Source organism: Lathamus discolor, chromosome 1 (genome assembly GCF_037157495.1).
Source record: "Lathamus discolor isolate bLatDis1 chromosome 1, bLatDis1.hap1, whole genome shotgun sequence".
Classification (NCBI taxonomy): domain Eukaryota; kingdom Metazoa; phylum Chordata; class Aves; order Psittaciformes; family Psittacidae; genus Lathamus; species Lathamus discolor.
In genome coordinates this window covers 63,162,093-63,306,271 of record NC_088884.1, presented here as the reverse complement: position 1 = coordinate 63,306,271, position 144,179 = coordinate 63,162,093, and the positions used below count along the sequence as shown (strand labels likewise).

Here is a 144,179-nt window from a genome sequence, read left to right as displayed (position 1 = left end):
ATAATGAACTGCTCAAGTACGCTAAAACTGATACTCTTCTCATCAGCATCCAAAATATGAAACCTGCCAAAAAATTCTAATTGCAGTATACTCTGTCCAAATTATTTTACTATTTGCCAAGAAGTGCTTTGAAATATTTGGCAGAGTCTTCTACCAGCAGAAAATGAAACAAAAGGGAGTGAAGTAGAACACAATAAAGAAATACCCTGACCCCCTTGAAAAATAGGTTTAGGTGGTTAGCCCTCTCATGAAGAGCTGATGACTCTGTAACTTGTGCAAAATAAGTAATCAGAAATAGTTTATCAGAGATATGTAAAATGGACTTGGCTAAAAAGCCTTCCAAACTTATAGGTGTTTCTTGTTAGAACAGCTGCTTAAATACTGTGGTACAATGTGTGTTGATATTAAACATCTAATAAAGTATCTTTCCATTCATTTACATTGGTGCACAGCTATGATCCACAAAGTAATATACAGAAGTGTCGCTGACTAAGCCAATTCTAAATTAAGCTATCATGAACAACTCTGAGGTTTAAAATAGTTCCAGAAGCTATGCTGCACAGCCCAAGGAAACAAGGACCATAGCTCTTGTATCATTGTAAGAGCAGTGAGTTAAATTGACTTTTCATCTGGGACTAGCTCACAAATTAGTAAAATCCAATTCTTTTTCAACTTCACACACAAACAAAAAACAAAGTAGTGTTCTGCCTTCATCTCCATATTTGTGAGATGGGAGCAGTGCAAATACTATGTGTATGATAGGTCTGAAAGGCATTGTGATTTTTGCTTCAGTTCACAAAGTGTAACCTGAGGAGAAAGAATGATGTTAAAATACAGCTAATAGTTCTGTCTGGTTGGATTCAAGGTTCTATTTGGTGTAACTGGTCTTTTTAATATAATGAAGTGCGCTGAAAATAATTTTCAGTCTTTCGTACCTGTTAAGCCCTTGATGGTATATTTGTTTGATATCTTTGACCATAGCATGACAGATCAAATATGCTCCTTAGATAGTTGATTTTGACTCCAGACATCATTACTGCTTGTGATTCTTACTTACCAAACAAAATTCACAGGAGGTTGGAGCTGGATGGATATGTTTCAGTCCTCCAGGTGGTTCCAAGTCCTCCTGAGTTCTGCTGCCTTGGCCACAGCCCTGCCATGCCTCCCATTTCCTTCAACACCTCTTCCTTTGTCAGGGCTGACAGCGAGAAGCACAACGCATTTTTGGATCTGGTGCATGTATGCCAGTGAGGACCCTCTTGCAAGAGAAGGGAGCACTGCTGGCTGTGGCCAGCTCCCTCCACCTTTGCAGCTCCCGAGGGAGGTGGGAGGGCCAGAAACTGATTAAAGGACCCAGGTCAGAGATTTTTGAACTCTGAATTTGGCAGGCAAATGGAGGAGGAATGGATTTTACAGTATTGTGTTTTAAGATGCATTTATTCATAGCTATGAAAGCTGCAGACATATTGTGTTACTGCATCAGGATCTTAAGCAGATGTTTAGATTTTACAGAAAAGGGCGTATGGAGAAATTTTCAGTTTTCCTTTAATATAAAAAAAAAAAAAAAAAACATTGTGACCTTTGGTGTTTTACATACTAATGCCTACAGGGAGACAATCCATTGTGTTAAATTGTTTGATTATATTTTTTTTTCCTCCTTCTGATTAGGCTAAGTAAATCAAAGCTAATGTGTAGTCTCCTGCTATAACACTGGAGCCAACACATGTCATTTGCAAGGAAGCTTGAAAGGAAATAGTTTAGGAATCACTTAGAGAGGATTTCTCAGTTTTCCATAATGTGATCATAACTTTACAGAAGGATTATGTAACTGATCTATTTATTTGTTTTGTAGTTGGTTGGATTATCTCTTGTTTGCATTTGCATTTATACAGCAGACTTGGTGGTGAAGCCAGACCAATTAGTATGTGGAAAAAACTGTATCCTAGGGAAGGAATAAGGAATAATGTTATCTTAGTTTTCTGTTCATACAATTTATTAGGTTGGTTTTGTTGGTTTCTTTTGTTTGTTTGGGGTTTTTTTAAATGGGAATGCCTTACAATGATAGCATTGTCCTGCAAACTACTAGAAGCAGTTCTGTAGGCTAGTGAGCTCTGCCAGTCTCCACCTTGCAATGTGTTTTCCAAAGAATATTCACACACAGCATCTACCTGCATGATTTCATTCAGCTTAGGAGAGCTCTTTTGAAGAGAATCTCTCAGTTGTCCCTATTTACCTTGCTTTGATATACATTGGTGAGTGATCTTTTCAGCAGATGAACTGGATTCCTTTTGGATGAAACTATGCTGTAAGATATACACCAGCATTGCAGCTAATGCACTCCAGCTGCTATAGGGCTTTCAGGGCATGGGACCTGACTGGTCCAAAGTTTAGCAGACAAGCAGCCGAACAAATAAACAAAAAAGTTAGAAAGCCCTATGGTCCTGTTCCTCAGATGCTTAGTGTGTGGACTTGGGGTCTTCAGCAGCAAATATTCACCCTTAAAAACTCTTCCTGTTTGTCTGTAATGCATGATAACTTAGTTGTACATGCTTATCCTTAGTAATAAGTAAAGATTTTAGAGGGTTCTAGATTCAAAAGAGGTTACATATTTGTACCCAGATTTGGGGATCTGTATTGCCTTTTTTTTTTTTTTTAATGTGATTTTGAAACTTGAATTTGTCTCAAAGAAGAAAATCCTTCTTAAGAAAAATCCCTCAAGTTTGTTTATCTCTATTTTGCCACAGGCTTGCAAGATACAGGAAAGAAACCTGTAGAAAAAGTTACCTTGCTCTCCATTGAATATTTAAGTGATAGGTTTCTGTAGAATCTGATTTGGAATGTATACATATTGAGAGGTTACAGATAAAAAGTCCAAACACTGAAACAGTATTTCCATACGTTGGGAAATTCTAAGTACAAATCTCTCTCTTGGTCTCATATCCAATAGAAACAGAACAAATATTCCCTTCTTACACAAGCCAGTTCAGTGTCCCATCTGGGTACTAAAGTAACTGTACCAGCTTCCAGGAATTCTTTGCTGAAATACCGTTTCATGTGAAGAGACACATACACGTTTATTACTTGTATGTAGAGATCATTGTGTTCTTCTAAACTTTCTTTCTAAACTTTTGCTGACTCTTTTGCATTTGACTGACATTGTGAAAAGCTTTGGGAAGTTGATCTGAACTAGTGGGCCAAGTGGTGGGTATTCACAAAAATGTTACTAGGTTATGACTAGATCTTTATAGAGGAATTTTAGACTCTCAATCCAGTCATCATAAACAGATTCATTCTGCTTGCTAAGTCTTCCATTGTGTGCAAATATATAGGTAGTAAAACCATCAACAGGAAGCTATTTTCTTGGATAAATGGATATAAACTCTCCCTTCTACATTCAAAGGTTGTCAGCCACTTTGCGAATTGTATATGCAGGGAGAAATCCTAACTGGTTGCATTTTCTCCAGTAAAAAAAGCTGATAGGCCTGAAGCTGGGATACATTGCACACATGGATTAGCCAGTGCATAGTGGTTTAGGAAAATAGCACAAACCTGGCAAAATGTTAGTATAAGTATGCTTTACTGAAGAGGCATTTTTGCTGCTGCTGTTTGATATGACCCGTATGGTTTCCGGTAGCTGCATATATGGTAGGTAGTTGATTACTGCATCCAACACTGCTGTTTTTCTACTGACTGCTTGCATCCACTGGCGTTACATTTGTTTTATTGCTTGTGTTGTCACTTTATTTAGTATGCTTTTATATAGCTTTATAGATGTTCATAGCACTTTATAAAACATACAATTAGACAACCTTGTTGCTACAAAGAGCTTGCAATCACAACTCTGATCTTGCACTGAACTCTTACCCAACACACAGTCCAGGCAAACCTAATGAGATTCTACACAGCAATAGAAGTCTGCACAAGCAGATCCTTCTGTAAGGTCTGGGCTCAATATAAGGACAACTTGATGCTGATCCAGAGGTTGTGGGTGAACATCCAGGCAAAAATGCATGTACTTACATCTTGGCCTTTGTCATTGCTGTAATCTCAGCCATTCATGTTGCATTGCAAAGGCATCTGCTTTCTCTGGTTGTGATGGCTGTTAATCTTTCTGAAATAAAATATGGCACCTACTTCCATGTCTGCATGAACCATGTTAGCCTCCTTTTACTAGAGTCAAGTAATGAGAAAACGTTCAGGACTGTAACTTAAATGGTTTGAGAACTGGGATCTCTTAAAATATTTTTTAATTTTCTCCTCATTCTGGCACCAAGGCAAATGTGTAGGTGAGTCCAAGAAAAATATGAAATATCCAAATATTATTTAACATAAGTCATGCAGGTCCCAAAGTCCCAACAAGATACACCAGACGTAATCGTTAGCACTTTGTATCCTTACAGTGGAAAATAGCAAGAGTTATAAAGCTGAGATTATCCTAAATAAGGATTATTCAAGTTTTTTTGACCTTTATCCACAGAGGAACTTGTGGAGTCTCATTGCTTCTGAAAGTGCACTGTATTTTAGTAGTATAAATACAGAATTAGGAGTCTCACAGCAGGTATCTGAGACTGACAATTTTTTGTCTCTAAAATTTGCCAGTTACAATTTTGGAGTAGTGCTATGACTGCTTTTGTTCAAATTCTGTTCTAATACGGTTAAAAAATCTGCACTTCTAGTCATGGGAATAATTTGGTTTTAGCGAGTGTTTGGCTTGAGTTGTTACTTGATGAAGTTTCATATATAAAAACATAAAGTGTGTAGTTTGTTATTAAATGTAAAGTCCAAATGATTTAAAGCCTGTGTCTAAAATGCGATTTAAGACCTTCTGATTCCTTACCAATTCTGGGATTGGCAGGTAGTCAAGTCTCTGATTAAAATTGGAGCAATTCATGTTCTTTTAACCTGTTCACCTCTGCAAGCACGGAAAGACCACCAAAGGTAAAAAACTGTCAGTAGAGGTCTTGTCCTTAGCCCTCCTGAAGGGAGCAAATGGAATAAGAGAAGGCATCCCACAGTTCATCTCTGGAGGATGTTATGTTTTGCAAGTTTTTTATGCTGTGAAGCAATAGCACAGTCTTGATGACCCAGCTGTCTGTACTGGGGTAGCTACTGGAACTCACTGCAACGTCTTCTGTGTCCATTTAACTGGGTTTCCTTTCAAAGTGAGCTCAGGTGCTGTCTCCCTGTATGGGAGACTATCTCTCCCAACCAAGAGAGACAGTCTTTGACATATGTATCGCAGTGTGACCATTTGATTAACTGATCATGACAAAAGAAGTAGGCACAATGCTGAATAGTGGGTACTACAGAACCAAATAATGGAGAACTACATTAATGACCCGTGTCTGGACAATGGATTGTAGTTGTATATATGCTACCTTTCTGGTGTTTGATAGACACTTAGCCTGTGCTTTGTTATGTTCTGTTCCTTCCTATTATTTGTAGTTTTCAAGAAAGTAAGGAATTTACTTTCCTGCACTAAGCCCATCAGCTAGGATAGCTTAGGAAAGTGTTGATTTCACACATAAGAAACCAAAAGAATTACACTGATGTTATTAGGAAAAAAATGCTGCTTTTCTGGGAATTGTGGTTCATTACAGGGGGACAAAAAGACAAAGGTCACATTATTTCAGAGGTTAAGCCTGTCTCTAGTAAATGACCTTTCATATTTGTCTAACATGGGGTTGTTGCACAGTACTGGATACTGTGAGAGACAGCATGCTGAAAAACTTAACATGGGATTTGATGCATCATAACACTTAGGTTAGACCTGATGAAGCTAAAAAAAATTACATGAAAGCAGGTTCCAAGAATGTCACTAATTCATTTGGGCTGACAGGTAACTGCCTGATTTCTTGTTTTCTCTTGTCAAGCTCCCTGTACCAGCAAGAGTTTTAAATGGCAGAATTTTTAGTCTCACTTTGTGTATGTGAAACTTCCATGGGTTGAGAAGAAATCAGGTGTAGCTGCAGAATTCATCCCGTGTCAGTGAAAACATGTGGTTTGGGTCTAGGAGGACAGATCATCTTGAATCTAACTTCAGGCAAAACAAAGTATTTCAAGAAAGACAAAGAGAAAGGGATATAACTGGCATGCCAGCTTCTTGGAAAACCAATAAAAAGAATTCGTTCTTATGTAAGATTTAAAACACTACTCTTAAATTTTCATGAGTGAATTTAAGCTAGCTGGGACCAGCAGAAATTATGAACTCACCCTATGAAGCTTATCACCTGATTTCTAAAAGGCAGTATTTATCCTATTTTTAGATTGCTAAATCTAAATTTTAATTTTAATTTTTATTTTTTTTTCTTAGTGTTGCTTAACATCACTCAAGATATGATCATATAATATTGATTATATGCCAGAATTGTGGAATCATTCCCAGTCCTTTTCTTACATCTCTTTCTTATGCCTAGATTCCTATTTGGAAGAAAAATGTCCCCAGATTTATAAATATCTAGCTCTGAAAATGGTAGTGACTGCATGTAAACTCCATTTTTATCCTGCAGAGGGTGAGTAGAAATCCTTTGGGTGCATGTTGTGTATGTTAATGCTTTGGGCTATTGCTTAGCACTTCAGAATAGTTCCTCACTCATTTTCTGTAGCCAACTACTTGTAGATCTTTGCAGATTTTAGAGCTAAAAAAAGCCTGCAAAATTATAAACATGTTCAGTCATGTGAGAATCTATCAATCTAGTACATCTTGGAAATGCAAACCATATTTTGAAGGAAAATGATAAATGAGAAGACGTTATGAATCTAAACCTGTGACTGTACTTGAGGTTTACTTAGTCCTTTCTTGGCCAACACCTAAATCTTTTCTTCCACTGCTCCATATCTAGGGTGCCAGCTGTGTGGATAATGTGAATGCTTCTTTCCCATGTCACATATTCCTCCTGTTGCTTGGCATTCTCTGTAGACAAACCCAGTAGAACTAAAAGGGGTGAGGAGGAATTACTCCCTTGCTTTCTGATGGCAAGGTAGGACTTCCATGTGTGTCTGCCCAAGCTGAGGAATGACTGCTTGGGAAGGGTGGATAAAAAATACGGAAAGAAAGTTCACTCAGCATGGGGAACGGTTTAGGCCATTGCCCCTGGAAAACACAAGTTATACTATTTATCATCTAGTCTCTCCTTCCCATTTACTCTCTTGTTCTTTCTCCCTGAATCTCTCTACTTGACTTCAGTTTTCTTTGCTCATATTGTTATTAGGCACATTTATGGGAAACAGGATTTATGGTCTCCTCCTGCTAATAAATGTGAAGGAATATGACTTAAAGTGGAGAATACACAGCAGGAGATGATGAACTCTTAATAAACAAATATCCTGTTTTCATGCAAATATTCTTAGTAACACAAACAAAACAAAGCAGAGAAGGAAATGCAGCCAAAGTGTTATACAAGCTGTGGTGCAATTAAATAGGAGGGATTTCAGAATTTTCCAGAGGGCAAGAAGAGTTTCAAGTTATCCTTCAGACTTTTCCAACTTATTCCTTCAGATGGTTTCATCCCATAATGTTGGATGGACGGCTGGAAAAAAAGAATTGGAGGAATGACAAAGTAACCTGAGAACTTCACAAAATTCTCAGCGGCTGTCTTGTTCCATATCTTCTCCTCAATGAGAGATTCTGACCTTAGAGTTTGGCAGACTATATTGTTTGAGGGTTTGGGAGTTTTTAAAGAGTTTCTATGGTCATGTTGTTGTCCTCATTCTGGTGAAAATACCATCTTCCTCCACAACCATGAGCATGATGATATCTGCAAAAGGTATTAATCCTAGTTAATTGGCATCAACATTATGTCTAACATTTATCCATAATAACATGCTGGAATAAAATCTAAAAGTTTCACTGATGGTGTAATAAGTGGCATAAAGACCTGGGGACTGATTAACGAGAAAGGAAAATCTAGATCATATGGACATCTGGATGCGACAAATAGTATGTCTGAATATGGCCAAAAACTTCTTACATCTACTAGCCAAGGGGGCAGCTGTAATTAGAGGAGAGGTGTCTCTGACTTGGAAAAAGTGTATAAAGAATTGGGAATCAAAATGGGTAATAACTGATTGCTACCTTCTGGACTACTGCTGTGTCCAAAAGAGCTGATATGATCTGTATGCAAACAAGCAAAGGAATCTCAGGGCACTTTTTATTTGGTCTTCATGCGGTGGCCGTTGGGCTTTAGTGTGCCCAAGCATCAATAATTCAGGTTGGATGGTGAAAAGCTTATCAGAAAACAAATGTCAATATCAAGAAGGGATTATGACACATACATATTTTGTATTTATGTTTATTTTGTTTAACCTAAGAGAATCTTAATGGGTACTGCAGTTGTTGCTGATGTGTAATTATAAGGTGACTATAACTTGAAAATTGGGATCACTAATGTAGCAAGGAAAGGGTATCAGAAGATCCAGTGACAGCTGGTGGAGACCTGGATAAACTCAGAAAGAAGATGCACCTTTTTAGTTACCATTGGAGCAATTTTCTAAGGGTTGTTGTGGAGTCTGTCATGCCACCAACTTTTACATCAGGATTGTGCACCTTTTTGTAAAAGAGAATCAAAATATTCCCATTCATCCAGAGTGTATTTTTTGCTCTTTGGGTCAGCTGCACCACAGAGCAAATTAGTGTCAATTTTTTCACACTTTCTGTCAGGTCAGTCTTGACACAATCTTTGAGCCCAAATTAGTATCTGAACTTCTGTTGCTTGTCCAGATCTTGCTTGTGGATCAAACCAAAGCGTGGTTCGTGAAAACACTTGAAACTCACAGTCATTTGTATAGCCAAAATTTGCAGCTGGCTTCAAACCTTCTGTTGTGTTGCAACAATATCTGGCTTCGGCTATCTTGATACTTGGGGGGAGTCTGAATTTGAAATTCACAATTTGGGGGCTTCTGTTTTTTCTTTGCTACACTCATGGGATTGCAGACTATACTGTTGTGTAAATGCCACATGGTTATTGACTTTGCCAAAGGATGCTTTCTGTCTGCGGAAATAATACAATACAACAGGTTATTTCCAAAACATTTGTACCATCCTTGGAAAGACTATTGGACAGATGTAACTCACTGTTTTTATATTGTTACGTCATCATCATCATCATCTTTCTTATTTTTATAAGATGACTTGGGAAAAGATTCTCTTTTACAATCTATGCCTTAAATAGTTTGGTACTTTGAATTTAAATTCTGATTAAGAATCCTCATGCTAGCAGGCTTCCTTGCTTTTACTTTTTAAAAAATATAACATCAATTTAATTAATCAATTTAATTTATTTTCTCACAGAAAAGAAATACAAATATGTGATATATTATTGATATATTTTATTTTCTCATGATTAATGTTATTGATGTAGATTGATTTCTGTTATATAATCCTGCTTGAAGGATCAATACTGGTTTCTGTGTGGTGTGAGAAGATAGTGGGTTTTGATTGCCAGATATGACAGTACAACCAGTAGTAAAATGTTACTGTATAGCACATTCAGCTTTGCTGTCTTCCCTAATACACTGGAAAATATGTTAACTTCAGTTTTTTAAATACTGCCAGGACAACTATGGGCATTGCATGCTTTCAAATTCAAATAAAACACATAATTTCAAGTTAACCCACATTTTAGTCTTATAAACTTTTGATTAGGGATGAGTGAAACCTTCTACAAGAATAAAAAAAATACATATATATATATATATATAAAGAATCTGTTGCAGTTTATGTAACATGATCTGTAGTACGTTTATTTTCTATGTAAAGGTTTATATAAAATTGTATGGTCTGACTTAAAGGGACATTATGCACATTAAAACACCTAGTTTTGCAGTAGTGCAAGTAGCATCCCGATGTTTCTACATTTTCAGAGCTTGTAATGTAAGTGTCAGGCGCCAAGGTTTATTATTTTTTCACTTGAGTGTGTTCCCACAGTTCTCCTCCATATTAGTTACTATTTGGATTGCTCTTGTTGAGGAAGAACTCAGCCATTGGCTTTTATGTCCTACTCCTCTCTCAGAGGATGGTGTTAGTACAGCAGCGTACTGTGCAGTAGTCAACTTCTTACTCTCTTGACAGCACTTACACCATAGTCTTCTAGCCTTTATTTGAGCTGCTGTGGGGAGCACTAGGTTGCTAGTATCTAGAGATCTTTTTAAGAGCACACAGTAGAATTAGGGAGTCAACTTCTGGATCTTAACAGTGACTGAGTGCACTTTTTTACATCATTCCCCAAACTCTGGCTTTTCCAGTAACAGTGAAACATCAGCTGAAAGACTACATCCACTTTCTCCAAACCTCTCTAAAAGATGTGAAAAGTTTTTTAAACTTTGGATCAGCAATGTAAGTGGATTGAAATTTCCTGAAGTTAAACTTCATGAACTTTTGGATTATTTCCTCTAATATTTTTACTGGAAATGATGCCTTTCATATTTGTTTGCTATCCTTTCAAAAATGTATTTATCTCCTGGTAACTTGGAAACATATTCTGTAATACTCTGTCAAAAATATAAGATGTTAAATTTGGCCCCCTCGATAGACATTCCAATTTAATTTTTGTGCAACAGCTTTTGTTGTTTGATATAATGGCTTCTGGACCTATACTTGGAGTCCCAGCCTGATCTCATTGTCAGCAACGGAAAAAGTACGTAACTCTCTTGAAAACAGATGAAGATCTAAACTGGCCCTTTGGTAAAAAGCTGCCTGTTTTGGAGATCATTATTTTTTCAGGGTTGTGAGGTATTCTGCTAGCATTTAATTTCTGTTTAGGGAATCTGTAATAATCTTGTTGGTTTGCTTGATATGATTTCTCTAAAAGTTGTTATACTGGCTCTCTAGAGCCTATTCAAATGCTTTTAGTACTACTTGCTCAAGATTTTTTTTAAGATGATGATCCTGCATGATTGCAAGGCCTGTGATGGCTAATGTTCAGGAATGTGTGACAGTTTTGAGTAGGTTTTGATTCAACTTGTCTAATATCTGCCTCTTTCTTCACCCTGCTTTCTGAATATCTTGAAAAACTGTGTATTATTTGAAATCTCATTATATGATATTATGGTTTACTGCTGGCAAGGTCACCCCAATATGCTCTGCCCCAGATCTTGATTGACCCTTAATATGTTTGAAGAAAGAGAAGGAAATACACAGGCGCACACAAATATCTTCAGTTTTTCAAGCTTTATATTCCCTTTTTCAGCATTAATACTCGTGCCTTCAAACACCAAAGGTTTTTTACGAACCGTGCATTTATTTATTACTTACTCCTGTGAGCCCATGTGCTATCCCTGGCTCCCTTTCACCTCTCCAGAATTAACACAGTTAATTTTTGAGTAATTGTACTTACTTCCTCGCTGATATTCTCAGTAACTTTCTAGCACAAAATTAAAATTTCTTATTCTTGCATGGGAAGCTCTGTTTGTTTGTTCGTTTCTCTTGTCAAAGCAAACATGGTCTTTTGCTCCCTCACTACATGAACCTGGGCTATACATTTAATATCTTCTCTCTCTGGAGCTTTTCCAGAAGAATACTTATTTTCCCTTCTCTTAGAATTTTTTTCTTTAAAACTCATCTGTAATACCTGTATGAAAGCACTGAACATGGGGCACAGATGCAAGAAGTCAGCATTTTCTTACCTGTTTAGAGTTATTCAGAGAAATACAAATCTTCTTGTCATATTTGTGCATGGTATCTTCATTTATATAATTTTCTTCAATACTGATTGGTGTTTGGATCTGTTGTGTCTGTTAAAGAAGGTACAGGACTGGAAGAGAAAGAGAGAAAGACAGTGAGGAGTCTTTCATGAAGAATGAATAAATAGATACAACTCTGCAGATGATGCAGGAAAAAAGGGATAAAGGTCTGTAAACTGATAAAATGTGATGGAGAGGGGAATGGAACAGAGAATGATTGCTTGTTGTCTTTTCTAATATAAGAACTAGGGCTTTAAGTACAACTGGCCAGCAGCAGGCTCAAAACCAACCAAAGGGAGTAACTTCACATAAAGGATTATTCTGACCCGGGGCACTGTGGATGCTTAAAATTGGCTGACTTCTGAAAGTTATCAAGTAAACCTACTGAAGAAAAGGAAAGACACAGCTCTGAGACATTGGATTTGGGTTGGAAATATCCTGTTTCCTATCTCACCAGAGAGTTCATTAGGGGAAATATTACCTCATACTTCCCTAGATATCTATGGGATGGCTATGGGAGGAGACAATATGCTGGATTAGAAGGGGTTATTAGTCTTACCTGGCTTGTGCATTGCCCAGAGAAATTTCATTCTCTTACTACCTCTGCTGCAGAACTTTAAAATATTCAAGTAACCTGAACTCAACTTTGCCAATACGCACTAACTTACTTGTCGTGGTTTAAGCCCAGGCCATAAATCACAACCACGCAGTCTACTCCCCCCCCCCCCCCCCTTTCTTTCCCCTGCTCCCGAAGGGATGGGAAGGAGAATTGAAAGAATGTAACTCCCCTGGGTTGAGATAAGAACAGTCCAGTAACTAAGGTATAACACAAATCACCACTGCTACCAACAATAATAATGATAAAGGAAATAACAAGGGAAGAGGACACAATACCACCCGCTGACCGATACTGATACCCAGCCAGACCAAGCAGTGAACTAGCCCTTCCGGCTAACTCTCAGTTACATCCTGGGCATGACGTGCTGTGGTATGGAATACCTCTTTGGCTAGTTTGGGTCAGGTGTCCTGTCTCTGCTTCCTCCTGGCTTCCCCTCCTCCCTGGCAGGGCATGAGAATCAGGAAGTCTTTGGTCAGACTAAACATTTGAGCAGTAACTAAAACCATCGGTGTTATCAGCGCTGTTCCCAGGCCGAAAGTCAAAAACAAAGCACTGCACCAGCTCCTGGGAAGGATAAAAAATGACTGCTACTGCTGAACCCAGGACACTTACTATAACTAACTCTTGTGGTCTAGAAGGTAAATAGATGTCTTATACAATCTTGTGGTTTACATTGAGACAGTTCTGTGAAGATGTCTTCACATGTCATGAAGTAAGCTAAGTAGTAGATTAGCTTGTAATGACAAACTGATTTGGCAGTCTGAAGCTCTGTTACTGCCCCTGAAGTGATGTATCAACATTCTTTTGCCTTCGTTTCTCTGCTTCTACATGTTTCCACTGGGCAGTTTCCCCTGCCTGCTGTGTTTGTTTCCATCCTTGGTATTTGGCCAAGCATGCCCAGTTGCAGTCCTGATTCCTCTTACAAAATGTCTTTGCTTCTCACTCTCTAGCTGGTCTCCATCCTCACACTTCCAGCCTCTGCATCCAGTCACAGATTCCCTCTTTCAGATTTAAGCCCAGGTGTCACATAGGATAAAAATTGTCATCACAAGTTCTCTACTTATACTTTAATTGCAGGAAATGTTTTGCTCAGCTGCATGTTAACAGTGTGCTGAAAGTAGGAGGAGTCTTCAGGGAAATTTGCAGTTCAATTCCAACTTCCAGTTCGTTCTGGACTTGCTTAAACAGTCTTTTTTCTCGATAGGAGCCTGGGTGGGCCGAGTATAGGCAGGTTTTCATAGAGGTAGATGAAAGACTGTCCTTGACACAGAACAACTTCCTTTCCTAATTCCAGGCTTTGTTTCACAACCAAATTAATAAGGAAAGGTTTTTTTTTTTTTTTTTATTTTTTTTTTCAGCAGGAACAAAAACCTGTGTTTTCTCCTGTCTGTTCCTTAGAAACAGGTAAATGGTTTTGGCTGAAGTTTCCAGAAGAAGTCTTGTGAAGCAGACCCCCTGCTTTGGGAATCATCAGCCCTAAAGTCACATTTGGCAGAGTTGTGTGTGAAACAACACTATTCCAGGAAGTACTGATCTTCTTTAACATTAAGCAGAGCGTCAAGTCTCACAAGCCATACACTGTCTGGAATGTTTTTAAAATTCTGGGTGTAACTTTGAAATTAAGTAGAACTCTGGTAAGCTAATTCCCTATAAAACTTTTCTGGTAGGTTCTGCCTTGAAAGCATTAATGACATGATGGTGTAGCCATTTGTGATTCTGGACAGTTTGTCAACAGGGTGCTTAAACTTCTAAGTCCCAACATTGGTTGCATGCAGAGATTGTGCAGGAGTGTTAATCAGTAGACCAAAATAAAGTAACTAGATTTTTTTCCTTATATTCTGTTATGAATCATGTCCTTATGTCAATTAAAAACATCTGTGCATGTCTATTTTCAAATGATTTATAGACATGCATCCTCCCTCTTCTCAAATATTCCAATGAATCTTAACCTGGTGTGTTAATGCTTGGTATTTCTCTGTAGCTGGAAAAAAATACTGATTAAGTACGGAAAATTCATCCCAACGATTTTACGTGGTATAAGATAATGAGAGACAGTTGTGAAATCATCTGATACTATGGTTTAGAATTATAGACGGAGCAGTGGTGAGGCCTTTAGCTGAGATTGTCTGAGTGTGATGGAGTGATGGGAGCTGATCAGGAATTTTACGGAAATCTCCTTTTTTCTGACAAATTCTTCACTAAGTGGTATATAAATAGTAATCAAAGCAGCAATAAGACAGGAATTGTTTCCTTCCTTCTAACCACTGCCTTTCAGTGTGTTGCAGAGGAAAAGTCTGATCTTTCAGTTTCTTTCTGAGAACAAATTCTGTGTGAAATCTGATAATGTGAGAATCCTTGTTTTCAGTTTAAAAGAGGAGAGGAAAATATGACACCAGGAGGTTTCTCTCTGTCTCTTTTTTGGGGGGCACAAGATATGGATGTATTTCAATAGTTTGTTGGTCACTAGAACAGAACAATTATACAGATCATAAAACCATAAAAAGTTAGGTTCCTGAATATGGCCATTAATGTGATTAATAGGATTTGCCAGCAGAACACTCTACCTAAACTGATCCATTGATTTAAGTACAAGTCATAAGTGCTTGTGGAAAACTTCCTAATGATAATAATTGTTACCATCCTTTTTTTTTTCTTTTTCATACACTTGAATTTTTTACTTTTGTAATATTTCTCTTATCTTCATTCATCCTCCCCTGTATGTGTTTGTTCAGTATATGCATTCTGCAGCAGAAATTTATTACTAGGAATTTGTCCAGATTCACAGTCACACTTAAGTCATTGCTTTTATCCTTAATTTCTTGAGTCATGTGTTAGAGGACCTTATGTTTGACATCATGGAGCTCAGTAAAACTTGGCCATTAAAACACTGGTTCCATTGAGGAACATCTGGAGGGCAATCAATAGTTCTATATATCCTGCTAGACTACACTTAGCATATCCAGCCTCCTGGTCTTTCTCTTTGTGTTCCGCTTTGCAAAAACCTGGCTATCCTTACAGAAATGTACAAACTCAAGAACAAAATGGATGCACTCCATGTTCCTAAAAATGTCATGTATTGGCTGTGCTGAAACTGTATGTATGTTTCCTTGGCCGTAGCAGTGACTGGTTTTTATGTTGCTCTTCATCATACTGATGCTAAAGTTAAAGACTGAAAAGCCCCACAGACATCTGGTCCTTTCGCTATTACCTCTGTGCACCTCTTCTGTATAGAGTATTTCTTATGTTTTAGTTGCATTTTAAATGGCTCAGATGTCACGTTTCTGTAATTTCTTTTGGGCCTTTTCAATAATATATGAAATAGCTTGCTTAAGACTAACAAATAATATTATCAAATTAGAATTTCCTTTTCCATTCACCATGTTCCAGGTTTTAAGAAGAAACCTTTTTCCTCTCTAGGTCAGCATCCCTCTAAAAAAAAAGCTGCTTTGGGTATATGTCAATATATTAAGCTGCAAAGAAGCTATGTAAGCATCATCTCAGAGTATTTGTCCAACCCTGGAGATAATTAATGATCTGGTATATGTTTACATTCTTAATTTTAAAACAAATCAAACTTAACTGTGGTTGTAGGGTGGTTTGTTGTTTGTTGGGTTTTTTAGTCCTTAAGAGCAAGAAGAAAATAAGAAATAAAATTGTTCTGAAGTTCATTCTATTCAACCCAGTATCTGGTTTTAGACTTGTAGCTAGTGAAAAAATTGAGTTTAGTCACTGATCCTGAGAAACAAATATCTGCCTTTAAAAAATGCTTGTTAAAGCTTTTGAGTTGTACAGCATGAAAACGGCGGGGGGCGGGGGGAGGGGAATGACAGACTACTGTTTCACCTTTTTGTCACTGTGTGGCACATCGCAACTGGAAGATCTTCAGAGATAGTGAAATTTCTTTGCGGATTCACAAAAGCTGACAATTAATCAAAGTTGTGAGTAGGAATGGAGAAAAAGACACCTAATGCCTCATAAAAAAAAAAAAAAAGCTGTTATTTATGTCAACATCTGTCTTATTTATTTGATTACCTGTAAGTATCCAGCCAGGGTTAAAGGAGTCCTTATTCTGTGACCAGAATCTGGCCCATATCCCCTCTCCTGCAACTTGGGTTTGAGCTTTTCCATTGTCTCTCAGCAGTTATCATCATGACAATATCTTCCTTAAGAAAGGGGAAAGGAGACACTTTAACAAAACTTCTAAAACCATTGATAATGACTTTAAATATTTTTCTTAACTCTACATGGTCTACAGAAAAGTTAGCTAAGTACTACTGAGCTATCAGTGTGGGATTCAGTCCAGATCCATCAGGTGTCTCTGACAAAAGAAAGGCTAAAAACAGGCACCTTGACTTTGAAACCAAAAGCAGCTGATGTCTTTTCACATAAGCAAGACAAACATTTCTATTCATCAGGGGCACTGCAGTCATCCATATGCATGTGCACGTATATGGGATTAAAGGCTCTAGTTTTCATATAGTGAGTGTTGGTGGGAAGCTGGCAGCAGGCAGCTTTCACTTTCCTGTTTTTTGTGTTCCTGCTTCATCTGCTGCTCCTTGGGTTTCTCTCCTTTCCACTGGGTGCAATGGACGCAGGAATGAATAGAGGGAAAGAAACAACATACGTTTAGTTTTTTTTAACCAGGCACCAAAATCACAAATTTCATAAAGTTTCCAGCTGAAAACATTAGGACAAAATTAAGTGACATGGAAATATCAAAACTGAAAACACTAAAAGAAATCTGAAGGGAGAACTGTTCTGTTCCCTCTGAATCAGTGACGTTTGTGTAGATGGTGTGTAGGCCAGAATTTGGCCCCTGTACATTACTAAGTTATCAGTCTTACGTGTTCTCAAATCTGAATGTTTAGGCCATTTACAGATTGAAAAGTTCCATCAGCAGTAGATTTTGCATACACTAATATGTTAGCATCAACTCTAACTTCGTGGTTTTCAACTATATCCAGGATATTCTGTAATTAGTTGTTAATAAGCTTGAGACATGTTTACAGCAAGATGCACAGAATGACATCCATTCTGTTACAAAACCAAAATAAACTAAAAGTGTAATAGGTTCCTACCTTCTATCTGTGGTCTGCCTTGAAAAGGCAGGAGATGCAGTGCACAAAACAGAATAAAGAAGAATCTACTGAAGTGGAAATCTGTTAGTTGAGTTCATCAATAATCGGAAAGAATAGAAAGCTGAGAGGCAACATGATGAATGCAGCTTGCTCAATGTAAAGTGAGACTTTAATGAAAGATAGTTAAACCATTGTCTACCCTTCAGTTTTCTCATCAGTATTCTGTCTTATGCAGTGGGAACATCCATTAAATACAATGGAATCATTACTAGGTAAAAATTGTAACCATGGCTATGGGTGATGTACGACAACTAGCAATGCTGCTCACACAGCAAAAGAGCACAAAGAGGACCGCCACTTATACATGTCATCACTGCATTCATAGCCTGATTCCTGAACTCTGTGATTGAACTCTGTGATTAAGCACTGTTGAATATCTTCCGCCACTATTCTCTCTCTTGCCTGCTTTTATTTCCTGTGAAGATCTGGACCTCTGTTGTTTGCATCTCCTGCAATGGCTCAAAATCCTGCTTCTTGGTTTTTTCAACCTGCCATGTCCAGTAATCACGCACAGAAAATGCTTATGCAAGCCAGTTGGCTTAGATTTCTGTCTTAAGGGAAGAGTGCATCTGTTTTTTGGATTAAATCATGCTTATAAAGTCATGCTTATTCAGTTGACAAAAAAAAATGCATAATTTAAAGCTTTCGTTTGCTCTTGTGCTAAAAGATTTCAGAGCCTTAATTCACCCTTATTTTATCCTTCAAAATTAGAGTTCATTATGGTGATCCAATCTCTCCTTTTGTCTTGATTGGAAACGCAGTAAGTTCTTTGCCAGGGATGTCTACTTCCCTGAGCAAGCTTTTCAAGTCTTGCAAGCTATCTTTTGTTTTCCCAGTAGGCTAATTAGGGTGGATTAGTGTCCATCAGATATACCCTAGGGATGAGCCAAACGCTCAAGGGAAAGGTAAATTGCAATGCCAAAACCTTCTACCTTTGCAAGGACTACTGCCCTGAGGCACAAGGTGGAGAAGAGACGGGTATGGTTGCAAAGGCAATTTTGCTCTGCAAGAGGATAACACCCTAAATGTGGAACATGAACTCACGACTAGAGCTGTTGAGTTTTTGGTTGGCTTGTTCAAATAGCATTTGTTTTGTTATTAATATGCAGGCAAGTTTCAAAATAAAGTGTGGGTTTGAATACAAAATGTCTCATTAGAAGAATATAAAAGTGGCTGTGTTCCCTTCAGAGAATAAGAGAATAAGATTTTATTTTTCAGACCAAAAAATAATTAAAACCACAATGATTTTCTGCTTTTTGGGTTTTTTTATTTTTTTTTCTCCATGACCAGAATCTATGATTTCTTTCAGGACAAGTTTGGGTAAAAAAAATTCACTCTGATCTCTTCTTCTCAATGAGACTGAAAGGAACACTTAAGGACTTAAGAGACCCACACAGCAACTTTTTAAGAACGTGTTTGTAGGTATCCTATTCTTTTAAAAGGTATGTTATGTTAGCTATGGTGAGATTTATCAGTCATTTAGACTGTCTTTATGGTCAGCACAAAAAAAGGAGGATCTAGCATGCAACTAATCTCTGCTTAAACTAGACTTTAAAATATGTAATTGGAAGTGTTTATTCCCTCTGTTGACTGAAGTGGCAGTTCAGGTGACTAGTTCATACACAGGCGTGTATGCAGTGACATTTGAAGTGAGGTGACAAGAATCCTGCTTTTAAATCCTTTTAAGGCTTTTGGTTTCAGAAACAAGCAAAGTAGGAGAGGCAGACTTTTAAATAGGCTTACACTTGGGGAAAAAGCCAGTGCTTTCTTCTGGCAAGGGTCTGAGAAATCCCTGTGTTCTCTAAGTAGAGGCTCAAAAGATCTGCAGCGCTCTGGGAGAGCCACATCTTCCTCCAATAGCTCCAGCAATGCATCTGGTAACCTGGTTCTCACAAATGAAAGTGAAAGCTACTTGTGGCTAACTAGTAGGTAGTGTGCAGGCTCCTATGGTACATTTCAAATAGAGTTAGTGGAATTATTCACTAATTACTGAGAATTAGTCAGAATTATTACATTATGTTTAATGAATAACAACTAACAAAAGAGTTGGGGAAATCCCAACTTTCTGCATCTCCTTCAAATGCCTGTATGGTATTGAGCTATTCAAGAGACTAAATAAGGTTTTGACAGAACAAAAGGAAAATTTCCTCAGCTCTGATAGGTCTGTTTGTCTTCAGGAAGCAACCTGAAAACTGACAGCATCTTGGTTTGTGTATGCTTTTGATAGCACATAGATTAGACTGATACATATGATGAAAGGTAAGTATGCATGGGGATTTATGAAATATTTGGTATAATGTACATACATAATGGTAAATCTTCCAGGCTGTTACTGGATCTTGCACACTGAGCCTTTACCACTACAGATTCACTGAACTTTTCCTCTTACAGTCTGGCTCCCACCCCAGTCCCGAGGTCTGTACCTGTCATGGGTAAAGATTCATTAGTCCATGATGTGCAGTAGCTGCAGGATCCCTTTGTATGGCCTCCCCGCATCCTGCCTTGAAGCGCTAGCACTGCAGCAGTTAAAAGCTGTAAGCTGGGCCTCTGCTATTGTGAAGGCTTTATGAAAAGTGTCTGTTATGTTTTTGGGGCAAGTTTTCAATCTCAAGGACCTCTTAATCTGGAAATTCCCTCAGTGGCTGTATCTTTTTTTTTTTTTTTTTTTTGTCTCATGATTTTAACTGGTGTTAGTTAAAAAGAAAAAAGAAGTCGTCATTGCCTATATGGTGTAAAGAGCCAGTCCTCATGTTAATTATATGTTACAGACTAATGAATAACCCTCCACTTTTATTATGTGGAGAATAACCTGGGGTTTGTCAGATGGAGCTTTGTGTTTAAAATGAACACCCCCAAACAAAACTTTGCACCACTCCAATTATGTGAAGACAGACTCTGGTTCAGTGCTTTCTTAAGTCTTAAGCAGTCTTTACAGCTGTGGGAACAGCAGTTTGACACACTGCTCTGCAAACACCAGAAGTCTAAGCTGAAATGTAAAGCATACATTTTGTATTGCTGATTGGCTTTGTAGTATTCATCCATATGCTCCAAAAAGCCTAGTAGTGATGGGAATAATAAGTAAAAAAAAAAAACAAAACTCTTCAGAGCTGAAAAGCTTTTACAATTACAACATATGATTGTATAATTGTCTAATTTTCAGCTTTGGAGAGTGTTTATGTTCTCAAAATTAATTAGTGTGGAATGTAACTGCTTTTAAAAATGTCATTCCTTTCAAAACTATGTGTTACAAATGTATGCCTCGGTGAGTATACACTTCGTTATTATTGAATGTAAAAATTTATTGTTCATTATGTGGAAAATTGCAGTTGAGGCATTTAACAGCTTCAAGAACGATTATTATCCCTGATTAAATTATGGAAAGGTTTTTCATGGGTCAATAAATTGAAATAATTTTAGTTTGAAGTGCATTCAGAAAAATATTTATGCAAAAGATAAGTGAAGTCGATTTAAGGGTAAAAATTAGCTGATAATTTAGAGGAAAACAGCACGCAAAAAAAAGAACTAAGGTACATTTCTGGAAAATGCTTATTACTGTAGTGTGGAAAAATATTCTCCTCCCCAAGCCCCCCAAATCATTGCAAACCCAAAGTTTTGTATCTTGTTAGAGACCCTCATTATAGTGGAGCTCAGTGTTAACCCTTTTCCTTTATGCTAACCCTTATGCAAGTTTGTGATTTCAGATGCGTGCTTATGCAGGGATGTGACAATGCACTTGCATCATCAGTTATGTATGCCATGGATAATGTTGTTTAGGGTTATGTGGAGTCCCATGATTGCTTATTTCTTTCTGCAAATCCAGTAGAGTGTAATCTTTAGTGGCTGGGTTAGCTCACACAGCCCTTTGTGCTGCTAGCTGCTGTGAGCCAGCTAGTCTGCATATCTCCACAGCTAGGAGCAGGGTACAGACTCGGGCGAGGTGCTCCACGCTCAGCTGCTGGTGCCTGCTTCCAGCTGACTGTGCTACAGAAAAGAGAGATCTCCATTTCCTAATGTGGCTTTAGTGATCTCTGAGCTGTTTTTGTAGTGTGTCCCAACTTTACCCGTTTTCCTGTGATAGCTTTTGGCAGCTAGCAGGGCTGTTGGCAGGAGGCTGACATTTACTCCTTCTGGTGATGTATGATCTGTGTGTGCGCCTCAGTTTCTGTCTGCTCTGTGTCTTCCTTCTTGGAGGACTCCTGGACCTGAAACAAATTTTCACACTGCTCCCTGCCTCACTTCTAAGAGATGGGAAATGTGCTGCTAGCACCTCCGTTTAAATGAAATGCAACTTCAACAAAGTAGACGTGATTTGGAACTGCAATTGAAAATTGTTGTATTGTTTCCTTTGTAGGTCACAGAATCACAGAATATGATCTAGAAGTCAGTTAGGTTGGAGAAGACCTTTAACATCGTGGAGTCCAACCATGTCTCACTTCGAACTAATTGTAACACCTGAGGCCTCAGATCAGGTTGGTTTTTTCTTCTTTCTTGGCCTACCTAAGCTCTTCATATTTCTGCAAATCCTAAGTTCCTCTCATGTCAGCTCTTAACATTGCAATCATTCATTTTCTTACTTTAGAATAAAAATTAAAATGCAAGCAGGTGATACCCTAGGCTTTCTTGGTGCATTCTTGTACTGGATAATGCTAAATGTATGGATTGGTGCTTGTAGCATTTTCAGTGGGTGATTTATTATATTGACACAGTTTTGCAGCAACCTGTTTTGTTGATGTGGAGTAAAAATAGCAGTATTTGCTGAAAAATTATTGAAATAAAGCTCAGTCATCTGCAACCCACACTATCAAATTTAACTTCCTTAGAAGAACTGATTTTGCATACAGGTGCATGGGGTAGGTAAAGTCTTCTATACCAAGCCAAACAAATTAGAACTGCAGTCTAGAACAACTTCTGCCCGAGGTAAGCTAGTTGGCTGGCTTTGTTACACTGACTTAACTTTTCCTATTCCATGAATAGGGCCTGGCTTTTATTTCTGGCATATGAAAGAAACCTTGGCAGTTTCTTCACTACTGCTGCTCAGTGGAGACCAAGATAAATGTTGCTAGACCTCTCTGTCCTTTTTCTTCAATACCTAAATGTCCTGCAGAATTTGTCTCTAATTTTTCTTAAACAGAAGAGTTTTCCTGCAAAAATGAATGAATTAGTAACTTATATAAGCCCTGGTACAGTTTCGTCCTTTTCCTTTTAAATTGCTCACTGTGAGAAATCAAAGTAAGCGTCAATGGAAATATATTTAATTATGCTTTTTAATACACACTCATGGGTTTGGTTTGCCTCAGTTATTCATGGTTGTTGTATCCAGTCTCACTCAATTGTATGAACCAGAAATATGTAAATGGACAAAGTCTGGTTCATATTTGCCACCTAACAGAAAGACGGTGTTCACCAAACAAATACACTTTTGAGCACAAACTTCGGGAGCAAGCCATATAACCAGGGCTTGCTTGTTTTTTTGTTTTTTTTGTTTAATGTGGGTGTACCTCAAAGGAGGCATGGCACATAGGGAGGCATTATTAGCCCTGAATTTTAGGAAGATATATTACATTCCTGCTTTGACTCACCTTAAAAACCTGTGCTATGCAGAAAGCTAGATGCATAGGTCAATAGACACGACTTAGTTCTTTCCCTTTTCCCCTTTTGTACACAAAAGATGTTTTACGGCATTACTTAGTGAAAAAAACACAACACCTCCCCCCCCCAAAAAAAAAAAAAAGCCACTAAAGCCATGAGAACCATCTCAAAACTCTTGCTCATGCTTTAATCATCTGCAGGTCTACAGCAATACCCTGATAGTTTTTTCTGTGCAGTCCGTGGTAAAAGTATGAGACAGTTCGCTACTGTAGCCATCCTGACTCCATCTCTCTGGAAGGTTTTCATGTAGTTGTGTCACATTTCTGTTTTGTCCCATAGGATGTGGCTCGCATGGAAACCCAATGGTTAATTCAGCCCCTTTAAGGCCTCTCAGCTATTTCTTTTCCTCTTACAAACATCTTGGTACGTTTGCTAGTACTCTGCTTGTGGGCTGGCATCTTAATGCTTAGTGATGCACAGTTCCTTCCTGCTGTGGCCTTCCTCTTACTTGTGCTTCTTGGATAACCACTGACTTTGGAACATCCTAAATGGTCAAAACTTTCCAGAACAGCAGCACTGGGAAACATAATTATAACCATTTTCCTGTTTATGCTGGCAAATAGGCAACTTGTCATGGTCTGGATCACAGGAGTTCGAATGGAGATGAGCCTCATAAACTGCATTTTATATTTCTTTTTCCAAAACCCCTTCAAACTTGATTTTATGATACACATGTAAGTTAAGCATCATGACCTTTTGGATGCTGCTGCTTGAATATGGCAGCTTTCCAAAACATGTGAACATGTTGTAGAAATTTCTTTTAAAATTTGCTTGAACAAAGTCAGGGGCTTGGGAGGGCAAAGGCAGAGCATAGATTTAGCTGGCACTGATACTTCCAGGGAGAAAAAACCTTTACAATCCAAACAATCTGACAGACAAAGATAAGCCTTCTGCTTAATCTTTATTCTTAAAGGAAAATCTGTGCAATAACAGATAGTGAAATTTAATTAATGTTTTAAAATCTGTCTTGAGAACTTTTAATACATAAGTATTTAAAACATAATAAGGATGATTTTCTAGAAAAATAAAAAAAAAAAAATTCATCCTCCTTGATGAGAGATGCGTGTGATACACCCTGAATCATTTAGGAACAGTTAAGAGTTACTGGGGAGTGGTGAGGAGTTAGGTACTTCCATATGGGAGTGCAGCATGCCTATTTTGAGATGGGAAGAACTGAAATTCTTTGCAGGCCACTGAGAAAAACTGTGCAGGCCAGCTTGTAGATTTGGGATAATGTAAGTAAATTAGGTGAGATGAGTCCTTCGTAGAAATGTGTTGCATAAAATTGTCTGTTTTCTCTTTCTTTACAGGCAAAATAAGAAGTCATTGCTAATACCTTGGAATACTTTCAAGTCAGGCTTAGGCATTAAGAACACAGTAATGCTGGTATGTTACTTCTTCCAGTCCATAAACAAGGAGCGTACATAAATGTTACTGAACATATGATTTTGCTGATTTTTGATACTTATACATTTTATTTTAGCTATCTTGGGAAAGCAGCACTCCATACTAAGAAAAATGTTCTGACAAATTCTCCAATGTTGTTTATTTTGTCACAGAGATTTGAGCTGTATTCTTCTGTTCTGTGACCTTCAGTGTTTCCATCTCCATGAAGTACAGAAGAAAAATGGAAAGGTAACATGGGTTGCAGCATACTGACAGCAACTCTTTCAAAATCTCATACTGCAAGCTGGAAAGGTAATTCATGCCATTTCATGGGTTTCTCCAAGCTTTGTTAAAATGAACATTTTAGTGGAAAGATGCAGGGGAAAAAAACTGAACCCCATTTGAGACTGGATTAATGCTGATCTAGATTAATGCTCTCTGGAAATCCCTTCAGAATATTTCTTTCTAATTACAGCCTATTGTCTGAAAAAAATTGTTTTTGCAGATATGTCCAAGCTTCAGAAACACTTTCTGATTCCAACTAGTCACCAAACTGACTTTTACTGTTTCTGGCTGAGCACATACCTGCGTCAGGATGGTGCATATATACTGAGTGTGAGAATATTGCAGTCTTTTTCATGTACAAACAAATCCAGGTATGTCGACTGAGCATCATAATACAAGGCATTCAGTGCTTTTTTACTCTGATGTTTTAGCTTAGATGAAACCAAAGACACCACCTACTTATGTAAAACTGAGCACGCAGGCATTTGTTTTCACATTCTTTGCTCATGTGGTCTTTATTTATTTATTTTTTTAAATATTTTCCTGTGAAACCTGAACGGTGGCATAAAGGGCATAAAATAATCTGCCACTGTATTGTTCTGAATCCTTCCTGTCGTCTGAGGACAAAAAGGGATGAAGGAGAGACTGTACACCCTTGGGAGCTAGCTGTTGCCCCTACGAGTCAGTTACCAACCTAAGAAGAGCTTTCTCAGGTTGGAGCTGTGTTGGAACTGGGATACTGTTATTGCTGAAGCTGTGGTCTCAGGAGGATTCTGCTTTAACTCAGAAGAAAACATGTAGTCATTTCCAATATATTAATGTGAATGTTCTTTGTACCTGGTGACAGGAACATTTCTGTCTGTTCTTTCAGAATGGAAATAGAGTTTGCCTTTGTTTTATTTAATGCAACGTGACAAAAGACTTGTATGTGACAGATGACTTTTCTTTATGCAGTATGGAAAGGGAAATCTCCAGTGTCACCCTGAACCTTGGAATATGTTTCTACCTTTAGAGATACATTATCCTGCTTTTAAATATAGTGAGCTAGTAGGGAGAAATCCTTAATCATACACCTGATTTTTAAAATCTGAGTTCATTTTGGATCAAGGGTTCTCAGGTGAATGCGTAAAAGCTCTGTTGTTCAGAAACATCTATTTGTATTTTGATTTTTTAAACATTTATAAATTAAGGAAGTTAAAGTTCTGAAACATGCTACTGATTACAAATCAATGTGTACCATTAGCTCTCCACACACACATTTTAGCCTGATTTACAATGTCAATATGGTAAAACTGTTTCATTTTGAGAGCAGCTGCATTAATTATAGTAAAGGGATAAAATGTTAGTATGGACACGTTCAAGGTGCTTATGTTATATGACACAGTTTTAAAGTACCCAAACATTCTTGGTACTACATATGGAGCTCTATTGTGGATGAAAATTATTTTGCTAGTAATTTGTACCACCCTTCACAGACCTAGAGGGCTACTTCCAGCTTTTTGTAGCTTCCTGTGTATATATTTGTCCTTCTGTTACTGAGTAGCACCTTTGACATTTGAATTTGTGTTCATGAATTGAATCTGAATTTAGAAATGAGGGTTGTGAAATGTAAAGTTGTACAATTGGGGTTTTATTTAACAGTTTTATTCACTTAACCTTCAAACTAATGAAGTTGAGAGGTGCTTGGAATCTTCCTACTTATAAAATGTTTTTTGATATGAGATTACTACATCAAATCATAGAATCATAGAATAGTTAGTGTTGGAAAGGACCTCAAGATCATCTAGTTCCAACCCCTCTGCCATAGGCATGGACACCTCACACTAAACCATCCTACCCAAGGCTTCATCCAACCTGGCCTTGAAATGAATGGGTTCTGGGTACAGTTTAGTACCTCAAAACTGTTCAGCATAACTGAATTAGATTTTATAGGTCAAGTCAATTATATATTTGATTTGCCTTGGGAATCAAGGTACATGAACATTTCCCTTTCTTAGTATTTTCTATCAACATAGCGCCTGTATCTCTTTTGTGATCAACATTCTTAAACATAGTGGCCTAGGGGATACAAATTCAAGGAGGGAAGCAAGTTGAAACAGCAGAATACTCCCACCCTACCCTCCCCAAAATGATGAATCACTGCTATACTTCAGGGATCACAATCTACTGTCATTTTCTGCATGTTAAAGCAGTTACAGCAATTGATGGCAACAGTTGCACACATTGCTTTTATGTCCCATGGCTTATACACAACTGAATGTTAATTTACCTGTTAAGGGGCATGCAAAGGTGAATTTGGAGACTACATTTACAGTGGGATCCCATTAGGTGTTTGGTCATGGTATTTTAGTCAGTCAACAGTTGAAGTGAGGGCATTTTTTCTGGACCAAGGGAGAACCAAGCCATTACCTATCAGTGGGTACTGCCTGTAACTTTCATAGCTGGCTCCACACACAAAGGAAAGTAAGGCCCTATTTACTTGTGTGTTCATACTTGCCTTAATTATTGCCCATCCTACCTTTTATATTTGGAGAATTACCTTTAGAGGGCATCCCAGGGCAGAAATAAATATGGGTATAATGGTTAGTGTCATGCTTCTCAGAGATGGAAAGTATTACAGTATCTTTACTGATGACCGAAAGCTTTCTGACTCCACCAGAACTGGCATCTGAGCTCTGAGCATGTTTCAATTTAGGAATCAAAGGAGAGAGGTTTGATAGACTCTCATCTAAGGAGTTGGACTTTCTGGCTATTCTAGGTGAAAAGAAGCGCAGAAAGGCAACAGTTTGAATCCAATATATGTATGATTTGAGGTTTGGAAAAAGACGAATGCAGCCTACTGTATAGACCACGATCATAGTGTTAGTGTCCAAAGTTCAGCTCCCTTCTCTAACGAGCAGAGCTGTGATGGAAAGGTTTCCCTATACCATTTTCCCTCTGCTGTTGTTTTATCTTGAAAGCTCACAGACCCAAATCTGTGTTTTCATTTGTGAATTATCACAGGCATAAAGGTGAATACAAACTGACATGTATCTATTTCACCCTATGTTGGTGCAAACAAAAAAATGTTTTTCACATTTGCTGTGTTTATGCCTTTGCTTCTGTAAATCACGTTTATATAACGGCACGTCTACTATATCTGTAGTGTGTGTTTACCTATTGATACATATCTGTGTGTATTTATACAAAATATAAATACAAATCTGTACTTACATTCCAATGTGCCATCTAAGTGAATTTTTTTTGTATTTTTAAGCAAAGATATATACTGCTTTAGATTTCTTTTTTAATGTGCTCACAGTGGTCTACAGTTTTGATTCACCCACCCTTTTTTCAGTGTGTTTTGCTAAAATAACAATTTACTTTTTTTTTTGTTTGTTTTAATTTTGCATAATATAAGGAAATAGCAGGTTAGTCTTTAACTTTTCTATCTTTAGGAGCAGGAATCTTCTCCCTTATGCTATTCATGCTGTTGCCAGAGGGATGGGAAGCTGTTCCTCATCTTCTGGTCAGAGGAAGACACGACCTTACCCACCTCTCCCTTTTACAGCTACACACATAGGAGATATAGTGCTGAAAATGTTCCTATTTGGGGCAGTGTTGAGCGGTAAATTTTGATTAAGTCGCCAAAACTCAGGAGGCTCATTTTTGAGTCAAATGTACCATTTGAGTATGTCAACATCTACGTGTACTTTAAGCTCTTTTTTGTGTAGAAATTATGATTCTGTTTAACTTGCAATTGTTCAATAATGCAGGATGCTAGTTGCAAACATAGCTTGGGTAAAATTCCAAAACCTATTGTTTTCTGTACAGAACAGAAGACCAGAAGTAGTGAGAGGACCAAAGACAATTTTAGAATGTGGCGACTCCCAACAGCGTAGAATTGCTCACAAAGGTCTTTAGATATGATCCATTTGGATGAAGATTAGAACTTCTTCAGAATTTTATTGTCAGTTCTCTTAAATGTACAAGGGCTGGAACAGTCTTTCCTTGGCAACCAACCACAGTCTAATTTTTTTTCTTTTCAGATGCGATCAGTACTTCTCCACATCCCAGGGGCCATACATACCCCATATTTTCTGATGCAGGAGCACAATAATTTCTGTGAAGTTCCTATGTATTGCTTACCTTGAAATTCTTATATTTTGGGACTCTGTTTGTTTGACCTGTCGTTCTTGAGTAATATTTTTCTGGGAATACTGACCTTCATCTGGCAGGAATTGCACCAGGGCTACATGACAGGTTCTGTGACAACTGGAGAAGATGTAGAATAAGGAACTGTGGCAAGAGAAGAGAAGAAAATGAGCATGTTTGAGACAAGAGAGGAGGTTCTTTTTCTGTGAATAAGAAGTAACTTTTGCCTTTTTTTGAGTTCAGCCAGAGGCTGAAGTATAGGTATATTCCTAAATTTTTGTAAGAACTGATTTGCCTAGCTCTGGAGATGCTTACTGCAGGGCCTCAACTCCAAAATGTTTCTAGCCAGATTCCATTTATTATCAGCACATTTTGAAGTTTTAAGTAATCCTGTGCAGGTTTTGTTTCTCACTTTCTATTAGTGAATTCTGCAGTTATGAGCCTTTTCATTCTCAGTTTTCCAAAACTTTCAACAGATGTCCTGCCAGCAGTGAAGATGATTAAAAAGTTTCTGAAGAAGTAGGCTGCTGTTGGAAATCTGAAAGGGATCCCACTGCAGTGCCAAAAATCTTTGGAAAATATGTATAGCCTCCTTATTACTGTAAATATGTATTCCCCTCCTTGAAGAAAGCTTCTACAGTAGAGGTACTCCATTGCTCTTCTGTTTTTTGAACTAGACAGAATAGGTAAGTGAAATTCCTACAGGTGGGGTGAAAAGATGAAGAAGGATGAGCTTGGGCCTTAGTCTCAGCTAAGTGTTGGATAGCACTGAGAAATATCCTGATAATATGCATCTAAACCACTCAGTGGATGTTGGTCCCCAGTTAAGTTTTAGAATACTGCTCTTGAGCATTTCCACCGGGCGAGGAGTTTTCAACTTTTTTTCGACAGTGCAAACTTAATAATTATAATTAATTTCCTTGTCACCTTCAAACTAAATTATTGCAATGCACTCTGCATAGTATATGAAGCATTGTTTGATTCATATTTGTCATGAAAGTGTCTATTGAGTTGCAACTGAAAATTCAAACATTACACTCATGTAAGAATAAGCAAAAGACTTAGCAGTGTATTTTCAAACAGCATGTTTTGATAACAAAATATCTGTGCTTCAGTTTACTGAAAAGAAATAATGTGGTTTTGAAAGGGTAATTGTGATGTAGAGCCTGGCATTATGAGAGGCTGGATTTAACCCAGGAGGTAGTTTACTGTGCTAGGTTTCTCTGTTGTATTGTGCACCATACAGATAACCCAGACACCACCCCCACCCCCACCCCCCCAACCCCCCAGTTATCTAGATTGAAATATTCAGGTATGTTCTCTTTGCCTTCTTGCTTAAGGCAATATAAATTTCTTCAGCAATATCTGAAAGTTTATAACCTTTCATGACCTCTTTTTCTTGTTTTCTACAGTCTGATTTAGAATTGCTGACTTTTTAAAAACTTTTTTTTTTTTTTGACTAACAATGGCAGAAAAATGTAGCCGTGAGCCTGTGATCTTCATGCAGACACTGGGGATGTGGAATTAACAAAGCTGCAAAGCCAGATGATGATTTGCTGACTTTTTTTCTGAACATCTTTTCGCTTGAAAGAGCCAATTTCATTCATTAAATTATGCTACTGAAGCTCAGACGATGACAGGAAAAATACAAGAACATTTTTCTTTGACAAAAGTGTGTTTTCAAAGGATGCTACCTGAGCATTATAGAAAAAGTTGTCTATATTCCTTTTTCCTTTATTTCCTTATTCCTTTTTCCTTTCTATTCTTCCTCTGATTGGAAGTCAAAGATGTTGCTTGCAACCCTGAGATGATACCTGAAATGTTTATTCATCTTGAAGTATCTGTAGTTTTAATATATTTGAGAAGGACCTTTAGGAGTCAGCATAATAAGAACTTCTCTCCCTTACTCTTATGATTGTCTAACTGAACAGTTAACTTCTCAGTGTGTCTTGAAAAGATGAGATGGTTCTTTTGCTATCAAGATTTAAGATGGCCATCAGTTAATACTCTTTAAGGATGTATTTTGACCAGATTTTCTATTCAAGTGGTTTACAGAAGTATCCTGAGGCAATTATCCAATGTTACAAGATGATGAAGAGGAGCTTAGAAATACTCCAGTGCAAGCCAGGTAAGCAGCTAAATGCTTCTTTTTCTTTCTTTTTTTTTTTTTTTTTTCCCTGATAAGTCTCAGTTAAAGACAGCTTTACCTTACCACTCAGGAATGTTCTGTTTGAAGCAGCCCCAGCTAATCCATGAGTCATTATGGAACAATTTACAGTATATGCTGATCCATTCTACACTCATTCCATACCACACACTGTGGGACAGATGTGTGTATATGTTTCTTTCAAATTACTCTTACATAGTCCTAATGACACAGATACAAATCAAAACTTCAGCTAAATCACTCGTATAGTGAACAATCTCTTTAGGATCTTCTGGAAAAAAAAAGAAATGTACTTGCAAATGGTTTGTGTCCAGGGCTGCAAGAAACATGGAAGATCCAAGCCCTACAGTTTTCACTATATTGGTAGTTAAATTGAGCCAAGTGCCATGGAGCTCACTGCTGTTAGAAGTTTTTGCAATGAGAACTATAGGCTTTTGATTTCATATTCAGTCTAACCTGCTCAGATATTTTCGAAGATACTATACCAAGATGCAGACGTATACATTATAACGCTTAGTGATGTTTCTGTTGGAATTGAATTTGCAAATCTCTGACTGCCACACATTAATCTTATTTAATTGAAAATAAGTTTATTTTTCCCTGGACTGAACTGGAACTTAAAAGATTTGGCCCTTGGTATTTGCTACCAAAATCTTTTACAGGTAGTTTAATGACAACACTGTAATAGAGCCAAACTTGTCTTTAACACTTCTTTCTGAAATTTAATAGTTAGGGCCAGACTTCCAATTGCAGGTTTCTGCTGAATCGAAGCAATTAGCAGCAGCTGAAGATCTGTCCAGTAGTCAAAACGATACCCTAGGGTCTTTGTCACCATTTAGGTATCACTTTGCTTAGATTGGAGGATATCAAGTGGTGCTTGCTCTTTGAACTACCCTTGCACTTAGGACACCTACCAATAGTTTCACCTCAGTATGTGCCAGGCTGTGCCTGGTAACAGACTCAAAACACAGTCCTTCCCTGAGGGACTTACAGCCACAGGCATAGTACAATAGATGAGTAGTACAGGCAAAAGGAATATAGAGATGTTTTAAAAATAATGCCATAGTCTTAGCATTTTTTTAGTGGGATAGGGATGCTGGGGTTAGATAAAAGATGTGAATATGCACAGGCGAAATCAGAGATTCCTGGAAGAGTAAGAAATGCTAAATACATGATTTTGATTGATAATAGGTAGAAATGTTCTGTGCCAGGAGGAAGCACATATTCTTTTGAATGAGAGCATTCTGGCTCCAGTAGTCTTGTTACAGAGTTACCAAGTGTCGTGATGGTTCTGGTATTGAAATACCTCAGAGAAATGTCAGTGTGCATTAGGTTTTTCATCTGCAAATGGAGGCCAGTGTTACCTTTAAATGCTCTGAGATGTCTAATTAAAGAGCCATGTGAAAGTGAGATTCACAATAATGATGTTTGGTGGCACAGGCTGCGCAAGAAATTTGTGAAGCCTCCATCCCTCACAATGTTCAAGGCAAGGTTGGATGGGGCTTGGAGCAACCTGGTCTAGTGGAAGGTGTCCCTGCCCGTAGCAAGGGGTTGGAACTGGATGATCTTAAGGTATTTTCCAATCCTAACCGTTCTAAAATGATAAAAATGACTGTTGTCATAATTTTAAAAAAGGAAATTAATGTTAATTATTCACTGTGACAAAAATACTTATTAAAACAACCCAGTGTTTGGGGCAAGTGGGTAGCATGGTAATTTTTCAGTTAAGCAGTTGTAGCTTTGCAAGGTTGTAAGTTATTGAAAACAAGGTCTTGCAATGAAGTCTCAAGAAAACTTTAAAATTATCCCTACTCATAGAATGGCTTGGTTTTTGGGTTTTGGTTTTGTTTTTTTTTTTCTCTCCTTAGTATGTTTGTGGAAGCCTTACTATTGTTATATGAGTTATGTGCTAATGGAAAAATATAGTTCTAGATCTAGCTTTTAGTTTGGGGGCTACTCTTGAACATTTGCTAGGTTTAAACAGCATCACTTCTATTTACTATCTATCTGCGCTGTTCATCTGTCAGCATAAAATGTAAGAGCAGATGAAGAGCAAGAAGCCATGTACATGTATGAACTGTAGCTTGGGCATATGTATAACTTCTTTGTCACTGTGCTTGAAAACATAAAGGGAGAATGAAGCTGATGAAGAAGCAATAGTGCTGAACATGCACGGACCCTGTGCATCCTATGCCCAGCTGTCCCTGGGATGGTGTTTGCACTTTGCATATGTGAATATTCACAGTAGTGGATATAAGGAAGGATGCATACAATTAAAATTAATATAATTTATGAACCACAATTTGTGTAGATGTTTTCTGGCTGTTCTCCTGGTTGTGTGATTAGAAGTCCTAGTCCAAGACCCCCTGAAATAAACTTGCCTTCATTTATCTCTTCAGGGTGGGGCCACATCTATCCCCTAATTCTGGGGCCACATCTATCCACTAATTCTAGTGCACTGTCAGTTAGGGCCTGAACTTACTACTGAAGTAAGTGACAAACTCTTCCTGCCTTTAGCAAAATATGCCTTAGCATAGTGTATATTATGAGATGTTAAGTATTTTAACGACTGAAGCATCTGTATTCTGTTGAGCCATGAGATGGCATCCAAAACGGTCACAAGATACCAGTCTGATTGCATTCATCATGCTGGTATAACAGTGGTCTCTCCACATATTGTTTTCACCATTATTGCAGTCATATCACCAGAATGTCTCTGCCAATTCATATTCTTGAGAAATTTTTGTCACAAGAATAGGTGTTTTTTTCCCACACTGTTAATTTTCCTGAGTTATTAACCAACATGGGGCAAAATTTGGAAAATTTATCCCAATGACTGTTTTGTTTTCTCATTTATTTTATAATTCATAAAAGTGAAAAATGCCAAATGAAGCCATGAACAGGATAGTCTAAAACTATTAACATACAGTGCACTTTTGCTTTGTATTCCCTTTTGTCCTGGGAAAAGTCATCTTCTCTGCTTCAGTCTTCTTTTGCACTGTAAAATGAGAATTGTAATGCTTTTGTATTTCCCTAACCAAAGTGTTTTCAGGTTTATACTGAACCAGACGTTCCCACTGATGAGCACTTTCATGCATGAATGCCTTTGTTGTGGTCAGTGAAATTGCTGGTTTGAGTTGGGGTTCAAAATCTCTCCCTGTGTCATCTCCAGTTTCTGATGAGCAGTGAGGTGAGCACTTACAAGAGGAAATAAGAGAATTTAGGCCATGTAACTCTTCCTAATATCAGTGGAAATGTATTCGTAAACCCTCACACTTCAGTATTTGGAGTACTTTATAGCTTGACAACTTTCTAACATTATCATTTTACAGCTATTAGTCCAAATCCCCTAGACCTCTACTCAGTCTTTATGCAGGCAAATCTATTTAGAACTTTAATAGTGGAATGTACTTCAGAAAGGTCTGGACCATTACAGGAGAAGGAAAACAAAGAACTGATTGGCAATTTACTTAATGAAAGGTAAAGTCAAGGAAGGCATATTTCAAAGTTGTTTTACTAGAGGCAAACCAATGTTTGTTTTTACAATGAGCATTTTAGCCATAAGCAATAAAACTTTGATCCACTAGGCTGAAAATCTAAAAGTTGTTGTGTGATTGTTTATTAGTTTTTGACACATACTCAAATGGCAGGATAATATGGGAGGGTGATCTTTTTTGACAGGTGAAAGTCTACAGGCATATCTTCTGTTATTTGTTTATAGGTCGATTGTTTGCTATGAAATTCACTCATGAGACCAATTTAAGCATCAGGTTACATTCTACAGTTCGCAATTTCACATTGCAAGTGTCTGAAGAACTTTCAAAGTAATGCTATCTGCATCTGTAATTTTGCATTTGTCTTTTTTTTTTTTTTTTTAGATCTTCTCTTGCTCTCTCCTTTGTTTGTGATAATTCTGGAGATGGCATCAGATTTGGGAACCTCAGCATGTGAAGTTTGGCCAAGCGTGACCACACACCTGCTTTTCATGCATGACAGCTGAAGAAGATGGTAAGTGAAAAACTGTTGTGCTCCTCTTCTTGTTGAAGCATGTAAGATACCATATCAACAGTCTGGAGTAGTGTGCATGATAGATGTGGAAGAGTGTCTTTAAAGGGCTTGACAGGTGTTTATTGCCTGTCTTGAAAGGGTTTAATGCTTGCAGTCTGTAGCAGTCACTCTGGCATCTTTCCCTAATACTCCTGCAGCATAATCCCCACCTTGGTGCAAGGTGCTTGGAAAGGATGTGGCCATGTAAGCACTGTAGATGAGGAAGCCTTTGTTTCTGTCTGTTTCAGGATAAGTTATTGTTTAGTTTATGTTAACAATTTTATATGCAGCAAACACAATTTAAACAGTTCTTTGCAACGTTACGTGTTACAAAAGTTATACTTTATTTGATGCTATTCATTCTCTATTAGCATTATTTGATGTATTCTTTAAGTGCTGGCAGTATACTCAGCAGGACCAGATTTTTAATGTTAACTTCAACTTGTCTGCTTGCTGTCCTTCTGGAAATGATGAATGTTTTTTGTAGATTTATTACTGTGGTTGAAGTAGACAACGACTGAGATGTTTTTTGAATTATGTGTTCTGTGGCGTTGTGTAATTAGTAATGCAGGAGTTAACAAGCACTAGATGTAAGAAGCTGGGAAGGGATTCAGAAAGTTAAAAACATTGTCATATTTGAATGCAACTTACTTCCTACAGCATTAGATGTTTCTGTGTGTCTAAACATGAGCATGCCTGTGTTAGATATCTGAAAGTAGCCAAGCAGCAAGGGAAGTATTCAGTCACTTTGGTGCTACCTGCTTTAACTCCACTTTCAGCTGAGTGCTATCTTTGTTAAAGCTGTAGAAGTGGTGAGATTACTGCAGCCTTACAGGCATTTCTCTGAAAAGCAAAACTGTGGGGCATCCATTTTTATGTGTATTCCGTGCTTCTTTAGAGTAAATTGTGCAGGAGAATTCCACCATTAATGGTGTGTGACCTCATTAATAGTTTACGCCAGAAGCATCTTACATTGTGCTTGCATTCTTCAGGATAATTTAAAGCACTCATATAAGTTGTTGCTATTTGAATATGTCCCTAAAGCCTATGATAAATACATTAACAGATTTTGGACCCAGAGACTTAAAATAAAAGGGGGGTCATGGGGAGAAAACAACAACTCAAACCATGAAGTGATAATGAAAAGTAGACTAGCCAACATATTGATATTTCCTTTAGGAGACTCAGGAAGCTGGGGTTTGGCTCTTGTATTTTATACAGCACTACCTCTAATCTCTTAGCTGGTTTTATTACTGCAATGTAGTATTCCAGTTTTGTTTCTTCCCACTGCTCTGACGATTTTGTTTCCTACTAGTATATGTTGTCTGATGAAAAGACAGCTCTCTTTTTATATAGGTGAATCTGAACTAGCAAAAGATAAACATTGTTTCATTCTTTTACAAAAAGAGATGACATCTGAAAGGCAAGTTTTAAATAGTATTAATTATATCCCTTGATTTTCCCCTTTATCTGAGGAATGTGGAAGTTATTGAACCTGTATATATTGCCCCTAGAACAAACAATCCTGGGGTTAGCTTCTGGTTTTTATCTGTTTCTTTCTAACACTTACATTCCAAATTGTTGCTCATAATTTCCAACCATTTCTTTTCTGAAAAATATGTTAAATGTGTTTTGCTTTTTGTTTGAATTATATGTGTTGAGACAGAATAGGTAGCAGAGGAGTAACAAAATCATTCTTCCATGCATTAATCTGAAGCCTGATCTCATCTTTGAACTACATTGATTAGGATAAATTATGGAATAAATCCCAAATTATGGACTAGGGAAAAATGCAAGTGGATTCTGGATGAACTTGGAGTTGGTATACTATATATACCATATATATATACATATATATATATATATATATGGTGTGTGTGTGTATATATATATATATATCTCCACAAAGTATACTTTGTGTCAGTATAACATGGATAAACAGGATCTTTAGGAAATGCCCCAAAGTGATTTGGTTTTAGCCCCTGAAACCAAGGCTAGTAGAAAATATTCAGTTTGGCTTGCACTTTTCACAGTTCTGTTTAAAAAAAGTTATTAAATCTTGAAAGACTTCTCAGCCTGACACGATACAGTGAAAATTCTTTCTTGAAAAATATTTTTTTTTCTCAGAAAGGGTGTGAAAAATTATTTAACAAAAAAAAAAAAATTACAGAAACCCTTTTCTTTCAGAAATAAAGCTATAAGGCTCCAAAACATTTGAGCACTTCCATTTCTGTAGGCACAAGGGAACTGTACCCTATATATAAAAATACATAAGCACATGCTTAACTTTTAGCAGGTATTAAGTCCCGTTCATTGCATTAGGACTTAAGCATACACTTACATCTTTGAGAAGCAGGGCCTGCCTCATGTTAAGTTCCAAGCTGAAAGTTTCATAAGGTGTTGAAGGTGGTCCAACATTCACTGACCAACTGTACCAAATGCTGCCAATGCAGCAAGCCAGATAAAGACCTAGCTTAATGGGATTCTGAATTACAATAAGTAAATTATAACAAATCCTGTTGACAGAAGCCTCTGGGCCGGGTCCAGGCCTGAAGCCAGACTGAAATTTCTCATGTAGCAGGTAATCAGTAAGATGAGAAACCAGCTGCAAGAGAAGGGCCTCTTTTATGAAACAAGAAGGTACTCTGAGAGACAAGTATTAACTCAGTAACCTTTTCAGTAACAGCAACAACTAGGGCTTTTCACCGCCTGGACTTCAAAAAAGTGTAATTAATTGGAGAGAAAACCAATTATATTATTTCAGGCAGCCATCCTGTTGGTCATATATGTGAAGACTGGTTCATTAGATTTGCGTTACTTTAACAGTGTAAGCAAAGCCCATAAAGAACTTCAAATGAAGGTTAATTCATTAGACAGGGCAAGAACTGCTAGACTGGCATTATCCACTTCGTAGTATTTAGCTGAGCAATGTGATAACTTTTCAGATCCATCTGGGATTTCTTTTTTCCATGATGGACTCTAAAATGACCCATTTTACTTAAAAACAATGAAGCTGGTGTTTCCTTGTCCTTTGTGATAATGTTTTTAAAGCAGTTGTCTCTAGGGTTTGGTGCAAGCTTTGGCACATAGCACAACATATCCAGTCACCAGATTGATTGATGTGTATAGGTGATAGTATCTGTCAGACTGCCATTTACCCTTTCCTTTATGGAGTTCTTTCCAAAATAATATTAGAAGTGTCTGAATACTGTAGAAGGTTTTAGAACAGTTTAAATGTAACTTGAGTAGCTTTTGTAAAATACATGGTGATTTGTGGCGCATATCTGGATTGATGTTTCCAGTTAGTTTTCCTGGTGACATATGGCAATCAGTTCCCCTATGACACCCACAGGCTGGAGTTCATTGTGTTCTTTTGTAGAAGGTGATGTTGCTGAGTTCTTGCTCTTCTTCTGACATCTGTAGCATCCAGTTGTGATAGTGGGACTGCGTTCAGTTACTGTCTTCCTGAAAGACAATAGGTTCCTTAGTAGTAGCTTGTTCACGTGGGAAATCAGGAACAACTATATCAAATCAAGGAAGCAAGTAATTCAGTGCAGCATGTCATGGGGTAAAAGTTGCTGGCTTAGCAAGCAGCAAAGTCTAGTGAGCTCCTGTCAGGTAGGCAATAGAGGTGCACCTACACAGCACTAGAGATAGCCTGGGAGCCTGCAAAGCAGAGCTCCAGTGTGGAGTGCCTTCACTGCAGCACTTCAGAGGGGGACAACATGGACATTGTCAGTGTCCCCAACAGCTGCTATCCATCAAAGCAAACCTGTCCCAAGGGTAAAAAGGATTATATGGTACAGATAGAATTTCCCTTTATTCCATAAACTTAACTTTTTCAAACCATTCTACAGTACATCTTTCTCCATTTCAGCTCCCTTTCCTTCCCTCACAGATTAATTGCCATTTCCTACAAAACTGTGGAAGTAGGGAATCATTTCACTTCGATTTTTAGTTTCAGGGTTAGTAATGCAGCCTAAGTTAGTAAGAGAAAGGTATTCCACAGGAGAGCAATTCATCTGACCTACCTGCATCTTTCATCTTCTCTATGCACTGAGACAAATGACAAGCTTTGATGACTTTATGCCTACTTTTTCATCATCTGAAATTTGCTGAGGTAGAGCCTGTTTTCGCAGATTCTTCCCCAGTGGATGCAGGGGAAGGTTAATTGTAGAATTTTTAAGCTTTGAGGTTTGGATTTTTCAAATGGAACACTTCTTTTGATGAAGATTTTTAGATCTTAACTTCTTAATTTTAGAAATAAGCAAATAATAATTAACAATGCTTTCTTAATAAACAAATTAAAAAAAAAAACTTGAAAATGAGCTGAATTCCCTTCTATTTTTTTTTGCTTTGGTCTTCATAGTAAATATGATTTTTGTTATAAACTAGTGCGGAAGAGAGGTTGTGGTCCAAAAATGTGGACCCTTTTGTGCAAGAAGTAACTTGTGAACTGGAAATTCTAGTCTCCATTTTGTGACTAGAGAAGCATGGTGATCTATGCAGATGATATATCAAACTCATCAGGAGAACACAGGCTGAAAACAAACATGGCAGTCATTGGCCATATTAGAAACATGGGTTCAGCTTACAGTCCTGCTAGTTTCTCTGTGCAACCTTTCAGGCACCTCTTTAGTATAAACTGAGTGGCTGCTATTTATCTATTTCTAGCAAAAGGAAGTAAGAAGAGTTGATTAAAACTTGTTCTTTCATAGTAGTTCTGTGAGAGAAAGCTGATTCTCCTAACCAAATGATATTTCCACTGGAAATCTACCTTCTGTGAAAATGTTTGATGTTATTGCTTGAATTAGGTGCCCCACTCTCCCTTGGGCTTTTAAATGGAAGGTCATCATTTTCTAGGCTTGCAAAACTGTAGGCAAATAATAATAATAGTAATAATAATAAAAATACTTGCTAGATCTTTTTATGAGAGCTTATTACATAGTACTGAAAGTATAATTAGCAGAAAAGGCTGGATCGAAGCTCAAGGTAATTTCCTGTTCCCACTTTCATGTACTCTTCTGAGGTGAAAGTAAATAGTAGCACCTTCTGCTGTATTTCTTAGTAGAAATTTGTTGTTCGTGCTGCTCACACTGGCTGTCCAGTGTAGCCCAGGTCCATTCCTGTTTGTTTTGGCATGCAAGTGACTACTGGGAGCTGCAGCTTGCTCTTAGCAAATTTTCTGTGAAAACTTTCTAGTGGCAAGCTCTTAAGAGCTCTACTGAATATGTCTTAAGCCTAAATTGACGTATTCAAATTTGGGTGGATTTTCAGGCAATAGCTTAAGAGAGTGCTACTCATCTTGGCCCATAAATTTCTTCACAACATAAGATCTCTTCAAAAAGTAGTTGGGGCAGAGAATAAGGATAACAAGATATTTCTCAAAAATGTCACTGGTCTCTTGTGAACATCCAAGTCTAATAAAAAAAAATAAATAACATGGAACATATCGGGCTAAAATAGCCATTTTGAAAAACTCATAAGCAACTGAAAACATAGCAGATAAAGAGAATTCTTTGGCAGCCATAACTATAGATATAGCTACCACTTGAAACACAAATGTTTCCAAACTGTAAGTGCTTGTATCATGGAGATTACCATATCATCACAGGCTGTCATTTGTCCTTTTATCAATGCAATGTGAAATCCCTGTGAACATAAATACAGATTAATCTTCAAGATACTTGGCATACCAGCTCTGTAGAATACTTCTTCAGTACTGTCAGAAAACACACTCAGCACGGCTACCACATGGCTTCACTGAAGCTTTTAAATGACTGCGGGGTCAGTGCCCAACACCTGGCCTTCTCCAGTCACAAACATTTCAGCACTCACCAAGCAATGGATTTGTCTCCATTACGTTGTGCATAACACTCCCTTGCACAGGAAGCAATAATCTAAGAGTAATTTTCTACTACTATTACAAACCTCCTAATAGGAGCTTATACGTGATAACTAGGGCGCTCAAATATATTTTGGAGAGTGTATTTTTTTTTCCTAGCCAGTTTTCCTTTTTCTTTTTTTTTTTTTTCATTTGGTAACTTCTGAAAATATTTTACTGCTTAAAGAACCACTTTTAAAATCAAATCCTTTGTGATTAGTAACGTACAACTAAAGACATTTTGAGCATTAAACACCCCTGTGAAATCCCAGGAGTTTTGCTACAGCATGGCTCTAAAATTACAATGGAATTACAGGGCTGGAAGAAGAATCATAACTACATAGAAGAAAGCTAATACAGTTCTTTACATGTCTGTTTAATAAAGAATCCTTCAGTTCTCAGCTGAAAAAAAAAAAAAAAGCAAAGCTTCATTAAACTTGGTATGATAATACATGCTACATTCACTGAAGAAAAATATGAAGTCAATACCCGAGACTGCAGTGTGTTCAGAAAGGAAAATAATTAAATTGATATTGTTTCCTTGTTTGACAGGGCATCCCATGGGAGGGGATATTACTTGGCTGCACCAGTAATGGCTCTCTATTTATGCAAAGAACTATTATGTTAAATTAAAACCTCTCTCTATTTATCAAGCAGCCAAAACTAATAAAACTATGGCATTAAGAGTAAACTGCTACTAGACTATTACTTCCTGCGTCAGAGTATTATTTATAATTCAGTTTAGACAAAGCGCCTGCTCCTTAGGGAATGCTGAGATGTGGTATTGACACAAGAGCTCTTTACTACTGGGATACAGGAATCAAATTGTTTTGCAGTCAGCTATGGTTGGGAACAGTTTCTGCTGGAAAAACAGCCACACCAAAATCCCTTCAGAAGTTTTTAAGAAATAGATTAATAAAACGAATGCCCAAAGTATTGTTTATAAGGAGGAATGCTAGTGGGAAGGCAATAATACCTCTATAAAATAAAAAAGGTTTAAAAAAAAAAAAAGAAAATTGTGAATGTGGACAGCTTCTGCCCATGTGATTTTACCCATTTATTTATTTTCATAATAATCCAAAGACTTTTTTTCTTTTGGCAGCTAGAGTTTTTAGCACTAGAAACTTGATATGTCCTTCAATATAGTATTGTGCTTAGTGCACACTAGATTCTCCAATTTTGAATTTATAAGGAAGTTCCTCAAATTGATGTACTTGTGCACTATAGAGCCTATATGGTAGGCGGATAGAAATACGAAGTACCATTCAAAATTCAAGCAACAGGTTGCATGATATGAATAATCTAAAAAGGTAGACTAAAAAAAAGGTAGAAAATATGAATTTTCAGCTATTTTGAAACATCAAATAGCATGTTTAAAAATACTTCTGTCACTAAGGCAACTTCTCTGGGAGGTTACCAGACATCCCAGTAATGCCCGTGTGTGATGCACTCATGCATAAGAAAAGCAAGGAAAAGAAAGTCTGATACATCAACCACTGCCAGCCAGTAATGACCAGTGGAATTCAGCTAATACAGACATTGTAGTTCTAATGCCTAGTGGGAATTTGATTACGGCAATTAGGGGACAATTCTGAACATAGTCCAAATCATGCGCCTCTCTGTTTCATTTTATTTTCTTTAAAAGAGCTATCAGCATTCTTGGCCTCTGAAAATATACATAGTAAGTCTCCTGAAAACTTTTAAGTAGGGTTATAACTTTGTTCACATAATAGTGACGTTCAAGTGAGTTGCTACTTGCAAAAGGAAAATTATGTATGTGTTTAAGTGTTTGCAGAGTCTCATGCTAAGTGCTTGGAACAGAAAGCTCTTCTGTAGTTTGCCTAGCCCCAAATACAGCCGTTCCTCTACAGCAAAGCACCCAGGCATGATGGCTGATCGGCCCCAAGAGACAGAACTTCAAGGATGCAGTTTCAGGTCCCAGGTTCAGGGTGAAGGAGATGAGGCTGAAAGACTCCAATCACTAGGGAAGTTCAGTAAGAAAAGAGCTGCTTAAATTGTCTGATTGTTAGTACAATATAGGTGGAAATTAAGGGGAATAAACCTCTCATAAACATACATGGAGCTGCAGCCATGGCAATGACATCACTGGCAGCCAATTGGGTAACTGTCTCCATACTGGTCCGTCAACTTCTACAGCCATTTAAAATTTTTTATTATTCTACCACATGAATCTGGACTGCAGCCACTCACCATAAGACAGACTGGACTAATAAATCTTTGGCACATGTAACCACCATGTTTAATGTAAAACAACCCATACACTTTTTTTTTAATATGATTTATAAAACAGAACATGAAGCTACCTACATGATCTTTTCTAGCTACAGCAGATAGTGTTATTTATCGCACATTTCATTACTAACAGCAATTCAGTCATGTTACCTGACCTTAAGGACTTATGATTACCTGATCCAACATGTTTCACGTGATAAAAATGTCGAGCTTAGAGAAAGCCACCAGTTTAGCTTTCTGTGAAATCTAATTATAAACAGCAACGTTAAAAAAAAGTTAACGGTTTAAATAGTCAGGGCAGTTACTCATATTTTAAGTGTTTGTTTTGATTGAAATGAAAGCCAAAAGGGCACCGTGCAGCCTTGTATGCTATGAATAATTCAGCTTCATCTCGTCCACCTTCATTTTGGCCACTCAGCTTCAACTCTGGTTGCTCAGCTTGGCTTCTGCAAATAACTCTTCACAGTGCTGTGGGAAGCGTACATCCTTCCCTCTATAATCTCCATCTCTATCCTGCACTGGTGCATAATGGAAGAGAAATCAGTGAAGCTGTTCATGGGAATGGACTCAGCCTTTTCCTTAACTCTCAACACATGGGTCCACAGACCATGGTGCTTTGAAATGTACTGTTAAATTGCAGATGTTAAGTTTTATGTTGGCATGAGCTGTGTTATAACTGGCCTTGTAGATCGCTAGACAAACTAATAAGGTGAAATCTTGTCACAGGTAATATCGATATTGTGAGTTTAGGAGCTTGTCCCAGACTAAATATTTCTGTTTTCCTGTTCCTTACACCTTTCTTTGTCTTGCTATGTATATGTATTTTACTCAAAATAGAAAGGCTCATGAGCAAGCTAAATAAAAGGAAGGAGCATCCACTTGTGGAAAATTCTCCTACATTGCCAGTAGTAATAAGAACACCAATGGCAACAATAATGATAATTTCTTCAATCACAGTGGTGACTAAGAGCTTTAGCTGGAAACTTGGATGATACTGTGTCTGTGCAGGCAGGTCTTGTACAAACAAAATTAAAAGATAAATGTTGTCCCCAAGAATGCTGATTTAAGATCAGTGATACAATGCCTTAGAATAAAGATTATAAATGCACTTTAGTTTATACATTCTGTGACTTCTCATTTAAAAAAATCTTATTTTTCTGCCTGTTGTATAAAATTGGAAAGAATAATCACATAATTTGACACGTGTTAATTCTATAGTTATTAAGTCAGTGCATTATAATTTTTCTCCTAGAAAATGAGTAAATATGTTTTTTTATATATGTCACATGTTATGTCTCCAAGTATGACCTGACATATAGCAATACTTTCTGTAGTACGTTAGCTCTTCCCATTCCTTCATTCCTTCTGTTTTGTGTGATAGCAGATGAACTGAGATGACCTCATACTACAGCTTTGCTTCTCTGGAAAAATGAAGTTGTCAACAACATAGGAAAAGACTTGTAACCACAGGAAACAAAATGTTCACAGGAGCTGGACTAAGACTATGGAACTTGTTGCCAGACAAAATAAGAATGACCAGCACGTGTGACACACTAAGCTCTCAGTGCAAGAACCAATTATTCAACTTAGCTTTCCCATGACAGTCATTTCACACAACCTTAGACTAAATGCTCCTCTGGTTGTAAGACTATGAAAAGCTCAAAAATGTTTAGAAGTTGAAAAAACCTACAAGCTCATACATAATTTCCCTGGAAAATAGCTGGACATTACAGTGACAGTCTGGCACAACCTGCATGAATAAACAGTTACTAAAAAAATAAATAAAGCAAGTAATCTGTGCCTGTCTGTGGGAGTGGCAGGATTCTGAAGCATGTCTAAAGCCATGTAAGATCTCACAAGCCCAGTACGATCCTTTTATACTTACTGTTATTTCTTATTAGGTCTCAAAAAAATATCAGTCAAACCATTAGGCAGTAAACATTATGTATGTACTGTCTGTAGTGACTTCTAGTGTCATCTGTTCCTCCTAAAAAATGCTATATAACAGTTCACAGAGAGCCTATTTTTGGTGCTATCCTATACCTTTAATTTTTTCAGCGTCTTTTATGGTTGTGTCCCAAACCATACAGTTTAAACTATAACAATTGAATTGACTTGAATTGAATTCGATTGAATTGAATAGCAGTATTTTCATGCCTTTATATTTTGTGGCTTATGCCAATCTTCAGTAAAATTCACTGAAGCACTGACATGCAATGAAGATGATTCCTCAAAAAAATTGCTGAAATAAGCCATCGATTCAAAAGATGCTTTTCTGTTTCCCAAACTGTTCTGCAGAAACAGCTACTCAAGGCATTTAGAAAGAGTGCTGTCACAGTCATTGTGTGCTTGTTATTAGCAAGTGAAATAGAGCTAAAACTTCTCAAGAATACTAATGCTTTTGCTTGAAGTAACCTAAACACAGAAGTGTCTGATTTCAGTCATTTTGTCTTAGCGTGAAAGGCATACATATGCTAGAAGTCATGCGTGGTATTTGGATGCTAATGTGAGGTTGGCCTAACTCCTTTTTTCTGAGTTGTGTACCAAAATCTTCATGTGATCAAGAGCCACTGAAGATGCATACCATCTACAGAAGGGAATGGGAGGTCCTGGAGTGATTCACAGACAGTAGCTTACAACAGCTCCCAGAGGAGCTATTAATTTATGGTAGAACAGGTCTAGCTCATACCAGCCAGGTTGCTGGATCCCCAAGCAGCCCATTGATTTTGGCTTTAGCAGCTGCTGCTGGCTCAATTCCGTTCATGGCCAGACAGTTGAATTCCTCCTCCTTTTTTGCCAGCAGTCTTCTGACTAGCCATGTGATTCAGCTATCAGCTTGGACCAGTAATTAACCATTTATGCAGGGCCATGCTGTGGTGTGCAAGCAGTTCCAGAAGGGTTTAGGCTGCTGCTGTGCAACTGGTGAACCTTTTAGGAACCCAGATAGGTACCTGCAGCAAACAGGATGTGAGAAAATAAAAAGTATCCCTTTCCTAAAATTGAAGAAATTGGGCGTTTTGTTGTGACCTTGCCAAAAATATAAATGTACCAATTGGAAAAAGGGAAATATAACCACAATTTTCAAGAAGAGGAAAATAGAAGACCTTGGAAACTACAGACCAGTCTCACCTCTGTGCCTGGCAGGATCATGTAACAGATTCTCCTGGAAGGCATGCTACGGCACATGAAAAACAACAAGGTGCTTAGTGACAGCCAGCATGGCTTCACCCAAGGCAAATCCTGCCTGACCAATTTGGTGGTCTTCTATGATGGGACTACAGAACTGATGGATAGGGGCAAGGCAGCTGACGTCATCTACCTGGACTTGTAGAAAGTGTTTGATGCTGTCCCACATGACATCCTTGTCTCTAAATTGGAGAGACATCAATTTCATAGATGGACGACTCAGTGGATAAAGAACTGGCTGGATGGCTGCATGTAAAGAGTTGTGGTCAATGGCTCAATGTCCAGCTATAGACCATAGTGTCCCTTAGGGTTTGGTGTTGGGACCAATCCTGTTCAACATCTTTGTTGCCAACATGGGCAGTGGGATTGAGTGCGCCCTCAGCAAGTTTGCCAGTGACACGAAGATGTGTAGTTCGGTTGGTACACTGGAGGGAAGGAATGCCATCCAGAGGGACCTTGACATGCTTGTGAGGTGGGCCAATGCCAGCCTCATGGAGTTTAACCAATCCAAGTGCAAGGTCCTACACCTGGGTCGGGGCAATTCCAGGCATAGCTACAGTTTGGGCAGAGAAGAGATTCAGAGCAGCCCTGCGGAGAAGGACTTGGGGGTGTTGGTCAGTGAGAAACTGAACATGAGCCGGCTTCAGTGTGTGCTTGCAGCCCAGAAAGCCAACCGTACCCTGGGCTGCATCAAAAGGAGCTTGACCAGCAGGTCAAAGGAGGTGATCCTGCCCCTCTACTCTGCTCTCGTGAAATCTCACCTGGAGTATTGTGTGCAGTTCTGGTGTCCTCAACATGAAAAGGACATGGAACTGCTGGAACAAGTCCAGAGGAGGGCGACGAGGCTGATCAAGGGACTGGAGCACTTTCTGTATGAAGAGAGGCTGAGAAAGTTGGGGCTGTTCAGCCTGGAGAAGAGAAGGCTGCATGGAAACCTCATAGCAGCCTTCCAGTATCTGAAGGGGGTCTATAGGGATGCTGGGTATGGATTATTCGTTAGGGACTGTAGTGATAGGACAAGGGGTAATGAATTAAAACTTAAACAGGGAAGTTTAAATTGGATATAAGGAAGAATTTCTTTACTGTAAGGGTGGTGAGGCACTGGAATGGGTTGCCCAGGGAAGTTGTGAATGCTCCATCCCTGGCAGTGTTCAAGTCCAGGTTGGACAGAGCCTTGGGTGGCATGGTTTAGTGTGAGGTGTCCCTGCCCATGACAGGAGGGTCGGAACTAGATGATCTTAAGGTCCTTTCCAACTGTAACTGTTCTGTGATTCTAATTGCACTGATCAGTTTTCTGAAGACCAAAGGAAGCAAGCAGGAAACTCTGGGAAGCCATCTGTGATGTATGCAAAGCTGAACAAACCCCAGCAATTGAAGTACTGAATGCGAATGGTACATAAATCTACGGTAGCATAGACTTGGAAAGGAAGAACGAATTGAAGCAGAAAAAAAATCAACTCTGACGGAAAACAGTGTAGAGCATAATATTAAGTAATGCCTCCATTTTTTGTTTATATACATTTCCATACATCTGTAGTTGAATCTTACTTTCCTTATACACACACACACACATTTATGTAACATATAGACACTAAAGTACCTTTGAGGACTGAAAAATTGCTCATTGCTGGTAGAATCAGACAGGCAGTCTCCAGCTGCTGGCTGTACTTGAAAGGAGAAATCTTCAAAAGCTCCAGTGATGTGAGGCAGTACAAAATATCAACAGAAAAACAAAAGTGGGTGAGTAGACATGATTTCTTTTCCAATTTGTTGGCCAGCAGCATACCTGAAGACAGATCCCTTGTGAAAGGATCCTTAAATGTTTTGCCTGTCAACTCCTTTTGAGAAAGTTGGTACAGGGACCCATGCTTTCTTCACACAAGTAGGGCCAAACAGAGCTTGAAACTGTTCATCTCATCTGCATTTTGACCTGCCTTTTTTCTGCCTTCCTGCAGTAAAACAGAAAAGTACAAGAACTGGAGCTTGAAATTTGGAAACCCTTAGGCACTGGATAAGCCTGGGACAAATGACTATTAATGGCACAGTTATCACTCCCAGTCACAGAAGATAATCCTTTGCTTAGCTTTTAAAAGCCTATACTTTGTGTTGCTTGCAAAAAAGGGGAAAAAATAATCCATCCATTCAAACTTATGCTTACAGAATAAAAATGGTGAACTAAAGAAAGAAGACTTATTTAATAGCTGGGGACAAGGTTTCAGCTTGTGAGACTCCCTGTGGTAAGAGCAAGCCCAGAGGAGAGAGAGTGGTTTTTGACAACAGTGATTTCTGAAACATCTTGTGCAAACCAGAAGCACGTAAAGAAAGCTGAAGATAAAGAAAATAAAGACATCACATAGCTGCACACCCCAAAAAAAGTGTTTCTAGCTATTTCAGACCTGGAAATGAAATAGTCTGTCTCAGAAGGTGTTAAAATGCATGGTGAAGCAAGAAGGAAATGTGAAGCAAAATTAAATGAAAGGCAGAAGCTTTCCTGAGCATAAGCTATATAATCTGAATGCTAAAAATATTCTGTTCTATCTCCCCAATCTTTTATAATTGCCAGAGTGCAAGCAGCTACTATTAAAAAACAGAGTTGATTCAAGGCCATTATTATTATTGTTGTTGTTATAATTACATTAAGGCACTGAATATCAGTATTACCTATCTATGAGGAGGAGCCATTTCTCTCTGCTATGCATACACACAGAGGCAAGAACTAGCCTCCATTTCTGTAGTGTGCAGCATGTATAATGTACATGGCACTGTTTTTTCATTAGATATTACTTTGTTAATACCATTCCTTGCATGATACCAAAAAAAGCAAAAAAAAAAAAAAAAAGGACCACCATAACAAAAAAAAAAAAAAAAAAAAGAAGAAAAATCCAAACAAACCACATAAAACCCCCAAGATAGTGATTGAAACTGACAGAAGAGGTGATTCTGCTAACTCAGTGCTCATATGCTTACTATTTAGCCATTGATTTCTGGGGAGGACAAACATTAAGTATACTGGGAGCTTTATTTAAAGATTTTAACTCAGATTTTTGGAAGCTCGTGTTTGGAATCCTTCTCAATGATATATTGTGATGTAACATTTGCTGCAATAAATTATGGCCTCATTAGAACTGAGCAACTCCATTAACTTTAATTATATCATGGTAACTGAGAGTGTAATTTGGCCCTCTGGGAATAGAGTATACATTTAAAGTTCTACAAGGTAGAAGAGGCAGAAGAAATTTGCCCTTCAGCTGGAATTGTGAAAGAAATTATAAGTTGTTTTAGTTATTCTGTCCAACCTTAACAAATCCTGTTAATGAAATAGTCTCAGTATATAGTTTCCAGTATGTGGTAGTTGGTAGAACAAGTACTTTCGCTGTCGCTATCTTGCAGGTGAACACAGACCTGCAATTAAAGCTTTTGGGCAGTGACTTTTTGCTCAGGAAATAGGAGAGCAGAAGCTGAGTAAACAAGATGAGTGCATTTGCAGCAGCTGACTGTGTGTTTTACAGAAATCGGCAATTATGGTTCAGGACTAAGCTCAGGCAGAGGATGCAGAAGGCTTGGAACCAAGGAATTAAGCAGTAATATTTGCTTATTTGATGCAATACCATGGCAACAAGCTGTTATGTTGCAGAAGGTAAAGCAAACAAAAAGCTGTAGGCAGATCCTTGTGATAAGAATGAACTATTTTTTCATCCCAACTTTTGTAGCAGTAAGCAGGGAGTTGATATTGTTAATGCGCTCTATTGATAGCCCATTAAGTCCTTTAAAAATGTGACTGAGAAACATGAGTTTAGATCACAAGAATAGGAAAGAATAATTTGCAAATTTTATTCCCAAAGAGAGACGTGTGAGGGAACATTTACCTGGCATGCAGGGTTATTTTGATATTTGCTTTTGGTTTGTCTTCCTAAGATAAATGAGTTTGTTCATTAGTGTTCACATCCAATGGATTTCAAGGGCTTGAAACCAGTGAAAGATAAACCGTGTGGGCACTGGAAGCTGAAGTTCCCATGAAAAGCTGCAGGACAGTCAGAGACCATCAGCAAAAACAAGCCACTAAGCACCCAGGCTATGTTAAACCCCAAATGATTCTATGGTATGGCTATGCCCAGGAGATATAGAGCCCATAATGTTCTTACAGGTTTGGCACTTGAGTTGCATAATGCTTTCCATGGAAACCTGAGCTCAGTCTCAATACAAATGCACTCAAGCTCCAGCAGTTTTTGCATTAGAAAATTCCTCAAGGAAGGATCTTTGGGGTTATGTCTGATTTTTTGACTCTGACACCACTACCAGGGACACGTCCACACAGTTGTCCTTGCTGCCTAATCTGTACTTTATACCAGATTTACAAAGCAGTATGATAAAGAATTCCATTCTATACCCAAACAGAGCAGTCTGGATACTTTAGATACCAACACTGAAAACATTTTGCTGCAAGCTCCTGTGCTGAAAGCTATTAAGTTTCTGTACTGGTGCAGTTTGTGTTTACCTAGTACTCCAAGTTTTAGGCTTTTTTCAGATCAGTTCCAAGTTTAGCTGAAGCTCTGCTAAAGTGAGTAGCAAATTTCGGCTCCATATGCCATTCAGTTTTAAGTCATTTCTGACTCGGGCAAATGTACTGCACCAGCTGTATGTAAGATATGGGTTCAGGGGTTTCTGAAGGGTCTAAGCATGTTTAGATCTGAGTCTAAGATGTGAACGAAAGCCTATAATGATGAGGTGACTGAAGAAAGTAATATCTAATTTAAAGATAAACCTCAGAAAACCATCTAAAACATGAATACCTTGATTATGTAGAAAAATGTATGTGATATTGGAAGCAATAGGAAGATAACATTTATTTAGGAATAGACTTCCACCTATTTGTTTAAATTATGGGATGGAAAGGAAGCAAAGGGAAAAGAGAAAATTTTGAGGAGGAAAAGAAAAACTTTTTCAAATTGGTAAGTGTACGGAAACCTTTCCGTTTAACGTGTTTAAGAATTTTCTGTGTTTAACAGAAGTGGCCTGAAAAATTGCAATGAAAAAGACCATTTGTAAAATTTTAAATGATCTGTAAAAATAACACTGTGCTAAATAAATACCTAGGAAATCCAAGCTGGTTTTTGCCAGAATAGGACCCAATTTTCTCTTTCACTTCCAGTCTTCTTAGTTTTATTTTTCTTAATTAATGCATAAGGAAGAGGTACAAAAGGCATAATCAATACCTTTCCCTATTTAACTGAGTAAGAATAAGTGACTTATTCTTACTAACAGCTTCTATTTTCTAGCAATTTATTTACTATTAACTAGTTAACTGGAATAGGGAATATATTTGTACTTCTCATAACTTTATACTGCTTCTTAGGCCATTTTTCTCAGATTTTTATAAGCAACTTTTGCTTCTGAATGTAATATGCTCTCATTCCTACAGTCCTTTGAGACAATGGCAAATACCCACTCCTTTCAAAAGATCTGTTATTTACAAACTCAGCTTTCTTATATTTTTGGTAGTTGGTATCATATTGTGAAATTGAGTTTCCTGATTCTGCAGCTGGCTTCTTTAGGACTGTTGCCTGTGTTGTTCCCTTAATCAAGGGACACAGCACTGCATCCCATGGTGAGGACTAGCATAGCGTAGCTGTGCACTGGTGGGGAACTAGAGAAGTGGAGAATGGTTTGAGTATGTGTTGAATGAGACAGGAACTTCTTTATGCCACTGTCCTGGGGTCAGCAGCAGCAGTCATTTTTCTCCTTAGTAGCTGGTGCAGTGCTGTGTTTTTGACTTTTGGCCTGGGAACAGGGCTGATAACACCAATGCTTTTAGTTGCTGCTCAGTAATGTTTACCCTGACCAAGGACTTTCTGAGTCTCATGCTCTGCCAGGGAGGAGGGGAAGCCGGGAGGAAGCAGAGACAGGACGCCTGACCCAAACTAACCAAAGAGGTATTCCACACCACAGCACGTCATGGCCAGTATATAAACTGGGGGCAGTTACCTGGAAGGGAGAGATCACTGTTAGGGTCTGGCTGGGTATCTGTTGGTGGGTGGTGAGCAGTTGTATTCTCTTCCCTTGTTATTTCCCTTATCATTATTTTTACTGGTGGCAGCAGTAGTGGTTTTGTGTTATACCTTAGTTACTGGACTGTTCTTATCTCAACCTGTGGGAGTTACATTCTTTCAATTCTCCTCCCCATCCCTCTGGGACCAGGGGGAGGAATGGGGCAGGGGGGGAAGTGAGAGAGCAGCTACGTGGTTCTAAGTTACTGGCTGGGCTTAAACCACAACAGCCACTTTATGAGATGGCTGGTTTTTTTCCTTGGAAAGTTGTCTTTGTTCTTTTTTAATGACATTTTGTCTAGGTTAATGGTACCCTGCAATAAAGTAGCATGCACACTCTTCAACATGGGTGGGAAGTCAGATAGCCAATTATTTGAATGAAGCAAAGGTTGAATTAGTAGGTTAGATGAAAACAAGATTATGATAATATATAAATTGCATGACCACATCAGAGTGCATGATGCTGAATAGCTGTTTGGATTTGCTATCAGGTTCTGAGACATTTTGTATAAAAAGCTGATTTCTGCTTGGCTGCTCTCTGCGATGCTTGCATAAAGGGCAAGGAGAGGAACACTGAGTACTCCCCTGTTCAGAGCACTACGTTTCTAATTTCATGGTCTTTTCTTGGATGTGACACCTACAGTGGAGCAGATTACATTACCGGTTAATGATGTGCAGAATGATGTGCAGTGCTCTTTTGGCCACTCTCCTTTCTGATTCTTAACAACTCTATACACAAAACTGGGACAATAATTTAACCTACTTTTTGCCATCCATCAAAACACCATGAAGTGCATTTATTGAGGGAAGGAAGATTTGACAGGGGGAAGAAAGGAAGTGGTAGTAACTGTAGACAAGCCATGTGCAAGCTGGCTGCCTAAATGCATGCAACTCATGCCTAAGTGGGCAAAAAGCTTCTCTAGAGGCATCCTGGGTGGTCAGATCTTCACCACCCCAATTATGTGTCTTGGAGTCAGAAAGAACTTCACTTTCTTCCCTGAATTTACTCCAGATTCATGCGCATGTACCTGAGATAATTAATGATATACTGTCAGGATCTTTCTTTTTTCATTGCAGCCAGGAGCCAAGACATAGATTGGCTCATGTTAGATAAATGAGACCATGCTAGTAGCATGTGCTGGTTAATCGTAATGAAAAGACTCTATGCTTATTTAACTAACTGGGTCTTTACTAGGGGAGCTATTTCAATGGTATGGCTGTACCTAGTAATTTAGGTTGATTTCACAGTGCCTTATTCAAACTGCAATGCATAGCATTTTTTTCCTTCTAACAAAAACTTTGTTGTTGCGTGGTGTATGTGTGTTTGCTGCCTTGCTGTTCACTGGTAAGTTGCCTGTCACAGGAAGAGGATATTTACCAAACTCTTACAGTTAAAGGCTCTGTCTAGGTAGAGGGGCAAATGTGATCTGTACTAAGCCTTGAATTAAGGTTTGCTAATTATTTTTCCCTTGGAAATCATGTTGACAGGCAGGTGGCATGTGCTGGACTCTCACATTGACATGGATCCTGGCCACAGCCAAGTCAGGATTCATCTGGGACTGGGAAGACAGTGAGTGATGTCAAGTCCTTTACTTCAGACACACTGAGACCTTCAGGGACTTCAGATGCTAAAATCTGCCTTGTGAGAAGAGACCTACAAAGTCTAGTTTTGCCTTTGCCCTGTTCAGCAGTTTTCCACTAGTCCTCTCTCCTGTTCATATACTATCATTTTTTGGACTTGCTAATTCAGACCAGCTGATAAAGAGGAAGTTTTTGAGTACGGCCTTGTCACTGCAGGGCTATTAACTGTTCATGTATGGATAGTAATTTGATTTTCATTCACATGTAAAAGTGTAAGAAAGGCCTTGTTGGGTGAGATCAGTGGTCCATCTAATTCTGACAGTTGAGGAAGAGATGATGCTTGGGAAGGTTATGTGAACCTGACCTCTCTCTGCAGACTATTCTTATCCCATTAGCATTCACAGTTGTTGGATTAGGGGATGCATCCATGCCTATATCTTACAGTACCTGTTAGTGGACCTGCTGTGCCTAAATTTGCCTGCTCCCCATTTGAACCTCCTCCTATTTACCTTCACAACCTTCTCTGACAACAAATCCTACAAATTCACTACTTGCTCTGTAAATCATTTAGTTGTGAACTGATCTCTTGCTAGCTACAGTGAGTAAGCATCTGCTACAAGGAGAGGAGGATTTGATTAGTAAGTTTTATTTTAAATTTATCTTTCATGAACTTGCAAAAAGTTAATCATGTTCTCTTTCAGCCCTCTCTTCTCCAAACTGAAACATAGTCTTTTTAGTCTTTCATAAAGCATCCTCCTTCACTTTAGTAGCTCTTATCTGTACTACCTTTAACTCAACTGTGCCCTTGTGGTGCAGTTACTCAAAAGGTGGAGTCATTGCCTTTTTATATAGCAGCTCAACAGCATATCTGTTCAGTTGCAGTTTCTTGTGGTATTTGTTACTATTGAGTTACAAGTTACTGTTATTTACTGACAAAAGTATCTCATGTTTGGTTTTTCTTCTTCCTATGACAGAATTTTTTTAACTATAGTTTGAAATTTGACTGTAGAGGTATCACAATAAGTGTAGATGGTTTTTGGGATATTGCTTTCCAGTCTTAAATTCAACGCAGTTTGGTTTCTTAATTTGAAATAACTTAATTTCTTAATAATGAAAAGCATGTATTTCATCACTTTATTTGGAGTCTGAGCACTTGTCAAATATCTCATACTCTGTTATAGTCCACTGTTAGTAAAACTGCAGTTGAGCTGTTAGCACTGTCTGCAGCTGTGCCTTTCTCGTCTCATCCTTTTTCTTCTGTGATACAATATAAAGACCTTTCTTTAGTTTTGTCAGCTGTATGGTCATCTCTCTTTATAAAGAGTCACCTGTTGCCTCCACTGAAAGATATGGCATGAGAGGAAAGAGATTATCTGGAAATTCAGTGCCCCTGAAATGACGAGATTCCAGGGCCTGTATGGAGTTTATCTCTGCAACGTTTTGCCTGTCTATTCATGACAATTTTGTCTTTCCTCATAAGTATCTCCAAACAGGCCTCTGAATCATGTTTTGCACATCAGGTTTTGTTTGTCTGTAGTACTGGCTTGTATCTCCTTTAAACAGAGCTGGAAACCTCAGGTAGTCTTACTCCCATATGTACACAGGCTGATTTTTGCAAACTTCTTTCCAATTCTTCAACCCTACAGCTTTGTACTCCTCTTTCTAAGCAGTGATGCATAGGACTATTTAGTCAGATGAGGAATTTGCTTTATTATGATTTCTTCTTTTGGACCAGAGGCAGCCTGGAGCAGCAAGGCAAAACAGCTTGTTATAATTTGACTATTTTCTCTCCCAAAGGAAGAATGTGTGCTCCATCGTTAAAAATAACAGTACTGGACTTTTTCCAAACCAAAATATAGCACTACTCATTAATTAATGCTGAGAAAGGACAACAGAAACAATTTTTGCAGGAGCATTTGTAGTGACACAAGCAAAATTTGGTACCATGGACGTAAGATTAAAACATGAATGTGTTTCAAAATGGTATGAAGAGACATGTAATGTGTAGTTATTTGGATGTGTTTAATGAATAGCTTGCCAGACACACAGTGTTGCAAGAAAAAAGAAGCACTAGTGCATTAAACTGTCTCAGGAGGTAGATCTTGATAAAGAACCTCTAGCTAAGATGCAGGAATAAAAGTTGAGGAATAAAGAACAAAGCCAAATAAGAGCCAGAAAGGGCAAAAGGGATGAAGGGAGCTAAATGAAAGTAGGCAGAATCTGACAGGATTGGAAGAACTTGGATTCAGCACTAAAATTGTCAATGTGGGTCTAAAGGAGGAAGAAGGGAAAAAAATATTGAGAAAACATGTGAAATAGGAATAAAAGCTTGGACTGTTGCAGAAGGGTCAGAAGGAGTGATAAGTGTTTGAAAGTCTGTCTGAATGCTAGGTGCATGACAAAGAAAATAGAGTAGAAATACAAAGAGAATATTGGCATCATTAATCTAACTGGAACAGAGAAAGGAAGCTAAAGTCTGTTAGAGATAAACAGCGTAAGCTAATATATAGATCATTTAGAAGGGAACAAATGAGAGAGAAGGCTTGGAAATAGATAAAATGAGGATTATGGGAGAGCATGTAAATTGGTTAGAAAAAATGCGTGCATGTGTAGAAACTCTGTTTAACGTTAGTTCTCACTGTCTGTAAGAGTGGTTTTCTAGTTTTTCAATGGGTTTCTAGTACCTCTAAGTTGGAGTTTGTAGAATGTTTTTCTCTATAAAAGATATAGCTCAAAAAAACTACAGCCATCCATTCTCACAAGTGCAGTGGTATTTCCAATCCGGCAGTCCTTTCCTTTGTATCTGCTGGACTGCCCAGGGAGTCATGGCATCCCCAGTTTATCAGAGGTCAGGCGAGCAGACCACTGACTACTGAAGTTCACACACACACATATGAAAAACCTGTGGGCCATTAGGTGTCATGAGAACTGAAGTCCAGCTGAGAACTTTAAGAAGAATAAAACGTATGTAAGGAGTTTACTGTGGTGCATCTATAGTGTTTTTTTCAATATCTTGTTTCCATACTCCTATGATAATATTTCAGAATGAAAGTAGTTTTTTTCTCAAGTAGTTAGTTTTTAGAAAATGCTGAAGCAAGCATTCAAAAAAAGCATTGAAAAAATGCTTGGAATAAATATGTGAATAAATCTATGAAAATGCAGTGACATCTAACTGTAAGGAACTATTTCTTTTAACAAGTTTAAAGTTGATTAAGCATACCTGTGTGATTGTTGAGCTGCCTTGAATCCTTCCCATTTCAAGGTAAAGTAACTCAAGTTAAAAATCCTTTATTGGATCAGATACTCAAAGCAGAAAGGGGTGAAAGTTCCAAACAGTATTCAAAGACCTGGACATGAATCACTGCTGAAGGATTTATTAGTTTTACACAGTGCAAATTGCATTTCTAGACACAATTATAAGTCTGAACTCCCCATTTGCTCCTTACATCTCTGTTCCAGCTGTAACCTGCCTCTTGCCCATGTCTTCATACTTGAAGGAATTGCTCCCCTAAACATTCATGGTGCAGCTGGGCTCACCCCAGTTGCATGGGATGAGTGGACAAGGAGCATCACTGCTGGGAGGGATGGGATATCACCTGTCCTGGGGGCCTGGCTGCTGGCAGAGCTGGTCTCTTGACCCCTTTATTTATCCTCATGGGCCATCACTGATGCAGACCTTCCACTCCTTATTTCCCCTCTCCCTGTCCCCAGCCCCTTTTGTGGCCTTGTTTCATCTTCTTCCCACCCAATTTTGTAGTATTTGTAGTTCTGCTATTTCTGAATACATCCCCCGACACACACCCTCATTTACTTCATTTAATTGAATAACTGAAATTTGACTTTGTGGATGGTTGTTGGGTTTTTTTTGTTTTCATATTTCCTGCCTATGACTTTGCATCCTTAGTTAGGCAGCGCAGTTTTACTCTGTGTCTGCAGTTGCAAATGTTTCTGCCAGTTCAGAGGTTAATGTAATGCTTGGTATTTATGTAGCATTTTTCTCAGTGTATTGAGAAATGAGTGTACATAACACGAATCTCTTTAAAAATACAACATTCCCTGTATTGCCAAGGCTCAATCATTGTAGTGCTAACCACTTTTTACTTTTAGTAGTGAAATAGGCATAGTTGTGGTAGATGCTGTGTCCTCCTGCCAAGATAAATGACAAACAGTGTTCTCATCTTTCTTTTTTTACTTTCTTCCTTCTGAGGAGCCATATTTAGCAAATTGTTTGAGCATTACAACTCAAAATACGGTTTTACCTTTTATAGGTTTCAGCTTGTCTAGTTAGACATACTATTTTCTGTGGTATTTCAGCTGCTATTGAATGTTTCAGGCTCTAAACATAAAACAAAGACATATTTTCTATATCTTGAGAATACTGTAACTCTCCAACAATCTTAATATAATTGTTGCACCTCATATTTTCAAGTAACTGGCAGGAACAGTAATCTTCTACAGCTTAGTACACTCTATTAAAAATGAGTAATATACGTATTGATCAAAATGCTTCTCTTAGCTGATGAGGCATCTCTTGGGGATGAAACCACAGCACCATATGGCTTTAATGTACTCAATATAGTTCTCCAAATAACCACGATAAATTATATTTCAGAATTATGCTGGACAGCAGTAGAGTTAGTCTTCCAAACTGTCAATAATATATCATGACTGTAGGTAAGAAATTGATTATGCACAGGATGCAATATTTAATAATTAACAGCTAACCAATCTGTTTCATAACTGTGGTTTGTGACACTTAGAATTATACTAATTTTAACTTAAGCATCGCATGATAAAATGGGTGAGTAATGCACCCAGCTAATTGAAACTGATACAGGAAGCATAACGCATCATTTCTCTAGCAATATGGCTAATGTAATGCAATACTATTTCCTCAAAAAGAATGAGATCCAGCATCATATTGCAATTTTAAATGTAAATTTTAAATGGAAACAGTCTTCTGAATATGTAACTAGTTTACTGTCCAATTCTGGCAAATGGTGAAGTAATAAATAGCTGAATTTAAATTTAAGGCAAAGATAAAGGCATGTTTTGGTTTGCCAGAATTATATATTTTACCCTCAAATGTTTATTTGTCAACAAGTTAAATCATTAACACAAATCAGTTTCAGTCCCAATCTGGAGCAAAACCACGCTATGAAATAAGCAGTATTACCTGTTAAACTCCAACTGCAATATTGTTGTTTCTGACATTACCAGCTGGCAGAAAACATGATAGCCTTTTAAAAATCTATACCTGGAGATACCTAGTCATCAAGTTTAGAATATGTACAATACCTGGACAGAAAGATCAGTTTCTGGCAACACTGGCTCTGCCCTTCCTCCTACAAAAGGCAACAAAACTTTATAAAAAGCAAACACCTTTGGTCTGCCTCATGATTAAAGATCGCATGGCATTTACTTAGAGTTTGCTTTACTTAGAGTTACTTAGAGTTTGCTGAACATAATGGTGGCCAAAATCCTCTCTCTTACCTTTTTAACAGTCTTCTTTGTGCAGATTTTCAGTATGGCTGGAGCAAATATTGCATAGATGCTGCATTCCAGGGCTGGCATCACAACAAATATTTTGGGTAGGGGATTGTCCTTCTTTTAACTGGGTTTTTCTTCCTAATCCTGTGTTTTGGCTTTAGTCTGAGAATAATGCTGGTAACACGCTGATGTTTCAGTTGTAGCTAAGTAGTGCTTACCCTGATCCAGGACTTTCAGTCTCCAATGCTCTGACAGTGAGGAGGGGCACAAGAAGCTGGGAAAGAGCAGAGACAGGATACCTGACCCAAACTACCTAACGGGATATTCCTTACCATAGACTGTCCTGCTGAGTATAGAACATAGGCTGATTGCTACTCAGGCATGGGCATTGGTCAGCAGGTGGTGAGAAATTATATTGTGCATCACTTGTCTGTCTTGGGTTTTATTCACAGGAATATACTATTTACAGCATCCTTAGGGTTGGAAGGGACCCTTGGAGATCATCTAGTTCAAACTCCCCTGCCAGTGGAGGGCCACTTAGAACAAGTTACACATTCCTCTCTCTTTTTTTTTTTTTTTTTTGTTATCTCCCTTTTCATTACTATTATTATATTTCACTTTATTTCAATTATTACACTGTTGTTGTCTCAACCCACTGATTTTACCTTTGAATGATTCTCCTGTCCATCCCACCAGGGGGGAGGGGAGGAAGGGAAAGTGAGTGGCTGCATGGTACTTAGTTGAAGGCTGGAGTTAAACCACAACAGGGATTAAAAAGAATAAAGAAAAAAGATGGGGGTTATGCAGCAAATTATTTTTTTTTCTCCCACGAGTGTTCATGAGACCTTAGCAGTTTTTCACAGGATGTAAAAAAGGCTGTCTTTCAGCATAATTGTTGGTTCAAATGATGAATGTAAGAAAAGATATTTGAAGCTGGGTTTTCCCAAGATAGGTAGCTAGTGCAATGTGCAAGCACCTGTGCTCAGTTTTTCTTTTCTTTTCTTTGTTTAAATAACTATTTTGGGAATCAGAGAAAGTGCAACCAGTAGAGTTATGTTTCAGACATTATATAGGTTGTCAATCATCACTTTCTCATAGGTGTAAAAGTCAACTGTGGCTGCTGTAGGGAAGGTGTGCCTCAAAGATTTGCTGAGCTCATCCAAACAATGAGTTCTTCAAGGTCTCAGTAAGTTAAAAAGAAGATCTAATTGCAGATAGATTTAAGAAGCAGAAGTCGGTTTGGATTAAATCATGCTTCTGTTGTCTTGACAGGGGGGCTTATCGCTATGTCTTGACAAGGATTGTATTCAGAGTGGTAGATAATGGACGAGAAGAACTATGAGTCTCTGCCATAAATATTTGAGCAGATGATTGGGGGTTTTCCTCTTCCAGTAGGTCCCTCCTCTTAGTGGAATTTGCAAAGATGCAAGCAATACTACCAAATGCAGGAATTTAAAATTGAATATCCTACTTCTACTTTTCAAATATTTTTACATGTATCACCCACAACCCTTGCATAAGGCCTTTGTATTAATGAAAAAACATAAATTAACATGTGACCATCAGGAAACGCAAGTGCAAATGTAAAGCTTTCTTTTTCCCTTCTCACTGCCATCCCGTTGCAGCTTTGTTTTCAGTAGCATACTCAATGCCATAGCTGTGAGGAGCAGAAGTTCTCTAATGGTACTGACAATGACTTCATTTTTCATTTCTGAAGGCCGCTAATTTCTGGAATATTGAGGCAGAGGTCTTGACAGCCCATTATTATTCTTATATAAATTTTGAAATTGCACCTTAGAATGGAGAGGAAACACCTGATCTAGTGAATCAATGAAGGGAATAAGTTTTCCCCACCACCAATACGTTTTATACTCCTAACATGATGTAAACCATACATACATCTATTCTTTTTCTGTCTCTTCCATATGGCAGTCTTTTAAAATACTAGATAATACTTTAGAGATCCATATGTGTGTATGTGAGGTGGTGGAATTGTATAAGAATTAAAACAATGCTAAAAATAAATTATGGTCACAATCAGTATTCTCTAACTGTCTTCTCTAATGTGACAGTACTTGGTGCAGCATGGAATTCGAAGTAAGTTTCTAGTGTATAAATATCATGCATTTGATGCTATGATCCGTGCTAGCTACCTTTTCTGTCTTCCTCCACCTACTCCCTAAAGTCATGAGTGTTCTTGAGTGCCTCCTAAACAATTTCAGGTAGACACACTGCCTACAGGAAGGCAGTGACATGCACACTTTTTGAAGACTGTGGTGGAGTTGCACCTGCTGAAGCGCTCTGCAAACAATTCCTCTACTTAAGTAGTTTCTCAGGTGGGCATCAAATTAGATGAGTCTTTAATATGTAGGGAATAATGTGAATTTAGATTCGATTGGAAAAAAAAAAGGCGAAGTATAATCACAAAGAAGCCTTGGACATTTGCTATAAGACACAGAAAAAAGAGAGAGCAAGAAAGTTGCTAGGAACTTCAGGAGATTGGTTTGCTAGCCTTGTTTATTTGCTGCCATAATCTTCCCTTAATATCCACATCCATTTATAACATGAAATCCCAAGATGGCAGTGAACTTCTCCACCTTTTTGTTGTGAACTTCAGCTAGGGCTTCAGGCATTCTGGGTGCAGATGCTGCAATGTTTTCAGTAAGTCAAGCTTTTCTAGGAAATGTATAGAAAAGTTCACTGCTCCACCTTAAGGAAAGTAGTTCTGACATATGTTTCCTGAACCGTTAGAACGAGTTAGCAACAGAATGTGATAGCAACAGTCTTTTTGTTTCTGAAAAGGAGGCTATGGCTAAAGACCATGCTCACACATGCTGCATAATTTCTGGTTGGCTTTTTCTTTCCTGTGGTTATGTGCAAGACTGCTTTGGCTATTGGAAAAGTCTCTTGCTTCTTAAAATCCACTATGACATTAATGATGAATAGTAAAGACTACTGCACTGATTTTGCATGCTAATCAGTCTTTGCATTGCTTTACATCTTGTACCATATGTACACTGTGACTTGGCTGGGATGAAAAACTAACTGGCAGCACTTATTCTGATTGTTCTTATAATGATCAAACAGTAACACAGTTTGACAGAAATTTTATAAATCATCATGTCGTAAAACAAAACCTGCATAAACTAGCTTGAGTTAAGAAGGTGTGCTTAAAATAGAAAAAAGTTAATGAAAAGCACATGAAACTGCCCATCTGTGCAATTGTACAATTTCAGTGTATGAAGGCAAATAAATACTGTGAAGCTTTTGTACAGTCCACTTAAAGGTATTAAGCTTTTTTGAAAGTTAAGAAGCAAACTATAGCACATGCTCTTGAATTCCCACTGTGAATCCGCTGGTGCTAGTCAGGGAAGGATTTGTCTGGCAATATTTACCTTACCCTCTTTCCTTTCATATCTCTAGGGACTGCCTCTGACACATCCTCCGCATTTTCTTGTTTGGTTTATGTTTGAAATCTTATGTGTGAAAACATGTGAGTTACAGCAAAAAAAAGAGGGGTTTACAAATTCAAGGGTCCAAGTGGTGAGATACATGTCACCACTTTTCTCTTTAAAAGACAAGGTGGCATATTGGAAATGTTTTATTTGTAAAATGAATACAGTGATTTCCCAGCCTCATCCTTAATAGTGTTTATCCACATCATAAAAAAATATAAATCATCAGAACCAGACAGTCATAAGGGATTCAAGAAAGCCTGTTTTAGCAAAATCAGAGTTGGTAGGTTAGGGTCTACAGAAGGAAACTAAGGGAAAAAGGAAATTAGGAGGGGGAACATAAATATTCTGGCAAACAAATCTTACTCACAAAAGTGACAGCAAGAACAAGTGGCTGTCAGTAGATCAAGGTCCTGATAATCCAAAATTAATCATAGTACAATATAAGCAAAGATAGCACAAGCTTATAGGAACAAAATCAGAGGTGCTAACATAAGTCAATTAATCAGGAAAACATACATAAAAGGTATTAAGTAATGGTTCTATAAATACAGCAGAAGTTAAAGTAAGAAAAAGAAAAAGGACAAGTCTAATATTTATTGCAGATTTTTATTGAAGGTGATAATATGGGATACAAAGTAGGGTGATAAGGTTTTTTTCTTTATCAACAAATATTATTGTGACTTTATGGTTAATGCAGTAATATCAATGAGGAGCAAGAGAAGAAGGCTGGGAAAAAGGTAATTCAGGTGTACTCTGAGGAGTCTGAAAATCACCAATGAATGCTTACAGTGCACTCTGGATTATGAGTAGTTACCTTCTGGAACACTCTGGGAACAGAAGGGATCCTGCATGTTGTAGATTATAATAATATTATGCAATGTAGCTCCCACCTGGATTTCTATCCATCGCATCTGCCAAAACCTGGGGGAGAATAGCAAATATGATTCATCTTCATTTCAGGAGCATTTGTAACGGTACTGCAACATATTGTCAAAAACAGATTAGGCAGATGACATGAAGGGCAGTTGATATTAGCTTTAACATAGTCATCACCCAGTTCTAGTAAGTTCAAGACCACACTGATATGATATGAAAGTCAATAAGCTTTTGCTAAAGGCTTCCTACTTTTAGTGCAATTTAATCCTACTGGTTATACCTTGGAGATTAATTTACAGAATATACTTATAAAATATGTATAAGACTCATAGCTAGGAGAAGAAAATAAGTTTAAATATGAAAGTGGACTTGAGAAATGTTTTGAAATCAACATAAAATGCATTAAAGGACTGCATGTCCATTTAAAATAGAACAATTGAGAATTTGATTTGCAGAAAAAGAGCATTAGTTTGGATAACTATGCATATAATTAAACATTTGAACAAGCCATAATGAGAGACTGCAGGATTTAACTCACTGGAGATTTTTCAGAAGGTATGTGTAAAGTATAACCTAGATACACCTTCTGAGCTAAGAAAAGGACTCGTGCATCCCCGACATCTTTGTAGATCTATGACAATGAAAGATTGTCTGGCATTTGAAAATTTATGCTTATGGTTGCATATTATACATGCAGTGTGTTGTTTGTTTTTCCTACTAATATCTACAGCAAATGCCAATCGAGCTGTAATCTCCATGACATTTTGACTGCATGGTCACAGGTGTGCTGGCCTTATAGGTAAGCATGTTATAAAGTACTGTAAGTGCTGTGAGAAAAGCAGGCAATTGTAGTTCATCGCCATGTTATAAACTACTATGCCATGAAAGTCAAATAAAGCTGCAGGAGGTCTTCTTTGAAAACTGAGAGCATACTCACACTTTAAAATGAGTAGAAAATTTTTTCTCTTGCATTCATTTGTAGCCTTTTGTTCTTGATAATGTGTCAAGTTGTCTTTTTCATTTAGGTAGGTCAGTGGCTACATGTGATGCTATTAATTCACACTTTCTGACTCACATTTTCACTTATAAACACAAGCAAAATGGATTCTCTTTCTATGTGCAAGTGTTTTATTTGCCTCTTTCCACTGGGCTATTGGGCACTTAATGTCATGCTTACATTCATATAGTGAAATTAATTCATTATTTTCAGACTTTTTCTCAAATACTTTTCTCTTTTTCCTCTCAAAACAGTTAAGGAACAATAAGTATTTGCCATCAGTGTCTTCTAATATTTTTTAAATTGATTTGAGTACCTATTGATGTTTATTTCCTCTAGCATAATGGTTGAAATTCCTTTGTTATGCCATTTATTCTGGCTAAATACACTGACTCAGGGACTTCAGAATATAGTACAGTTATGTAGAAAGCTAAGGACAAGGTATAACCTCAAAACTGTAAAATTTACAGTTTTGAGATTTTATAGTAAATGATACTTAGAGAAATTTGTCTGAGGTCTGGTGAGGGAGGAGAAAGAGGTGTCAGATTTAGAGAAGGCAAAGTAGGAGACAGATGCAGAAGGGGTCACTGGAAGAAACTTCTTTCAGCCAGCCTTTAAAACTGTGTGACTGAAGATCCTGAGTCATGGGAAGGAGCAGGTGAAAGGAGAAGTGGGAGCAGGAAGGATACAAAAGGGTAAGCAGGGAGGGTTGCTGGGCAGTTACAGATGTTATAAAATATGGTCAGTGTTTTGCTTCACTGTCATCCTTATCCTCGAATATTATGATTTGGTCAAGCACTACTCTCCAAATCAGTCACTTGAGATGCGCATGCAGAATTTAAGACATTGGAATTTTTCACATTGTATGTTCTGAATGACAATCTGCAAACTCAAACTCAGTGTGGTGGTGTCCATACAGAAAGGATTTATGAGAACAGAAATGATTTAAAGGAATGTGGACACAAACGGCAACAGGAAGTTTGTAACTAGGAAAAGCTAGAAGGATTGAGGGCTAGATAGAAAAGCAATGATACTTTGATTGCCATTATATGTGTATATATCCTGCCAGTTTTGTATTTTGATCACTGAAGCTTACCTCGGTGCTGTCCCACTTGAGTTTCTGTGCCAAATTTACGAATATGAACATTGTGTGTTGCTTTGTCACAGTCCTTGTAGCACATGGCAGATAAATGGCCATTGCAACCCTGTATCAGTTTCACAGCTTTTGTTGCTGCAAGAATAGCATAGATACCATAAAAAGATATGTTAAAACAAAATAGATACATTGAAACAAAACAATGCCAAAAAAGCCCCATTGAAATTCATGTGAACTTTAGGAGAAAACACAAATTCAAGCTAAACCAAATGTTTCAGTTTGCTCTCCTTCAAATAAATAAAATAATCCAGTGGGACTACATCCCTGTAGTGAGAAACAAACTTTACCTGCCGGTGATTTGAGGCAGATGTAGACTCAGCTGGCTTGGCTTCATTATGATGTGAAAGAAACACAAGCTTTTTGGGGGTTTATAGCTGGAGTTTTGCTGAGCGCAGCTGCTCCCTCAGCATATTATGAACTTAAAAACATGATAAAAAAAAAGAAAGAGAGAAAGATTCCTGGTATTTCTCTATCATTCAGGGAATCACTTGGACCATTCTGAGGGGATGTATTTGAAAATCACTGTGGAGGATGTGACACACTAAGATTAATACAAACAAAATAGAATCTGGAGAATCATAGTGAGGGTACAAAAGGAGACAAAATAGTAAATATTAGAGTGTATCTCTCTAGAGCATTCCTTAATAGGCACCCAGGACCATAGCAGAGCCTTTCAGATCAATCACAAGAAACTTATTTAAAATCTCATCACCCCTCTTCTCCCTCTGTTTTACTTCTGTGGTGGCTGTGCAGTTTCTAAAGAGATGAATAATATTATGATGGCAATAGTGTTGTAAAATCATAAAGTAATTGAATTTAAGGCTGGAAAATACCTCCTGAGATCTCTCCTGCCACAGAAGGAGAATCAAGTATGCCTGTGTCTCTTAACAAATTTGTTTTAAGGGCTTCTAGTGATGGTGGGTCCATGCTTTCCCTGGGTTTGCCAGATAACTTTATTTGCTTTCCCCCAGTGCTTATCTTCACTGTTGAAATAAGCCCATAGCTATATATGTTTACTGTCATAACTTTAAATAGTTTAATACATGTTCTGTTTTCAGTTTACTTCATTGATTTGACTGTCACTGTCACCTTTGTCCTATCTTGACTTGATTAAGTAGCTTTAGTTTCAGCCTTTCCTTTTTTCCTTTCTCCTTTCTTCCTCTCTCCCACACCTCTCTCCTTGTCCTCTTCCCCTTGATTTTTCACCCTTTCTTGTTCTCGTCACCCCTTTTCAGACTCTAATGTTGAACCTCTTTCCCAGTTTGGTGTTTCCAGGGCAAGCATCCAGATGCCTCCTGACACAGTCATGAGAATGGCTACTTTTCCAGTCTTTCACAGGCAGTATTGTAAAATACATCCTAATGTGATGCCTGCCTCTTCCTACACAACAAAAGTTTGTTCTATAGCAGCTTGTGATCCACAGCACTCCTTGAAATCTCTTCATGACTGCTACTTAATCATTCTTCATTTTGTCTTTGTGCATACCATTTTTCTGATCTAAACTAAGCATATTGCACCTGACATTATTTGATCCTAACCTACTTCTGCAATTGTCTAAGATCATAGTAAATTTTTGCCCTCTCCTAATAGGTTGTCAGTTTCTCTGAATTTAATATTTTCTGAATGCTTAGTAAGATTGATGGGATGGTGTGTCCTGATTTACTGGAAGTACAGGTTTCCTTCCACTGGGGTTATACTAAATGCATTATTGGAAACTGACTGTCATGGACTGTAAAATATTTGGAGGATGCTATTGAGGATGATTCTTGTGATTTAGCACAAAAGTTTGCTGTTTAGGATGAACAGGGACAAATTCTTAAGCAGGAAGTGAAAGTGCCATAGTGCTAGTATTGGTGGTCATGGTTTAGAAATTGGCTTTACCTCAAGACTCATATGCCAGACTGCTTTGTTACAAAATTTTCTTGGGGTGGGGGAACATACATATGTATACTTCCTTAAGAGATCTGTGATGTGAAAACTAAGTTTATATGCTGCCTATTTCTGCATTTATTTATCTAACACTGAATACAATAGGCTCTGACCTTATTCTGCTGTACATAAGACATAAGTAAGTAATGCAGTGACAGTTTGAAAAAGTGTGATATTGCCTCATCAGTCATTCTGCTGAGTGAACATTCTGAATGCTGCAATACACTACAGCAAATCATAGCACATAGTGCCTTTGAAGTTTGCATAAATCAGTCTTATATGCTGTCAGAGAGCAAATGTATTTTGTCTACTACTTCTACCATTTTTGAAAAAAATTAAAAAACCACCAACATTTAAAAAACATTTTTAAAGACTCCAGGACAGATGTCCTGATAGCCCTTTAGATGTCACTGTTTTAATGAAGATGGTTGATTGGTTGATTGTTTGATTAATGAGTTAGTAAAGGAATGTTGGGATAATGTGTGTGGCTTGTGGAGCATTTCTTGTGATGATTTTGTATACATCTGCTGGTGTACTGTCTATGATTTGAAAAAAACAGTTGTCTCCAGAGTGCCCTTATGCTATGCCATGTACTGGTCAGGAAAGATGAGGTTTTGGGCTTCACTTTCTATCAATTTTTATAATCAAGCTTGTCTCCAGTTTGCTCTGTCCATCATTTTTCTTCTGTGGAAGTTCATAAAATATCCTAAACATGAGTACTAAGCTGTCTTTGATATTTCCTGACAGCACTTAACTATTCTACCTATATAAACACTCATACAGTTATATATTACTATTGTACTGCATTAAAAGATACCAATTATTACACGTTATGTTGACACATTTTGCATAAGGCACATGCAAGGTTGTTTTACTGAATACTCACAAGAAGAGATTGTGATAGTAAAGTAAGAACAAACGTCATATCACTCTGAGGATTTACAGGATGCAATTCAGCTGATTTCATTCAGTCTACAATAGCCCATGCTGTTCCTACACATGAAACGCCTATTCAGTACTAGAATCCACACACAACTACTTTCAAAAACAGCTTCAATCACTGTTTGATTTACTTAACCGCTAGGTGGATTTTCAGACCTAACAAATAGCCCAGATAGTTGTTTCACTTCCACTTTTCCTCTTGGACAGCAAGGGCCAGTTTCTGTTGTAAGTTTTTAACTCCAATTTAGAATTAGCTGGAAATCACTAACACTCCATACAAACTCAGCAGCAAGCTTGAAATGAGCTGGTAGTCAAACTGGGCTTATATAAGACCTCCATCATTAAAGCAGAGGTAACCACCTCAGCTAACACATTTTTGTGTCAGAATTATCTAATGATATTGTTGCTGCTGTAACTTAGAGATATATGTATAAAGTTGAGACTACTGTTTGCTTTCAAAAAAATGAAGTAACATTGCCCTGTGAAAGTCTCATGCTGGACTTTTACAGGTATACTTTTCAGAGCAGCATGTTGAACTTTTGGGATCTGTTGCAAACAGTGATCTTGTCATACTTTGGAAAATGTACCATGGTGCAGTTCTACAGAAATGTCAAAAAAAGAAAGAAGTACGATGGAATGTCATATAGTGTTTACGTGTACAGATACCCAGTCTGCATGCAGAAATCAGGTGTTTCAGTATAAGCATGACCTGGTAGGCACTAAATGATCAGATGCATATGGGATGTTATTTACTTTATTATGTGCCTATATAAACACCATTTGTGTTTATGTTTTGGAGATGAATGATGAAATTGGAGCCTTACTTCTAATGCCATTAAGTTTGTTAGCATGAAAAAAACTGAATCGATGAATGAAGTGGCAGACCGGCAGTAATTTACAGTTCATCTTAATGACCTAGAAAAGGTTCTTGTCTTTTCCTGGTTAATCATCTGAACTCCTTAGATGATGGCGATCCCTTCCGGTTCATATTTTTTCCTTGTATCAAGCAATACATATTCATCTAATATTTCTTCCTAGGTGGTATGCTTACTTAATACCACCCTATTTTCTGTGGAATACCCTCTTTTTATTAGTCATCAATTCTTTAAAATAATTATTAAAGCAAATATATGAAAGATGGATTAAATGCTAAAAAAACACCCAAACAAAACAAGAAATCTGTAGCTGAAATTAAGTTTCTCTAAAACCTAAGAGACTTAGCAGACCACTGTAATTTTAGGGCTTTAATGGAAATGAAATTCTGATGTAAAACTGTAGCAGCTGCCACCCAAAATACAGGAACTCTTCATAGCACAGGGGAAAGGCTCACTCTAGGCAACTGGAAGCAGTAATAGTTCTCCCAGCTGCTGGGGTTTGGGTTGTTTGTATGTCTGTGGGTGAGATGAGGAAAAGACAAAAGAAACTGATGTAGGAGCTGATAAAGGGACAGGAGACACATCTTGGCCTAACACAGAGAATGTATCCCCTAAGAAAGAGAGCATTTGGGCTTACAGAGTTTTGGAAAAGAGAGCAAGAAAGCTGTCTCTTTTCATTTAACTTTCTTGTGCTCAGGCAGAGTGCACCTTATAAATTTCCCTAAAGAAATAAGGCTACGTCAGAGAACACCTAGTTCCCTCTGCTTTCCCTTTGTAATGGAAATAGCCTACAATTCTTTTACTTTTCTGTTGTTCAAATAAAAAATGGGCAACACTTTATTTAGAGTTTTGCATATAGTGCATAGTACATTTGCTATATTTCACTTTTCCTGTAGGGTGAAGGATTGATATCATAAACTTAGGACTGCTGTGAAAGTAAATCTTATTCCAGGCAGACATTTCCTGTTGAAAGATGAAACCTTACTTTACAGCAGTGCTTTTACTTAGCTGACCTGAAAATAAGTTGCTCAGAACATAGCTTAACCTTTTCTGATTAAGAAGAGGGGGAACAATACCACATACTTTCTCCTACAGAGACAAAACCCTTATATTTTTATTTAAAACTTAAAATATTCTATATATCATTTGTGATGACCAGATTAAAAAAATAAAAAAGAAAAGAAAAATTTCTGTATCCTCTGATTAAAATCAGCTTTTTCAGAATGCTGACACTTGAAATGAGACATAGTACTTGTAAATGGTTATTTTTTGTTCACCATCATAATAATCTAAGTGTTTTGAGGATTTTAAAATTTATTCTTATGAATCTGAAAATTACTTGGGGAAATCGGAAAGGATAGGATTTAATTTTAAACTTAGAGGTGGTCTTAGGCTGCAGTTTGTATCAATTTTATTGCAAGATTTACTTCTAGATTATATCTGCAGACTATTGCTCAGATGAAATAAGGAAGAATAATCTCATATTTGGTTTTTCTCTCTTTCCCTGCCATTCAGCACAGAAGGCTCAATGTGAATATTTTATTTTATGGCAGTGCTATTCTGTTTAATATGAAAAGGAAAGCTATTTAAAAAACAGGTATTTTTTCCAGGACAGTGAAAAGAAAGTTATTAGCTGTTGATTTAAGGACAATTCAAATCCTGAAAAATTTTGGCTGAAACCTCTTGGGAATTCAAACCAACCAGCTTGGCTTACATGGAATTCCTGGAAAGGTTCTCTGGAAAGAAAATGATGTTGGGATATTCATGGGATTTGGGTTTTTTTAAGAAAGCCAGCATTTCATGTAGAAAGAAGACACAGAGTGCTAATACTCTTCTATGTGAAACTCCTAGGTTTATTCATAAATAATGTGAAATATCATAAATGCTTTGCAAAGCTAGTCCTTAGTGGTAACTCTGTGCAACTTCATAACCTATTCTGGAGCATGCATGTTAGCTGTGAATTAGAAGAGAAACGGTAATATGAGTGGGAATATAATGTTCAAACAACTTACCGTAATTCCATGGGGTTTTTTTAAGACCTGCATGATAATGGGTCACAATCAAAAGCAATATGAGCTCTGTCTCCAGAAATGATGGATAGATTTCTTCAGAGACCTCTTCAGTTCAGAAACTGTGCTGATTTTATAGGAAATAAGAAGTACACAGTGATTTAAACCACTAATATATTTATACGTGTATATGACAGTCATGGGAACTGGTTAATTGGTTAATCAGGGATCATACTCAGACATGAAAACAGTGTATTCTTTCTGTAAGACTTCAGCAAATACAATGAAGTTTTCCATACTGTCTGTCTGGTAAGAAAGAATATGAAAGCAAAATTATTTCACTGGCTTACATCCTACATATGGACAATTTCTTTGTAATCCTTCTTGAGAAATGACATGGGCCCAGACTATTTATTTCATCGTAGATGAACCTGAAAGTGCAGTCTGTAGAGGCATAATCCTCTGAAGTCTGTTCTCTCACACTTTGAATGAAAACACTGAGATTCCATGAATCCTGAGAAGCATAAATAGGAATAAAGTAAAATACACTTAAGTTCCTTTTTGTCTATGGGAAATTTTGCACAACAGAGAACATAACTCAAAAGATATCCTGAAAAAATGAATGGCATTTATGTATGATTTCCAATATTTTCTACAAATAAGTCATATTGGTAAAAAGTCTCAGACAATGCCTGTAGCATTTTTGATTGAAGATACATTTCAGATTTGTTTAATTTGAATTATACTAAAATCTTACTCAGACATTATATCTTATTAAGATAACTGAAATTGAAATGTAATCACTGTGAAACTTGGAAGCAGAAAATATACTAAGACTACATGATTGCAACTCTGATAATGTATTATTTTAAGTTTCTTGTATATAGATTTATATCATAGCATCTCAGAAATGTGTCCTGCAAATGTTTAAGACACTGAGATTACTGTAATTTTAGGAACTTCACATCAGAAGGGTCCTTCAGAATTAATTAATGAAATTTGTCATAATTACGTGGATAAACACTTCAAAACTACTTTGTGAGACTGGCAAAAAAAGTCTTCCCCTCTATCACTGCTTATTAGACATGCCAAAATATTAGCATGACACTTGAACAGTCCTGCAATCTGCTTGGTCAAATTGCTGATATATAAAGGAAATAACCTGAGGGGGATTTTATGAAAGCAAATGGAATGACAAGTGTTCCCATGTGTTTATTTGATTTACTTTTAATTACTTAGCACATAAATCATTCAGACGCAGCTGCTCAGATTTAATATTGAGCAACAGTAGCAGCGTTACAGGGTTTTTTTTTGTGGGTTTTTTTTTTTTCACTTGAGTAAATGTTGCTGAACACATTCTGAGTTTAAATTCCTTCTTCACTTAGTGATTGTTCAGCAATACTTCAAAATATAAATACAAATTAGACTACCTAGTACTATTTAGCCTACATAGTCATGATTTAAAATGTAAGCATATTTCAAAGGGTAACCTGGTACAAAAATGAAAACTTTATATTTTTGAGCTTGTTTTAATTTTGGTTTATCTTCTGTACGTAAAAGGAGTGTTTTAAGAAATTTCTTACCACTTCTCAAAAGGTTAATCTCCTTTCCTGCTTTCCCTTCCCTTTTCTTTTCCCTAACCCTTTCCCTTACCTTTTGCCTTTCACTTCCTCCTTATGCTTATCCCTGTAATTTTGGTTAGTTGTTTCATGTGGTGGGTTGACCCTGGCTGGATGCCAGGTGCCTACCAAATCCACTCTATCACTCCTCTAAACCGGTGGATTCTGCTTTTTTAGATAGAGCAGATCCATGCTTTAAATAGAAAGTCAGTAATTTTTACAGTTTATCAAACAGTATCCACAGTCAAACTTGTAATTTTGTGACATTTTCTTGATGTGTCGTGACATATCTGTCAGAGAGGCAGGATAGAGAAGCAGTATGTGTGGAAATGGGTCTCAATCATACAATGAAAATGTACAAATTAAATTTTCATCATGTTTTCTAACACTGCAAAAGGTCACAGCGCAGAACAGTTTTCTAAAAGCCTTTCTTGCCTCCTGAAAACGTTACCGTGCCTTGGACAAATCCATTCAGTTGTATTTAAATCATTAAGCACAAACTAGGGAAGAGCCCTAGTTTCAGAGTCATGGAACAGCAGTTCCTTGCATCACATTGCTTTAGGATTGAAATCCTCTATTCCACATTTGTCTTGAAGGCAGCTGGCTGGAAGGGTCCAAAGTGAAGCCAAGGAGTGAACTAAATTTATGTGGACAATCAGAAGCTCAATACCAAAATGAGACTTCTCATCCTCTTTTATGGATAAAAGATAACGATTTGTTAAGCAGTAGAGGTATGCATTTGATTCGTAGGCAAAGATGCCAAAAGAGACTGGGATGAAGAAAATGCATTGCTGTAATACGAAGTGACCTGTCTGGCATGATGTACCGTCCCAGGTGTCCAAGGAGAAGGTGAATCCTGCTATATGTATAATTTACACCCCCTAAAAAGTGGAGCTTCAGTTTAACTGTCTCTGGGTGTTGTACTATTTTTAACTTAAATGAAATTAGTCCATCTGCTGGTTTTACTAGGATTTTTAAAGGAGCCTTTCTTAAAAAAAAAAAAAAGGAAAAGAAAGAAACACTGTTTTTTATTATGGGCATTCATTCAGACTTAATTTTTTCTGATTTACAAATAAAACTAATTACATACCTTTTCCATATACAAAAGAAACATATGTATTTTATTATATTTTCATATGGATGAGATATTGTTTCTTCACAGTATACTAAGGAGTGAAAAAAGAGAGAGAGGATGCTATTTAGTGACACAGCTATCTTTATGAATCCCTATTTATTAGTTTCATTTCCTTCTTTTCTCTAGGGAATCTTGAAGGTGGCCAGGGTCATCGCGGCAGACTAAAAACTGATTTGAAGCCTCAGAGGAGGTAATAATACTTTCTCATTCCTCCCTTGTTTAATCTCGACAAACTAGCTGTAACTCTCTGCACATTAGTAACATGCAATCTGGTATGGTATGACAAACTAGGCTTACAATATGTCCTTAAACTTCATTGAGAGTCTTCCATTCCCATATGATTAGAAAGATTTTTTTTTTTTTTTTTTTTTTTTTTGGATCTGAGCTGCAGTAAAATCTGGGTCATTGGGTTAATGGACAATAAGAAACAATTAAACTGTAAATCCATTAAGTAATGGTAATGATGTGAAATAGATTTTGAAGTTTGTAAAGATTTTAAAGAATGCTGTTTTCCATTTTAGTCTCTTGTTAAGGTAGAATATACAGCATATTTACTTGTTCCACTTTAGGAGACATTTTAACTCCTTAAACAACCAGCAGCACTTTCATTTGCTCATGTTATGTATTTCCTTCTTAGCTGACTGTGTAAATCCTTTAGCTGCATGGTATTTGTGAACATAAGCAGTAAACCTCCCTCTGAAAGCAAGCAACCAATTTTATGAGTATTGAATGGGTAACCAAAACAATAATGTTTCTCTTCCAATTCACAAGATTCAACAGTGGTTTTGCACTCAAGACATTTTAATCATATTACTATCATACTGTGCCCTTCATCTAGAACTAAATACCGGCCAAAATTTACTTGAAAATGAGCCTAGGTTTTGCTCAAATAGGCTAATGAACCTTTGTGAACTTTCAAGACTGGGCTGAATTTCAACTTTGTAACAGTACTTGAAGCCAGGTGAGTTTTACTGTAAATATTTCCACTGTGGTTCCAGCAGCAATCTGATCTTGTTTAACTAGTTTAACTAAATGCTTGTGTAACATTAAGGCATATTGTATAACATTTAAATTAAAATGTTTTTATTTAAAAAATTGAAAAGTAAAAGCAGTGATAATATGCCACTGTTGAAACTGCGCTAAATTACTAAATGTGCAGACTGAGATAGTGTTAAATATTCTGTTTCTTCATCTATACGTATTCACTTGTAGATACCAGTAGGAAGCAAATGCACTAAAAATGTAAAGAACTCATCAAATTTAGTAACATAGTAACAAAATTTAGATTAGATATTAGGGTGAACTTCTTAACTGTGCAGGTAGTGAGGCACTGGCACAGGTTGCCCAGAGAAGTTGTGGCTGCCCCATCCATGGCAGTGTTCAAGGCCAGGCTGGATGGAGCTTAGAGCAACTTGGTCTGCTGCAAGGTGTGGCAGGGGGCTGGAACTGGTTGAGCTTTAAGGTCCTTTCCAATCCAGACCATTCTATGCTACGATTCTATGGAAAATACTGAATGCATTGTATATATATAGCTATTTGCAAAATCTAAGGTAGAATGATTGTTACTAGTTACACCTTCTCAATCGAGTATGGCTAATCTCTGTGGCTGTAAAGCCCTTTTTAAACTTGAACTTAAGCATATCTCTTTACAAAAATGAAAGAAAGTAAATGGGGGATTCAGTGAGAGAACTGGAGGTTCAAGAGACTAAATATTACCTCACAATCAATAGTAAATTGCTTCTGGTAAATAGACAAGATGCATCCATCCATAAATACCTCTTTGCCTCTTCCCCCTACCCCAAAACTCAGTCCAAAACAATACTTGGTCTTAAAAGCAGATGGAGTTAGCATGGAGATGCTTTCAAACAGAAATGCAATTGCTTCAAGATGGACCACAGTAGCTGATAAAAATAAGTAATGAATAATAATTAGTATATGCTGTGGTCTCAACTAGCCTAAGACATAGGGATTTATTGAGACATTACCCACCATTTTTCTGAAAAGTATTTGAAATCTGTTCCAAATAGTCAAAATGTAGTAAATACACATAACCAGTTCCCTAATTTAAGGTCTGTGATGATGCATACATGCTGTGACTGAATGCAACTCAGATAAGTACACTTATACTGAGGCAGAACTAGGGTGACTAGATGAGTAGGCAGAGTAAGGCAAATACCCACCTTGAGCTTTCATGAGGTGGTGATATCGTAGTATTCTAAGGGTTAATGTTTTGTAAGCTTCTTTTAATTGGAAGGTAAAATCGTGTAAAAGTTTTCTTTTTATAGAATTAATCTGCAGATTAATGTTTCCTGTGTTTTAATGACATGTTCCCCAGCAGCAGATGAGTGGTATAAAAATGCTTAATTAGAGTCAGTCGTAGCCTGCTGGCAAACAATGACCTTACCTTCAACTCAATGTACTGGAGAAAGAACTTGAAGCCTTTTTGTTCTTTAACATAAGTTTTAAACCTAAAAGACATAAAGTGGTTTTTTTGGTGTTTTTTTTTTGTTGTTGTTGTTGTTGTGGTTTTTTGCTTTTTTTTTTTGCATGCCCAGCTGAATGTTGACTCTAACAACAATACAGTAATATCTGTTTCTTTGAGCAGTTTTCTTTATTTGCTGGTTGGAATTTACGGAGGTGTGTGTTTTCGTGTGTGTGTGTGTGTGAAAACGAAGACAGACACCAAGAGACATGGAAGTTCAGCAGATTTTCTAAGTTTTTGACTGCACTTTCTGTTTTGTTGCCTGTACCTAACATTGCCTAGTTTAGGCTGATTTTAATGTAACTATTGCACTTAAGCGAAGCCTCCACTCACCATTAACTGTTCCCTAAGGCATTTATTACTTCAGGCATGTATTCTATAAATTATACAGAGAGCATGATACTGTGTTTCAGTATATCATCTAGATCTGTACGCATTTTAATCTAGCTCTGTTGTAGAATGGAAGTAAGGTTTTATGCTGCCTTTACCTTTTGTTCTCCTGTTTCCTATGAAAGCTCCCTCTCATGCTGCAGCTCAAAAAGGAAGAAAATCTGTCTACCATTATATGCCGATACAATTAAATGCACGAGCTGGCTAGTGTTTGCATGGCTTGGCTGCAAGTCAGGAAGGTACCCATAAAAAAATTAAAAAAAAAAAAAAAAATAAAAACTGTGTGTGTATGCATTCATGTCTGCATATGTATAAAATATAACTGAGACATGCAATTATTTTTCTTCTGGTTATAAAATGGATTCCACTCTCTTATCACTGCCAAAAAAAAAAGTAAAATAAACCAAGTGTTTCTTTCAATACATCTCGCAGTCTTTATCAGCTCAATAAACATACAGTGGAAAACAGAAGAGAAACTATTGGTGTTCTTTAGCAGAGAGAGTGAAACAAAACCAGACATTCTGAGAGTTTATGAGAGCATGTAAAAAGATCATTTCCTGAAAAAGTCCCTAGCTATAACTGGGAGATCAAAATGTCCTGATTGGGAGATTGTGTTAGTCACAAAATATGATATACACATTGCATTTTGGAACTATCATCTACTTAACACTTACTGTTGTTGGACTGGAAAGAAATAACACATGTGTTGCTACCTTATTGAGTGTAGCGGTAATAATGAAAAGCATCAAGGAGGTGGAGGGGAAAAGAAAGTAGATGGTAGAAGGAGCCAGCATTGTGCTGAGGGGACACACTGCAGTGTGAGTGAAATTCCCTTCCAGTAACCTCTGGATTGACTTAGCCCCACTGCCTAGGAACTTCTGGCTCACTGACAGCAAAGTAAGCCATGCAACATTTTACTTACATAAAGAATAAAACCAGCTCAGCCCCTGTCAGTACATACTGTTTTGCTCTACTGCCCTGATGCATCAGATGCATTTATTTTCCAGTTGCTAAACTTGGAAACAAGGTCTGGTACAGCTCCCAGGTTGTCCATCATGTCTATCAGAACTATCTTGCAGATTAATGCTAAAGACGCAGTTACGTATTTCAGTGTGTATATGATCAGCCCAGGTATAATACCATCTCCTCAGCACACATGAAAATACTATAATAATATAATAATGTGTAGGACAGGTTGAAAATCATGTATTAGAGCTGGATTTTCTTTATTTTTTCTTTTTTCTTTTTTTTAATGTAAAGCTGTGCATTTCATGTTTTACTTGGAAATTCAATTATCTATCAAAAGAAACCCAGAGGTACACCAGTGAAAAATCTGTCTGGAAGTGTGGATAAGATGTGACTAGTGAAAACTACATCGGATGTTTCATACACCCCTATTTCCCTGAGGGCCAGGGCCCAGCCATATCTCATGAAGCACCAGGTGGTGAAACAAGAAGGGATTGTAAGGCATCAAAAGAGAGGTTGCTTGATCAAGGACCCTAATCTAGAGAGGAAATGTTGTTAAGGCATCTGTACAAAAACTGCAGTAGTATTTTTTTCTATTCAAAATTTTTTTTTTAATTTTATGCTTTTAATTTTTAATGAAATCAAAAGTTTGGCTAAGAAATTGGATGGAAACATCTTGCTTTTATAAAAGAATTCTCAGAAAAAAAGTATTTCCTGTCATAATAGTAGCCAACAAAGCAGAGCTTAATTTGTGTAACAGTTTTAACTGGAAATACTGTTATTTCTGCTCTGGTGCATATGAATGTGGTGGATTCCTACTGTGAGGAAGAGAGAAACTAGAGGGAATGTAGGATCTGCCACACTAAATCAGACCAAAAGTCTGTCATCTACAACTGCTGGTGTTTGGTGGTAGTCCACAAAGAAGTGTATAATACTAAGTAAGTGAAAGCATTATGAGCTACATCAACTGCGATGCTGATAAAATTTAAGCGTTTTTAACTTTAATTTTAACTCTATATTTTTGAAGCTTATTGCATAACTTTTTATTTTCAGGTTTTGTCTCCACAGCTTCCTGTGGCACTAGTGTCTAAAACTGCATCTCACTGATGGAAATATTTTTTAATTCGTTTTTCCTTATTTTTTTTTTATTGCAGTTTTTGCCCCAAATTTATCACACTTGTATTGTTGCTGTTTGATATCATCCGTCACTGTTTTATGTAACAGTTTCCCAGGGGCCCTGTTTACCTTAGATGTTTTTTCCTATACCTTTCTCTGCATCTGTTTGCAAGCAAGGTGATAAAATCTTTCCTTCTGGATGAAGAGGATAAGGGAGAGAGTGAGAGGGTGAGAAGAGAATGCAACTCTAAGGCTAAATGCACTCTGTTCCTTTGGGATATAAAGGGCAACTTTTAAGATTGCCAGCACTAAAGGAAGCAGTGACTGGCTGGCAAAGGCTGTGTCAGTCTTCCTCAGCCAACCATAGTCCCATCTTGTTCTGCCTTCAGGCTGGGTTTGGCTTCCTGTTTTGGAAGACAGATGTGTGCTATATTACAGGAGTCTTGAAAATTATTTTGTCAGAGATGCATGCATACATACTGCTTTTTTGCTTGCAGTTTTAAGAGGACAATAGAAGTGCTGATGTTTTACAATCATAGAATTCTTTAGAGAATCATTTAGGTTGGAAGGACCTTTTAAGATTATCAAGTTCAACTGCTAAATCCTTTTTACCATTTTAACTGTTTAATTCTTGCATAATCTCAATCTTACTTTTAAGAAGGACCTCAGGATTTAGAAGCAGGACACAGGTTACAAAGATTTGTTTTAATGTAAAAACCACACTGAGAAATGTTCTTAGTGATGTATTTCTCACTCACAGTTACTCGAAGTGCCATTCTAAATATCAGAGTATATGCGTTCAGCACTGTACATTTTCACTTTCATGCCTTGTTTCCATTAATTCAACTGAGATGCTCATTAATCTGGTATTCCTATAATCAGTATACTTTGAAAGAGACCAGATTTCCACCAGAAATCCTAACATATATGTAATTTTCCCAGTTAGGGAAAGAAAAAAATTAAAACAAAACCAAATGCTTTGGTGTCTGTAGCTCAACCACCCATCTATAAAACAAGATTTTGTGTAGTTGACACAAATGAAAAACATTTTCACTAATCCATTTAAAAAAATATGGATTTTTAATCAACATCCTTTTGATTCAGATCCATGACTTCATGGCTTTCTCGAAATGTTAGTTCTAAGGAAGACAGTGTATCTTTGTGCTAACGAGTGGCTGCAGACTACTTCAGAGATGATTTGTCTTCATCACAGAAATGTCCACCTCTGCTTGCAGCATAGTATCTGCTGTGGGAGATGGATAGCAAAACCAACTTAATACTGGATCTTCTGCTCCTATCTTGTTTCAGAGTCTCTTCACTGTAGAAGGTAGAGAATAAGAGTTAGGCTTGTGGGGCTCTGGGAAGATATTACAGATACACTCTTCACTCTAGTTATCCTTCAGTTCCCATACTACTCCATCTCTGATAGCACCTGTGGGACCCTAGAGTCAGGGTTGCTGTGGGAACTACATTGTCACAGAGCACCTGCGGATTTGCTCCTGAGCGTAAACTGCTCTCCAAGTCCTGGTGTAATGTCTACCCAAGTCCTGGGTACTGGTAGTGGTTTGCTCCAGTTTACTACCAGAGTGTCAGATGAAGTCAGTGAAGCTGAGTTTTGATGTGCTGCTTTGTGAGTAATTCTGTAAAAGCTTTGCAATGGTTTAAGTATTGTAAGGATTTTTTAAGCTGCATAATATGGGATTTTATAATACAGGGCAGTCTTCACATCTCTGTATGGCATATCATTTACTATACTGCATAAAAATGCTAGTAGTTTATAAAAGAATTCCCATTTTCCATAGACCCTGGTCCATAAACTTGCAAGGTGGCTTTTTGGTAAGGGAAGGGTGCCCTTGGCTCAGCTGATGTACTGTGATAGTGTTGGTGTCCGATGCTTTTGGCTTTGTTTGGTTGAGACCATATTTAGAATTACAGTCTCTGGGGGAGAGGGAAACAGCTCCATATGGAATCATAGAATCATTTAGGTTGGAAAAGATCTTTAAGATCATTGAGACCAAGCATTAACCTGGCACTGCCAAGTCTACCACTAAATCATGTCCCTAAGTGCCACACTTTAAAATACTTCCAGGCCTATTTTGATTCCTCCACTTCCCTGGACAACCTATTAAGGGAAAGGAGAGAGTCAGGTATTGCATGAAAAATACTTCTAGTGGAACACAGACCCTCTGACTGAAGATAATACCCGTTTGTGTCAATGTGTATTTCACACGCTACATTGTGCCCATGCACAACACTTATAATTACTCTTAAGTAAGAGTAATTGTAAATTACTCTCAAGCAAAGTGGCCACATCTTTGCTCAACCCACACAATGAAGAAGAAAGTTAAAGGCAAGTTGTAGCTTTCTCTATACTCTGTCCCTTAATCCTGAGGACTGTTTGCCAACTTAGCATCTGTTTTGTCTGTAGCTGTACATTTAAGGGCCTTCAGCATGGATGATAAGGGGCTTGTAGGAATTGTTGCATGCTGGAACACATAGGGGGCCTTCAATATTGAGGTACTTTAGAAAGAATAATATTGTGATACTTTGAAAAATAGCCAGTAGTTTCTGCAAATATTGAATTCCTTTATGTTTTCAAATGTCAAAAGGAATTTTTAAAATATATCATGATAACCAATATTTTTGTAATGGTTTTCCAAATAATTATGCATTTCATTATTTTCAAATTGAGGGGTTTTGTAAAACAAGCCTTAAATTTATTGAACCTTATTATTTGATCTGCTTTCTTCTGTTGTTTTTCACAGTGTAGCACACTGACAATTAACATTTGGCACCTGCACAGTGCATATGCCCAGATGATTATACCTTTGATATCATATAGATAGGTAATTTTAAAGAAAGATAGTGTTCATATTCAAAATGTCTTCCAGGCTATATGCATTTCTAGGTAGGTAATTTCAAAAGAAAATTATGCCTTCATCGTACTAGATGGGTATTAAAATACTGTCATTCATTATCAACAAAGAATGTGTTCAGTTCTGATTCTTTTTCGAAGAAGATCTTTTAAAAAGGAAAATATTTGAGATGGAGTTGTTTCTTTTCTGGTTGGAAACTTCTCATTCTTTATTAAGTGATTGGAAACTAAGGACTATTATTATTATTGCTTTTATTTTTTTCCTTGTGATGACTGGGAGTCAGGAACCTCATTTACAGTGATGTGAGTGTTGAAGTTGCAAGTGGTGTTTATGGTCAGAGCTTCTTTCATTTGAGCCCTCCAACCTGAAGGGGCAACCAGTCTGGTTGGCTGACATAATGAAAACTGAGCATCATCAGAATTAGTAAAATTTCTCTACAGTCAGCCAAGTGGATGTATATTTCCACTTCCTACACACCCCAAATTTCCCTTTCTTTTTCTGGGACATCAGAAACCAGCCTGTCAGCATCACAGCAGAGCCATGTCTGCACATAAAACCTATTCAAATTAATAATAAAACACACCTCAGTTGAGGTTTTCTCCCTAGTACAGCATTTTCTAGCACAGTGTTTTCTCTTTAGCGGCTCATTTGACACTGGATGCCTGACCTCTGCTACCATAATAGCTGTTAATGGAAACTTCACCTCATGCAATGATAAAATGGATTTTTGGCAGCTGTGAGAGATTATGAAGAGTAAGAACAATCTTAGCTGGAATCAGAAGAAAAGAAAGCATCTGTACCTTGAGAAACACTCAGCTGGTTTTCATTACACACCAAGCCTATATTTATTACAAAGACTAGCCAAGAGACAGAAATTGATAGGTCTCTGCACTCGGACCAAGGAGGCTAGTGTCGGCTTGATAAATTCTTCCTTTCTTCTTGGTTGTATGAGCACAAGTGACCAGAGCTGTTCAAAACCACCGGTGGTCTGTCCCACAGACCATCTTCTATTATTTTTTATCATGTTTTTCCTTCAGTGTTGCTCTCTTGTTTCTAGCTGTCTTTCCCTTCTAAAATGGAAAGCAAAGGAGGTGAGACAAAACAAGGGGAAAAAAATTTCTTTTTAGAGCAATTTTAGTACATCAGGCATCAAATACATTAATAATTTCTTTAAAGTCTCTATCACTAGAAAGCTTTCTGCTAAGTATATGTAAGTGGTGAGTAGCATCCAGAGAAGGGCAATGAAGCTGGTAAAAGGCCTGGAGCACAAGTTTTATGAGGAACAGCTGAGGGAATTGGGGGTATTTAGTCTGAGGAAGAGAAGGCTTAGGGGGGACTTTATCACTATAACTACCTGAGAGAAGATTGTAGTGAGGTGGGGGTGAGTCTCTTCTCCCAAATAACAAGTGATAGGACAAGAGATAATGCCCTCAAGCTGCTCCAGGGGAGGTTTAGATTGGATATTAGAAACAATTCCTTCACAGAGAGGATGATCAGGCATTGAAGAGGTTTTCCAGGGCATTGGTGGAATCACCGTCCCTGGAAGTGTTAAAAAACTATGTAGACGAAGCCCTTAGTGACACGGTTTAGTGGTGGACTTGGCAGTCCTGCGGTAATGCATGATGATCTTAAAGGTCTTTTCCAACCTACTTGATTCTATGATCTCAGGCCACAGAGAAGAACAATTAAAATTCAGAGTTTGAAAACTCAGTCATTAAAAGTGAAAAATGGAAAGCCTCTGTTGAAAAGAGCTTTTGGTTAAAAAAAAAAAAAAAAAAAAAAAAAAAAAAAGAGGAAAAATGTCAATGGGAATTGGAAAATAAGTTATTTTGTTTCTGTCTTCTTTCCAAGCCTGGAAAACACCAGAGATCGAGCTGAGCTGTCACTAAGGATTAGGAGACAACAGCTACCAACCACAAACTGTTTGGATGTGTCACTTAAGGCACTGTAAAGGGAGCCAAGTGAGTCAAGTAAACAGAATGCTGTGGCAGAAAACTTTGATTTAGTTATAACTGAGTAAACATGTGTATATACTGCTGTAAACAAGTGAGGAGTTTGGCCATAGGTCCTTTACATGTGAAGTGAAAATTAAATTATACAAGACAGATGGGAAGACCCTTCAGAATCCCTTTTTTCCCCTGAAATTAACTTGTAAATTAAAAGGGTGGAAGACAGGAGCTGTCTTTTTAGCCCTTCCATAAACGATGGGAGAGTGTTTTAGAGGCTTCCACTGTACTTGTCTGGGCTGTCGCAGCTGCTGCTGGAGAGGCTTCTTCCTTTCAGAGTGGGAGACATTGTAGTAGACAAAGTGTTCTTTACAGTATCCTATAAAGAAAGCATGGCATGAAACATGCCTACCACCAGGGCAACTCTTTTTTTTTGACAGTCTGCTGAGTTGTTTGAACTGTATGCTCTAGTATGGTGGCATATAAATAGCTTAGAAATCAGTATTTCTGTTATTGCTGGAGGTGCCAAAATTCAATTCAAAATATCAGTCATGGTTTAAAACCAGCATGCTCTTCAAGTGCCAAATGATGGTAAGTTAGATATGGAACCTCATCCCTAGGAAACAATTCAGTGTATGTAAGCAGGATATAAAGTTGTGGCGGCTGAAACAGAATTTTCTTTTCTAGAGCTGCAGTTGGGTTCCGTCTCCTCTCTAGGCATATTTCTGTATAAGGAGTATTAACTCCTAAGCTGAATTAATTCCACTAGTTTTCTACCTGCTTAACGCCATCACCAGCTACCAAAGTTGAAAAATTTAGCCTTGCACTAGTATATAGGAATTTAAACCTGAAAACTTTACTTGATGAATGGATCCATGCTAAAAAACATTGCAGATCACCAAACCTGACTATTTCTGTCATGCTCTGCAAAAGTTTTTGCGTAACATGAGTATTGAGTAGTAAAAGACAACTCCAAACAGGCAGTTTTCAAATCAGTGTGATGGTTTTCTTTTACAATTTCTTTGACACCTTAGCAAGAAGTCGTTACTATAAATGATAAACAATTTAGACACAGATCTGCAAAAGCACCCAATTCCTATTAAGATGTCTTACTCCCTCTGATCCGTCTTTGAGGATCTGGACCCTTGGCTCCTGAGGTTTTCTGGCGAATGCCTCATCAGACTTTTCAGACAGAGATATATGGAGGAAGTTACATCTACTGGAACTGGAGCTACTTCAGAGAAGTAGCTGTACAAGGGATGACTGTTGGCACTGTGTTGAAAACCTTTAAAATGAAGGAAATTCTTCACAGACTTCAAAGATATGTGGTTTTCAAATGGGACTCCATTTTGTTGTTTTGCACCCTTCTAAATTGTGATTGAAATCTGAAGGGAGTACTTTTGTTTTCCGGTCTATGAAAGCAGTTGGTGTATTTTTAGAATGCAAGATAAAAAGCTTTCCTGGGGTTTTTAAACAAGTATATCCTGCTGGATCAGCTGTGGAGTAAAGCTATTGCACTGCAATTGGACTGAAATAATTTCTGGAATAGTCATTATTCCATTAGTAAAAAGAACCTTAGGTTTTTATGTCAAGGTGTCTCTCCTTTCTGTAAATTCTACTGGAAAACTTTGTTAGGCAGTTATTTGTATACCACAGTGTAAGGAATGATGTAGTGTGAGGTTGTAGTTTATGAAAAAATTATCAGCTTACTAAGCCCTCAACTGTAAGGGTGTAAATGAGATTTAAGAGCTATAGCTGCTTCATAACAATGAATCTTACTCTACAAGTAGAGCGCCATAGTACTGCTTTAGTTTGTGGTACATTTGACATAGTTTTACCCACCTAAATTGTGATATTTTGTTTAAGGTATTTATCAAAGCCTTCTCTTTTACTAAAGGTGAGATACAGGCACCTTTTAGAGGCTCTATTGCCTTTGCACAAAAAACATCCTAAAAAAAGGGTGAACTTCCACTGGAGATTCCTTTTCCCAACCTGCTTTCCCCCCAACCTTCCCTGAAAAAGTCTAGACCTAGAAGTGGTCAGAAAGACAAACGCATCCTTAAACACAGAGTTAGGAGGACTCATTTCTATGCTTTCTCATGTGTACAAGAATGAATGGCATAAAGTAAAAAAAATCCTAATCTGTTTGCATGATGAATTCTTTATCTCTGGATAAATCTTTATGAACCTTTCATATATGCCCAAGCATCCCTGATGGCCTATGGGCCTAATTGACAGGGTGTGAGACCAGACATAATGAAAGGCACAAAGTGATACATTATTTGTTGGTTTTGGCCGCTAGTGATGAAAATCTTCCTGAGCAGGTCTGTGTCATGATGTGGCAACCCATGTGGCAATGTCTTGAACAGAATTTAGGAACAAGACCAAACAGTGCTGCACCACAGTTATTTCAGCATATATTGGCTTTTTCTTTCCTTCTTTCAAAAGCAGCTGCAAGCTTTTGTTCCAGCAAAGATCTGGTGAAACATAGAGACACTAAATTAAAAAAAGTAAAAATAAAACCCAACAGGATGCTTTCCAAGGAACAGAAGCAGTTGGATTATACAAATGAGAGATTCCACTAAATGAAAGTAGGAGATGTTTAAAATCAAACTTTCCATTTAGCAAGAAGAGTGTAATTGTAGACATAATAGAAAAAAATCCAGTAAGTAGCTTTGGAAATGGCTGTAAACAGCTTTTGGAAAGACAGGGTGGTGTCATTTTGGCAAGGACAATCCTATTAAGGGAATTTTTACGAAACTGTATAAATCTTCCTGCTCCTGTCCTCCCCTTTCCTGTTTACCTACAGGTCATACTGGGGCAACAAAACTTACAAGAAGAGCATCATTTTTCTTGAGCTGGAAGCTTTTATTTCGCTACAGCTGAAGCTTGTCAGTGGAACCAGAGGGTGCCAGGAAAGGTGGGAAGTCATGAAAGTCAGGGTAATTATGCTCTCAATAATTCCTTCTGTGTCTTACAAACATTAATGTGTTTGGGTACGTCACTACTAGAGCCAGTGTGGTACCTTTTGAAGCAACAGCCCTGTGCATTGTTGCGAAGAGGTTATGTCTAACCCATGGCACACAGGCTGCTTTCTTTCCTTTCCTTCATCTTTTTTTTTTTTCATTAGTGACAAGCCCAGAAAAGACCAAGGTTGTAAGTTCACATCCCGGACCTGGGTCATGATAAGACCACTGCAATACTTCATGGCACCTTTCACAATGTGCTGGATCCTTGGGGAGAAAACCTGGGCAAGAGGAGAGCTGTGGTGAGTTTGCACAAGGACCCTGATCCAAGTAAGCATTGATCTGAGAGAGCAGGGCATGTGAGCCAACTGAACAGAGTGTATTTACTCCCAGAGCCCTATCCCACCACAGGAATTCAGGAAATGAGGTGGTGGGTATAGTGCTTTATACGATAGGATGTGGCACATCAAGTGCCCTGCCAACTCAGCTATCTGGCATACTGTCTTCCTGTGTTCTGCCCTTACTTATCCATGGTCCGCATTATCATTTCTCTTTCTTTTTCATAGGCACATCTCACACTGCTGTGGGCATCTTTCTAATTCCCTGGTTTAGCAAGTCTCCTGATGTACCAAGATGACATTAATGTGTGTTACTGCCTGCAAAGTGCAGTGCAACTGAGGTGAGAATCACAGCACATGTGATTACTGATCTTGCATGCTACTGTAACAGTATGGTCAAGAAAAGTTACAGATCTCACTTTCTAGGCTGTATTATACATGAATATATAATATCAGTAAGAAACTACTGTGTTACAGTAACGAAGAACAGTGACAGAAACTGTGACATTACTTGTGAGAATATGCTTGTGCCCTTTGTCAACGCTGGTTATACAAACAGAGGAATTGGTAAAAAAAGTATCTAGATCATTTGTCTTATGTGTATATATATATATATATAGTAAATAATTGTAGCTGCAGCTTAAAGTTTACATTCTTTGAATATACAGCATGCTGCTTATTATAAATATTAGATACTAAGGAAGAGCTTTGTGCAAGTTGGAATATCACTTCTTATTTAAAGCCTTCACAACATGAAACAAGCATGCTTAACCTTATGTATGATTCCCAAGATTTTTTGCGAGTCAAATGAGTTCTTTGTGCTCAGGTTTTTAATCCATACATTTGATGTAACATAAGCCCATTATTTAATGCTAAATAGCATAAATCACTCTTAATTTTTTAGGGTAAAAGAGTTGCATTCTGAAGCAGCTGTTCAGCAATAAAATGAGCTTTAGTTGAATTTATAAAGTGGTAAGTTTTTTTCTGATAGTTGTGGTGGGGCAAAGGGCAACTAGTAATTGTTTAAAGAACTAGTTATCAATCAGTACTGACTTTGATAAGCTAGGTATCATAAGGATAAACCCCCTACAACATTTTTCCTAAGAATGCCTCTTTATTTAAACAGCAGCAGAAAGTGTATATAGAATGGAAATAAAACAAACCTAGATTAGATTACTAATTTAGTAATCTTCCTAAGTAAAAATACAGACTTAGGAAAATAGTTAAGAGAGATCATAGTAACAAATGCAAGAAATAAACAGAGCATGAATTAATAATGCAGAATTGACTGCTCACAGTTAATAAATATCTAGTTTAGGAAACAGAAAACCACACGGATTTCTGATAACTAATGTCTTTTGTAATATTGGCCAAAATTTCTGTCTGGCAAGGCTTGTCTAAAGGCAAAGTAGTCAGAGGTACATCTTGAGTGTAATTTAAATGTGCTAAGTAAAAGCATGATATCTTTTTATGAGACTTGAAATGCTTTCACAATTCAAGGGGGAGAAAATGTGTTAGGAAAATGACAGGAGCCATGAAGGCGCATCTTCAGTTGTGTAAGTAGACGTGGCTCCCTGATGCTTCAGCAGATCTGCTTTCATTCATACTTGCTGAAAATATGACCCCTGGCACTTTCAGAATTTCTTGCAGAGAGTTATTTGAGTAGAAAACGGAATTAATGATTGTGAAGTGCTTGAAGCGATTGAGGAAAAGAATTGCATTGCTAATAAATCTCACACGTAATGCAGGGTTAGAGCAGCACTGTTGTGACAGTGCTGCACATGAAGGATGATTCCTGTAACCTCAGTGGAACTGAGTTACCTCAGGGTAAAAGAAAAAAGAGATACTGATACATTATGCATTTGAATTTTATTAAGCTGTGTAAACATTAGCCCACTGGGCCATGATATACTGTTAGCTTTTGGTTTCTGTTTTCTTTCTTCTTAAATAGAACAAGAAAATCCTTCTCCAAGCTGAGTAAATAATTGCTTTGTGGAAGACAGAGGTCCTTATGGTTGCCTCCATCACATCGCTGCTCTCAAGAGAATTTCTGAGGATTAAAAACTTGTAAGCAGCTTTCAAAAATAAAAACAAATAGTGATTTGGATTAGTGTCAACCAAGTTAAAGTTTGAAGTAATATCTTTGAACTTACACTATTAGAATACATGCAAGATTGAGAAAAAAAGATCTTCCATTAAAAACAAAACCCAAACCAGCATAATAACTGTAATATGTGCATTTTTGTAAGGAATTATTTTTAATAATGGTGAGGGTCAAAATAAATTACAATATAAGCATGGAGTAGTAAAAAAGAGATTTTTTTCTAAGATCTACTAAGAAATCTGAGATTTTTTATGCACATCTACTTTCACAAAAGAACTGTACAGTATTATTTCTAGTAATGTCTTTACTCCAGTTTTTGTACTTTGGTGAACTGCTGGAGAGGGGGGCTACAGTGGGAGTGCTGCATGTGTGTGACTCTGAATACAGCCATGTTAAAAGAGTAGTATGGATTTAACTGAAAAATAAAGCTGTGCTTTGTCTAGTTTGGGGAGATAATAGTGCAATTACCTGAATCTAGCAGCTGGCAGACATTTCACATGCAAATTTGAAGAACTCTTATAGTGCTCAATGAAGATTTTGTGCTCATCAATTATCTTCAAGATACAGCTATACTGTAATTGGCAGCCTGAAAGGGAATCAGTTAGGAAGATCTTTGTGGGACAGCAAGTCTCCTTGGTGGGCAAAGTTAATGCAATGGCATAATTTCTTTGAAGAACACCATTACCAATTTGATCTCACTTTACACCATTTTTAACATAAGGAAAAAAAAGTAACACATGTGAAAAAGAATAAATTGCACATAACCACATTTCCAGCCTGAAAAATATTGTTATGATTCTGTTATGTGAAGGGCAAGCAGAATCCTATCTAATCCATAGGAGTGTGCACATAGTCCTGGATATGGCAGTTAAAGAAATAAGATCAAAAAGGGAGTGGTACATTTCCAGTAAATTTTAATTTTGTTATAGCTTATTGACTGCTGGAATTTCTCCCATGCAATTCTTCACTGAATGTAGTATTTTACAAGGAAGTTTGATTTGTCTCAGTATTAAAAGCCACTGTTTAAAACCTTCAGTAACCTGTCGTTGACCATTTCATAGCTTTGGATGATTACTTGTGACATATGTGATGAAATGAAACAAACCAGAAAAATAGTGCCAAAATGCAGCCTGTATGCAACTTCAACAAGATACATTGAAAAATAAATAGGATTTAGTATTGAAAGGCTGATGTGGGTTTAATTTGCAGTTCATGAGGACTAAGTATTTGTACAAGTCTTTTTGCTTTTATAATGAAGTATCAAATTGGCAGTATTCCAGGCCACTTTCCATAATACATGAATTTGATTATGTTGCTAAAGCACTTACTCTAATTAGCAGAAAAGAGGAGCAATAAAAGCTCTGCCTAAAAATCAGAATGGGGGTGGGATGAAGGTACTCAAAATAATGAGCTTTTTTTTGCCTTTTTATTTCGGATGATGAAAATAATGCCCATTTTCTGGAAGACCACCAGGAAATGTTGAATTACTTTCTTTTAATTCAATTCTGATATGGAAAATCAAAATTGGAGGGGGATATGTTTACTTAGAGTAAAACAAATATAACACTGATCTTTGAAAGTAAGTAGATTCAGAATTTAAGTTTGAATAGCTGCTGTTTGTTATGTTAAATTCCTAACTCAAATTAATTCAACAACATCAACTAGAAAAAGGTTTAATCACTAAACCATAATTTTACAAAGGCATATGCCTCACTAAAGTTATCAGAAAGCCACATGTAAGTAGTTATCCCAGTGGATGTGTGAAAGCTTTAGTCCTCGTGAGCAGCTAGGTAAATGCATTAGTAGTAGAGCAAATAAGAAACATTTTGCCTATAATGCGAAATGTGGTTCTGACACATTCTGGAGAACTCTAAGATGGGATTTCTTTTAATGAAAAGTTATATGTAGCTTGGATCTTTCTTATTTCTTTCCCAGGTGAAAGTCTGAGTTAGTGGCTGAAGACAAAGCAAAGTTGGCTGGCAATTCATAAGCTCACTTCACTTATTTACCAGCCAAAGCAACTGGCTGTGAGCCCCCAGGGATGTTAATTAAAAGCTAACTGACAAAGGACTTTGGAGCTCTCTAAAGAGGTGCTTGGTGTGCAGGGTGTCATTGCAGCGAGGAGCTTTCGGCACAGTGATCAGCTGGAGCAGGGGCTTGAGAGTATGTTCTAGAGAAAGCACGCTGCAACCCAAGAGCTATATCACTCTGTCCAATTTGTGGGATGCTGTGTAATTAGGTGTTTCTTTCTTGGTGAAGGTATTTTGGTACACTTACAGAGACCCTGATCTTTCCCTTAAGTTTCAGACACCTAGAACTCAGTCAAAAGTTAGAATTCTGTCAAATGTGGGTTTATATATTTATTTGATTTTTAAAGAGTGGACTCCCTGTAGGTGGCCATTTTTCATTTGAGCATGGAAGAGTATGCATCTGTGTGGAAGTGCATTCAAAAGGGAGCATAGCTCTGCAGCATGGTCGTGGTGGCATCCGCTTTGCGATGGGAAGGTTATGCTCCCATTCTAGTTCTGAAGCCTGTTTCTGAGTTTAGCATCCAGCTGGTTTTAGCTAGGATATAAAATTAGGCTTTGAGTTGATGCCAGGTAGTCCCCATCCCAGCTGTATGCTTTCCTTTTCTCAGTGATTTGCCACAATAGAGTAAATCATAAACAAGAGTACCCAGAGATGTCCTTTGGCATCCTTCATCCTTGCTTCATCCTTTCTATCCTGAATCTCCAATTGCTCTGAAACTGCAAGCTGAGACTTTCACCTTCCCAGGCCATGGCATAACACTTGTGGTATAGCAGCATCAACAAGAAATTGTATTTGTGGATTGTTGTATCCTGTCGTTATACTATGAAAAGTGTTTTTTGAGTTTCTATTGGATGTCTAGTGGATAAAGGTCAACCCAGAGTTTGGGCAGATGTCAAACTTTTAGAGTGCTTTCTGGTCAAACATGGCTGCGAGTGGTGAATTTAGACATTTTCAGTGCCAGATGGCAGCCAAATGTGTATGGGTTTGGTTTGGTTTGCATTTTAATTTCAGTGTTTGTATGCAGGTGGCCCCTTTCAGCTTTAATGACCAGTTTATTTTGATGAGCATAACTAATTCATTCAGTCCCTCTTCCCATAAAGGAGGGATGGAGCAAGATATTGTTATCTCTTACTCTGGGCTATAATTAAAAACAATAGAACTGCAGAAGAGCAGTTTTCTCTTTTGAAAATCCTTCTTTTAGAATTCTTGAGAGTTATTTTAGATATTAGGTTACTTGCACTTTGGATGCAAGGATAAAAACATTGTTTAAATCTACTGGAAATAATAAAAAGATACAGCTATCCAAAATTACTAAAAATATTTAGAAGTTCTGAAAAAAAAAAATGTATTTCCTGTTTTCATATTTTTTTTTTCTCCTTCTCACTTACTGAAAAATAAGATGTGGGAAAATTAATGCATTCCCTTTAAGCATAGATGATTTCTTCAAGCTTCAAAATAGCTAAAATAGGTGTTTCAGGAATGGACTTTGGTTCTGCATCAGATAAGGATGAGCTAAAGCAAAATAAAGAGCAAAGCACATGCCAAGCTGATTTTTTCCTGACTGGAAGGCAGATATGAGAAAAGAAAAAAAATCCCCAAAAAACAACCAAACAAACAAACAAAAAAAAAAACCAAACAAAAAAAACCCAAACCAGAATACAAAAAGGCAGTACCTTTTCATTGAGCAAGGAGTGAGAGCTAGGGGAAACAAAGTTTATCTTCCCATGCTATTGGGCTATCTGTCTTCATCCATCTATGACCTGTTCAGCAGGTTCAAGAGCATTTTAAAGTGGTAGAAAGTTATCAGACAAAAATTTGCTTTTTACAAGAAGGTAAAAATTGGTGAGTAGGTAAAGGAGAGAGCTTAAAGTGACTTTTCTTTTTCCTTGATTCTGATCTCAGCAGCTACCATGTCTGACTGGTCTCATGGGCTGATCAACCTAAATGCCATATATACCAGCCAACTAGTATAAATTAACTCTGCACCAAATTTTAATTAATAAAAAAACAATCTGTAGTTATAGAAAGGGTAAAATTAGAAAATGGGATGAAACCTGGAAGTACTATGGAGCTGAGAGAGAACATGGGGTCAAGTGCTGAAGACTATTACACACAAAAGGACAGTAAATCAGGGCTCGTTTTCGAATTACTGTTTTATGGAAATGTGAACTTCTGTCATTTTATGTGAAATACCAATATTTATAGACATTTACTTATATAGATAAGCTTGGTCACACATACGTATGTATTTAACATACTTGGAAATTACTCTGCAGCACAGGTCATTATGTACATGACAGTAGCAAGGAGTTTTTTGATTCCAGACTTTCCTTTCATATGCCCAGCCAGAGAGTAAGCTATCAAGCCACCAAAAGTAAAGGTTAGTGTGATTTTTCCCACATTTCACAGATTGCCTTCTGGGGACAAATCTTTTCCCCTACCATGTCCTGCTGTCTCAGTTGGTGTTTGATGCTGCCTTCCCGCACCCTCTCCATGGCCCTCTTCCCTCTTTCTGTGCTCCTGGCTTCCTCATGCCTCCAGCAGCTATCACAGCTCTCTACACTAAATTTATTAACCTGTAAGTGTCAGGAGTGAAGGGTGGAGGGAACACCGTGTGGGAGATGGGGTGGTAGGATGGAGAAGAGGGTCCTATAGAGACAGCTGAGAGGGAGGGAATCTGCCATAGTCCTTGCCTACTGTCTGGAACCAGATGCTTTCTGCATTAACTTGTACAGTATCTGAGGATTATCTGCATACTATTCTTTCAGAGGACGCTGGTTTCTGAGGTTGTATGATATATGGAAAACTGGGTAATACATCTTTTATTGGTTACAACCACTCCAAATACTGTGGAAGATCAGACTAGAAGACAATCATAGTTAGGTCCTTCCAGTGTTAAAATCTATTATGTGTTGGGTTCAGTGCCTTTTTAGCTTGAAGATGATAATTTATGTCTAGAAACTCTCTTATGTTTTGCCATTGATTGCCTGTGACCTTTAACATATGTCAAGCATATGGTGAATTTCTGAATGCTTACATTGTAGCACCAAGGTGTTATGTTCCTATTATTTAGTTGGTTTTTATTCCCAGTTTTGGCATGAGGCCACTGTTGATGGGACATTTTCTATTCATTTAACTATTACTAAAAATAAATCTTTTCTTGTTGATTTGTTGATGTATTCACTTTCTGCAGCAGCAGTAATAGATCTGGTAACAATAAGACAGTTGAAAGCAGGAAACATTGCTTTCTAGTCAAAGGATGGACAAATCCCTCACATTTTTAGTAATCTGATACAACAAGGCTTATAAAATAATATACTTTATGCAAACAATCATTTAAAGGTAAAAAATTAATGTTATTTTCTCTTTCACAGAGTGTCCTGTACTAGACCATTATTTCCAAATGTTCCCACTAATGTTGGGTGACATACTTTGGGTGACTTGGAGGTCTATCAAATCTGTGAGACAGAGCTTTAACACTTTGTTTGCGACTGTAAGTATTCAACTTTGAGAGCAGGCTCTGGGAGACACAATGCAGGCATTCAGCAATAAGGCACTGAAAGCTAAGAGATGTAGAAAAGAAAAGAAAAGAAAAGAAAAGAAAAGAAAAGAAAAGAAAAGAAAAGAAAAGAAAAGAAAAGAAAAGAAAAGAAAAGAAAAGAAAAGAAAAGAAAAGAAAAGAAAAGAAAAGAAAAGAAAAGAAATTGACTTAAAAATTTCAGGGGGATGAAACAAACAGTGACCTTCTTGTCTTTTTTTTTTTTTTTAATATATATACACATATATCTTATCCATTGATCCACTTAACCTAACTATTCCTCATCTTTTTTCTCTTTATGTTCTGTGCCTGCAAAGATGTTGATGACCTGCTAATTTATTCCTTGTGTTCTTTATGAATTTCATCTGTTGCCCTTAAATGAGGGTAGTTAAATGAGAGCGTTTTCACATCTCTCTTAAGCACCCTGCATGTGTTTTGCTTTAAACAAAAACAAACAAAAAAAAAAGAAACCCAACAAAAAAAAAACCCAAAAAAGATTTTATTTTATGAGGGCTTTTTTTTTAAACCCACAGAGCTGTGAAGCTTACCATAATTTATAGAAAACTTTATGACTGGGAGTGGGTGGGAGGAGAAAGATGGGGAAAAAAATAAGCCAAGGGAAGGTAAGGAGGTCTTTGAATGAAATAAATAAAATGAGGCTATGCCAGATCTTCTCTAATAATGCCAGGAGAAGACAGAGAAGTGCTAACAATGTATATCCCAGGTTTCACCAAGGTAAAATTAGAGGCAATCTTGGCAGTGGGTGACCAGAGAAGTTGTCATGTTGGCTCCCATCAGTTTTAATATTCTTGTCTGTAAATGGAATTAGCGCCTTTAATTTCATTAAGACATTTAAATCAAGAATAAGCTTTTGTCACACATCTGATAAAGTATTGAATAGAACCGAAAATATTAAAGGGATGTTAAATGAACCAAGAAATGTGTTCTGCCCAGAGAAATATGTGAAGTTTTTCTAGAAACACACGTAAATAGTGTGAGTAAATAGTGGTTTATTATTGGTGTTTAGTTTGAGATGACTGAGTTGTACTGGTTGTGTTTGATTTGTGCCAGTAAAATAGCAGACTGGAATCCTGTTTTAATTTTAATGCTTATTTTACTATGCAAGAATGTATCCCATTAGCTATCCTTCCAAATAAAAGCAGCAATTACTTTTGAAGGTAGTGGAAATCCTGATAATCAGGGCTGACACAAAATTACATTAAATTGGGTTTTCTTCTGAGGAAAATTTTAGGGACTTTCAAAAAAAAAATATATTTGCAGTAATTTTTATTACATTGCGCTTAATGAATTTGTAAGTTTCCCTTGTTGCTCTAGGACCCAAATTGTCTGATAGGGAAAGAAATAATGTGAAGAAACCTACTCTCAGTAGGTTTTTCTGTGTAATAAAGCTTTGCATTAATATTGAGCACCTTACGTCTAGAAGCAAGAGCCAAAAATTTCAGTGACTTTGTACTTTGCAGTCAACTCATGAGGTATCTAAAAATGAAGTTGTCTGAATTTCAGTGGAGTGAGGTGGGAATCTGTAACAACTCTAAAACCTAGCACCCTGCTCAAGTAGGTAGAAGTCTAACAGTCTGATATGTAAGACATGGATTTGCATATATTAACCAAATGTGCCCCTAGAAGAGGAGAATTCCTACCACTCTTTTTGGTGGCTAATGGTTTTTGAAGCAATTGCAGTCTGTTCTGGAGGCAGAAGAGAGGGATTTTAGTGACTCCAGTGGAATCATTCCAGATGTGGTGGAAATGAGATCACGTTCTGGGCCTCCGTTTATAGCTCTGGTGAGAGACAAGACTGCAACACTTGCATGAGAGACTGTGCCAATACAAGAAATCTGGTGTTTTTTTCTTTTCTGTTTGGTTGGGCTTTTTTTTAACAAGAAGTTATCTTCTTGGAGTTTGCTAATGCCAGGCCACAGACTTTCATCATTTGCAGGGAAACCTGTGCTTCCCTAGTAACTAACTCCTAGTAACACCCTCTCATCCCCCAGTTCACACCAGGAGGTGCCTTTCCAGCTGTACAGTGGGTGACCCAGCATGCCCAGAAGTCAAGTGGGATTGTTTTGACTGTACATACAGCAACGCAGCTTCCATGCACCAGGGCACAGAGTGAAAGGAAAACCACTGATTTTCTTTGAAGGAACAAGAACAGCTTGATTGACTCACTGCTGGTTCACCTGCAGTCTGTGAAGAGCTATGTCTGTTTTCTTTCCCAACATGACACAATTTCTGTACTCTACATTGTCTGTGGAGGTCTATATGTACTTTTCTTTTTATGATTGGTAGAACATACTTAAAATTCATTTAACATGTTTTTAGCCTAAAATGGCATTTTAAAGGTGTGTAATAAAGCTGATGTGGGCTGGGGCTTTAGTTTATGTGGGAAGGAATTGCTCTATGGAATGAAAAGAGCTGAAAACCTGTGGGGTTTAAGTTCTGAAGCCACAAGCAAGGACATTATTATTCATTGGAGGTCATTTTTTCAACTCAGAAATCACTAGTTTTCTTTATGAACTGAAAACTCCAGTCCATGTATGTTTTATTAAAGCTTAAAAAATACCTTTCAAAAAAGTGCAATACCTCTACTTGTCTACTGTGAGAGGTTTTTTGTTAGATCATAAGGGCCTGATTCTGTCCCATAGCTGTGTTGGAAGGGTAGGGAATGAAATCTTTTGGACTACTCATGGGGCAGGTTACTCATGGCATAAAACTAAATCTGGTCTCTGGGGTATGTGGCCACCAATAGCAGCAATCATGGGACAGGTCCAGGAATAATAGTGGCAGCCATTTCAATAAGTGGAAAATTGTCCTCCATTTTTACAGTTTCTATCCCTCAGATTTAATAATCACGTCCTAGTAGTCTCATTATTGCTCATGAAAATAGTACAACTTTCTGGTCTGCTGAGAATGCAAGTGGAGCAATTACTTAGATAAAGACATCTTGACATTTTCTGCAACAAACTGCCCTTTGACAGAACAGAAAATGCAGGAAATGCTCACTTCTGACAAACCCAAGAAAAACATTTCTCTAAAATATTTTTTTTCTCAATTTGTGTTTTTTTTCCTCCAGCCCTACTGTAATTGACACCAAATGTTCCTGGCAGTAACTGCTTTCCAATTGGTTACTACATCTCCACCATGCAAATTGAAAACTACATTTCTCTCAAACTGTGCTTTAGTATGAAAGAAACAGCTTCAAAAACAGCTTTATTTTTATTCTGAGAGGCTGCTGATGCATGCAGTTTTGACTTATAACCACCTTTTGAAGACAAGAAATAGTTGCAAAAAAAAAAAAAAACCCAAAAAAAAAACGCCACCAAAAAAACAAACAAACAAAACAATTTCAAAGATGACCAAAGAAAAAGTCTGTATTTAGCAAACTATATATTATTAGAGCTCTTAACAATGCTGATTGCAAGAAAGAGTAAACCACAATGAAAAATCTTATAAATACAAAAATCCACCTTTAAGCCTCTGGTAATTAGAATCTTGACATCTGCAGTGAAACCACAGGGAATTTACCTTGGTGAAAATTTGCAGACTGGGCATTTGTCCAGTGCATAACAGCATAATCTCCCAGAGGTGCTGAACAGGCATGCCAGTGTCTGATTGCATATATCATAGTCAGGCATCTCAACACAGGTAGTCCAGGCCTTGGAAAGAAAGAAATAAATCAGTTAAAGAGTAACAATTTCAGTTATGTGGTGTTTGCTTTTTGTTGTTGTTGTTGTTTTGCTCTTAACAATTATTTTTAAAGGTTGAGGTAGCATATTTAAATACTTTTTAAAAGGAAGTAAGTATTTCTCAAGCCTGGATAACATCTTAATTTGGTGTAAAAACCAAGTAATTCTCTCCCACTGAGACAGAAGCTGGTGTCTTGTCTACTATGTAAATCAGTGAAAGTAAGTGTGCCATCAGTTCTACACTTAGTGATGGTTGACTTTGGATGCTTTTGTTATTTTAAATTTGTTTCTCTTCATGTGATAAAAAACTGATCAATATTGCTAAACTGTAACAAATCTTTAAGTCTTTTGCGCTACTGATTACTATGTACCTAGGTGGAACTATAGGGTACTGTACCTGATGTGCTTACGAGATTCCTGTGCCAGCTTCTTAGGTTTACCTATACCTGTCCATACCTTCATTTCAGATAAGTCATCCTTGGCTTTATCTGAACTGTGGGACTTTGGTTACTTATGACTACAGATGGGGAATAAACCAATGTTAGTTTTCTTCCTTCTTCTCATATATTGTTCCCATGCAAAACAGAGCAGCCCTGGTGGCTGTATCGTAGACTTAGATTATGTTGTAAATTTGTGAGATCAGGACCATAATGCCTTTTGTGTTCAGATTAGACAGCTCAGGCATAGCCTTTGCTTCAAATTTTCCTTAAGGGATATGAATATATCCTTCCTAATAGATTCTTGCTCTTCATTCTGAAAATGTTTTGCAGCATCAGTGATTCTCAGCAACATGGTGCTTTCGTAGTGTACTGAAGTACTGTGTTTGACAGTTGCAAGATGTTTGAAATAATAAGGACTTCTGTGATCTGGATTTTCTTAGATTTGCTTAGCCCACATGCAGAAATCATTGCCAGAGAGAGCTCTTTTGCTAATTGCCAAGACTTCCCATACTAGGCTTAGGAAATACGTTGGAGGGTATGCCCAACAAATGGGCATGAGGCACACGTGCCGAATCTAGAATTATCTGAAGAATCATTAGTCAAGAAGTGCCCCTTATATCCTTTCTGCACACCTGCTGCATTGGACACTGCTTAGTAGATGAAAGAATATTTAGTCTTTCATTTCTGAGTGGAATTCTCTTTTCTTTCTCTTTCTCTCTATGAGACAACTTTCTGGATATTTTCTCCCCATTGGTTTGATTGGAAAAGACACCTGACATACTGCAGGAATTTCAGAGTTACTGGATTAGTGGCTAGACAGCGTGTTGGTTAATTTTCTGCTTAACTGAATCCATTATTGAACTAGATACATCCCAGATTTTATTAATGTCCTGTGATACTATATAAAGTTGTTTTTCACAAGGAACTCTATAGTCTCTATAGTAATTGTAGATAATGTGAACTAGTTATTGGATATTAATGTCATTACTGAGCTAGGCTTGCTTTGGTTTCTAGACTAATTCCTAGTTAAACTATATATGAAAAATACTAAAAGAAGCCCTTAGTATAGACATCCAGGGCACCATTTTCCTTGATCTCCTTTTAGTCTGTACTCCTACTAGCAAAGCATTCAAGCAGAGCTCTACTATGGCATGGGAAGCTCCTGGCTATGGATATGGCTGTTACATTAAATAATTCTTCTATTGTGGCACTGAGCTCTGTAATGACATTAGGACAGGACGAATGCATGGGTTATTTGTATCTAATCAGATGGCTAGGTATACATTTATCTTTTTTTTTTTTAACCTATTCAACCACACACATTACAAATGTATGCTATTTTCATGTATTATTTTACATTCCTTTGGAAAACTGTGATCCTTCTCTTTTCCAGCACCTCTGAGCAAAACCACAAGAGTAGTCCTTTAAAATGTCTTCTTGAAACAATAAAATATGTTGTTACTATCTCAGTTATGGCAAGCTAAGGAGGAATGCAAAGCAGTAGCCTTAAAGTCCTTGGGCACTTTTGCCTTAAAAGACAGAAAAATGAAGTGGCTATACAAGATGCCTTTGCAATTGCAGTTGGTTGCTGGTCTATCCTGGGTTGGGAAGCATGTGGTGGCCTTGGTACAGCTGAATCATTATGATTCAAGGTTCATGGAGCAGTTAGTCATACGGATGGGTCTTTACATTCAAGTTCTTGTAGCTTCAGTGACCATATTGTGGACAAAAAAAGATAAGTCAACATACCAAACTGGTGAGATGTTGTAACAAAAGATTTTAGAGGGGGGCTGGATTGCCTTGGAACAAATCTTGACCATCAGTTTCAGGCAACAGTTGTATCTTAGTTGTTCCTTTTGGTTTTGAATTCCGAAAGCAATACAAATTTCCACAGTGAATAAAAGGAACCTGTATCACTACCTTCTTACCTGCATAGCTTGCCAAAGTAAAATTAGACTTGTGGTCGAATTGTTATTAATAAATAAATAAATAAAAATTAGGGAGTTAACAGCTCTGTTTTTCAAGGTGCTTGTTTACAGGCATTTCCGTAAATGTTACCAGGGGGAACTGCATTTGTTCCAATCATATTTGAAGCTGAGCTATGGAAGTGAAGGATTCAGCAATCTGTTGAAACATGTAAGTAATACATTTGACACACTGTGCTGTAATATGTCTATTAATTGGTTGGCTAGTCTCCATCAAGTCTATTATAATGAAAACTTTCAGCAGTTCCTTACTTACACAGTTTTAATTTTCATGAGCTCATCTCAGAAAGCTAGACAACCATTTTATACTGAAAATTAGCCTCTGAAAAGCCCAGCTCTAAATGAGAAGTTAACGTAAGCACAGGTTTTTCAATATGCTGAGAACACCTGATTTTCAGATTTTGTGTTTGGTCATTTTCATTGCATCATAATGGTGTTTTAAAATTTCTGTCTCGCATTTCTGCTTCACAACATTTAAATTCTTTCTATAATGTTTGTTAAATTGCAGTGCAAATGACACAAAATTCTAGAACAAACTTTTATCAGAATAAGGAATCTCATAGAAATTTAAAAGGATCCCAGGAAGGTATTAATTTTAACATTCTGAATACAAGAAAATTTCAATGACTTATTTTCTTGATTTGCTTCAAAGATACACCTATATAATTTTTATTTAATGTTAATATAATAGTAAGTTTGATTTATTTTACATTTAAGTTTAGGAATATATCATTATGATCTATATTTTTTAATAAGTCTTTATTTTTTCTTAATTATATGTTTTAATTTTTCTGATCTAAACTTTCACAATTCATATTCTAGGAAGAATTTTTAATTTTGACAACTTTCTATGCAATATCAGAGCTAGTTTGAGCATGAAATTCCTATTAAGTCTATATTTTTCACAGTGTTATGGAATCGTTAGAAATACTGAATTTGTACCGATATTCAATGGAGTTTTTTGATCTTCAAAGTACTAATTTTTGTGGGTTAGAGTTTGTACTCCTTGGCCTTTTCTGGATTTCAAAACTTAAAATTTGTAATCTCCAGATTTATAGTTTCTGTAATACAGGATCAAAGAAAGTTTACAGTTACATTTCTGTCATAAATTTTAAAATAGACTCTCTACCCCTGACCCTGTGAAGCTGCTTACGGCAGAAAGTTTATCAGGAGATAGTAATGATATGTCTAAAGTGTCAATACAAATATTGAGTTCAGTTATGTAATGCTCCCATAGTTACTGATGTTTTAATTCATTCAAGAAGCATTTCTAAATTCATCACTCAGAAAAAAAATTATACTTTTTTTTTCCTGACGCAGCACATAAAGTCGTCTTTATCAGGTTTCCTCAAAAAACCAGAGTAGGCTCTGCCTAGTTATCAAATTTCCCAGTGAGCCCTTTCGTGCTTTCACTCATAACAACTCTCTTGAACATGATGAGCTTCACAAACGATTAAAACTTCTCACAACCATCTCATCCTTTTCCCATTTCTTTTGCCATGATAGCTATAAAAAAGAGTGAGTAAATAGCAAGGGTTTTATGGCCGCAATTACTACCTACCAGGCTGTACATAATAATTTTGTTGCTTTTATTGCTCTCTTGTTGGGCTTATTGAAGCCACCTTTTTCCCTGCTTCTGGCAGAAAGTGTAAGTTCACTTTCTGGCAGATGAGAAGAGCTTTCTTGGCATGCATTCAGGAGGCCAGAACTTTCTGTTTGTTTCTGAGTTCTATAAAAAAAAAAAAATATTTTGGGGAGTTTCTGGGGGTACAGATTTGAGATCATTTTTTTATAAGTTTTTTTGGAGGGTCTTCTTGGTACTTTTTGTTTGTATTTGTATTGCTATTTCTGTCCAGTTCTGCTCCTGTATATTTCAGTTGATGTCAAAGCATCAACATGGACCTCATACACACAATTAAATTACGCATTTAAGTGCCTTGTTGGATTAGAAGCCTCAGTCAACTGCTAGAAGTGTGTTCTGCTAGCTTTAGTAGAAAAATCAGTAGACTATATAAACCTACAGGGTTTTTAGGTTGAAAATTATTTAAGTATGTTAACAAGCACAGTTTGGTTTTTTTCTTTCTCCTATAACATTGTTGTTAAGGGCTGGAGGGAGAAAGGGTCAAATTTACAATATGGACATTAATGCCTTTTAAATACAATGGTGGAGCCCTCCAAACTCCAGGCTGATTTTATTAAAGGAGTGTACAAGAATGTAAAAATCAACACATTAAAACTATTTAAGTTTCTGGTGAAAAAAAATGCATTTTGTGGTTATAGAGCTAAAATTTTATTCTGGTTTTAATTATACTATTCTAGTGAAAGCAAGAGCATATCATTAGATCCAGGTAATATTTTCTTATTTAATCTGTAGGCAGAGCTCTGTCTTCTTAACTCCCTACCCATGAAAAATTCAGAGCGGCGTTTCGTATTACTTAGCAAGTATACACTGCCATATTCTTCCAGCTGCAGGGAGATTCTCCTGGACAAACTGCATATAAATAGCACAGAATGCCTCTTATGCTACTCGGAGTTGCACAGATTAAAAGAGACTAAGACAATTCAAGAATACAGAGATATTTCAGCATATTTATTCACATTGATCTGTCTATGATTTGAGGGGGTTGGGGATGGGTTTTTTTAAGTGTTCAGGTGGGCCGCATGCAAAGAGTTGTGGTCAATGGCTCAGTGTCCAGCTGGAGACAAGTAACGAGAGTTGTCCCTCAGGGATTGGTGTTGGGACTGGTTCAACATCTTTGTCGCTGATATGGACAGTGGGATTGAGTGCACCCTCAGCAAGTTTGCCGATGACACCAAGCTGTGTGGTTCGGTTGATACGCTGGAGGGAAGGGATGCCATCCAGAGGGACCTTGACACGCATGTGAGGTGGGCTGATGCCAGCCTTATGAAGTTTAACCATGACAAGTGCAAGGTCCTACACCTGGGTCGGAGCAACCCCGACATAGCTACAGGTTGGCATAGCTACAGGTTGGTCAGAGAAGAGATTCAGAGCAGCCCTGAGGAGAAGGACTTGGGGGTGTTGGTCAATGAAAAACTGAACATGAGCCAGCTTCAGTGTGCGCTCACAGCCCAGAAAGCCAACCGTATCCTGGGCTGCATCAAAAGGAGCATGGCCAGCAGGTCGAAGGAGGTGATCCTGCCCCTCTACTCTGCTCTTGTGAGACCTCACTTGGAGCATTGTGTGCAGTTCTGGTGTCTTCAACATATAAAGGACATGGAACTGTTGGAACAAGTCCAAAGGAGGGCCACGAGGATGATCAGGGGACTGGAGCACCTCCCGTATGAAGATAGGCTGAGAAAGTTGGGGCTGTTTATCCTGGAGAAGAGAAGGCTGCGTGGAGACCTCATAGCAACCTTCCAGTATCTGAAGGGGATGGACTATTCATTATAGGGGTTATAGGGATGCTGGGGATGGACTGTTTATTAGGGACTGTAGTGATAGGACAAGGGGTAATGGGTTAACACTTAGATGGGGGAAGTTTAAATTGGATATAAGGAGGAAGTTGTTTACTATAAGGGTGGTGAGGCACTGGAATGGGTTGCCCATGGCAGTTGTAAATGCTCCATCCCTGGTTGTGTTTAAGGCCAGGCTGGACAGAGCCTATGGGTGGCATGGTTTAGTGTGAGGTGTTCCTGCCCATGGCAGGGGCATTGGAACTAGATGATCTTAATGTCCTTTCCAACCCTAACTGTTCTATGATTCTATGATTCTACTAAATGGTTCAATTACAAATTACATGTTGGCATTGTCTTTTTAGAGTTGGTATTCCCAAACATAAGCCAGCACTAGTCTTTCAAGGAAAACTGTTATGGCCAATTACTGCAAGCATGTCAGTTCTCTAGGAAGAGCATAGTGTTAGACAGAAATAACGAGTACAAAATCACAGCGAGCAGAACTAAGTATACAGGAATTCTAGCAAGAATAAAACTTGAGGTTCACGTCCTAAGCACTATTTAGAGAGAAAAGCTGATCATGCACAGATTTGGTGGAAGTAATTGCAAGGAAAAGTCAGAAAAACAAACTAGTAAGTCAGGAGAATAAATGGGAATGTTGCAGTTTCCCAGTCACCCAAGCCATTGCTAAGTGGCAGCTGCTGGTCTGTGGAGCCTGCAGAATGATTCCCCTCTGTCTAGAAGAAAGCCCATGCATGATGCTGGCCACCACTCATTTTGTGTTGTAGAGGAAGCTGAGGTGAATTGATATAGCTGCATATAAAGTGAGGTAATCCAAACCCTTTTTTTTTTTTTTTTTTAAATGAGTTTTCTCTGAAATTGATGCCATCCATCTAAAAATAGTCATTACAGCTCCCCTTGTTCATCGTGCATTTATGGCAGTCTTTTTAAGAAGCAGCATCTGTTTGCACCACAGTTTTGCTGTCATTAAGCATTTTCAAGACAGGTTTGGGAGCTGTAAGGAAAGGGAGGCAGAGCAGTGGTTCTCCTGGTTACTTGTTCTACATACTGAACTCAGAATGAATGCATACTTTCATGTTTTATGGCTTACACATTAGTAAGGTTGCAAGGATTCAGTAAAAGGAACTCAGTTAATAGTGTGCAATCCTGACATTGGTTCTTGGCTGGCAAATGGCACTGTTGAGGCCAAAATTAAAGGTAGGTAAGTGGAATTTACCTGACTCTGAATTTTGGCTCCTTTTCCATTAGAAAGGAAAAGGAACTGCTTTTGGCTTTGCTTCTCAACAGTTCTGAGAATGAGGAAAAGAATTGGTAGAATCATAAATTTGAAGCCTTCTTTTCGTAAAAAGTAATTTTTCTTGAAGAAGTTCAGCTGTTTTCAATTGACACCTTAAAAAATCTGACCTGACTTGTTCCATGCTTCTTTTGGAAGCAGAAAACTGAAAACTCGCATCTCAAAACATTTAAAAATATTGTAGAGATGGGTGAATACTTGGTGTGTTTAATCAAAAAGTTTATTAGACAATGAGAATAACTTCTTTCAGATGCAATTTTCTTTATCAGGGGTGCTACTAAGGAAAATTTAAGGGGAAAAATTGTTTAGAAGTGTGAATATCTGTTCATGACTAACATTAAAAGTAATTTTTAATAGAAGATACCTGAATACATGCTCGGCTGAGCCTGTTCAGCTAATAATGTTAAACTTCAGGGAAAAACCCAAGCTTGTATAGCTGACTATCTATCTCTGGCATGTACCTGAGATCATCCAAGGATGTTTCTTTGGGGAAATCAGTTACTGGGGCAAGTGAAATTGAAATATTGCAAAATGTATGGGTGGGCTTCATGCAGGTCTTAAGCAGGATAATCCAGGGATGATGTCTATTTGCAAAGCACTACAGTGGTACGTGAAGGGAACTGATTATTCAGTGACATGCTTTAAGGTTCCAGGCAGCGGGAATGGGAATGTTTTGTGAGGAAAATTTGGTTGGGGCTCATAATTTGGAATTTGGGAATGCCGTGTTACACTTACGTGAAAAAACAACAGGTCTAGGTGTTTGAGTGAATCAATTGACATGTAAAATCTAAGCTTACATCAAACTGGACCTTTTTCTAACCTTAATGTATTTTTTTGTTTGTGTTTGTGGTGTTTTGGCTTTTTTGTGGTTTTTGGGGGGGGGGTTTGAAGGGGGTGTCATTTCTGTTTCTAAAAAGATCAGAAATCTGTAAGCTACTGTAGCATTACAAAAGAAAAATTTTCGACATTATTCTGATGCATAGACACGCAGACAAAGCACCTAGCGGAAAGCTTGCAAGGAACGTCACTCTTGTGATTCAGTCCAGTTTTGCATTCTCAGGATGATAAGCTTTGGACAAGGTTAACTTAAACAGCCAGTCATTTGAGTTGTGATTCAGGCAGATACTCCGGCCGTTTTTGTTTTTTTCATCAGCAGATCTGTTCTTGAAGTTTCCAACCCCATTAATTACAGCTGACATTTGTTTTTTGCATAGCACTTGACATAATGAGATATAATCCCCATCTGGGCACTTGTGAAGAGTAATTGCACATTTGCAAGATACTGCAAGATTTATAGTAGCATCTCCTAATATCTCACAATGCAAATGTATCTAACTTACTGTGAGAGGTAAATTGGCACATTCACATGATATGGCAAAGTTTTTTAAAATATCTTACTTTATCTCTTATGAAAACTATGAAATTATTGCCTGTCACTTTTGTGTGTTTATTACTGATTATTCTGCAAGGCTGTATTTCATATCTATTGCTTGTGAACATGAACAAATCCAGACTAAACAGGATACAGTCAGAGATGAAATATTGTGTTTGCTGAGATATCAGCACAGACACCTCAGCAATTTTTTAAATGGAAAAATAGAATTATGGGTGCCAAGGGCTGAGAAGTCATAAGTAAATTTAGTAATATAACCTACATTTCAAGAGGAAAAATGGTTGTGCTGAAGATAATGATCCTTCAGAATTTGAAAATAATACATCTTTCTCCAAATCCAACAGTTTTTCTCTTCATTCTCATTTCAGTCTTTGCCAGAAGTTAGGGGTTCATGTAGGGTCCAGAAATCAAATATGTTCATAAATGTCTTCCACTCAGTCACAGCTTCCGAAATCCTTTAGCAATCTGAGACTAAATGGTCTCCAGTGCGTACTCCCATCATCAACAGCCACTACCTTGCATCCACTGGGTTCAAAAGAACCTGTCAACCACTTCACACCTTCTAAAACTTCTTATTAGCAGAGAGAGAATTGCATTCACTGACACTGAAACCCTACGAGGTACATAGTGAGCCCAGAAAACTAAAGCAACAGCACTACAGAATCTGGCTATACCACAAACAGCACTGGGGGAAGCCAGTGGTCTGTAGATGGTAGCAAAGTTAAAAAGTACATATATTGCTCTGATTTACAGGGACAAGATTATCTGTTTGGTTATCCACAATACTCCACAGCCAAAAAAATGCAGTTCACTCACGCAGAAGAGGATTATATATTTTTATTTGCAATTAGTCTGCAACTTTGGATTTTTCTGATGCTGCTATTTCATGGCAAAGTAACACTCCATATTCAGTAGTTGAGCGCCAGCCTCCTATCTTTATTTACAATTGCACTTGTCTTATTTGCTTCAGAAAGCCTAGTGGGAGAAAGTTTAGTCACATTGCACACCTTGTTCCCTCCTATGTGTGGGCCACAGCTCTTCCTCCAGCTCCTCTTACTGCCTGGCTGGGTGTGCACATCAAGGATGCAGGTTGCACACTTAACCTGAAGCTGTAGGAGGATCTGCTGCCCTCTTCCTGCCACTTCCACTCAGAGATGCCATTGCACTTGAGAGGAATTTTTAAGTATTCACAGCTTGCTTATTAGGGAAAAGTAGTCATCTGGTAGAATGAGAAAACTCATGCGCTCTGTGGTATGACTGTAAATAACTGCACTTGAAATGAAATCAAAGCCCATATCTTGGGACAAGTATGCCAGCTTCCAGGAGAAGATGGATTTTTTTCATGGCAGACTTATCACTGGTTTCCTAAATGAACCAAGATAAACAGAATAAACTCTTTCATGTGGCTGCTGTGATTAAAGCAAGGTCCTCAAGTTGGCAGCCTGTTATGGGGGGGGGGGGGGGGGTGTGTGTTCAAAGTGGAAATAGGAGCTGGCTTTTTTCTTTCTCTCAGAGAATCCTGCTGCTATTTGTGCACAGTCTATCTGGGGACTGGCATACATTGGAATATATGCCGTCTGTGGGCTTGGAAATCTCGTGGCAGTAATCAGGAGTGCACTGGTCCTTATGGCAGGCATCAAATGGGCTACTGCCAGGTCTTTGAACTACAAAAATAAATAGAGAATAGAACTGCATTGTATTGGCAAAGCCTGAGGCCCAGTCGTCTGTCTTGGAGCATGCTCTGGTGAGAGTGTTTAACTTGGATATGGTCCATCACATGTGGTAGCTGCAAGAGTGGAAGAACAGAACAATGTTAGACGGTACATTTAATAGTGTGTTGGCTTAGTAGTCCTCAGGAAACTGTTACTCCCATTTTCTCTTCTAGGACTCTGAGCCCTACCCTCTTTGCTGAGCTTCTGTGTAAGTAGACGTAGAGATCAGATAGTAGAGTTTTCTCCCTGGTCATACAAGAAACCTGTATGCACTGGTCTGATCTGTAGCATATGCTTATGGCAAGGGTAGGAATTGTGTGCCTTTTCATTGGCAGTTTAGACAGCTCTGACTTACAGCATGCTCTAGGTGAACTGCTCTACCCTAGAGGATGTGGGAGGCAGAGGAGAGTAGCAGTGTGTTCCATGGTTTTGGCTGAAGCATGTTTTCCTCTGTCTTTTTGTGGGCAGTCTGTGGAGCAAACTGCAGCCTCCTCTTTCCTTGCTCAGTTACATTTTTGCATCAAACTAGAGAGTCCTGCGAGCCCCTCAGTGTGCTACATACCTACCTACCTGACTGCTAAAACTGTGTGTGTGCAGTGTGTGATCCTGGAAAATTGCACCACAGTTTTCATGCACTGTGAATGTTTTCATGGCTGAATCAATCTGTTATGGATTATCAGACAGGGTTTCTGAAGGAAGAAAAGCTGAGTATGAAATTTTCCAATTAAATGATATTGCAGCTTTTATGTATGACTTCTGTATTTGTTCAGTAAAAGTTTGGGGGATTTTTGCCCTTTTACTTGGTACAACATTGGTGAAAGGAGGGAGAAGAGAATTTAAAAGAGGATGAATTCCCTAGTACAATCCATTTGTTTTGTGTCACTTTGGGAATGCAAAGCAGCCATTAACTCAGTTCCTGACTATTACGAGTTATCAGAAATGGCAGAAATCACTGAAAAATGCTGCTTTACATTCTGAATGGCTAGAAAGTAATTCAGAGTAACTATGTTAAAATTTGAGGTACGTTTCCAGTGGGTTTTTTCACATGATCAGACTATGTTCTGAAGGGATAAAATAAGTTGGAGTGAAAATTTTATGAGTTCTCAAGCAAACACTTTATCAAATTAAAATGATTTTATTTGGCTTTAAAGCGGTGACATTTCATTTATCACAAAAATTTGTTTGCTGGGAACTTGATGGCTCTGTTACTGCCCAGTATATTTACTGTGGGAAATACACTGTGTAGTACATGAATTTTTGCAGGGTCACCAGTGCTCTCCAAGCCAGTTGCTAGCTCTGAATAAGGGCAGAGGCAGCACTGGTTGCTGCTGCTGCCAGGGTCTTCCTCCCGAGGAAGGACACAGCAGCGTGCATATGCTTTTAGAATGCTAATTAAAAAATGAAAAGGAGGATGCCATAGGCTTTGAAAGACATTAGGCAGGAAAAGGATAGCTTATGATGATGCTTGCTAGGCATAGTGTCTGAGCACTCTGAACAGTAAATGATCTACAGTGTGGTAAAGACATATAATTAACTTAGCAAAATGTGGGCTGTTATGCCATTCTACTTATTTGTATCAGAGGGCTTTAAGAAGTTGTAACTCCGTCTTTACTCAGCTCCATGACATTAGAAAGAGATTGTTTTCATCTGACAACTGATGCTTTCTATTCCCTGTTTGCAGTAACAGTTCACTGGACTAGGTTTTTGCATTTAGCTTAAAGGCATGTTGATAATTTCCCATTAAAGTAACATTTACATAAATGTTTATCTGAATGGAAGAGGTGACTTACCAGTGTTTATAGTCCAGATACTTATTATTCTGCTGTGTTTTGTTTCTCTGCTATGGTTTCTTCTGAGGTACAATGGCAAAAGAAATCCATACAAGAACTATATAAGAAAAGCTATATTTTTTGTGATTTTTCTCCTAACTGGGACCAGAAAATACTAAAAATATCATGGGTATAAGGTGGTGGTGGAAAGACTGATTCCTAGAACAAATCACTGTACGTGTATGTGACCAGAGTAACATCGGGGGATTTCATCTGCAATGGAATTTGAATCTTTAGTTATTCACTATTTATACTTATAGAAAAAACTACAAAAAGACTATGGCCTGGCAGGCAGAATACTCATCTCTGAAATTCTGTTACTGACAGGGGATACTGTACTTTTTCTTGTTTTCTTTTTACATAATAGTAACAAATGCCATCTCCTTGTTGAGTACGAGGTGGATACTTGACATGAGCCTTCAAAATCATGAATGATAGAGCTCTTTAAATCCTTCCTCAATGAGCTAGACTTATGTGGCTGTTACAATGCATAGCTTCATTTCTGGTAACATTCTGAGATATATAAATGATGAAACTCAGGCTGGTGGCTTGCTGCTGAAATGTTCTGAGAATCTTCCTTCTTTTTTCTGAGATGGATCACAAGTACTGCCTTGCTTCAGAGCATGCTGGTGGAAAGGACCTTGGCTTTGGAAAGGCCTTGTAACAGAAAGGCTCCAGGGCTGTCAGTGTTTTGAGAGTTTCAAGAAACTGTTTTCAAAAAAAAAAACCCTTTTTTTTTTTTTCCTTCAAATTCCTTGAAATATTTTGGTTTCTTATAAAATCTAGAAAAATATTTCTGAACTGAAAAATGTTTAACTCCTTCTAAAGTTTATAATCTACAGATTCAATATCTATCTCCCTTGTGTTGATTTCCATGCTATGCTTTTTACAAAACTCGTTACCCTCAGGAACTTAAAACAGTGGGGGTTTTGGTAGTTGTCACACCCAATGTGTCTTGCATGTATCTAAGTATTTAATGTAAGCTGTAGCTGTTGCAAGTGCTCCATAAACAGTATATTAGTTTACCATCTGGATATTGGTTTTTCCAGTCATTTCCCTATGTTGCCTAGTCCAGAGATTTCTTCTGTCCTCTAAATTTCCAAGTAATCATTTGGATTATTTAATTATACTTATCTTCACAGAAAGAATAATTCTAGAGTAATCACTGTGCCTAACTGGAAGAAAATCATTGCATTTGTAGCTTTGCACATGAGAGTACAATATCACTGGGTAGCATAGTTGGTAAAATCAAACAGACTGCATAAATTTGAAAGTCTTTAATCCAGTTAATGAAGGAAAAGGTTCCACTGTTTCATTTTAAGCAGCAGGCTGTTGTTCATAATCATAAAGTTGTCTTATTTGCCTGATGTTTTATATTTAATTCCCATCAATGCAGTATATAGTAGTGAAGAAAAATGGCTGAACTGGAATGATAGCATCCACCCTTTTCTTACTCCTGGGCAAAGGCATTTTTACAGTAAATTTGAAGGGGAAATGTAATTAAACACTTCAAAACTTACCTGTATTTTCATAGAACCATAAATATGGATATGTTATTTGCTACAGTACTAATCACAAATCTATCCCTTACAGACTCTGCTTATATTTTCTTAGGAATATGTGTAGTATATAATTAAATAGCCCAGAATATATATCCCAAAACTCATAGGAGACTTGTTAGTTCAAACACCACTACAGAGAGAGCATGCATGCTTTGTTGTTTCATGTTTTTAAATTTTATGCAATGAAAATTAATAACTGAGAATAAATTAAGCTACTAATAAATCTTCAAAGCATCTTCATTCTTCTGATTTTAATTATTTAATTGATAGTTGTGCAGATCAAAGATTCCCCTGGTACTGATCTAGTTTCAACAATTAGTGTTATAGCCAGATACTCATTTGTGTATAGAAGAAATAAAGACTTGATTAAAAATAGATGCAAAAAAAAGTATGCAAAAAATAGATTAAAAAATGGAATTTACATTACATTTTTAATATTTTTCCTAAATCATGTTATTAACAGTATAGTGAAAATATTATAATTAAATATAATCTATTCTGCCAGCTATCTGCTGATTTTTTTATTCTTGGAGAGATCATTTTCTAATGCACTGTGATCAGACAATTTGGGTGAGGAATTATAACTCCTTACCTCAATTTGTGATTAGGAAATTTCTTTTACATAAGATATCTTTGTGAAACTTTACTAGAGTATTAAACCAAGCTAACTCAAAGGAAAGAGATACAGGTAGTGAGGTTGAAAGGATTGTTTGTTACTGTTAGCAAGATCAAAGAAATAAACATTTTGCAATCTAGTTAGGCTTCAGGGATTTCGTGATGTTGAGACTGAAAGTTATGTCATGTACAAATCTTTTTAATAGCACATACAAGCCATAAACAATGTTGCAGTTTGAGCATTTAAAAGGTACTGTAGCAGGTAACAGACATATTCACATATGTCTATTTATGATATTCCCATATCATATTCACGCTTGGACACATCAGCTTCCTCTGAAAAGGCATCATTTCTACTTTTCACAAGCTGAAAGCGTCTCTGTATCTAGGGAAGACTGTGGACAATGTGTTTGGATGAGGCCCTGCCTCCTCCCTGCCCTCCCAGGTGGGGGCTAATCTGCATTTCCCTGTTATACCATGCCAGGCCACCTACTCCAGCAGCAAAAGCCAGATAGGTGGTAGTGCTGAGGACCTTGCTGTAGAGGATCAGCATCTTGCTCTTGCATCAAACAGGGTAAAATTTGCCCTGTTTGGATAGGAGGCCAAAGATGATGATCTACCTTTTCTTGTATCTCTTTTTAGTCCAGCTATTCATCTTGTCCCACCACAAAGCCTGTAATGGCTCAGACTGGACTGGTATTTTCTCTGTCTTCTTCTGTTTCAGAGCTGGTAAGAAAATATTACACCAAGTTCGCATATTAGGGAATGCCAAAGGATATCATTTTGGAAATACTATTCCAGTCTGTTCAAGATGGTACCTGTTTTATTTCTCTGCTTGTGATTTACCATCTGTTGTGTTCTCTTTGCCTTGTCTCATCTGCAGCCCATTGTGCAACAAAACCCTCAGGACAAAGGGAGGATGGGAAGGTAGATCCTTCCTTGCAACTAGGGGAGCATGCAGAGCTGGGAGAAGTTTGTGAAACAAAGGCGGAAAGAAGCCCCTGCTGAAGAAAGGTGCAGTGCTGGGCGTGGAGGGATCCCACAGCCAGAGGTGAAGGGATGAAAGTCACTTTTCTTAGGATGCTGAGCAGTCTGGGAAGTCTTAAAGTTGCTGAACTCAAGACAGTATTGGACAAAAGGCCCTGCTCTATAAAATGATTAATACAGCCAGGTAAGTTTTGTTTAATGTCTTTTTTGCCTCACTCGGTTTTCACTGTTGTTTAAAAAATTCCATAGTTCTAGACTTCCCCCTCCCCAAATTATAGAATCTAGCCACTGGGATTCATGGCTGTCACTATTTTTGGGGTGCTCTGAGATTGGTATGGGGGTTTGGAAGATCCTGTTGAAAGAGTACCTGTTTATAGCATATCGTCTTGCAGCCATAAAAATAAGCAGTGTTGGTTGGAAACTGGGAGCAGAAATTGTGTAACACCAAGCATGTATAAACCCCTGAATCTCAGTTTACTTAGGATTGTTAATGGTGTATCTAAAGGGAGGAGAAAAAATGTAAGAGATAGGAAGGATAATGATGTGAATTGCTAGAGCACAAAGCAGACTTGGAACATGAAAGAACAAAACACCATGCCAAGATAATTAGATGATATAAGCATAAGGCAGGGAAGTTAGCCAGCACTTATCTTCATTTATAAATAACGCTTCTGAACACTTCTTTCCATCCCCATTTAAAGATTAATATTCTGCTGTAAACCAGACCTGCTCTAAACATCAGAATCTCACTTACCCTGGATTAACCTAGGAGTTCTCTGCAGGATATGACGAGGTCAGAGCAATGCAGTTTATCTCCCTGTTTTGAGTACAACAGGTGTTGGTACTCCGGGGTTGCCCTTTTCGATAAAGGTTGTACAGAGAACAACAGGGAGACATGAATCCCTGTTAGTCCCCTCTCATGAAGGAGATTAATCCTACCGAAGTGAACTCAAAATCTGTTTTTATTCAACTGTACTAGAACAGACCCTCCAAACATGAAATAGGAATTTGAATAAATATCCTTCTTGACTCTGATATTTTCAAAATTGACATGGGCTCTAGATGCCTTATAGCCAGTTAATGGCAATAGGAAGGGGTCATCTGTGGGGTCCTTATGATGCTTTGAAATGTCTGCCGCAGTACTTAATGTGTCAGAAATTGCTTGTATTTGATGCAACCCTTCAGCATGGTTCAGTGCTTTACTTTCCAAAGTAGTTATATTCTTCCTAAGGAATGAGCGCCAGAGACACGATTCAATTCAGATTCCCATATTGTGCTGAGATAGGTGCTTGCTGGGGACTTGGCCAAATCTATGGACAAATTGTCCAGAGCAGCAGAATAAAAAAACCAGAGGTTTAAGAAGTTATTATGTCTTCAGACTTACAAATGTAGCTCCCTCCTGAAAGCTTTTGTGATACGTCTGCTAACAGATCACATACTCTCAGTATGGAAGCTAGGCTTCCCAGGTCTTCCGACAGGTGGGTGTGCCAGTGGATAAAAGCATCAAAGCACTCTGGTCACCCTTGCTGGTGATCTGTTAGTAGTTCATGGGAAGCCAACTGGTTGTCTGTAGTGCTATTTTCCCTTCTTATTACCAGTCGCTAAGTCATATAAAGGACATATTAAAGAAATAACATTAAATAATGCTAATTTCCCAAGCAGATGATTATTTACGTCTGCCACAGAAACACCGAAGACAAATGTGAGGGGAAGATGTCATCTGTAGTAGCTGATAAAGGACAGTTAGAGTCACTTCAGCAGTGTTTTTAAATTGCTAAAGAAGTAATCGCAAGAATTAGTTCTGCTAGCTAGACAAGAATTATCAACTTCTAGATTAAGGAGGAAGAAATGAGAAAGAGATAGATAGAATCTTAATATTAAGCTACTTTTGAAATAAATGCAAGACTTCTTTTGAAGTCCAATCCAAAGTCTGCCCTCTAGGCTGTTTCATTCCACCTGGGTTTAGCCAGAGGATTCACCTGGGATATACTAGCTTTCCATTTTCTATAAAGTGGAAAGTTTCAGGAGTCTCTAAAAGGCCTTGAAATACAAGTTGCTTGAATCACCATAAGAAGGTGCTTGGAGTGACTTGTCTTCACTATAGATGCCTAAACTGAGATGGGGGGAATGAGGAATAAAGTCTCTGCAAACCTTGTTTGATATTATGCAGAAACACAGCCATGAGTCCTCAAATTATTTCTTGTCATGGGATTACCAAAGTCTGTTACACTGTAGATGCAAAAAGAGTTGAAACAATTACCAAAAAGTGTATGACAAAATATTAGCCCCTTAGAACAGTCCTCTTCAACCTCATTTTATTTTTTTTTCATTCAGCAATTGAGGATAATCCTGAGAAATCTGGCTTAGTTTTAAATAACATTGATCTTCAAAACCACAATGGTTTCTGCTCATAAACAGAAGGTTAAGCTGAGAATCAGAGCAGCATTTCATTGAGAAATACCAAATATGAAGAATTTGAGATTTAGAATAGCTGTGATAAAACCTTATTACATACATAAATATTTGGCTTAATTTCAGGAGTGAAAAGAACCCAGTAGTGTTGCATGTTTAAAAACTAATAGCATTTATTTAGGATGTGACTTCTTAAGGAGATACTAGTAAAAATCTTATTTGCAGATATTATTCTTTATTCTGGAAAGGACAAGCTGGGAGCTGTTGGTTTTTTACTTTGACCTTTAGGTGTTACAGTAATTGTCATCGATTCACATGTTATTTAAAGAGAAGAGTAATTTATAATGGTAAAGTAGTCGGATTTATTTTCTATCTCTTTTTAAAGGAAACATACAACTTAAATTGTGTACTTCAGGCTTTTTTTTTTTTTTTTTTCTTATTTTTCTTCACTTCCAACGTTCTTTTTGATTGCTTGGATGCCATATGGGATTATGGCCCTTTTATCTTTTATATGACTATCACCTGCAGGCAGTTGTATCTGAGCTCCTGATCCCTGACCACAGCTTCTCCTAAACCTCTGTGAAACATCAAATAGATTTTAAAAAAGGCCAAAGAAATTAATGATTTTTTGCTGCTATTACAGGATCTTAGTTGACTGTCCAGGTTATCACTTCAGTCATAAATGAAAAATGTATTTATTGAGTTTTGTCTAGTCTTTTGGGCTAGTGCTCCTTATAGAGTAATAAATGTCCTCTGGATCAGACCACCATGGTGGGCTTTCAATTGGGATCATTGATTCCAGCAACTCTTAGGTTCAATAATCACAGTTTAGCTGTAGTCATTTTCTTTATTTTGTTATATCCAGCAGCACATACTGTACCTTTGCGCTTTTCAGGTTGAACTTGACATGAACTCGGGGGTGATATCCTGCTTCTTCATGGTGGAATTCTATTTGAAATAGTGAAATTCTAGTAAATGTGAATTATTAACCATGTTGGGACTATCAAAGCTAATGTTCAGTTTTCTAAATTTCCTGCATTCTTCAGTCATTAATGAAAGAGGATGCAAGTGCTATCAAGATTACAATTTGTTATAACACTATAACACTGAGCATTTTTGGTTGACCACCTGACAACTTTGTGCCACTGAGCAAGTTCAGGGTGAATTGGTATCTTAACAGTGGTTGTTTTAGTAACAATATCAGCGTAACTGCAACAGTGTTTAATTATCTTGTGCCAGGTATCCCTTTCTGAGCCCAGAATTCTTGCTCTGTAGCTCCACAATGGCTTGGTGTGATAAGAGATGTGTCTTACCTCCTTTGGGCTATTCCCTGATGTCCCTGCTCTGTCTCAGTGGCCAAAGGATTGGAATCCGTTTAACTGCAACTCTGTGTGACTCCTGGACATGGGCATGGGTATGAGCCCATTTTTCACCAAAAATACCCCCATGAGAGATATTTTGAAACATAATAACTAACATAAGTTAACATAAGTTCACATAATAACTAACATAAGTAACTCCTGGGTAGGAGCTGCTGAGGAAACATTGAAGGAAAAAAGAGGCTTATAAAAGGTGGAAGCAAGGAAAGACAGCTTGGGAAGAATACAGGGATGTTGTCCGGGAAGCTAGGGACCAGGTTAGGAAAGGTAAGGCCCAGTTAGAATTAAACTTGGCTAGGGATGTGAAAGGTAACAGGAAGGGATTCTATAGGTACATTGCAAATAAAAGACAGACTATGGACAATGTGGGCCCTCACCAGAAGCTATCAGGAGAACTGGCTACCCCGGATTTGGAGAAGGCTGAGGTTCTTAGTGACTTCTTTGCCTCACTAGCAAATGCTCCGACCACACCACCCAAGTCTTGGAAGGCAGATACAGGGAATGTGAGAATGAAGACCTTGGGCCCACTGTAGGAGAGGATCTGGTTTGAGACCATCTTAAGAACCTGAACGTACACAAGTCCATGGGACCTGACAAACTCCATCCGCAGGTCCTGAAGGAGCTGGCAAATGAAGTTGCTAAGCCACTGGCCATCATATTTGAAAAATCATGGCAGTCAGGTGAAGTTCCCGACGACTGGAAAAAGGGAAATATAACCCCCATTTTCAAGAAGGGAAAAGTGGATGACCCAGGGAACTACAGACCAGTCAGTCTCACCTCTGTGCCTGGCAAAATCTTGGAGGGGGTTCTCCTGGAAGGCATGCTAAGGCACATGAAAAACAGCAAGGTGGTTGGTGACAGCCAGCATGGCTTCAGTAAGGGGAAATCCTGCCTGACCGATTTGGTGGCCTTCTATGATGGTGCTACAGAACTGATGGACAGGGGTAGAGCAGTTGATGTCGTCTACCTGGACTTGTGCAAAGCGTTTGACACTGTCCCACACAACATCCTTGTCTGTAAATTGGAGAGATATCAATTAGATGGATGGACCACTCGGTGGATAAAGAACTGGCTGGACGGCCGCACACAAAGAGTTGTTGTCAATGGCTCAATGTCCATCTGGAGACCAGTAACAAGTGGTGTCCCTCAGGGATCGGTGTTGGGACTGGTCATGTTTAACATATTCATCGCTGACATAGACAGTGAGACTGAGTGCGCCCTCAGCAAGTTTGCCGATGACACCAAGCTGTGTGGTCCGGTTGATACGATGGAGGGAAGGGATGCCATCCAGAGGGACCTTGACATGCTTGCGAGGTGGGCTGATGCCAGCCTTATGAAGTTCAACCATGCCACGTGCAAGGGTCTACACCTGGGTCAGCAATCCCAGGCACAGCTACAGGTTGGGCAAAGAAGAGATTCAGAGCAGCCCTGCGGAGAAGGACTTGGGGGTGTTGGTCAATGAGAAACTGAACATGAGATGGCTTCAGTGTGCGCTCACAGCCCAGAAAGCCAACCGTATCCTGGGCTGCATCAAAAGGAGCGTGACCAGCAGGTCGAAGGAGGTGATCCTGCCCCTCTACTCTGCTCTCGTAAGACCTCACCTGGAGTATTGTGTGCAGTTCTGGTGTCCTCAACATAAAAAGGACATGGAACTGCTGGAACAAGTCCAAAGGAGGGCCACGAGGATGATCAGGGGACTGGAGCACCTCCTGTAGGAAGATAGGCTGAGAAAGGGCTGTTCATCCTGGAGAAGGCTGCGTGGAAGCCTCATAGCAGCCTTCCAGTATCTGAAGGGGGGTTATAGGGATGCTGGGGATTCATTAGGGACTGTATTGATAGGACAAGGGGTAATGGGTTAACACTTAGATGGGGGAAGTTTAAATTGAATATAAGGAGGAAGCTGTTTACTATAAGGGTGGTGAGGCACTGGAATGGGTTGCCCAGGGAAGTTGTGAATGCTCCATCCCTCGCAGTGTTCAAGGCCAGGTTTGATAGAGCCTTGGGTGGCATGGTTTAGCATGAGATGTCCCTGTCCATGGCAGAGGGGTTGGAACTAGATGATCTTAATGTCCTTTCCAACCCTAACTATTCTATTGTTCTATGATTCTATAAATACAGGCAATTTAAGATGGCTCTTGAAAGTATTAGCTAGACCTGCCCATCCTGCTCATGAGTTACACCTTTTTGAGCTGCTTGTCTATTCCTTCTGTAAGGTGTGGCATGCTGTTTTAAAGTGCACAGTCATACAGTTTGCTTTGCCTCAAAATATTTTTCTTAAAATGCATCACAAACAGCAGCAGTTCACAATCTGCATGTCCAGCAGCTCAGGCACATCTGTGGTGGAATCAAGACAGAGCTGGTGTTAGATGGGTCCCCACTTCAGTGCCTGGTCCCACTGCTGCTGGCTTGCCTTCTCAACACTCAAATCTATTTTGAGAATCATCAGTTTTGGAAGTCTGGATGTCCCAGAGATGGCTGCATTGAAGGGAAAATTTGATGTTAGCAAAAAATATGCTTTTAAAATACTTTCCCATTGTATTTAATGTTGGAACATTCAGTGCTAGAGTAAAAATGAAAATAGATATATTATTCTTACCCTAATCCTTCCATATATTACAAGGATTTTGTTCCTTTTTCCACTTGTTCTTGGCCTGTATTTATAAAACTATCTTAGAAAGGTACCACAATAAAACACTCTCCAGCTGACAACAATATCTTTCTCAGTAGTATTTGAGATTTTCTCTGATATGCAGAACCTTGACAAGACTGTAACTGGATAATACTGGTGACATTTATTCTTCATTTACTAAAAGAAATAGAAGAGAAAGGGGGTCAAATAATTATCTTGTGTATTGAAAAAATATTTATCTTTGAATGATAGGCTGTCTTGTGTGACTTTCTGCTTTGTATGATCAGAAGATTGAAGCATTTCTTTGTCTTTTTCTTTACAAAGCATTCTTGTTTTCTTGTTTAGACCATTCTCAGTTGATTTGACATTAATCTTGGCTGGGTTTATTCCAGTTTTAATGCTATATATCAAAGTAAGTGTCCTGGCTTGCTTGTTTTAAACCCCTGAGCATGTCCTTGGCAGGCTAGGTATTTCAAGAAACCAAAACACTTTCACACTGAGCAGTTTTGTTCAGTTAATGACAACTCTTTCTTTGCTTCCTCTTCTGAACCTTCACCAGACACTAAATATAAATAAGGCTCTTAACTGCAGTTTATAAAGTGGTGGTGACTGAAGGTAAGAGAAGTGCCTTTCTGAGTCCATCCTCTGTGTGTGTGTGTTCCTGGAGATCTGAATGCAATGTGGAGTACTTGCTGGAACCGAAGAAACTTCACAAAACTTGTGTTACTGTTCCTCAAAATGATTGAAAAAAATCCCTGGATTTTTTCTCGATCTGATTTAATGGGGTATTACATTTCTTTGATATACCTAATACTGTACTTTTTCCTCTGGAGAAATACAAGCCCAGTCATTTCCTCTGATGCTTTCTTTTTCAAAGCATGCATACTACAATGGATGAAAACCTGCTCTCTGTTACAATTACTATCATAACTTTCACTTTTTAGTACTTTGATTCTAATTTTTGTGGGGAAAAACATCTTTTCCAACATAAAATTTCTAAAATTTGATTTTGTGAAATGGCTGAAGTATTTATTTTAATGCCAGCAATAAACAGTCTTCATGTACATTAGCCTACAGTAATTCTTCCTGAAAATGAAAGTAAATGTACAACAAACCAGACTATACTGTGATTGTCTATAGTCATTAAAGAAAGTAAGATCAAAATTGAACCTTTTTTAACAGCCCCACTGAATTATAGCTAGTGGTTGAGAGTATTCCCGGCACAGAGAAAAGACAGTGTTAATGTGTCTGTGTAAGCAATACTGTACATCTATCTGTCTGGATATATGATCATGAGCTGAAGATTGTTTATTGTCAAAGGCTGAGTGGCTAATAAACGCTGGCAATGGCTTGGATTCACTGGAATGCTGCACAGCTGCAGCATTAGTCAGACTTTCCCTTTTCTGAATTCTGTAATCCCTTCAATATTGCATTAAATATGTTTTCAATATTTATCTGGATAAAAATGTGCTGAATATTGCAACTGTTTCATTCTGATGTTTGTCACGTAGGAAATCTGTATAAGGCAGTAGGTAATGATGTTTTTATCACTAAAACTTAATGCAGCTGCTTCTTACTTTGCTTGCTTGTTCAGAGGCTTGTGCTTGGGCTATTTACAGCACTTGGTAAGCCTTTGTGATTGCTTAGAGGTGGAGGCATGTCAGAATTTCTGCAGCCAAATTTCAGGCCTTAGTGCTTGGCTGAACTCACTGAACTGACCTGTCAAAAGAATCAGAGTTCCTATAGATTTCAGTGTCAGTAGAATTTAGCAGACGGATTTTGGATTGTTATACTTCGTAGTCCAAATCCTTGACAAGCCAGGAGTCAGAATGGTTTATTAATATGTCGCAATTTTTTTATTAGTTTTCCTAAATGATTAGCCGGTCTATTGTTAGCTGATCCATTGTCTCTCTCACTTTTTTTTTTTTCAATTTTTATCTATGAACCAGATTATTTGGATAACAGTGATTGCAATTAATGATGTGGGAGCAGGGAAATATGCTCTCCTTATGTTGTGGGTTCAAAATTAAGACAGGGAATCCAAACACATGCAGTTCAAGTTAACCACATGGTCTAATGCAGTCCTGGCGATGCTAAGGATCACTGTGTCCATGTGTTTCCACCAGCAATTACTTTCCCAGCTGCTGCTGAAAAAAAACAGAAAGCACACCAAATGGAACTGTCTGTAGGCACCAAAGATAACCCGCTGCTGCTTGGGAGCATTGCTTTAGGCTTTATGATCTTAAAGGTCTTTTCCAACCTAGTTGATTCTATGATTCTATGATTAGCCTGACCTGGAAACAACTGGGCTGCGTAGGCATTAGGAATGGAGAAGGTCATTAAAAAATCATATTCAAATTCAACGTATCTTTTGTACTTTTTCCCCCAGCTGTATTACTAATAGCTTGATCAGACTTAAGCAAAAAGCCTATTGAATCCATTAGCTGTAGGTCACTGATTCAAGCAGATTAACAGTAGCAGAAAGTGAAGGATGAATTACTGGTGTCTAACTACTTCTAGTGTTCGCCTTGCAGTTAAAGCTAGTTTCAGTCACTTATTGGCAGTCACAGTGGCACCAGCAAGTGAGTGGGTCATGGAGACTAAACCAGGCATTCATCCCGAATGGTCCCTTAAGGAAAAGGTGGGAGAGTGTTGGGGAAGCTTGAATGAAAGCTGCTCCCACTCCATGAAAATGTAGAAAGCCTTAGGAACCAGAACTGTTGACAACTTCTGGTGTGTAAAAAACTGAACTGCTGCAAGCATACACTGAAAATGAGAAGCCTAGCGTTCAGCTGAAACTTCTACATAATAATCTGGACCATAAACTTGCACTGCTTTGTCGCATTATCTCTTAAAGATTTTTCATCTAGTCTCTTGACGGTGACTCATTGGCATAACATTTTAAGTGATTCAAATAAACAGAAAAATGGAATACTGATTTCTTTGTTCAAGAAAAAAATCACAAAAAAGTGAAAAGGACAGACCTTGCTTGCTCTCTGTGTTTGGATATTGGCTTTCCAGTATTTTCAAGTACACAAAGCAGTTTCTCATCCCATGCCACTTTACAAAACATTGATAGCCAATGTATATTGCCCATTCAGCCTGTGATGCAATGTGTCATATTTGGTCTTTATACCCAGAACAATGATTTATCTTGTAGTAATAGCTTAAAAAGAAATTAACCCCATCTCATTACAGACACTGCATGCTTTTTCAGAGAAGAGTGACAGCTATAGAAGACCTGCTCTTAACAGTAAAAATGTATAGCTATATTATTATATTCTTACTGAGTTGAAAGTCACAGCACAGTCAGTCAAACACTTTTCTTGTCTGGCAGAAAACATTGCCTATCAGTTTTTCTATGTTATGTGGTTTCTTTGTTTCCTTTTTCAAGATTGGTGTCAAGAAATGCGAAGTCCACAGAATGGAGAATATTGGGTATCTGCCAAGTGAACACAGCTCTGTCTGTTGGTAACTTCACCACACCACAGGATGCATCTGATGAACTGGAAAGCTGAGAGATCATAACTATAAAAGTAAGGTACATTGAAACATTGAATAATATGCATATTCCTCCCTTCTCCCCCTGGCAGGTCACCAATGCTGTTGTCACAGTTGCAGCTTAGTGACCAGCTTTTACATCACTGTCCCCTCTGGTAACGTCACAAACCCCAATCCACATGGACTGTTTTGCTGCCATGTCACATTTATTTAATTGGTTTTCCACTGTCACACCACAGCTGCTTTTGATATTGCCCAATCAACATTTTTCTCACTCAGCAAACATGTTTTGCATTATGTTTTCCCCAGATCAACAGGCATTCCTTTTTCTATCAGATGAAACTTCCAGCCCTTAGTTTCAAGTGCTGTAAGCTCCTTTCTGTTAGTCCTTCTTGGTTTCTGGCTGCATACTATTTTTCCAGTCATATATTGCTTCTGGCCTTTATTCAGAAGCTACCACTTGCAAATCACTGTGAGATATGCGAAATGAAGTTTAGGTTATTACTAAATATTGTAGCTCCCCTTACAGTATCTCTTCCCTTCCCCATACAGAAATTTATGTGTTAATATTATAGAATCATAGAATAGAATATAAATCATTATCATTTGTTTATGGTCAAGGAAGCCCTGACTTCCACTGGGATTTACAGTCCTTGCCTCAAACAGCTTGTTTTATTTGCACAATTTGCTGGTTTTCTATCTGTGCTGGTATTGTATGGCTGTGTTGGCACATACCGACTGCATGCGAGTTTCACAATAAGCAGCAGACAGGTGGGTGGCTCACTTGCCCCCTACCAGTGCTCAGCTTGCCCACAGTGGCACTTTCAGAAGTATGGGCCCATGCTGGTGCTGTCCCTGGGATGGTCTATGGACCTGGGACAGTGCAGGTTATAGCCGCTACAGCCGCAGTGCAGGGCTATGTGGGCACCCTTTGGAGACTATGGAATGTAGAATCATAGAATGGTTTTGGCTAACAGGGACCTTAAAACTCATCTAATTCCAACCCCCTGCTCTGGGCAGGGACACCTTCCACTAGACCAGGGTGCTCAAAGCCCAGTTCAAGCTGGCCTTGAGCAGTTAAACATCTCCCTGTGGAGTGTGATCCATTCTACTGTGGGACGTACTGTGAGACGGGCTCTACAACTGGTGGGATGGCTGCCTTCCTGCACCCCATTGCATGTTTGAGCAGATCATATTGCATGGCTTTGACCTTAGCTGAGGGGCCCACCAAAATTATTTAGTTATGGAAAAACGTTGCACAAGAATAACATGGAGGAATTGTATGACACACAAATGCTATTATACAGAGATATGTATCTGCAATTTTTTTGTTCAGTTCGGGGCCACTTTCACAGATACACAAAGCAGCTGGTCTGCACCTGGTTTGTATCCAAAAAGGCCTTTGCTCATGAATAAGTACATGACTAAAAATAACATTGCAGGTCTAATCTACTTACAGTCATAAAAACTTCAACTTCACTATGGGTGCCCTGGAATAAGGGATGAAGTAATTTTGTCAAGTTTTAATGCAGAATCATTTTTTATTTGAATTATTAAAAGTGGAGTTTAAGGCCAAGAATGTGTATAGCCAGACATTGTTTGGGGGGTCAAAAACACAATTTCAGGTTTATTTTTCTGTCTGGAAGGTGGTTGATAATCCCAACAATCAGCATAGTCTAGCTGTTGGACTTCCAATGGTAGCTGTTCTTATTGTCAATCTGGATGTTCAGTAACTAGATTTAAGTTACAATTTAGAAAACACAGAAGATACCTAATAGTGCAAAAAAAGGTTCTATGAAAAGAAAACCACGAGGGTTAGATACTTCCTCTTAGTGTAGAGTCTTACTTTTGTGATTGGATATGTTCTGTTCTTTCTGAAAGACAGAAGCAACAAGTTTGCCATTTCACTGTAACTGATTATTTAGTTCTTCAACTAGTCTATTTTCTGTGAGCATGGTCAGAAATGAAATGTCTTTCTACTGCAGTCCACCTGCTGTTGTGCTTTTTCTCTATCACTGTTACACAGTCCTCAAAACCATCTCTTCCATTCTGGGTATGAGAAAGAAATCATGGCTACTTGCTGCTGGGCTTAAGCAGGGTTCTTTAATAGGAAAACTACATTTACTTAGGAGAATAACATCATGTGGCAGGGCTATGGCAACAATAACACCTCTACTGCCAGAAAACACTTAGCCTGGGTGGCTCAGATGGCCCAAAATATTTAAGAGCATTTTTCTTATACTGTAAATTCCCTATGGTACATTATTTTCTACTGAAAGCTAATAACTGCCCTGTCTGTAAAGCAACTGGTCTTAAGTTTAGTAGCTTGCAAGACAGAGAAATAACAGACACATATCACTGACATTTAACAAAGATATCTTTCATGGGTTTCTGTATTTTTTCACATGCACCACACATTTCTCTTTAGTTAGAAAAACACATTTTGAACCACATTCTGAGTAACTTCTTACGAAGCAAAGCACATTTTCCAAAAAGTCCTTAGTGCTTCACCAAATACTGAGTCCCTTTTCAGAAAGTTCTGAAGGTTTTTGCAGAGAAATAACATGTCAGCTTCCCTAGTGAAAGCTGTTTCACCCTTGCCGCAGCAGCCGTAGTATTTTCCTTGGCATAATGGGAGAACATCATCCTATTCCTGCACTGAAGTGGAAACGATTGCGCAAATGATTTTCATGTGAAAGTGGCTTCTTCAGGCAGTATAAATCCCTATTCACACTTCTTTAAAAGTATATTATTAGTCTGTTTCTTTCAGTAGAGGAGTGGGTCACAAGAAGATGATGCATGTGATCACTCTAGAGCAAAGGTGTAGTAGCAGTATGTTCTGACGGTTAATTAGAACTTTCCACTATCTGGATACATCTTGTGGGTGAGTGATGCACACAGAAGGTGGTCCAGTCAAACATGAATATTTTTGTCCTGGAAGGAGTCCACTTTCAGATAATATTTTTAGCCACAGAATAGTGAGACTGTAAGAAGCTAAAAGCTACCCTTGACTCCTGTATTTTTAACAGGCAAATCTGTACAAATTAACTGGTGCTCAGTGACACAGTACATGCTATTGCTGGTTTGTTCTTCCAGTGACCACATCCTCTTGAATTAACAGCAAGTCCCATGTGAACTGGCCAAGGTCACAGTAAGCAGCAGGTCCTGCAGAAAAAAAATGGACAAAAATGGGTGGCACGCTTGGTAAAATTTTTTCTATTTTAAATTGGCCTCTACAATTTTTTGGAATCTGAATGTTGCTGTGAAAAGAATTTGAAAAGAATGCACCTCCCAAGTGACTCAACTTTTGCGTTGAACCATGTGGAACTTCAAAAGCTGAAGCTGCAAGTTGTGAAAGTCCTCCTTGAGGGACTGGGGCTCTGCTGAAGCTGTGACAAAAGTTTTGTTAGCTTAAATAGGAACAGGAACAAGACTTTGATTATTCTTTTTTCAAGTCCTTGAAGAAGTCCAAATACCACTTGCCCTGACTAGTAACAAGAAAAATTCAAACAACAGTTGTACATCCTGGAATGTCAATGTTAACAGCCCAAACTGCAGTCCCAAACTCTTAATAAGTTGAAAAGCAGAGGGATTAATTTTCTTTTGTGACCCAAGCACACCAAAGGCTACTCAGAAGCCTGCCTGGGTGGTATGTTAGAGGACAAAGAACTGAGATAAAAATATTCAGGAATGATCCAAGCTTCACGCTAAAGAGAAGCTATTGTGTCTAGGGCTAAAGAGAGGGAATGTTGGTGTTTTATAGTCTAACAGTTTCAAATGACTTACAAGGAACGTGTATATTTCTCTCTTTATTGGCTCACCTACTTAAAGGTGCACAAAGGCGCGATGTTTTATTATCACAGTGCCAGTGGGGCTTCAGTTGTGACCTTATGAGACTGGTGTCTCTGCATGAGTCACACAAAGAGTAAGCGTTTGACAGAAAACAAGCTGTTCCTCTTCATCACCCCCTTCTCCAAAACTTTGACATGACAGAATGTTAACTTTTTTTCCTGCATGAGTGGCGATTGCTAATTTGGGTAGAAATTATTTGGCTACAATACTTGTGGAAAAAAACACAGAACATTGGGAAACGTTTGCGGATAGTACAACCCTGGGTTTTATTTGGACTGTTTCCCAGGCACTACAGAAATGGAAGCGTGGTGCTTTTACATTTTGAATTCAAACTAAAACGGCTTTTTTAGAGGTATTGCAAAGTACTACGTTTAAAATCTAGCGTTCAGGTTGCTTAAAAAAATTTGCTTGTCCCTTTCAACCTGCCACTAGGAGCAAAGATGGCAAAAAGCAAGAAAGGCTTCCTAAGATGCAGTAAATATTCATGTAAGAAATCCAAACTAAGATTTCACATATAATTAACACACCAAAGGTGTTCCAGTCAGCCTCATGGAAGGCAGCCTTATCAGATATACAGGCCATCTACACATTCTTTAATTGCTGACAGATAACGCAACAGATCCAGTATTTCCTTTGTTTTGGATTATTTTATGACTACACCAAATTCAGACTTTAAAGTATCTGGAGTCACAGATTCTGTTTTATATTAAAATCAGCAAGAAATATGGTAATGTAAATGTGGTGATGTTTTAATGAATAAACATTGCTCCTATTTACAGTATTTTATCTCTGAATATGACCCTTAGATGTGTAGGAATGACTGTCTAAGGGAACCCAGGGACAAATATTTACATATTTACAAATTACATGTAAGGACAGGTTGCACGTTGAAAGCCTTTACATTGTTTTTCAGTGAAGAACAACTGTGACAAAACGGTGCCTGCAAAAAATGGTGGAGATGTGTTCTCATGTCCATACATATCTTTTCTCCATCCACCTTGCAGCATTTATTTCAGTCAGTGGAGGGTTTCTTTGTCTAGCACTTTGGACTCTTTTCCATCCAGCTTCTGACACTACTGCAGATGCTGACAGGAGGAGAAAAGGGATATTTGGGTTATGCCTCTCCCCACCTGTTTTTTTCAATTTCCTAAGTATTTCTCTTTCTGTGGTTTTGTGTGTGCTTTTAACAATACTTTTCAAGGGGTCTATTGATCTAGCATAAAATGTAACCATTACTATATCCAGAATACTTGAAAATTACCATCCTGTGTTTCTTCTGCGTTCTATAGCCACTAAACAAACACAAAAAACTCTTGCACCCTATGGCCAAGTCAAGCAGGAGTAAAGTGAAAAAAGCTGTGACAGCTCAGAGGAGAAGGTGGCAAAAATAGCTTTAAATCTGGGGAGCTTCTTTCAAAAGCTGCAGTTTAGTGTTCAGAGTAGATCTGTCTTTCCTTCTGCTTCGACAAAATGTTTGCGTGGTAAACCGGAGACAATTTACAGGTAGTGGTGGTAAATTTGGGGTTTGAAGTCAGCCCCTTATCTCCCTACATGTACTGTTCACATGTGATTAATATGTGCTGTGTTAAGCGTGGGTAGAGTCCTGTATGTGTGGCTGACCAAATAGTTCTGCTTTGAGTATATGCGTCCTAGGCCAATATAAAAATAATTTAATACTACCAGCAAATGCAGTGGTTTTCTGCAAAAGTTAGAGAATGCAGTTTGTAATTTGAAACTGTTGTACAAATGCAGAGACATGTATTTGTTGATGGGTTTTCACATAGCACCTACAAGAGAAGAAAAGGATCAGTTTTTTTGACGTTTCTCAGTTTGGGTTTGAATTTTTTTTTTATTTGTAGCATAGTCTTAAAATACAGATTTCAAATTCTTATCTTAAAAAAAAAAAGAGGTCATAAATACCTTTTTCTTTTGCTTCTTCTTCTTTTATCCCTTTTCAAAAGTAAGTTGATTTCTGATAAAATGCATCTAATTCTACATGTAGTCCATAAACATAAGAATTATGGGCTTGAGTTTCAAAATTCTGGAATTTTATATATTTATTCAGTTGAGTATATTTAGCAGAATTTATTTTTAATTCTTTTATTTGGAATGCTAACATACAACAAAATCTACCCCTCTACTTCTGTCCCTTTTCCGTCCCCTGAAAAATCTAAATGGAATGTGTCTGTAGCTGTTGCACAGTGGTGACTTGCAAGTGTTGCTTCTTGCTACAAATAATGTGGTCTGGGTGAAAGACATTTGAAGGTAAGCTGCTGGTTATGGACATTTATCATGTGCTCAACCCCTAAAATGGCCAAAATTCATGCAGTGTTGAGTAAGCAATATGTGCTTTGGAAAAGAGCTTTGTTTGGGAAAGGCAAAGAGAGGACACAAAGAATTTAGGTTTTCCATCTTTCTTTTACTCAGTGTTATTGGGCAGTAAGAATTTATGTGTTAAAAAAAAAAACAACAAAACCCTGTCTACTTGTTAGGGATCTATTTTTAACTAGTAGCAGCACAAGGAAAATGATGTGTGCTACAGTAACATAACATTTACTTTACAGGAACAGATAGCGTGTTGTATTTTGTGGTGCTGGAAGCACTTTAGACATTTATTTATAGTCTACTGGTTACCAAGGTTCAATTTGGGTTCCCTCCAATTTTATCATTTCAGGACAATAATTATTTTATTTCCTAAAATTGGAGGACTTCAGTATCCAGAGATTCTTGCCTTGACTGTTAAAGTTGCATAGGCTTATCAATATCTCAGCTGCAGTAAAAAGGTTAATAAAAATAAATGGTATAGTTATAAAGAACTTTTTTTTCCCACAAAAATGTGCTATAACTGTCATTACCACTCTGCCTGAAATTGCAATTTGCCCGTTATGAAGGCATGAAACAATTTGGGACATTTATTTCCCCTCACTATAGTAGCTTGTAGATGGAGTGACACCATTAATAGAAGAGTCTATAAATGAGTGCTAATTATGTGACCAGATTGATTCAAATGGGATGAGTTCTCATTTATTTTAATTGATAACTTCAGTTCTTACCTGACAGAACAAAATAATTAATAATGACAGTGAGAAATATTGGGAAACACATATTGAAAATGATACTTCCAGGGTTTTATATATGTGATAGAAATTTATAGTATGGTAAATTATCTAGGGCAAATTTTTTGTTGTATTTTTACTTCAGAGATTTCAAGAACAGTAAAAAGAAGTATATTATAGGAAAAATGCTGCTGACAGTGGGATTAATAACTTATGAATAAACGCTTTAGCCTCTAGTTAAGTTGGACTGCTTTTGAACTTAATTATACTGATGCTGGAATATTAAAATTTAATATTAAAATCGTATTTTAACAACTAAAAATGGACTAAACACTTCATAACCTGTGCTTAAGCAGAAGTCATCTGTAAACATTGTTTATATATATATATTTATATGTGTGTGTGTGTATATATATATATATGTATTCGGTTCAATTTACTATTGATGTAAAAGCCAAGTTGTTAATTTGAAAAGAAGAAAAAAAACATTGCGTATCTGTGTGTGTGGTGGCTTTTTAGGCTTCTTTATTATTTGTATTTTGTCTGATGATAAACTAAGAATAACTACGAAATATGGAAAACCTGTGTTTTACATATAATAAACTTTATTTAGAGGTCTTGCATAGGTTGTACCGAGATGAACTTATGGCTGAGCTTTTCATGAGGATCAGTAAGATGCAGTTCTTCAAAGGTTTAGTACAAAAACAGAAGAGGAAAACAAACCCAGTAAACCCCTTAACTCCTAGGTTCCCTGTCAGATATGTGTGTTCTCATTTAGGTGGGCTTCATCCCAGGAAAGCAGTATGTCTCACCACAGATTTATAGACCAAGACTTTAATGAGTGCTAACATTAGAAGTGCATGCAGACCTCTCCAACATGGAATAACAAAGATTATAAAAGAAATAAATTTAAAAAACTGATAGTCATTTTTATGTCAGTAATAAAGTCAGTTATTTTTAGGAACATTTTAATACAGATATTTACAGTGTAAAGCTATTATAAATTTTAATGAATTATTGGTAAAAGCTGTTTATATCTTTTCTTGTAGAAAGAATTCTCACCATAAATTTATATATATATATGTTTATGCAAAGACATTTCAGAGGAATCATAAACTGGATAAAGTCTATACTGAAGAAATTAGACTCTTCTTCCTGTCTGATAGTAAAAGATCAAATCCCTCAAGGCTTTGTTTAAATAAATTCATCAACCCTTTGAGAGTGAAAGCTCTTGAAATAAAACAATGCTATAGACAACATCGAGTGTTTTGGGCCCTTTGCTGTTACGCCTTTCTTGATATACTGCTGGACTAAAAGTAAGTCTGTAAGGCTCCAGACCAAATTTTACAACTTCCACTTCAACTTCCGTCTTCAGCTCAGTCTTTGACCCGCTGTCCTTGTTAAATCCTTACATGAGTACTAGCTTAATTTCAGGGGAAATACTGGGGCTTCTGATCTGTGGGAGATGTGGTAAGTTCGCATTGCTTCTTACATCATCCATAAGTTTTAATGCAAAACCTTAGAAACAACAGATTCATGTGAATGTAACAGTAATTCTATCAAAAATCTAATCCACACTTACCATTTAAATAGCCTGATTTCTGGCATATGAGTCCTTTTTTAAAACACTGTAGCACCAGATTCCTTGACAGTCAGCCTTTCTTCCACAAAACCAATTTTTCTAACACTTTCCTTCACCTATACTGCCACATTAGTATACATTAGCAGGATGATATTCTGCAAATTATATCTCAAAATGGTGTTTGTATATCAGGAAATGGAAATGTAGTGGGAAAATGTTTATGGCATATTTAATGAAATTGGTCAGCAAAATAATCAAAATCTCTGAATCTCTGTGGGTGACAATGATTTAGAGTCTGTTTAAATTCATATTTGTATTTTTAAGGGGATACATTGATATGTCCATTGAAAATCTGTTATTTTGAAAGTTATGAGTAGGTTTGCTTACTAAGTCTAGCTTTAGGACTAAAATATAGAAATGCTGTCTTAGTTGTGTTGAAAAACACCTGACATGAGAAAAAATATTCCTGAGTTGTGAATTGTAAAAGGAGCAATGAACATTGTATAGGAAATAACATCTTCTCCAAGAGAGAAAATATGTGTGGAACTTGATTTGGACATATATTTTTTGTTGCAGTTATATACTGTCTCTATACCTATCACTTCTCTCCTAGCTGTCATATAGTGGAAATCATTCACTATCTGTCCTAGAGTTGAGCATGTTTTTTGCTTTGTGCAAAGGACTTTACACTCCAAATGAAGCCACCATAGAACATGAAAATAACAGACAAATAAGAGGGTAGGAAATTAAGAACAGGAGGTAAAGTAAATAAATATAAAAAGCCAGAACACCAGCTGCTGGATATTAGTGTAGTTCTACTGAAGCCCATGCAATTACACTAACTGAGCAATTGGTTCATTATATTTATTTATTTTACTCTTTATTCCTTCCCTTCATTGGAGCTTTGAGTTAACTGAGCTGAATTGACACCAGCTGACAAGCAGTTCTTACGTAGCAGTTGTTACGTAGCAAACTGGTATCTGTAAGGAGAAGGAAGCGGCAAAGTGGGTTGCTTCTGAGGAGGTCTTTGAAGGAAGAGTCACCATCTACCTAAATCATAATTGTGCTCAAGTATGTATTCTCATTTTTGCTTTGTTTTTTTTAATCCTTTTTTCCCCAGCACAGGTCACCCTAATGGGGAGTCTCACTGTTAGTGTGGGTACATTGAGCTGCACCAGACCTTTGGGGATGGCAAGCAAGCCATCAAATGAGGTAGCAGCAGTTATGGTGAGGTCATAGCCACACTACTGAAAAACATAAAAATTGAGTGCTCCTCCCTTCCCCTTATTTTCCAGCCTGTCTTCAGCTCTTTTTGCAGTGAGCCTGAAAGCAGGTCTCAAATGTACACCACCATGTTTGCAGTGTGGGTAATGAGTGGACCAGGTCTCAACTATGCTGTCACATCATCAAGAGGGTAAGGGAGATGTACCCAGAGGAAACACATGGTGTGGGGTGGCAGCTGAATAAATCATCACAATAGTGGCAGAAGAAAGACAGGAGTAGGACTGCAAAATTACAGTTTGTAATGAATGCAGGTTTTGACTGATTTGGGATTTTTTTATGATGACTGTTTTAATTTTAACTTGGAAAGCAAAATCTATCTTTTTTACTAGAAGTTCATGAGTAATTGATGACTGTTTTGAAATTTATTTTCAATACAAAAGAAATTTCTAATCCAGATTCTATTTCCTATAGTTGTTATACATTAAATCTCTCCTGAATCAAAGATTTGCTCCATTGTTCGTTCATTGCTTAAATATCTATCTATATAGGCTTGTACATTTCTACTCTGCTCTTGTGAGACCTCACCTGGAGTATTGTGTGCAGTTCTGGTGTCCTCAACATAAAAAGGACATGGAACTGTTGGAACAAGTCCAGAGGAGGGCCACGAGGATGATCAGGGGACTGGAGCACCTCCCGTATGAAGATAGACTGAGGAAGTTGGGGCTGTTCAGCCTGGAGAAGAGAAGGCTGCGTGGAGACCTCATAGCAGCCTTCCAGTACCTGAAGGGGCCCTATAGGGGTGCTGGGGATGGACTGTTCATTAGGGACTGTAGTGACAGGACAAGGGGTAATGGGTTAAAACTTAAACATGGGAAGTTCAGATTGGATATAAGGAGAAAATTCTTTCCTGTTAGGGTGGTGAGGCACTGGAATGGGTTGCCCGGGGAGGTTGTGAATGCTCCATCTCTGGCAGTGTTCAAGGCCAGATTGGATGAAGCCTTGGGTGGGATGGTTTAGTGTGGGGTGTCCCTGCCCATGGCAAGGGGGTTGGAACTAGATGATCTTGAGGTCCTTTCCAACCCTAACTATTCTATGATTCTATGATCATTACTTGGAAATACATTAGAAGAACTAATTTGTGAAGTTCTCTGAAGCAAGGAGTGCTAACAGTAAGTAGATTTGCAGTTCTAATTCATCTGCCTTTTGCATTAAGCTACAGTCTTTAAATACATGTTCACACATAATCTAGGCAGTTTCCTGCTATTTCTCCTTTCTTTTCATTATCCGCTGCAGAGCCCTTTTGCGTCTTTAAGGATTGAATTAAGTGTGGAATTATACATTTGCTTTTGGTCTCATTTAAGGTAGTCATCAATGTACCAGTTAGGTACCTGGAGAATATTAAGGCGTTTATCTCCTTTTGACATACATGGCAACTATTTCCATCTTACAGAGAGACAACTGTAAGAGAGGGGGACAGCTGTTTGAAATTACATCAAGGCAGATTTAACCTGTTTAAGAAAAAAGGCTTAAGAGGGCAAAGTACCGATCTTCATTCCCTGGGATGAAAATCTATTTGGGGGTGTCTATTTTTTTGTGGAAAAAAAAAAGAACTCAGTGTGAACAAAATGCCATTGTGTGTGAATGTAACATTTTCACTATGCGTTACTATGAAGGATGTGGCTACAAAGAACTTTTACATAGATCTTAACCATCCGAGTTGCAAAGCTGCCCTTTCTAAAACATAGTCTCAAGGGACGTGGCTGGTTTAGAAGCTAGTTGTGAGATGAAGTAGCTCATTGCCCTCCTCCAGGTGAACACTAGAAATTACAGGCTGAGGTCACAGGCCCATGAGCTCAGAGCTTTTTCAAATCCACATGAAATTTCACAGTACAAGGGGAAGTCACTTTTGTGACCTGTTGGCTCCCTCCATGCTGAATATTAAAAGGATTACTGCAAACAATGGAGTTGTTGAACTTGAAATAATTTTGTGTGACATAAAGTCCAGAACAACTCAGATATAAAGAATTATTTTAACTACTAAAATAGAACTCATGTTACCACAAAATATGTCTTCAGGTGGTGTGTTGTAATGGCCTTTACTTGATATCAGATGCCTACTTCAAAATACACTTCACTGTCAGGTCAGAACCCAGCAAAATAAATTATAATGAAGAATTCTATAAAAGTAGAGCAATATAATTTCCATTGCTAGTTTAACTGCATGATCCTATGGTTCTTTTTGACTCTTCAGACACTTGATTAAGTAGGTAACAAACATCTATTTATTTTAAGCAACAAACTTCTAAATTTGAAGAAGAAAACTGCAAACCCTGTTATAGTAATGAATGGTATTTGATGAAATTTCTACTCATGTTGAAATATAAATTGTAAACATCCCTCTTTACTAGTTCTCTCAAGATTTTCTGTTCCAAATGGTCGTCTCATGTTACTCAACCTAACACATTTCTGTGAAGAGATTATTTTTGAAAATCATGTTGCTGGTAGAGAATTTTTTTTCATTATTCAGTCTGAATTCATTAGTAATATGGGTAGAATGACAGTCAAGTACTTTTCCTCCATGAAAAAACAAAGAGATTTTTAACACATGTTCTTTTCCTGTGATGAGTACCCTTTTCAAAGAAAAATTCCAGTTTGATTGCCCATCTGATAATTTAATTTTATATAGCAACAAATAGTAGCTATCATGCATGATGTTTACCAAGATAACCTACCAGCAGCTAAGGTAAAAAAAGAGTGCCTTAATTAATGAAATACATAAACAAAACACTGAGCTTTATTTTGGACATGCGTATCCCATTCACATTATTTTCCTGTACAGTTGAAAACTATAATTGTTTCTAATATGTGCTAATGAGAAAGAAACTCATTCTCTAGCTGTAAAACAGGTGGAGCCATGGGGTATTTTTGCATATGTGGCATAAAACAGAGGGGAGAAGGGTGCGGTGGTCAAAGCCTAAGGCTTTGGTGAGGACCAGAGTGTGAGGCAGAGCAAAAAGGTGAGGGAGGGATCCCAGGAGAGTTTGGAAAATGAAAGTGAAAGCTATTATCTGATTATTACTGGCGTGTGTGTCCTTTTGCTACAAAGTCCTTTTTGAAGTTGGTGGTGATTTTTCATGAAGGACTGGTGACTGCGATCAATGAGAGTCTTCTGCTTCCATAAATTTTCTTTCTTAGCAATGCAGTATGAAAAAACAGAAAATGTTTCTGTCAGCTACAATAGAGATCCATTTTCATCCAATGCAAAGATCTGCAACTCTTATTTCTTGCAGCCAATTCCCTAATTGCTAACATGCTTCAGTAGCTGTGTGTAGTGTGCCAAAATGAAACCGTACCTGCCACCTGAAAGAGATAAAATGTAAGTGAGCAAATGTATGAAGTAAAACTTTAGGAATTCTAGTAAAACTCGGTGAAAACTAAGAAAAGATGAAATAAAAACTGACGTGAAATCATGCCTAAACCTCAAACAGATCCTGAAAATGTATTTGTTCTCTCTCAAAACCAGAGGTATGCGGAAGAATCTGGTGTGACTCCCCTCTTACTAGCTCTATTATTTTCAAGTCAAAATCACAAGTACCTGGCCTGACTCAACCTGTGAATTACGAAAGTTGTTGTGAAGATTTTCTTAATTCCCTGATGTGGTATAGGTCAGATCATGTTCTAAGGCTTACAGTTTTCTTTTATAGCTCTAATGAAATAAACTTTTCCTATTCAACATGTTGGTAACTCTTCTTGCTTTTATAACTGTCCAGTCTTTTCTTGAATGCTAATAAATTCTTAGCTTTGATGCTATCTTGCTGCAAAGAAAGGCTATTTATGCACTACATTAAGTGTTTACTTTTGTCTGTAAAGCTACATAATATGGTGGGCAGGCTAATAAATATATCTCTCCAGAACATCTTGACCTGAAAGAAAAAAAAAAAAGAAAGAAAAATGTTGTTATTGGGGTTTTGGTTGGTTTTTCTCTTTTACAACTTTTAGGAAAATAATAGCTAAGAAAAAAGTTATGGGAATATATAAATTAATTGTTTAGTAAATTCTATACCATGAACTATGTTTTTAATGTATCCATCTCAAAGCACAGAAAAAAAGAAGGTTTATTAGTAAGTGTTGATATTTGAATCTCCAATTCCTGTTTGTTTCTTTGCCTGTCTCCTCCTGGTGCCCGTGCTGCCCCTGTAACTTGATTTGTGAACCATGTAACTTCCCTGGACAGGGGTTAGAAGAGCAATGTTACATTAGCTTTGATTACCTCCCTCCAGCTTATGGGAAACAATTTAGTTAAACTTTTTGTTATTTCATCTTGGAGCAGACCACTGCAGAAGAGAGATCGGGTATTCTTGCCCCTTTGGTACTGCCAACATAGTAAAATGTACCTATCTGCAATGAAACATAGCAGTTACATAGGAAAGGAAGATGTTGTATGTATACAGTATAAAGTTCAAATTACTGAAATTATGTTATCTCCTTCAAAAAAGTGAATGTATTATTAAATAGCTTTTGCATATTTTTTTACGAATTAGACCTCACCCAAATTTCTACCTGTATTGTACTCTAAATTCCCTTGAATGCTAAAATACAAATAATACATAATACAATACTAACGCGAACACAGGCAGCTTTCATATTTGCTAGTACGATTGTTACCATCATCACATTAATGAAGAAACTGCAGAATTAGTTGAGTCCTGAGGGAAGTTTTCTCCGTGACAGATACCGTAGTTGTTTCCATGGTGCAAAGATAGTCGTATATTAAAATACAGCATGTCTCCTGAGACAGGTTTCTACTACTGTTGCTGGTTGTATGAAGCAACAAAAAGTTTGGATAATTTCTGAGCTGCATTTTTTGCATAAATGACATTTGGCAACAATACATGCTCCAGAAAATTTTATATAAGGTAAAGTCTGGCTGGTAAGTTCTGTCTTTCTGTCTGATGTAAACATATTTATCCAATGGATTAATTATTTATAGTCTGGCCTTTCTATAAAACTACTGTTGTATTTCTATTTACTGGTTTTAAAACACTGTCTATGTGGGTGGGCAAAATGATATTGCAGTGCTTACCTCCCATGCCAGCTGGCCACCTAAATGTCTGACTGTGTGTGTTCAACTTTGTTCAGTTGCCACAAGACATGAAGCAGGGCTGTGACCCCAGTGATACTCCTGCTTGTAAATGTAAGCTCAGCTATAAAAATTGCTATGATTCCATCAACAGTAATGTTGCTGCAATGTTTTCTGAACTCCTCTGTTTGCTGAACCTAGTAGAAATAAGACTTTTCACATCTAGAAAAGTAAAATGTAATTGGAATGGGACCAAAAATTGTTGTAGTTAGACTTGAATGGAAAGATTATTAAAATACTTTTTGCTTATAGTCTACCAAAACAGATCAGAACTACTGCTAAGTCATGTTCTTTTTCAAGACCTCCTTTCAGGTTTCAAATGCTTGGGTTGGATGTCCAGAGAAATATAGAGTTTTAGGGGTTCCTCTTGCTTGATGCGATATTCTGCCTTAGGCTTCTGCTGAAATTCTGCATGTCGTGGAGGGACAAATACTGCGATGTTTCTAAGCACATCATAACACTGAGTGCTAAAGTGGTGTTTCAAGGAATTGTTTCACTGGTGTAATCTCCATGTTTCTATGATGGTTTGGAGATTGCCATTATGAATTATGTCTTGCTTTCAGCAGCGACATCACTCTCTGGAAAGTACATCAGGTACAAGAGCTAAAGGACAGAAAACTGAACTGGCTTTCTAAGGATCTGGCACTGCACACATGACTTGCGTGGATACCCTGGTATTGGGCACTAGCAGGGCTAGTTGGACTTTTCATACAATGTTAAGTGAATATATTTTATGAAGAGTGAAGTAATATCAACTAGTGGAAGCACAGCACTTTGTGACCAGATGTTAGTGAGAACTGTAAAGAGGGAGAGAGATGAACAACACATTGGCAAGTGTTTTCAAGTACTGATATTCTTCAGATATACCGACAGAATCAGATAATGTCCTAGTAACTCCTCTGAACAGATTTTCAGCAATCTACTTTTGTTTTGACAGGGAACATGAACTCAATGGTCACCATTCGTCAGAGTCCTCAGGATGGTTCCCACCAACAGGGAAAGTGAGGACTTTAGTGTTGCCACACTTGTTCCTACTACTTCGGCCACCCAGAGGAGATGTCCAGCAGCAGCACTGGGAGACCAGCAGAAAGCAGAGACAGGAGGAGTTACGGGAAGCATGGGAAAAAACTGGAAGAGGTACCAGCATCAAAACCTCTCTGTGCTTCTGGTGGCACTTGCATGGGATGAGACATCCAAAAGGACTTCATAATACCCTGCTAAAATAAAAGCTGAATTAACCTAGTGTGATTTAAAAATTTAAAATGTGACAACAGGCTGTAAGAATTCATTTGCAAAAGCATTTCTTGTTTTCTCCCTCTTCCCTCTTCCCTTTTTTCTTTTCTACCACCGCAGAAGTAAGGCATGGCAGAAACTTGAAGTTGCCTTACTGTAAGACTAGGCTTTGATTTCAGCTTCACTTTCTCCTGCAGGCTGCTCCTGATAAACTCACTGCATGCCAGGAACTGGCCTATCATGTGAGTGATGGGATTGCAGGATAGCTGCTTTGGAAACACTAGCGTTGTTTACAAAACTTCCCGCTTATCTCTGCTAGTCTTGTGAGTCAGCTGTACTGAAATGGGTCTGACTGGTTACTCCAGTCCGAAGCTATTTCTGTGTGTTTTATTCCAAATAAAATAGGCAGCAAGCATAATGCATTTCTCTCTGAAAATAATATACAATTAAAAAAAAAAAAAAGAACAACTAGAAACAAGATCTTGATCTTGAAGTGTGACGACGATTGACAAAATAATCTGGAGCCAGGAAAGATATGCTTATGTAGAAAAAAAAAAATCATAGAGTATTTTAAGACTAACTTCAGGGTTCCTAGAGTACAAAATAATGATATTTACTAAAGAGACATTTCACATTGTTTTGGATGTACATTTGAATCTCTGGCTTTGCTGTATTACATAAAAGTAACCTTTCTGTTCCACCCTTCCATAAAGGCCATCAGATGTGATGTAAGGTAATAGAGCTAGTTCCACTGACTTCAGAGAACTGAGTCAAGGGATTGAATCCACTCCTTAAAGGTGTTCAGGAGATGATTATGCCACCTAAGGTTATGCTGATTCCAGACTGTTGTAGCAAATGAAGAATATTTATTTTCTTACAATTTTCCTCACTTAAATGCAAGTCACACAAAATTTATACACAGAATTACTGATCCTTCCCATTAAATATAGTTTTTACTTACATCATTACAGAATTCCTGTTCTTGTTAGAAATTTTTATAACAAATGCTTTTCTCTTTTCTTTCCCTAGAACCAGTGGAGAAGTTTCCCTTCTGTATTTTTTTCTAAGAAGCAAGGAATGTACAATGCACAGCATAATAGGTATTCCTAGCTTTTATGCACATAAATGATACAGCAAATTGTTAATGGTTAAAGAATATTTCTGGGGAAGCCTTGATATTGGGGAGCCACTATATCTGCTCTTTATATTTCTTAATCTGCTTGTTATAAATGTGTAAAAGAGCATTATCTTATGCATGTGTGTACTGATTTCTTTGCACTGTTATGTACAAATTCCACCAGGACATTTAAAAACGCGCATAACATTTGGAAAGTAACAAAACTCCCATCCTGAGGGGGTCCATTACTGTTTCCTTTTTGCAGGAGTAACAGCAGGCAAAAATCCAAGTCTTTCTCTAAAGTTGCAGTCAATGTCTCAGGGTAGTGGAAACATTGTGAAGTTTACTCAACCTGGTTTTCCCACCTTCTGTGCATGTTCCGGTGTTTGCCTTATTTTCATGATGTTTTCTGTTTCCCTTTCTTGGGGAGAACATGAGACCCATCTTGACTAGGCGAGATGACTCCTCATCCCTGCTTTGTGTCCCACTTTCCCCTGCCCATCCCATCTCACCTTGCATTGCAGTGCAGACTGCTGCACGTTCAACCCATGGGCAATTTGGTTTGTCTCAGTTCAGTGTCAGATTTGGGCAATCAGCGTGTGACATTCCTCCAGTGTTTGTGGATTGATGGTGACTAGCTAATGCTGTTGTAATGTATTTCTCATCTGTTGGTCTTTCCAGGCTGTTCTTCAGAGTTCAGGTCCTGATTTCAATTAGTCACGGTGATTCTAAACATTCAGAGCTGGATGAAGATTACTGTAGTATCAGAGATAGGGGCAGCTCCTGGATGAGAGCTGGGGTTTCATGGGGCTGTTGTGCATGTCTTTAAACTCCTGTTTGACATTAGACATGTAACAGTGGGTGAATGCAATGCAGCAAATAAGTTTAAAAAAGCATGATTTTTACCGTTTTTTATTTCAAATAATTTGAAGTTTCAAATCAAGGTGACTGACTTGTGACCACTGAATACAGACATGGCATAAGAAAAGCAAACACACTTAATCTGGTATTAGCACACTTTAAAATGTGTTTTTAAACACCTAGAACTAAATTACGCTTCAGTAAAATTTTACCATTGACTTCCAGAACCAAAGCTCTATTCAGCTTCAGTAGGTTCAGAATCTCCTTACGAATTTTTAACGCTGCTTCAGATTAGAAGGTTCATCCTATACCCTTTTGGAGACATAGCTCCTTTCCCTGCTTGAAGTCTGGCTCTTTTGTTTCACTCAGATTTTGGCGTGAATTAATTGTATTATCTCAGTATTGAGAAATTTAAATACAGCAAATAGATCCATTTAACTGTGTTGTTTCTTAATGTTGTCACTGGTCTCTTATTCCATTTTTGATTTCTGATACATGCAGATGGGAACTGCCTGATAGGAGTGCTGAGGAAACAAAATATCAACCAATTGAACATGAATTTCAGGAAAGCCTCTACTTGCATTTCTTGACATAAACTGTTCCTCACAGTTTAGTTTTACTGAATTCTGCTCCTGAGTGATGAACAATCTTTTGTGGCTGGTAAAGTGAGTCTTTTGTCTGTGAGGTTTTAAAACACCTTTAAAATCTTTTGAGACAAATAGAGCAGTGAGTTACTATGAATATATCCAGGCATTCTAAAAGAAATGCGACATGGAGTTTCACTACTGTTAATATGTATTCACATGAATAAAATAGCTAAATTGGTAACTATTTAAGATTAATATAGCAGAAATTATAATGAAAGGAAATAGGATATTTACTGTTTTCTTGCATTATAAATATAGCGCTTGGTGTTGGGCTGAAGGAGATATGTTCTTAAAGAGATTAAGGAAATATATGTCCCACCAGAGATTGCAGAGAATCAGGCATTTCATTCTGGACCTCACAAGTATTGTAAAATTACAGCTTTAATAAACAAACCGTTTTACGTCTCCGTAAGGAACTTAGAGGGGATTTTGAAAGTCAAACACTGAGGACCCTCGCTTTGATTGTGGTGGTAAAAGTAACATCTGCCTCAGACTTTTTTACAACAGACTGTTCAGATCATTTTTTTCAACTATGGTAGAAGACTTGACAGACATAATCCATCCTACCCCTCATTTCTACACTTATATCTCCCAGCTGAAGTAAACCTTACATCAAAGCACTCATATCAAGGACATTCAGATTTAATTTTACCTTTCTTTTTCAGATGTTCAGTTTATTGTGACAACTTTTGTGGTTTCCTAATTAAATCAATAACAGAGACATAAAAGAAAACCAATCATTCTGTTGGTCACATCCCTGGGATGCCACAAAATATTTTTCTTTCCTCCAAATCTGAGACAAAAAGACCTGGCTGAAATTTCTGCCACACTCACATATGTTTACCAGTACAGACTGATACCCACAAGTAGGTTATCCCAGTGATACCAATGCATGTGTTACTTCTTAAGAAGAGTCCCCAAATAACCACACACAAGAGCATTTAGCCTTGGGATCAGGAGTAGGCATGAGAGCTTAGGAACCTCTTTCTTTTAAAAATATATTATTATATGTCCATGAAAACATTCAGAGAAATACAGAGATTCAAAATAAAAACATTCAGAGAAATACAGATTCAAAAATAAAGGCAAATACAGAGAAAAAGAAAAGGAGCCAAGGATCTTCATTTCTGCTTCCATCAGCGAGGCTCCTCCCTCTTCCATTGCTCTGTTTCTTTGTCTCCTCTTGGGCATACAGCTCTGCCTCATGTTAACTCACCACCAGGGACCTGTCGATTCTTTCAGGTTTGCTGATATCATTGGTGCCAGACATTTTTTACCAGTGATTGTATGATTCTTAAC

At 37.7% G+C, this 144,179-nt stretch overlaps 2 long non-coding RNA genes across 2 annotated transcripts; both read left to right on the top strand.

Moving 5' to 3' along the window:
• The first annotated feature begins 30,982 nt into the window (after positions 1-30,982).
• Positions 30,983-74,724, top strand: LOC136007166 (uncharacterized). The gene is made up of 3 exons (XR_010609518.1): positions 30,983-31,018; positions 34,936-35,065; positions 74,665-74,724. It is a non-coding gene; the product is annotated as an uncharacterized LOC136007166 (long non-coding RNA).
• A 58,922-nt stretch (positions 74,725-133,646) lies between these two features.
• On the top strand, positions 133,647-142,649 carry LOC136007165 (uncharacterized). Its single transcript, XR_010609517.1, has 4 exons — positions 133,647-133,729; positions 139,960-140,159; positions 141,285-141,355; positions 142,054-142,649. It is a non-coding gene; the product is annotated as an uncharacterized LOC136007165 (long non-coding RNA).
• Positions 142,650-144,179: the final 1,530 nt, after the last annotated feature.